This window comes from Macaca thibetana, chromosome 11 (assembly GCF_024542745.1).
Source record: "Macaca thibetana thibetana isolate TM-01 chromosome 11, ASM2454274v1, whole genome shotgun sequence".
In the NCBI taxonomy this organism is placed as follows: Eukaryota; Metazoa; Chordata; class Mammalia; order Primates; family Cercopithecidae; genus Macaca; species Macaca thibetana.
The window spans coordinates 92607365-92751543 of record NC_065588.1 but is presented as its reverse complement, the minus strand read 5'-3'; the positions used below and the strand labels follow the sequence as shown (position 1 = coordinate 92751543).

Genomic DNA, 144179 nt, shown 5'->3' with positions numbered 1-144179 from the left:
CCATATTTACTTAGCCAATTATAGAACATTTTATTGAGCTACATTTTAATAGTATACTTTAAGTTTTTACCAAAGGTTGCTGTCATAGCCATATTAGATTCATTAAAATATTTTCTGTAACATGTTACTGAAAACCTTGTTGAATGCCTTATTCACTCTGCCCTATATGAGCTCTTTTCAGAATTCAGCACTAGCAAAAATTTCACTTCTGAACTGGTTTGCTTTTTCTCCCTTCTGAACCCAAGATTCGTATAATGAATTGTGCTTCTCCTTGCTGTTCTGGTGCTAGGAAACTCAAAGTCAATTGAACTATTTAATTTGAACAATTTAAGCCACATGTTTATCCATATGGTTATAATGGTTGTGTTTTTCTTTTTCCCGGATCCTGACTTTTCTTCTTATAATGACTAATAAAACAGTTTGCCAGGCTCTGTGCCAAGCGATTTACATGAGTTATCTCATTTAATCTTCACAACAATCTTGGGTTCTATAGATGAAAAAAGCTGAGGCTTAGAGTACTTATCAAACAGTTAGTAAATATTGGAGCCTGGATTGAACCCAGGCAGTCTGGCTTCCCCACTATGTTGTATTTTAGTATCTTATCATGTGGAGTATTATCTCTTAAAACAATTTCAAGAAAGAGGAGGAGAAATATATGTATGTATGCTTATCAGTACATAAGTATATTTATATAAAATGATTTGAATTGAATTAAAAACAAATTACAGTAGGTGTTGATGACCTATCTCATACATTATATTCGGTGTTTTTGTTTGTTTTGAGTCTTGCTCTGTTGCCCAGGCTGGAATGCAGTGGTGTGATCTCCTCTCATAGAAACCTCCACCTCCCAGATTCAAGTGATTCTCCTGCCTCGGCCTCCCAAGTAGCTGGGACCACAGGCACATGCCACCAAGCCCAGCTAATTTTGTGTGTGTGTATTTTTAGTAGAGATGGGGTTTCACCATGTTGGCCAGACTGGTCTCGAACTCCTGGCCTCAAGTCACACATTATATTTGGTAGTCATTATGAAACCTACAGAGTCCACTACCCTTTGATTATTTGATGTAAATGAGTAGGACATAAATGATAGAGTATTTTTGTGTTTTTTTTTTTTTTTTTTTTTTTTTTTTTTTTTTTGAGACGGAGTCTCGCTCTGTCGCCCAGGCTGGAGTGCAGTGGCCAGACCTCAGCTCACTGCAAGCTCCGCCTCCCGGGTTTATGCCATTCTCCTGCCTCAGCCTCCCGAGTAGCTGGGATTACAGGCGCCCGCCACCTCGCCCGGCTAGTTTTTTTGTATTTTTTAGTAGAGACGGTGTTTCACCGGGTTAGCCAGGATGGTCTCAATCTCCTGACCTCGTGATCCACCCGTCTCGGCCTCCCAAAGCGCTGGGATTACAGGCTTGAGCCACCGCGCCCGGCCTGTATTTTTTTTAATTAAAAGAAAATTTTTGCTAGGCGCGGTGGCTCACGCCTGTAATCCCAGCACTTTGGGAGGCCGAGACGGGCGGATCATGAGGTCAGGAGATTAAGACCATCCTGGCTAACACGGTGAAACCCCGTCTCTACTAAAAATACAAAAATTAGCTGGGTGTGGTGGCGGGCGCCTGTAGTCCCAGCTACACGGGAGGCTGAGGCAGGAGAATGGTGTAAACCCGGGAGGCGGAGCTTGCAGTAAGTGGAGATTGCACCACTGCACTCCAGCCTGGGCGACAGAGCGAGACTCTGTCTCTAGGGTTCAAGCGATTCTCCTGCTGCAGCCTCCCAAATAGCTGGGATTATAGGTGTGCGCCACCACACCCAGCTAATTCTTGTATTTTTTTTTAGTAGACACAGGGTTTTGAGGCAAGAAAATAGGGTCTGGAGGCGGGAAACATAAGGCCGATTCATACTTCAGCTATGAGAGGAAATGTCCTCTCCATAGGGCATACACCGAGTAAATGTCTTTGTAACTTTACTTCATCCTCTTCACTCACATAGGGCGTACCCCAAGTAGAGGGTATTTAAACTCACAAGAACGCTGTCTGTAACAGGGCCTCTGAGCCCCTATGCTCAGGCCTGCTCCCACACTGCAGAATGTACTTTCATTTTCAATAAAACCCTTCATTCTTTCCTTGCTTTGTTTGTGTGTTTTGTCCAATTTTTTGTTCAAGATGCCAAGAACCTGGTCATCTTCTACTGGTAACAGTTTCACCATGTTGGCCAGGCTTGTGTTCCACCTCAAGTGATCTGCTGGCCTCAGCCTCCCAAAGTGCTGGGATTATGGGTGCGAACCACTGTGCCCAGCCAAGCATTTTTAAATGCAGTTTTAATACACAATTAAATCTAAGATGTAAGCAATTTTATTTTAAATTTTCATCAGAATGTCAGTCTGGATAAAGAATATCTCAAATTTTCAAGTTCAAATTGTGGCCCAGCACACTGCAGTAAATTTCAGAGAGAGAGTTCCCAACTGCACTGCAGTAAAATTTCTTAGATAATACTTGCCATGTTTTAATATAAGATTGGCTCCCAATTGGGAATTGGATCGTGGGTTCCTGGCTCTTTCAGACACTCAAGTTGAGCTCATTGGGAGATTTTTATATCATTTAACACATAAATAACTCTGCATTCTCTGTCAGCCAAGATTGGTTTTACATTTTTATAGAGACAATTTGTAAAGAAAAAGGAATTACTGGAATTTATTCCCAAGACAAATTCAACCCTTCTCTTTTTCATTTTGAAAGGGATTAATAGAAAAAGCACACATTGTCCGCAGCATATTATCAAAATTGTCGGAAATCAAATGAACAAAATTTAGTGCAGTTAAGAGCAACAGAAAAAATATGCTTTCTAAAGATAAGAAAATGATGGCCTAAGATGGTTGCAAAACCAAAAAGAGGCACAGGGTTCCTAAAGATGTGCGTGAACCAACACCACTAAAGGCCTGCAAAATTCAGGTGTGTGTTTGTCGAAGCAAAGGTTTGCCATGCAGGAATTGCAAGATGGTTTTGTGCATTGTCGAATTCTACGGTGATGATGGGATATGGGTAGAGGAAGTAGCTGATTGGCTTTGTCTAAATATTCTCCTGCAGGCCGCTTTCAACAGTGTGCTGGGTGTTTAGACTCAGTGAGTCTTTCAGAACCTCATTTGTTGTTTTCATCATTCAGCTGACATCTACTGGGTGCCCACTAACTGCCATCCACTGTGCTGGGCTGGCAGGATTTCAAGGTGAATAAAACAAGGAACTGAGAAAGGAGGTGGGGCTGGGCATGGTGGCTTATGCCTGTAATCCCAGCACTTTGGGAGGCTGAGGCTGGAGGATCACTTGAGCCCAGGAATTCGAGACCAGCCTGGGCAACGTAGTGAGACCCTGTCTCTATAGAGTAATAATAATAATGAAAGGGGGAAAAAGAAAACCAGAAAAGGAGGTGGTATGATCAGGTTTCAGAAAAATCGTCTCATACTGCTCAAAGCCCAAGAGCTTGTTTTTTGGTTTTGGGGGGTTTTTTGTTTATTTGTTTTGTTTTGAGACAGGGTCTTGCTCTATTGGCCAGGCTGGAGTGCAGTGCCTCTATCATAGCTCACTGCAGCCTTAAATTTCTGAGCTCAAGTGATCCTCTCACCTCGGCCTCCCAGAGTTCTGAGATTACAAGTGTGAGCCTCCTCACCTGTCCCCAAGAGGCTGTTTGACATGAAAAAGATTCATCAGTTTATACTGGAAAGTTTTAAGAACTTGGATTGTGAACTGAGACTCCATTAGTGATAAACACCCACAATGGAGCGTAAGTCACAGATCACAAGACTCTGGGAACATAGACTTAGAGCAAAGAGAACTGTATTTGTTTGAAACATGGTACCTTCTCCAAAGATACTTTTATTGATTTCTCTTTAAATTAATCCCACCCCACCCCAATAGTCCATATTTACCCTTCAGCTAAGAATCCTGCTTCCTTTGCTTATACTTATTTGCTCACCTACATCTCTGATTCCTTCATATTGGTCTAGAAATTAAAAACACAGAGTTTGGAGTCAAGGAGACCTAGGTTCAAATTTTGGCTCAGCCTCTAGTTACGTGACATTGGGCAAACTGCTTATCCTTTCTAAGCCTTAAATTTCTCATCTAGAAAATTAAGGCAATAATAGTAACTGTCTCACAAGTTGTTACAAAGATTAAATGAGACATATATCAAACAGCTAGCCCAATAATTATAGCTAACAGAACTGTATTCTGATAGTATCTGCTCTCATATCTAAGTGGCATACTATGTTTTTGAGGTTGGCTTGCTTCATTTTTTCCAATATTCTGTTTAATTTTGATATGTAATTCATTTTTATTCTAAAAATAATACAATAGCATTATGTTAAATTTGGAAATTAGAGAAAAAGTAGCAATATCTTTTAATTTTGCCATCCTAACACAACCATTAAAAGCATCTTGTCTGGCCAGGCACGGTGGCTCATGCCTGTAATCCCAACACTTTGGGAGCCTGAGGTGGGTGGATCACCTGAGGTCAGGAGTTCCAGACCAGCCTGGCTAACATGGCGAAACCCTGTCTCTATGAAAAATACAAAAATTAGCCGGGTGTAGTAGCGGGCGCCTGTAATTCCAGCTACTCGGGAGGCTGAGGCAGAAGAATCCGATTGAACTCAGGAGGCGGAGGTTACAGTGAGCCGAGATTGCACCACTGTACTCCAGCCTGGGGAATAAGAGAGAAACTCCATCTCAATTAAAAAAAAAAAAAAAAAAGCATCTTGTTATATTTCCTTCCAAGTTTTTGTTGCAAGCAATTCTTTTTCCATAGTTACATATATGTTATATAGATACAGACAGAAATCTTAACTTCATATATTAAGCATGTTTCCATGTTTCTTCACTGTTCTAGTGCAGATAGCACATGGTAAGTGTTTAATAAATATTTACTTGAATGAGTCAACACGGTACAGTCAAACCTGTATCTCTGAAAATTGCTTATATCAAGAATTTCTTTTTCTTTTTTATTTTTGAGATGGAGTTTCGCTTTTGTTGCCCAGGCTGGAGTGCAATGGCGCGATCTTGGCTCACCACAACCTCCATCTCCCGGGTTCAAGAGATTCTCCTACCTCAGCCTCCCTACTAGGTGGGACTACAGGAATGCGCCACCATGCCCAGCTGATTTGGACCATGCCCAACCAAGAAAATATTTTTATGTAACAAATTTACTTAATAAGATACATTTACAGGCTGGGTGTGGTGACTCACACCTGTAATCCCAACACTTCAGGAGGTCGAGGAGGGTGGAATATTTGAGGTCAGGAGTTTGAGACCAGCCTGACCAACATGGTGAAACCCCATCTCTACTGAAAAAAAAAAAAAAAAAAAATTAGCTAGGTGTGGTGGCGGGTGTATGACCAGGTTTCAGAAAAACTGTCTCATACTGCTGAAACCCCAAGAGCCTATTTTTAGTCTGTGTTTGGTTTTGTTTTTGTTTTGAGATAGGGTCTTGCTCTATTGCCCAGGCTGGAGTGCAGTGCCTCCATCATAGCTCACTGCAGCCTTATATTTCTGAGCTCAAGTGATCCTCTCACCTCGGCCTCCCAAAGTTCTGAATTACAAGTGTAAGCCTCCTCATCTGGCCCCAAGAGCATATTTGACATGTTCAGCTACTTAGGAGACTGAGGCAGGAGAATCGCTTGAACTCGGGAAGTGGAGTTTGCAGTGAACTGAGATCGCGCCATTTCACTCCAGCCTGGGCAACAGAGGGAGACTCAAAAAAAAAAAGTGGGGGGGGGTGGTATGGTCAGTTATTATACAGAATAACTATATATTATGATAGTTCAATAGTACTTTCTTGGTAAGAATTAAAAGTATATGTGGCACTATGTTTACAGATATCTACTTACATCGCATGTAGCTAAAATTGAAAGGGCAAAAAGTTCTTCTAAGCTTAGGTATCCCTTGGTTTGATATGCTTTGCTTGAATGTAATGAATGTGAAAGCCAGACTGCTTACTGAACACCTTGATTCTGGCTCATGGCAGATAGCAGAGGAAGAACTGAAAAAACAAAAACAAAAAAAACCCCACACTTTTATGTTACATTATCCTAAAAATTCATGAGACAGTGTGGTGGTTTTGTTGTTGCTATTGTTATTTGTTTATTGTTTTGGAAGAAGATTCAATCTGAAAAGGCTGGAATTTTCCAAAAGCTTGTATATGCCCTAATACTTCCCATCCTGAAACATCTGACAAGGCTTCTAATTGCATTGCTAGGCACAGGAAGCCACATGTAATGTAAGCCTCATACTTTTTAAATGATCAAGGCGAATTATGACTTGGAATAAAGGAATAACAGGGAATTAGCGCCTTTGCAAAATAAAATATTCTGAATTTACTGACATTTCATCTATTATTCTGAATTAGAACATGGAGTAACTTGCAATTATGCCATTTCTGGTTGGCAAAAAAGTGCCATATCTCAGTTCAGTCATTTTCTAATGCTTATCTGGCATATATGGGTTGAAAATTTTTGTTTTGTTTTTTTTTTTTTTTTTTTTTTTTTTTTTTTGAGACGGAGTCTTGCTCTGTAGCCCGGGCTGGAGTACAGTGGCCGGATCTCAGCTCACTGCAAGCTCCGCCTCCCGGGTTTCTGCCGTTCTCCTGCCTCAGCCTCCGGAGTAGCTGGGACTACAGGCGCCCGCCACCTCGCCCGGCTAGTTTTTTTGTATTTTTAGTAGAGATGGGGTTTCACGGTGTTAGCCAGGATGGTCTCGATCTCCTGACCTCGTGATCCACCCGTCTCGGCCTCCCAAAGTGCTGGGATTACAGGCTTGAGCCACCGCGCCCGGCCCGGGTTGAAAATTTTAAAAAGAAATTTTGTGATTCCCTTTTGGAAACCACAAAGGTTCTGAATTACTTGAAATGGTAGAGAGTTACTTCTTCAAGTAAAAACTCTAATTGCAAACAGAACCTTGAGACTATAGTACACATGCAATGTTTGGCAATGCATCTGGTTTTTCTCCTTTGATGAAGAAAGAAGCTCAACACGTCACTATGTGTCACAGCTTTCGATATCATCTTGCATAGTCTATAAAGTCCCTGCCAATAGTCCTGAAAGACGTTTTACCTATAGCTGCAGAAGTCATCAATTTCTCCAGATCTTGGGCTTCCACTCATTGGTGATTACAGAGATTTTTGTCAAGAAATAAAAGCAGAATACATGAATAAGGCAAGGTTTTTGTTCAGCATAAGATCCTGAGGTTGCCATTTTGGAAACTGACCAGAAAAAAAAAAAAAAAAAATTCCATGAGTCTTTTTGGCTAAGCTGCCACTGTGGGAGAGGAGATTGGGAACAGACAAATATGAACAACTTTTCCACGCCGGAGGATATTCTCCTGACTCTGTTTAAGAGTGATGAAACATGTCGATTTCTCACAAGGTAGAAATCTACAGACTTCCGGAAACACTGCAGAATACTTCTAAAGGTTAAACTAGTTTGACCTTAAAATTGGAATGGTGATGTTAACCATTTCCTTGCTGACATATACAACATAGATGATGCAGACTTTGCAAAGATGACCAACTTTGTAGATGTGAGGAAATGATGCAACTGCATTAGTTTGACAGGTCCTAGAGAAATCTAGTGCGTCTGTACTTAAACTTATTCATTTGCGACAACATACTTTTTTGTTAATCTGGGCTTTCTTATATTTGTTGCTATCAAAATTGATAGACTTATCACAAATGACCAGCATATTACCATGTAAGACTATGCTGTAATTTCTTCTCAAGTCTAGTAATGGCAGCCTTCATGTTGAAATTTGCTTTGGGGGAAGAATTTTAATTTTTTTCTTATGTATTTGCTCACTGAATTTATTTTAGATTACTCCATTTACGTGAATAAATAAGAATGAGAGGAGGAAATTTTTTATAGAATTTTTTTTTTTCTGTGTGAAGAAGTCAATTTCTAATACAATAAGATAAAGTATGTGCCAAAATTAGGGGGAATGTTTATGTGTATTTTTGTGAGAAAGTTATTCTTATCTTTGATCAGGTCAAAGTGAGGTGAATGACCCTCCCCCACCAATAAACAGGGTTAAGAATTGCTCATCTAAAACATCCACTTTAGGCCGGGGACAATGACTCACACCTATAATCACAGCACTTTGGGATGCCAAGGCTGGAGTATTCCTTGAGTCCAGGAGTTTGAGACCAGACTGGGCAACACAGTGAGACCCTATCTCTACAAAAAATACAAAAATTAGCCGGGCTTGATGGTATGCAGCTGTTGTACCAGCTACCTGAGAGGTTAAGAGGATCCCTTGAGCCTGGGAGGTAGAGGCTGCAGTGAACTATTATCATGCCATTGCACTCTAGCCTGGGAGACAGATGGAGACCCTGTCTCAATAAATAAATAGTGACTTTATTTTATAGTGAATAAGCAGAGCCCCTGGAACATAAAACATTTGCCTAAGGTGACATAGCTAGTAAGTTTTAGGACTGGAATTTGAATCCAGTTCTTTTATGCCTAAGGCATAAGAGACATGTACTATATGTACTACTATACATGTAGCCATTACATTTCCTCACTGGGGCATCCCGTAGTGACATGAGAAAGTTATCTGGAACCAGACTAAATCAAATCAAACCAAACCAAAACAAAAAAACAACCAACCAAACAAAAAAATTATGTGAAAGTGAAGTCTTTTTTTCCAAATGTGTGACTATCAGATTTTCTCAACCTTGACTTCCTACCTGTCCAAACCTGTGCCAACTGCCAGCTGCTTGGAAAATCCATCTGCCACCTACCCCATCCTGTTCCTGCTTGTTCTTCTTCTTTAATGACAGATGTCCCAGTTACAAATCCAATAGCAGATTTAAGCATCTGAAATAACCAACACCAACCTTTTACCTGGGTGTGTCTCTATTCTCAAAACCCAAACTCTGGCTTTTCCTGGTGTGTCACTTTGCCATTATCTGAACTCTGCATATAATACTTTATACTAGAGTTTGGTGAGTTCTTGGGGCTATGTGTTGAAATAGACCCATTCCTCTAAAGAGAAAAAGGTAGAGGAAGCTAATTTAAAGCTTTTTGAATTTTCAAGTATAAAAAAGTCATACATTTTCACATTTAATTCAATAAAATATCTTTTCATAGCCTGAATTTTTTTTTTTTAGTTCAAGAATTTCTCTTTTTTTCTTTCTTTGTTTCTTTCTTTTTATTTTCTTTCTTTTTTTTTTTTTTTTTTTTTTTTGAGATGGAGTCTCGCTGTTGTCACCCAGGCTGGAATGCAATGGTGAAATCTTAGTTCACTGCAACCTCCGCTTCCCGGGCTCAAGGGATTCTCCTGCCTCAGCCTCCCAAATAGCTGGGATTACAGGCATGCACCACCATGTCCAGCTAATTTTTTTTTGTGGTTTTAGTAGAGATGGTGTTTCACCATGGTGGCCAGGCTGGTTTCGAACTCCTGACCTCAGGTGATCCGCCCGCCTCAGCCTCCCAAAGTGCTGAGATTATAGGCGTGAGTCACCGCGCCTGGCCAAGAATTTCTTTTCAATTGCTGATCAAAACAACAAAACAGAGTTGAGATTTTGACTCTTAGTACCTCCTGTCTGCCATTTTGAAGATGTAGTAGGCTATTTGAATTACGTCTGTTGTTAGTATATGAACAATAAATAACAATATTTGCTATCAATATCAATATGGTGCTGCGATGCTGAGAGCTATATAAGCATGCCTCTGGCCTCCTTACAACCATTCTGCAAAGTAGAAAGTATTATCCCAATCTGCAGATGAGAAAATGGAGATCAAAGAAGTTAAGTGACTTGCTAAGTAAGAATACACGGTTATAAGTGACAGAGTCAGATTTGGAACCCAGGAGTAAATATTTTTTTAAAAGTCATATTAAGCCCAGCATGTGGACAAAACCTTTCTTTCCATGAATGAGTATAACTTAAAGGTAGTCTAGGAAAAACAGGTACCTACTGCTGGGAACCCCAATGGCCTTTGTTAGTTTCCAGTCCAATTTCCCCACCGTAAACGGGAATCCTTTAGTTTGTAGCAGTAGTGGGTGAAATCAAGGTGGGTGGTTTGGGAGGATAAACTAAAATGGAAGTCCCATCTGGGAAGTTAAGTCCCATCCAGGGAAATGGTGGCAGAGGCAGCCATCCTGTATCTGATTTCTCACAAAAATGCACATAAACACCTCCCTACCCCCAATTTTGGTAAACACTTTATCTTAATGCATTAGAAATTGACATCCTTCATATGAAAAAAAAAAAATCTTAGAAAAAATTTTCTTTCTTTATGTTTGTTTATTCACATAAATGGAGTAATCTGAAATAAATCCAGTGTGTGCAAACACAAAAAAATCAAAACCCTTCACTCAAAGCAGCATGAGCAGACTCCACTTGCGTGAAAACACTGCGGCATCCAGCAATGGAGATGGGAAATTAAATGATCTATATGGTAGCTGACTGGGCAGGACCCCAACCGTGGGTGGCACCCCTTCACTCCAGTGACTCCTACGCACGTTTTGGGAAAGACTTTGCAGGGAGGTAGGGAAGGTTCACAAAACACAGGTCACAGAGTATTAGGCAGCCAACAAATAGAATAATCATGCAGACTCTATAGCAACAGGAACAAGTATTTATGATAATGATAAATGAAGAACATAATACACATCTACCTGTATACTATTAAAACATATATGAATATGAAATAGAGGCTAAAAAGAAATACTCCAAAATGATACAAGTTACTGTGTTGGAGTTGTAAAGTTACGGGCAATTTTCTTTCATTTCTAAATTTTGTATGATGTTGTTAATGTATGATTTTAAAAGTGTTTACCAAAAAAAATAAAAGGAGAAGAGATAAATTAATATTTTATATTATATGAGAAAAGTAGAAAGTTCTTAAAAACATAATGACTTTTTCTTCCATTCTTATCATCTGTTCAAAGTCTACTTAAAGCTTCTTCTCATTCCAATTCATTCTCTGTTTTGAATAAAACTGGTCAGTCCCCCTCAGGCTCAATTCCAGCATAGTTTGAGCCTGTTGTATTTTGCTAGCTTGGTGTCACTTGTGTGAGCCATAGAGACTTGTCTTAGTCTGAGTTGGAAGTACGTGATCTGCAGGAAAAAGCTGAGATACTCAGTTTGCAAAATAGCAAAAGGTATGAATCAGATACAAAAAGAAAGGCAGTGTTTCTCAGGTAAGCAAATAAAAAACCTTGGATGCCAGACTTAGCAAGATTGTTTTAGATAGGAGAAGTTGGAACACCAATGCTAGGGAAAGAAATAGAATACTTCACATTTAGTTGGTTTACAGTATAAACAAAATTAAATTTAATTCTGGAGACTATTTCAAAATACAGTTGTTCAGAATTTACAGTGTGTCTCTATTGTGAAATAGAGTGTTTAACCTTTCCAATAAAAGTTCAGCACTAATCTTAATCTTGTTATGCAAAAATACTAGACCTAAATTTCATGTGACTCTACAGCCAAAACTATTAATACTTTAAAAACAAGGGGCTGGGCGTGGTGGCTCATGCCTGTAATCCCAGCACTTTGGGAGACCGAGGCAGGTAGATCACCTGAGGTCCATAGTTTGAGACCAGCCTGACTAACATGTTGAAACCTCATTTCTACTAAAAATACAAAATTAGTCAGGCATGGTGGTACATGCCTGTAATCCCAGCTACTTGGGAGGCTGAGGCAGGAGAACCGCTTGAACCTAGGAGGCGGAGGTTGCAGTGAGCTGAGATCACACCATAGCACTCCAGCCTGGGCAACAAGGACAACACTCCATCTCAAAAAACTAACCAAACAAACAAACAAAAACAAAAATAAAAAACTAGGGCCCAGGCAGTAACCAGATAACTAATTTAAAATTTCAGTTTTCAAAATATTGCCATGCAGCCAAGAGTCATAAGGAATGACACGCCCCATGTACAATTTTGCAAAGGACTAGAGGCTATTTCAAGATATTCTGATTTCTTTTTTTATAATTATCTTTTTATCAAACCACTTATAAAAAGAGAGGCACCTGCCTTTTATAGCTACATATAATACATTCATTGTCTTCTAAAACTGAATTACTGTTAATAAACAATTAACATTTGAAGTAAATATGTCAAAAGCTATAAACCGAACAGAAATAGGTTGACTACCTTGCAAATTCTGCTGAGTGCTAAGATATTTGGTCAAAGTACATATTATGCATTCACTGAGGCCAGGGATTGCCACTTAAGGTACTGCTGCATTCTCTATAGCACTCAATGCTAGATTCCTAATTAGGCACCAGTAAGTGCCCATTGACTTGTCTCTTAAGCAATGTAACCTGCTTTGATTTCCTACTCCTACTACTTCTCCCAGCTAGAAGTCCCCCTCTTAGCCTGAGCAGCATATTCAAACTTTTATCTTAGGCTCTTAGCTTTTTCTAAGTTATGGCCAGGCCTTCTTCACCCCTGATAAACACTAAGCCCTTTGAGGACTGGGACATTGCCTGTGTCATGATTCCATTCTTTACAGTGCCTGGTTCATTTTAGACATGAAATGTAAATTGTTTGAAGGAATTATTGAAGGAAATGGTAGTTGAAAAGTATATATGAGGCTGGGTGCGGTGGCTCATGCCTGTAATCCCAGCACTTTGGGAGGCCAAGCCAGGGCTGGGGGTGGAGGGTGGATCACTTGAGGTCAGTAGTTCGAGACCAGCCTCGCCAACATGGTGAAACCCTGTCTCTACTAAAAATACAAAAATTAGCTGGGCTTGGTGGCGCACGCCTATGGTCTCAGCTACTTGTGAGGCTGAGGCACGAGAATAGCTTGAACCCAGGAGGTGGAGGTTGCAGAGAGCCAGGATCCACTACCTCACTCCAGCCTGGCAACAGAGCAAGACTCTCTCAAAAAAAGAAAAAAAAAGTGTATATGACAGTTAGATAACTTCTAGTTTCCAATCCTAAAATTGAGTACCTCTGATAAAATAAATTTAGATTTATAGCTGTACTTGTAAATACAGGGTATAGAAAGCAGGTAAATAAGAATCTGTGGTTCATATGCTTTGATCCCCTTACAGGAGAATCTTTTCAGATCACAGACGACATGTATTTTTGTTCACGGTAGCTACTACTGACCCTTCATATTCCGAATGTTAGGTAATACTTATGATGAATAATACACTAAGAAATAAACATTGATTTTTTTTTGGCCTAAATGGGGCTGCAAATCTTCGAGCAAAAAATGTTTATTTTTCTGCTTTACTTGTTTCTAAATATTGTAGTGCATCTCCATAGAAGACAGATGACTTCTTTTGAGCATTATAAACTCTGCCTTCCTAGATGCATTTTCATCAAAGTATTTTTTTCCATGACTTTTGCAGTCACGGTGTGCGGGAGTGGAAGGAAGAACACTAACGTTTATTCACTGCCTGTAAAGTGCCAATTATTGGTGGGCACTTTTATATTTGGTGTCATGTTGAATCCTCATAAAAGGCCCTATGAGATATGAACATTTTATGTTCATATGAAGAAACTGAAGCTCAGGAAGATTAACTATTTTTCTCAATGTCTTACAATTAATAGTGGAGCCAAGATCTAAACCCAGGTTCAAGTTCCTTTCACTTTTTTTTTTTTTTTAGAGCTAGAATCTCATTCTGTTGCCCAGGCTGGAGTGCAGTGACACAATCATAGCTCACTGTAATCTTGAACTCCTTTGCCCAAGTGATCCTCCTGCCTCAATGTCCTGAGTAGCTGGGACTATGGGTTCAAGCCACTGCATCAGGCTAATTTTTTTTTTCGTTTTTAGAGACCAGGTCTTACCATGTTACTCAGGATAGTCTGGAACTTCGGGCCTCAAGCGATCCTATCACCTTGACCTCCCAAAGTGCTGGGATTACAGGCATGAACCACCACACCTGTCCCACTTTGAATTCTATATTCTACTGCATCATGCTAACATTTTTTAGAACATTTATGTGAAATAAAAAAGGCCTGAAATATTTTATTCCATCATGCCTAGCAGATGATAGAAAGTAGTAAAGGAATAAAGCATGATGCACAGAGACGCACCGACTGCCTTATCGGTGGGTTCATTTAAAATGATGTGAATGATCCCAACATGTAAAATAACTTTTTATTTTATTTTATCTTATTTTTTATTTTTTCATTACACACCATGAGTCTTCAAAAATCTTTTTAAACAGATTACATTATGAAGTGTTTTTTCTCAACACTATAAGAAAATGATCTTGTAAACAACACAAGTAGTCTTCGTAAACGTCTTTGCGTTTGCAGAAGGTAGCAGCACTTCTGATGCCTTCCAATCAAACTAGAATTTAAGGATAAGTAATTGTTATGAGCTCTAGAAAACACTTTTAATTGTGATTTGTCTAATGACTTTGAGTATCAGGGTGCCCAAAGAAATAGGATATCCTACCCGATGGCAATTTTCTCCCCGCCTAGAGGGAAAGCACCTTTAATTGCACAGATCTATAGTTCAGACTAGGAATATAAAAAAGAGAAAATTTACATTAAATAAACACATGAGATGGAACAACATCTTGAACTTTTCAGATTATTTCCACATTGAGAAAGTGGAGGGAGAAGGGAACTGACATTTATTGCATATTATAGTCTGCAATAGGATATCCTGGATTTACCAGGTCAATATTTTATATAGAGTTAAGTAGGTTTCAGGCATGGCTCACTCACTGTTGCCCACTGCTACACTCTTGCACTAAAGAGATAAAATGTCAAGAAAAATATTTTGGCCGGGCGCACAGTGGCTCACGCCTGTAATTCCAGACTTTGGGAGACTGAGGCTGGTGGATCGCGAGGTCAGGAGATCGAGACCATCCTGGCCAACATGGTGAAACCCTGTCTCTACTAAAAATACAAAAATTAGATGGGTGTGGTGGCACGTGCCTGTAATCCCAGCTACTTGGGAGGCTGAGGCAGGAGGATCACTTGAACCCGAGAGGCAGGGGTTGTGGTGAGCCAAGATCATGCCACTGTACTCCAGCCTGGCGACAGAGCGAGACTCCATCTCAAAAAAGGAAAAAACAAAGTATTTTTAAAGTATATTTACAGCTTATATTAATCTCTTCTTTGAGCCTGAGGCTAGAAACCAATTATGGGTTAAGTGATGTGACTTCTATATTAGATATACTTACAGAAAGCCCGCATTTTTAACAGTGTGCTTTGAAAAATTCAGGCTTGTACAGACAGGTCAGATAATACAGTGGTTTCAAATAGCCATTAAACAGCACAGTGTTTTAGATCCCATTCTCTTTCTTTTTTTAACCGTATGATTAATATGCAATAAACTGCACATCTTTAAAGTGTCCGATTTGATAAGCGTACACCCATAAGACCATCACCGCAATCATTAAAAAAAGAGAACACATTTGTCATCCCTCACAAGTGTCATGCGCCTTGGTAATCCTTCCCTCCTCCACACCCAGGCAACCACTGATCTGCTTTTTGTCACTATAGTTTGCATTTTCTATTGTTTTATAACAATGTAACCATACAGTGTGTGCTCTTTATTTGGTCTGACTTTTTTCACTCAGCATAATTATTTTGAAATTCACTCACGTTGTTGGATGTATCAGTAATTCATTCCTTTTTGTTGCTGAGTAGTATCCTATAGTATCTATTTTTTATCCCTTCACTTGTCCCTTTTTTTGGTTTGCCCTCCTCTACTTGTCAAAATTTATACTTTCTCTGATTTTATTTTTATTTATTTATTTATTTATTTATTTATTTATTTATTTTTTGAGACGGAGTATCGCTTTGTCTCCCATGCTAGAGTGCAGTGGTGTGACCTCGGCTCACTGCAATCTCTGCCTCCCAGGTTCAAGCAATTCTCCTGCCTCAGCCTCTCAAGTAGCTGGGATTACAGGCATCCACCACCATGCCAGGCTAATTTTTGTATTTTTAGTAGAGACACGGTTTCACCATGTTGGCCAGGCTGGTTTCAAACTCCTGACCTCAAATGATCTGCCCGTCTTAGCCTCCAAAAGTGCTGGGATTACAGGCATGAGCCACTACGCCCGGCCTTTTCTGATTTTCAGTTTCTGATTATGCCCTTGGCATTTACCCAGGTAGAGTGGACACCAGTGGTTTCTGACTGTCCTGCATCCCACCCCCCCGACTCCTGTTACTTCTGCTAGAAGCACCCACCAGTCCTTTGGACAACTGTGTCTTCCCCATTCCATGTAGTCTGGTGGGATACTTCTGATTAGCATGACCCAGGCCAATCAGAGTCTTTCTTGGAATTTTCTAAATGGACCTCCTTCCTCTTGGATTAGGTGTGATGTCAGAGCTGTCAGTGAACTTATAAAGAATGAGGTTGGCACATAGACAGAAGCCCAGATGAGAGACAATCTTCCTGAATCTGACTGGTGATAAAGCCCACTCATCCCTGGCTTTCTGCATTTTAATTAAGTGGGTGCCCCGCATCCACCACCCTACTTATGGTAAGAGCACCTGTTTTTTGTTTTGGGAGGACCTCTCTTCCCATACTTTCAGCACATGTGATTCAGCTGAGGCAGACTCCACCCGTCTTTGGGGGTGAAGCATATGTCCAGGCCCTAGCCAATCACTCATCTGCCTTGACCACAGTGATAGTCAGTGATTTAAGCTGAGCTAGGTAAAGCTAATATTTGTGCTACTAAGGATGGTACTCCCTTTTTCCTGTGGGACTTGAACCTGGAAGCTTAGAGCTATAAATATTACAGACATCTTTTGACCTAATGGGTGGAGAGCCAAGGCCACCAAAAGCAGAACTGAAAGGAGAGAAACCAGGTTCTGATGACATTGGGACAGCTGTTGGCTAAGATGACCTTAAAGTCTGCGCCATCCCTAGTCTTTTTTTTTTTTTTTTTTTTTCTTGAGATAGTCTTGCTCTGTCACCCGTGCTGGAGTACAGTGGCATGATCTCAGCTCACTGCAACCTCCACCTCCTGGGTTCAAGCAATTCTCCTGTCTTGGCCTCCCAAGTAGCTGGGACTACTGGCGCATGCCACCACACCCAGCTAATGTTTGTACTTTTAGTAGAGATGGGATTTCACCATATTGGTCAGGCTGGTCTCGAACCCCTGACCTAAGGTGATCCACCCACCTCTGCTTTCCAAAGTGCTGGGAATTACAGGCGTGAGCCACCACACCCGGCCCCTAGTCTTTTCAATCACACAACAACAAAATCCCCTTTCTGTATCGTTTGAGTTGTTATTCATGTTTCAACAGAAAAACTTGAGATACAATGTGTTACATTCATTATCTCATTTAATCCTTACAACCTGGCAAGTAAACTGTTAACCCAGTTTTACATATGGAGAAACTCTTAGTTAAGTAATTTAGCAAAATCTCAAGGTAACAAAATCAGGACTCTCATCCAATCCAACTGATTGCAAAGCCCTATTACTATGCAATGTTGCTTCAGGGCCAGAACCCTGACCTGCTTAATTTATGCTTTTCTACTCTTTCTTTCTATTACATGAAGTTTAACACTAACAACATCTGCAGCTTTCTTATTGCTGAAATAAAACTTGTACAAGACTTAATTCTCCCTTTTCCCTGCTTCTTACCTTTTCTGTCTTCTTTCCCCTCTTCCTTGTTTTTTATTTTTCCATTTTTCCAATATCTATATTCCAAATATTTGCTCTAGTCTTCTTCACAGATCATATCAATTCTAGGATGGTCCTGGGAGTCATGTAGGCTTGGGCAAGGCAAAGTTAGTTTACTGAAATTTGCACTTCTGAACTGCTAATACTAGAAGACTACAAATCAGTCCTATCAGCTTACCTAAAAGCATATCACTGGGCCAGATTTCAAAGATGACAAACCATCCCTTCCTTCTCCCATTAAAAGGATGAAAAGGGCCGGGCACGGTGGCTCACGCCTGTAATCCCAGCACTTTGGGAGGCCAAGGCAGGTGGACCACCTGAGGTCAGGAGTTCGAGACCAGCCTTACCAACATGGAGAAACCCCCATCTCTACTAAAAATACAAAATTAGCCAGGCGTGGTAATGCACGCCTGTAATCCCAGCTACTTGAGAGGCTGAGGCAGGAGAATTGCTTAAACCTGGGAGGCGGAGGTTGCAGTGAGCTGAGATTACACCACTGCACTCCAGCCTGGGCAACAAGAGTGAAACTCTGTCTCAAAATAAATAAATAAATAAAAAGATGAAAAAAGGCCAGGCAAGGGGGCTCACGCCTATAATCCCAGCACTTTGGGAGGCCAAGGCGAGCGGATCATTTGAGGTCAGAAATTTGAGACCAGCCTGGCCAACATGGTGAAATCCCGCTTCTACCAAAAATTAGCTGTGTGTGGTGGCAGTTGCCTGTAATCCCAGCTACTTGGGAGGCTAATGCAGGAGAATCACTGGAACCCAGGTGGCGGAACTCGCAGTGAGCCGAGATCATGCCACTGCTCACCACCCTGGGTGACAGAGGGAGACTCCATGTCAAAAAAACAAAAACAAAAACATGAAAAGATGAAAAAAGATAATAATTCCCACAAGCCCCTGGGGAAATGGCCAATTGCCACCTTTTTCTTCTTAACCTGCTTAAGAAGGGAAAACCTATACTGCCCCAGTTCCCACTTTCCCACAGAACTTTTTTTTTTTTAAAGCAAGACATTTATTAAAGCTTAAAGATGGCTTCATCATGCCTGTAATCCCAGTACTTTGGGAGGCCGAGGCAGGTGGATCACTAGAGGTCAGGGGTTCGAGACCAGCCTGGCCAACATGGTGAAACACCGTCTCTACTAAAATACAAAAATTAGCCAGACATGGTGGCAGGCACCTGTAGTCCCAGCTCTCTCAAGGCTGAGGCAGGAGAATTGCTTGAACCTGGAAGGTGGAAGTTGCAGTGAGTTGAGATCGTGCCATTGCACTCCAGCCTGCGTAACAGAGCAAGACTCTATCTCAAAATCTCAAAACAAAACAAAAACAAAAAACGATGGCTTCATGTTGTGCTTCATTTTTTTCAAAAAGCTCAAATAAACTTTACATGTATTTTATTTGATTAAGGCCCACATCTGGTTTTTCTCAGAGACAGAACATCAATCTAGTTAAGAGGTATTAATATCACATTTAAAAAAGAAAAGAAAAAACTAGTTAATCCTATCTTAATCTCATAATAGAGACGTGTATGCAGTCTTACTGGAAGCCTGGAAACTAACTCTCCCTGAGCATTTTGTCAGCAACTAGAGAAAAATTTCATTTTAAAATAAAATGTTTGAAAATTATGTCCTCCTTAACTGCCAAGATTGAGTTTGGTTCCTGGATTCATTTCCCTTGTAAGGACACATGACATCACTCTGCTGAAAGCTTTTTATAATGTTCCCTGGACTAGACCAAATGTCTCAGATGTTATTCATCCTCTAGGGTTAAATCTGGTACACCAAATTTGAAATTTTACATGTAAATAGGGAAGAAATTTCCCTCTCCAAATTTGTAACTTGTAAATCTATGGAGTTATTCTGATAATGATCTCAAATAGATCTGCTCTGTAAAATCTCTACAGTTAAGCTTTAAGTGACAGGGTACAACTGTATCATTATGCAATGGTACATAGCTGTTTTGTAGGTGTTGGGATGGTACAAAATATTAAAAATAAATGTTAAGGCCTGGCTAGATGTTTCATTTTTGAAGCAGGTTTTAAAAAGCCTTTGACAAAACTCTTTTCTTGCCTACAGCTTCATTTTTGCCAAAAGTAAAATTATTTTTCTCAAGTGATATTTGGGGGAAAATAGTTGATTGCTACCCTTAGCTTAATTTGCTTTACTCTTCTTTGCAAACAAACAAACAAACAAACAGACTTTCTATATGATTCAGCCTAGTAAAATAGGGAATGAATCCAGACAAAACGTGTTTTTTCTATTTGGTTGGTTATCTAATTTCTTTGAGAATTTTTAAGAAATATGAATTGATAATTAGAAATAGTCCAGAAATTCAGACATATGGAAAATTGTTTTGTAAACAAAGCTATGTATTGACGTTGTATAGAGCAGTGGTTCTCAAACTTTATTGTGCAGCAGAATCTTAGTAGATCTTGGTAAACAGTTTGCTGGGCCCCACCCCAGAGTTTCTGATTCAGTTGGTCTGAAGTGGGAACTGAGAATTTGCATTTCTAAGAAATTCCGAGGTCTCATTGCTGAGAACCACTGATGTAGAGCAATTGAAAACCAGTTTAAGTGTTTCTTGTTTGTATCTTATCTGAATGTTTCATATTTGTTTCCCAGACAGTGTCATTTTCAGAATGTGAATCCCAGCCAAGATTTTCTGGACTTGTTACCTTTAACTCTCTTTGTCCAAAGTTCAATGACCTTCAAAATTTTCTCCCCTCAATATTTTTATATATGTCTCATGATACAGTTACTCTATGGTGAAAACATTTTGGGATATACTTGTTTCACTGGAAAGAAAATTATTTTTTAATCTCAGAACTTCTAAGAGCCTTAAATGTGTAAATGTATATTGTGAACTTCCAAAAGGGAGATAAAGTATGTGGCATTCCTCAAGTGGATTTGATATTGGAATTCTTCCTCAATCTTTTTCCTCCACTAAGCACTATGTATTATCTATTAATCACAGTTAGGGGAATAGTCTATGTAAATAATTTTATAATTTAACATGTTTTACAAGGTAAAAAAAAAAAAAAGCCTATATTATAACCTACGGAAAAAACAACTAACACGCTCACAACATTACATACAATTTTTTTTTTTTTTTCAGACGGAGTCTTGCTGTCATCCAAGCTGGAGTACAGTGGTGTGATCTCAGCTCACTACAACCTCCACCTCCCGGGTTCAAGTGATTCTCTTGCCTCAGCCTACTGAGTAGCTGGGATTACAGGCTCCCATCACCACGCCTGGCTAATTTTTGTATTTTTAGTAGAGACGGGGTTTTGTTATTTTGGCCATCCTGGTCTCAAACTCATGAGCTCAAATGATTCGCCTGCCTCGATCTCCCAAAGTGCTGGGATTACAGGCGTGAGCTACCGCGCCTGGCTAAATTTTAAATCAGTTTAGAAAAGTAATTAAATAGGCCAGGGGGCTGGGTGCTGTGGCTCACATCTGTAATCCCAGCACTTTGGATCATTAGAGTTTGAGTTCGAGACCAGCCTGGCCAACATTTCGAAACCCCGCCTCTACTAAAAATACAAAAATTAGCCGGGTGTGGTGACACAGGCCTGCAATCTCAGCTATTCCAGAGACTGAGGCAGGAGAATTGCTTGAACCTGGGAGACGGAGATTGCAGTGAGCCGAGATTGTGTCACTGCACTCCAGCCTGGGTGACAGAGCAAGACTCTGTCTAAAAATAAATAAATAAATAAAAATTTTAAAATAGATAAATAAATGGGCCAGGGATGGTGGCTCCTGTCTGTAATCTCAGCACTTTGGGAGGTCAAGGTTGGAGGATTGTTTGATGTCAAGAGTTTAATACCAGCCCGGGCTGTCGGTATAGTGAGACTCCATCTCATTTAAATAAATAAATAAATAAATAATGAAATAAATATTGTGCAATCTGTAATTTTTTTTTTTCATTGAAAGAACAAATCCTCTGGGCGCGGTGGCTCACGCCTGTAATTCCAAAATTTTGGGAGGTTGATGAGGGTGAATCATCTGAAGTCAGGGTTTGAGAGCAGCCTGGCCAACATGGTGAAACCCCGTCTCTACTAAAAACGTAAAAAATTAGCTGGGCGTGGTGGCGGATGCCTGTAATCCCAGCTACTTAGGAGGCTGAGGCAGGAGAATCGCTTGAACCTGGGAGACGGAGGTTGCAGTCAGCCGAGACCGCGCAACTGCACTCCAGCCTGGGCAACAAGAGCAAAATTCTGTCGAAAGAAAGAAAGAGAGAGGAAGAGAGGAAGGGAGGAAGGGAGGAAGGGAGGAAGGGAGGGAGTAAGGGAGGGAGGGAGGAGGGAAAGAAAGAAAGAAAGAAAGAAAGAAAGAAAGAAAGAAAGAAAGAAAAAGAAAGAAAGAACGAACGAACGAACGAACCAATCAATCAAATAATCACCTCAGTTTTCATTATGAATTTCCCTTTTTTTTTGTGGGGGGGGGACGGTGTCTCACTCAGTCTTCCAGGTTGGCGTGCGGTGGCGCAATCTCAGTTCACCGCAAACTCCGTCTCCCAGGCTGAATGGATCCTCCCACCTCAGCCTCCCAATTACGAATTCTTTGTTATGCTAATGACAGATGTAGAAAGAGGAGAGGGTGAGACAGAATAATCTTTTTATTTCTCATGGAGTAAATCTAATCTAATGATATGAAGGTATAAGTATTAATGCTGAAACTCAGAATGCCATTTCATAGACTCCCTTTTTTGGTGATTTTTTTGATATTTACTAAAGTACTAATTTAGATGAGGCAAGTATATGAAAATCCTTGCATATAAATAGGCCTTGTATAAATATCAGTGTTTCTGTTTAACTTAAAAAGAACTCTGAAAGTGATGCTACGTCTTGCTATATTATAAAGTTCCAAGTTTGACTTGAACAAATTTAAAAAGCTTCATTAACAGTGCTTTTAAACAAAGCGCACTTGTTCTAACGGAAAGCTTGTTATGTATATTTGCATTCTTGGTTGTAAACAAGTGTTAAATACGTGTAGAGCATAACTGTTGCTAATTTACGGGTCCTGGTAATTTTAGAGGCATGGGAGAAGCCTGATTGACACGATCGTTGGATATAACTGTAGATGCATTCAACTTTGCCCAACAAAATAAGAGAAAGATGTCAGCATACAACATTTTTAAGGGGGAAAGGATTCATCCCTAAATACAAAAAGATAATTCTCCGAAGTTCTCAGCACATACTGTGATTTGAAACTTCAATGCAGCTTCTACTTCCGGGTGTTAACATGGAAAAAAATTTCTCACTTCACAGGACTTTTATGTGGTTTTTTTTTCTTGTTTATGTTGTCTACATCCGGTCCCTACTCTCTCCTTTCAATCCTCTCATTATCTCCCTCTAGGGGTTTAAGTTTGTTTTTACTTTATGCTTTTATCCTTATTAGTGGAAAGAAGTGGGTCAGTATTACTTTAGTTTGTCTTCACTGCCACTCTACTGTTCATTCCTGAACTAGCTTTTAGCCTCTGGGAAAGGAGAAAGTCAAAACAGTTGGAGAAACTGGGCCAACCTCTCGCGGCCCGCCTCCCCCAAGAAAACAAAACCTAACCCGTGCAACAGTAGTCCTTTCTGTTTTCATAGCACCTTGTATTTCTCCGCTCATGACGTTCAGATTTTTATGATAGCTGTTAATCACCTTTCATCCCAGCTAGACTCTCCGTCCTTACGGGACTCAGCATATTGCCGGGCACATGATAATATATACAAAACACTGTGCTGTAGTTTAAATGAATAGATGCGGTGTGTGTGCAAGACTGCGGCACTAGTACCCACGTACCCACATACAACAAAGGAGAAAAGTTGCAGCCATCAACATCTTTCAGTGTGGGTCTTTTGACATGGACTCTCTAGAAAGCCAGTGGAGAACCGTGGCATGGACACACCTTGTACAATAATTACTTGTATAACAGAAGCACGAGTTTTCGTTTGGCAGGGGGAAGTCGAGGGGCAGGGGGGAAGTTGGAGGGGCTGAATTATTCACATGATTTCTCCCCCAGTCGCTGCGGACAGGCACTATTCCGCTGGGGTCCTCTGGCCCCCTCCCGCCGTTCCCCCTACGCCCGCATTTAGGAGTCGGGAGTTTCCCGGGGACTCCCGCCCCGCCCTGCAGGCCCCTCCCCCGGCCGCCGGCCCCGCCCCCGCCTCAGCCGCCGCCGGCAGGGGTCGCGCTGCCCCCGGCGAGCGGCTCAGGCGGGGGTGGGGTAAGCTCCCGCGGCCGGTCGCTTTTCTCCGCCGCCGCTGGTTGGATCGTTTCAATAAAAGTCTTTTTTCTCTTGCGCTCGCTCTCCTCCGGGGAACAGGCGGAGGCGTCAATCCGCAGCCGCCGAGTGCGAAAGCGACGCACACGCAGGGAGCGAACGCGGCCGCCTGCAGTCTCCTGAGCTCCCCGCGGGCCGCCGCAGAGCCGCGGAGAATTAGGAGCCAGCGCCCGGCCGGACCGCCTCAGCCTGCCGTCGGCGCCCGCCCCGCTCGCGCCCGGCTGCTCCGAGGGGATTAGTGGGCCGTCCGCGCGGCTCGTCGGCGCGGGAGCCATGTTGACCGGGGGACTTGGCAACGCGTGAGACACCCGCGGCCCCTCCCGAGGCTCCGGACCCGCGGCGAGATCCGGAAGGCGGCTGTGGCGGCGGAGGCCTGCGCTCGGAGGCGCCTCACGTCTGCCGGCCGCTGGGACCCGGACCTGCATCCGGTCTCCGCGGGCGTCCGCGGAGTCGCTTCCCCCTGTGCCTCTCTTCGCCTCGACTCGGGACTCGCGGTCCCCGCTCTTGCTGGTGAGTTGGCAGCCGGCGTCCGCGCCGCGCTTTCCCTGGTGTCGGGTCGGCCCCGGGGCCGGGAGGCTGCGTGGGACAGAGGCGGGGGCGGGGGCGGGGGCTGCTGGGGGCGCGGGAGGCTCAGGCCCGGCCGGGAAGTTGAGCGAGGAGGCGCGGCGCGGGGGGCTGTCGTGCGCCTGTCATCCCTGGGGTCCACCGAGGACCCTGGGTCGCCCGGGGATTTCCGGGGCTCGGGTGGGGTGTGAGTGTCTGCGAGCTGCTTCTCGGCAGGCGCCGACAGATACAGACGCAGCCGCCTCCGGTGCTCGCTGCAGCTTTGGTCTGCGGGGGAGGCCGGTCTCCCCGCGAGGCGGAGGACGGGAAAGAGGCAGAAAGTCCCCCGAGACACAAAGGTCCCCCTTGGCGGGGGTGGAGCTGGAGGCGCGGACGACGCTGCCCGGGAGGGGAAGGAAGGGGCGCGGGTCCGCGGGAGGTGGGAGAGGAGGCGGCGGTCGCGGCGCCTGCAGCTTCTTGGAGACGCCGGGGCTATGCGCGGGTGGGGAGCGCGGAGGAGGAGGAGGAGGAGCCCGCGCGTGGGGAGTCGGCAGAGACAAAGATCAGGGCAGCCTCCTGCCGGCGGGTCACACCCCGGAGTGTTGGTTAGGAGCGGAGCTAGAGGGAATGTGGGAAACCCAGCAAAACGATGGGGAGGGAAAAATGCGGGGAGGAGGGTGCCTCGTGCTGTCGTCTTCGTCGCAGTTGCTTTTCTCAGCTTTTTTGTACGCGATGCTTTTGCTCCCCAACTCAGCTGGATAGCTCCAGATTCCCTCCCTCCTATCACCCCCACACTGCCATATTGACTCTCCTGTGGTTTTTCCCCTCATTCTCCCCCTTCTTTTCACCCACTCCTTTTCGGGTAAGCCGTATTTTGCTTTCAGCTTGGGGAACGTTTGTTAATGACAGGATGCCTGAGCTTGTTCTGACCCTGAACTGCCTTGAACTCCTCTCTCTTCCTCCCACCCTTTCCTTTTCTGGGATTTATAATGTCACATGGCCGTTAACAATTAGCTTTTCTTTTGCAAAAGTGACAAAAAGCATTTAGCTGAAATCTGTGGCTCTCGCCTCCTTTATATGAATATGTCCACCAAAGACACCTCGTTGGTCATGTTCTATCACCTCTTCGTCAAATTAGTATCAGGTCCTAACAGGTCACTTTCAACATAAAGAAGAGGCAAGTTTTGTTTTGAGACTTGATCATTCCTAGGGTGAGCAAAGTGTATTCCAGGCAGCCAGACCTTCAGTCACTTATCAGGAAATGCTTGACCTAAAGACAGACAATTCTTTCCCCAAACTTTGCTGTTTCTTTTTTGAGTCTTTGTTGAAAGATTTCTTTTAAAAGGCAAGTGTGAGAAGATCCCAGTAACAAATCTGACTTACTCTGTTTTAGACTTTCTTAACTCTTGGGCAGAAGAAAATGAATGGGATTTGAAGACCTTTGATACCTTGAGTAGACAAAGCTTCCCTTGAAACTAGAAATAAGACTAAACTAAATTTTAAGGGAAAAAATTTGCTAGTGGTAATATAATTGGTTTTGTTTCATTTTTTTTTTTTTTTTTTTTGAGTGTGAGGTTTTGACATTTGTTAAACGTTGGGGTGTTGCTTTGTTAATGAAGTCATTTCAGTTTTTGCAACTCTGACATCTGCATGCTTCCATAAACAGTGAGTTGAAACAAAAGATAATGTGACTATATTTAAGGGATATTCCTTAAATTCTTTTTTATGTTATGAGAGAGAATGCTGGACTGTAAAGAATGTTACGTTATCTGGTAAACCGTCTCATAGGCCAGAAGCACCAACAGTTTGGTTGGCTTAAAAAAAACGCGAGTCTTTGAATTTAAGCTTATGTAAAATTACTATGCAGATATAGGTTATTTATTTTTACAGTGAAAATAAAACGCTATTGAGGTATACATGGAAAGAAAATAAAAGCAAAGCCTGTTTGATGTAGGGACGTTAATGTTAATATCACTGTACGAACAGTCATAGCTTGCTGCTCACTGCCATTAAAGGGTTGACATATAAACATTGTGGAAGAGATTTCAGTTTCAGGACTAGTGTCTGAATTATGGGACTCCCTACCACACCCCACCACTTAAAACATTTTAGAGACTTTTGTGAAATTAACAGGTCATATAATTAATAATTGTTGTTTTATGTCTATTTCTTGAAAGACAATATTGAAGATACATTGATTTTTTTTCCTGCATATTTATCAGTATCGAATTAGAAAATTGAACTTTCAGTGTCACTGGATGGAAATCTACCAAAAAGTAGCAAGGTTTCCGAATGGTGGGATTTATTGGTGATTAAACATTTTTTTCCTGTATTTTACAAGTTTCACATTACATTTACAATGAGAAAAAAATGTAAATGTAGAATTAAAGTCTTGTTAATACCGTAATTTGCCTATTGCTGTACTAAAAGAAGCTTCTATAAAATGTGTCATCTCATCCTTAGATTCAGGCCTGAAAGTAACTTTCAGTGTTAGGTATTTGAAATAACGCAGCCTGTCACATGTACTCTGGTTACCAGAATGAAAAAAACAAAAAGAGATACATATATAGTAAGGACACATGAAATTGGAGGAATCGATCCCCATTGTAGCTTCCTATACCAGTAGTCTCTTTCTAATAAGTCACTGCTTTTATTAAAAAAAAAATAGAAAATTTAAATTTTATTTGCCCTGTAGCACAGGATAGCTGTGTTGACTAAGCACAGATTTTAATGCATATGTTTGTTGATATATTTAGTTTTTGGATACTAGTTCAGTCCTGCAATTATGGTGGAACGAGATGGCGTATAAAATCATTTTGTTTGCTTTGTCAAGACTTGTTTTTCTCTTTATTTTCAGCAATGTTTTCCTTCTTTTCTTTCACTGAAAAACAATGCAACTATTTTATTGTGAACAATGGAAGCTGTAATGGCAACTGAGGTAGCTATTCAAAAGTGGAAATGACGATGTCCCTTAATATTATAACAGTTATCTGTGAACACAAAAATTTTTACTCTATGATTTTATTTGTTGTTGTCTACTAATGTTGAATATTTATAAGGCATTACATTTTGAATCTTTATTGATGTTTCCTAGCCTTTGGAAAATTTTACCGTCATGCGCTGGCATTCTTTTACATGGCATTTAGATTTCCAGGATGTTCTTTGTATTGTTTGTTTGTTTGTTTGTTTTGTTTGTTTTAGACTTCAGGATGGATAATTACTTTATTGCTATGTTGTAAAAATTATATTCTCTAGGGAATTTTACCTATTTAAAAAATGGTCTGTTTTCATACATGGGAAGGATGAATAGTTTTAGGTTCTTTTGAATTTTGAATGTATAAACTTTTAAATAGGAAATCAGCATTTAAAGTATATTTCGTAAAGTGATTATGGTATTTTGCATTTTAAATACAGAAGATAAACAGTAGGTTTATGGCACTTAAAAATGTGCTTTATGTAGCATTTTTGCAGTGAAAAAAACTGCCTGTAATAGCGAACCTAGTGTAGTTCACTAGCATTCAGTCTACAATGTTGGCAATTTCTTTGAACTGATGGGGAGAGGACCAGTTAGACTGGCTTTTAAGAGTTTATATTGTCATCAGTGGATTCTTTGTCATTATTTTGCTTCCAGTATAGTTAGTTGGTGGTTACTTTTGATATCTGTGAAATATTGACCTGGCAAGAGGAATAGCCAAGGGCCAGAAAAGTGTATTGAATATACCTGAGTGTAGTTTATTGTTCCTAGCCTGTCTTCCTCTCCCTGTTGGTCAACATGGAAAATCAATAGACATCTACCAGTAAATCTAATTAATAATGTTACCATCTTCTGCAGTAACCTGTGATACTGAATACTGTTTGAGGATGTAGAATTACAGACCTGTGGCATATTGGGATGAGGTGAAAATTATCTTGCTCTCCAAAGTCTCCTTTTGAAAATATTTTTTGATACTGCCTTAGTTTACTCGGTCTACTATAACAAAATACCATATATTGAGGTGGCTTAAAACACAGACGTATTTTCTCACACGTCCGGGGCTGGAAGTCTGAAATCAGGGAAGCACCTGCCCTCTCAGCTGTCTTCTCCCTGGGCACTCTTAAGACCTTTCCTCCCTGCCTGCAGGTGAAGTGGGAGGGAGATAGGAGGAGGGAGGGGAGGGAGAGGTGAGGATGTCTTTTTCTTTTCTACTTAAAAGGGCACAAATCCCGGCATGAGAGGGTCTCACTCTTAGGACCTAATCTAAACCTAATTGCTTCCCAAAGGCCCACCTCTAATAGCCATCACACTGGGAGGTTTGGACTTCAACATGTGAATTTTGGGGGTATACAGATCTTTAGTCCATAACATAAACTTTGTGAAAGAAATTAACGTTAATTAATTACCTCTGCTAGGCACTATGCTAGGTATTATTTTGTGAAATCCTCACAATAAGTGCTTCATATAGGTATTCTGCCTGTTTTCAAACGAAGAGACAAAGACCTTAGGATAAGTCATTGTTTCCAGGGACCGACCGCTATGGTGACATTGACATTCCAGTTTAGGCATTCAGACCACTACTCTACACTGTCTTCATGAGGATGAGACGTTAAAAAGTCAATGTTACTGTCTGCACTTTATAAACAGGGAGTGAGAAATTAGAAAAGCTCATCAAAATAAGATTTAAAGTACATTGAACTGGTTTTACTACATTAAAAGATTGCAGTATATAAAATATGTAAGGTAGGACATGCTGCTCAAAATGAATTAAAAATCAAGATGCTAAAAAGATATAAAACATTTATATGGGCCAGGCATGGTAGCTCACGCCTGTAATCCCAGCAGTTTGAGAGGCCAAGGCGGGTGGATCACAAGGTAAAGAGTTCCAGACCAGCCCGGCCAACATGTTGAAACCCTGTCTCTACTAAGAATGCAAAACTTAGCTGTAGCTGCGCGTGGTGGTACATGCCTGTAATCCTAGCTGAGGGTGAGGCAGGAGAATCGCTTGAACCTGGGAGACGGGGGTTGCAGTGAGCCAAGATCGCACCATTGCACTCCAACCTGGCGACAGAGCAAGACTGTCTCGGGGGGAAATAAAATTATAGATTTTTTGAATAAATAATAAATAAAAATAAAATAATAAATAAATATTCTTTGTCTACCCTTTTTTTTTTTCCCCGAGACGTAGTCTCAGTTGGCCCAGGCTGGAGTGGAGAGGTGCGGTTGCGTGATCTCAAGCTATTCTCGGGTCTCAGCTTCTGGAGTAGCTGGGACCACAGGTGGTGTGAGCCACCACGTCCAGCTAATTTTTGTATTTTTAGTAGAGATGGGTTTTCACCACGTTGACCAGGCTGGTCTCGAACCCCTGACCTCAGGTGATCCACGCACCTCAGTCTCCCAAGGTGCTGGGATTATAGGTGTAGGATACCGTGCCCATGCTTGTCTACCTTTTAATAGCACAATTTTGTTTCTTTTTGTGCATTTGTTAGTGTAAGTATGTTCAAGAGTACTCAAAATTTTGTGTACATGTTTGTAAACAAGGGAAAAGGACCCAAAGATAATTTCTCTTTCATTGTATTCTAGTTTCGTTACTAACTTTGGCCTTCTCAAGTCATATTTAATCCTACTCTTCTTATATTTGGTGGGCAATGTTTATTATTAATATGTGTTAATATTCAATAATGCAAACAGAGTTGGTAAAAGTTGATATTAATACTTGTGAGAATTTTTTTTTTTTTTTTTTTTTGGAGACAGAGTCTCACTGTATTGCCCAGGCTGGAGTGCAGTGGCACAATCTCGGCTCACTGCAACCTCTGCCTCCTGGGTTCAAGCTACTCTCCTGCCTCAGCCTCCCGAGTGGCTGGGATTATAGGCATGCACCACCACGCCCAGCTAATTTTTGTTTTTAGTAGAGATGTGGTTTCCCCATATTGGTCAGGCTGGTCTTGAACTCCTGACCTCATGATCTGCCTGCCTTGGCCTCCCAAAGTGCTGGAATTACAGGCGTGAACCACCGCGCCCAGTCTATACTTGCAAGAAATTATCAAGTAACAGTATTGAAGCCCGTATCACTCCAAATTTAGACTCGCTCTTCTTTAAATTAGTTAATATGTATTTTTTAGTATTATTTAAAATAAGTATTTTTTGAAGTATAACAACTTTAGATTTTAGTATTTTGTATTATTGACTTGTAATGTTATTTCTGGTGGAAAAGGAAGCTTTTCATTGAGAATGTGTGTGTGTGTGTTTGTGTTTGTTAAGATACAGGGTCTCACTCTGCCACCCAGGTTGATTGCAGTGGTGTGATCACTGCTTCCTGTAGCCTTGACCTCTGGGGCTCCAGTGGTCCTCCCACCTCAGCCTCCCGAGTAGCTGGGACTACAGGTTCAGCGCCACTAGTCCTGGCTAAATTTGGTATTTTTAGTAGAGATAGGGTTTTACCATGTTGCCCAAGCTGTTCTTAAACTCCTGGGCTCAAGCAATCCGCCTGCCTCAGCCTCCCAAGGTGCTGGAATTACAAGTGTGAGCCACTGTGCCCAGATTTTTCACTGATTCTGAAGTAAAATTGGATTCCTTAGTCAAACTTCAGCCCTTTGAGTCTGACCTATTAAATTAGTTTTTTTTTTTTTTTTTTTTTTGGAGACAGAGTCTCACTTGTCCCCCAGGCTGGAGTACAATGGTGCGATCTTGGCTCACTGCAACCTCCGCCTCCTGGGTTCAAGAGATTCTGTCTGTCTCAGCCTCTCGAGTAACTGGAATTACAGGTGTCTGCCACTATGCCCTGCTAATTTTTGTAGTTTTTAGTAGAGATGGTGTTTCACTGTCTTGGCCAGGCTGGTCTTGAACTCCTGACCTCGTGATCCATCCGCCTAGACTTCCCAAAGTGCTGGGATTAAAGGTGTGAGCCACTGCGCCCGGCCTTAAATTAGTTTTAAGAAGTAGTCCTTTATGGCTCAATTTGAGTTAATTTAATTTTGCAATTCAGGTGTGTAGTTGGTAAGTATTTTTAAAGCATTTATTATGTCTTCAGTATTGTATTAGCCATTATCTGTGTTGTAACAATATAATTTAATGCGGCAATATTGTAACATAACAGCAATGTTGGTTGTCTGAGTGTTCTGTCCACGGCCTTCTTTCCAGGTTTTTGTGTTTCTGGCAATCTCATCTATATTTAGGGCTTTGTTCTTATCACCCATATGCAATAATCTCCAACTCTTTATTTCTAATCTAGACCTTTTTTTCTGAGTTGCATTCTAGCTTCCTACTCGATATTGCCTTAGTGTGCTCACTTACCTAAGCTGAACTCAAATCCCCTACTTCTATTCCCACTCTCAGTGAATGGTACCACTGTCAGCCTAGTCACATAAGCCAGAAACTTTGGCAGCTTCTTTCTTATGCTTTTCTGTTATGCTCATTTCCCCTTAGTCCAGTTAGTCACACCAAGTCCTATTAATTTTAAGTCCTAAATATCTTTTAAATTTATTTTTTCCTGTGTCACTGTCTTACGTAAGGGTTTTGGAATGTCTTATCTGATTTACTGGCTCCAGTTTTGTCCCATTTTAATCTAACCATATTCTTTCTTTATGTTTATATATGTATCTTATCATTTCATCCTTTTTTCCGTGCTGCAATCCATTCAGCCATCCATGTCTGAAGTACCTGCCTACTCTGTACTAGACACTATGGTAGGTGCTAGGATACAAAGATGAAGAAACTGGTATGTTAATATTACAATGCTATGACACTTGTAGAGAAATTCTCATTTTTGAGCCCAAACATTGCTTCCTCCAACGTGATCTTTGTTCCATTCTGACAGAGCTATGGTGGTTCTGCTATATAGTATTTGTATATACTGTAGTACTTAATATGTTATATTGTAATTTATTATTTTCAGGTCTCTCCCTCTTTTGGCTGGCTTTGTGCCCCAGAAGAGGCCGTGTTTTTTTCATTTCTGTATTTCTTCCCATATTATCATATTGTTAAATTGAATAAAGTGATGGAATTAGGAGAAACAACACCAAAGTGGTAAATTAAGGTCAGAGTAGGCTTAGAAGCAATCAAGAATACATTTTGATACAGTAGATAATAAAAAGCTTTTAGGTTTCGAATACTGGAACTATACAGTTTGGTGGTATTTGTGTGAGAGCAATCTAGAGCAGTTTGTAGGCCAACTTCTAGGGACAGAAACTTGGCATTATTGAGACTTTTTAATTGCGTGTGAGCTGTACTAGTTAGTGAAAATGGAGAGAAAAGGGGTGTGGCCTTCAAAGATTGTTGTCTTTTAGACAAAATGGAAATATAAAATTATAATGTTAATATGTAAAGAAAATACTCATTTCTGAAGGTCTGAAAACATTAGTCAACATAGCAAGAGTAAAATTTGATTTATCCGAAAAAAACTGGCCGGCCGCGGTGGCTCACACCTGTAATCCCAGCACTTTGGGAGGTCAGGGTGGTCAGATCACTTGAGGTCAGGAGTTCAAGACCAGCCTGGGCAACATGGCGAAACCCCATCTCTACTAAAACTACAAAAATTAGCTGAGTGTGGTGGCGCATACCTGTAATCCCAGCTACTCAGGAGGCTGAGGCAGGAGAATTGCTTGAACCTGGGAGGCTGAAATTGCAGTGAGCCAAGATCTTGCCACTGCACTCCAGCCTGGTGACAGAGTGAGACTTCATCTCAAAACAAAAAAACAAAAAAACTTCTTCTATAGTAGGTGTGTTATAAGTAATAGATTTATTTTAAACGTTCGTTCGGGATTATGGCTTGGTAACATGTTGTTTGAAGTGTGACATTTCAAATGAATTTTCATCATTTGTGGGAGTCAGTGCCTTTTTAAATTCCTCAACTTTACATAGTCTTCTTAAAACACTTTTTATATTAAGCTTTTGAGATCATGGTTTATTAACCAACATTTTTCATTTCGGTAACCATGGGGTATTCTGTTTTGCAACAATTTTTGCCCATAAGTTGGTGAGCATGGATTTTTTTTTGTTGATCCCTCCCTTCTCCAGATATCATTTACATTTCCATTTTGCACTGATCCCTTTTTTTCTAAGCTATAAAATGGTTGAAACATTTATTTCAGGTACAATTTTTTGGAAAAGATGTGCAACTTAGGTTTCTATTGTATAAAGTTTAGAATTGGTTATATGTTTTCAATTTTCTTTTCATAAAGACTACTTCAGTAATAACTGATAATAACCATATTACTATAAGCTCATTACTTTAACTCCTGGCTGGGCAAGGTGGCTCATGCCTGTAATCCCAGCATTTAGGGAGGCAGACTGGGGAGGATCACTTGAGCCTAGGAGTTTGAGGCCAGCCTGGGCAACATAGGGAGACCGCATGCCTACAAAAATATTTAAAAAATTAGTTGAGCATGATGGCACATGCCTGTAGTTCCAGCTACCCAGGAGGCTGAGGCAGAAGGCTCTCTTGAGTCTGATAGGTCGAAGTTGCAGTGAGCTGCGATCATGCCACTGCACTGCAGACTGGGTGACAGAGTAAGAACCTGTCTCAAAACAAAACAAAACAAGAAAACCCTCAAAACAAAAAAAAAGCTCTTGAAGGTCAGTTTCTTCTTAAAGATGAGGAAGTAACAGAACCTACTTGATAGGGTTGTGGGAATTAAATGAAATAATGCATGTGATATAGTTTGGATGCCCCCTCCAAATGTCATGTTGAAAAGTAATCCCCATTGTTAGAAGTGGGACTTAGGCAGGCTCAGTGGCTCATGTTGGTAATCCCAGCATTTTTGGAGGCCAAGATGGGTGGATCACCTGAGGTCAGAAGTTCGAGACCAGCTTGACCAACATGGTGAAACCCTGTCTCTACTAAAAACACAAAAATTAGTCGGGTGTGGTGGCATGCACCTGTAGTCCCAGCTACTAGGGAGACTGAGGCAAGAGGATCACTTGAACTTTGGAGGTGAAGGTTGCAGTGACTCACGATTGTGCCTCTGCATTGCATCCTGGGCAACAGAGCGAGACTCTGTTGTTTGAGACTCTGTCTCAAAAAAAAAAAAAAAAAAAGTGGGGCCTGGTGGTGGGAGGTGTTTGGTTCATGGGGCAGATCCCTCATGAATGGCTTAGCACCATCCTCTTGGTGATGAGTGAGTTCATGTGAGATCCGGTTGTTTTAAAGTTTGTAGCTTCTTCTTTGCCCTCTCTTGTTCCTGCTCTCACCATGTGACATGCCTGCTCCCACTTGGTTTTGCACCATGAGTAAAAGCTTCCCGAGGCCTCCCCAGATGCCAAGCAGATGTTGGCATTATGCTTGTACAGCCTGCAGAACCATGAGGCAATTAAACCTCTTTTCTTTATAAATTACCCAGTCTCAGGGATTCCTTTATAGCAGTGTAAGAACAGCCCAACACAGCATGTAAAACATTGATTATTTTTGCTATGACTCTGTATAGGAACTATTGGTAGTGGTAATAAAATTGTTTAATCTACTGCTTCATGTTGAAGGAATGTCTAAATCAGTGATTCACAAGGACAGTTGAATCAGAATCATCTCTGGCTTTTTGAACTTTGCATATTTCCCAGATTTTCTTACATGCCTCTACTCCCACCAGATTTGAGCGTAACTGTAGCAGTGGGTTTGCATTATTAATGGGTGTGTGTTGCATCCTTCTTGTATGTTTGGGGGTGGAGGTGTCACATATAGACATACCAGTAGACTAAGATGTGCATTCTTGTTTCTAATCTAATGACCATTAGGAATAAATAGGTCATCTTTTGTAAGCATATCTATAAGCTTTCCTTAGGGCCAACCAAATATTTCTTTGAACCATTTTCCCTGTTCTGTTTCACTTCTTTAGGCCTGTGCTTTATCATTTACTTGACATCTTAATAGTCTAGACAGTATTTGCTTTCCTTGTTAGTGACTCTTGTATGTGACTCTAGAGTTTTTCTTGTTTTTTTATGTACAGATGAGATGTCACTATGTTGCCCAGGCTGCAACTCCTGAGCTCAAGTAATCCTCCCACCTTGGCCTCCCAAACTGCTAGGATTACAGGCATGAGCTACCACACCTGGCTGATTGTTTTTCTTTTTCTCTTTTATTATATTTTTTTTTTAGAGAAAAGGTCTTACTCTGTTGCCCAGGCTGGAGCACAGTGGTGCAGTCCTGGTTCATTGCAGCCTCAACCTACTGGACTCAAGCAATCCTCCCACCTCAGATTCCTGAGCAGCTGGGACCACAGGCGCACACCACCATGCCCGGCTAATTTTTTACTTTTTTTTTTTTTTTGTAGAGATAGGGTCTCACTATGTTGCCCAGGCTAGTCTTGAACTACTTTACACAAGTGATTCTCGAGCCTCAGCCTCCCAAAGCACTGGGATTACAGGTGTGAGCCACCATGCCCCGCCTCACATTTTTCTGAAATCCAAATAGAATAACTGGTTATAAAGCTTACCCATCAAAAGAAGAAACTGACTTTGCATTTTATTCTTTGTCATAAAATCTGCCTGGATGCTTAGTATTGTATTATTGTTTACTATTATATGTTATTCCAGAGTAATGGCTTTAACCTGAACTTCAGAATCATTCTTGTTGACTAAAAGAAGAAAAAATCTAAAGGCATGCTTGTGTGTATGTAATCTCAAACTCTGTTTCTGAATGAGAATCTCTGGGTTTGGGTTTTTAATGTTTCAGACAATTCTTGATGGGTCCTGGAGTTTTAGAAACACGGTTCTAGAGTTTAGCACAGTGTTAAGGGAAGGAATCACTCATACATTAAATTTAAAGTAGATTCATACTTCTAGTGGGTTGGTTGGTCCTTGGTTGCTGGATTCTGTGTGCTATTGGACCCAAAGAATGACGGCACTGCTAGGACGAAGCTCATGAGATTTTTGATGAAATGATTCATGAACCTGTAACCATTTAATTGAAAAGTGGAACACAGGTCCATGGGACAGTTACAGGTGTGGATGTCACCGTGAATACACATCTTGAAGCTGTGAAAATGACCCCAAAGACAGAAAACCTGTACAGTTGGAAACACGAATTTGAGGAAGTAACGTTAAATATTTTACTCTACCAGACAGTTTACCTCTGGATACGCTACTTGTGGATGTTGAACCTAAGGTAAAACCTAAGAAAGGGGAAGGTGTTTGTTACAGGAAGAGGCCAATGCAGAAGCAGAGGTAGAGGAAGAGCACATGGCCATGGCAGAGGAAGAGGGGGTCCTAGGTGATAAAGTCTCTTAAGATTACTGTTTCAAGGTAATATATGATTTGAGATATTTTCTGTACAGGTTTTCTTCGCTTATGTCAGTTTTTATTTAAATTGTTTTTTTCTATTAAAAAATTTACCGTTATGCAGTATGTCCATGTAATATGTCAGCTTTTTTGTTGTTGTTTTGTTTTTCATTTTGAGACAGGGCCTCTTTCTGTCTCCCAGGCTGGAGTGCAGTGGCACGATCTCAGCTCACTGCAGCCTCTGCCTCATGAACTCAAGATCCTCCCACTTCAGCCTCCTGAGTAGCTGGGACTACAGGTGCTGCCGCCATGCTTGGCTAATTTTTAAAAGATTTTTGTGGAGAATAGAGATGAGGTTTCACTATATTGTGCAGGCTGGTCTCAAACTTCTGGGCTCAAGTGATCCTCCCACCTTGGCCTCCCAAAGTGCCGAGATTGCAGGCATGTGGCACTGTGCGTGGCCGGTATGTCAGTTTTTAACAAAGAATGTGGAAAATTTTTTGAAGTAAAGGCAAAGTGATTAAAACTTTCTGCCTGGGTGCAGTGGCTTGTGTCTGTAATCCAGCACTTTGGGAGGCTGCGGTGGGCAGATCAGCTGAGCCCAGGAGTTTAAGACTAGCCTGGGCAACATGGCAAAATGCCATCTCTTTAAAAAGTATTTTAAAAAATTGGCCAGGTGTGGTGGCACATGACTGTAGTCCTGGCTACTCCTCTGGAAGGTAAAGGCTGCAGTGAGCTGTGATTGTGCCACTGCTCCCCAGCCAGGGCGACAGAGTTAGAGACCCCATCTCAAAACAAAACAAAAACCAAAAAACCTTCCCATCGTTCCATCTGATTTTTCTCCCTTTTTTTGTTCTACTTTGAACCTTTTAGTTTTACCAGGGGTTGGCAGTTTTCTTAATTTTATGTACAGTTGTCTTTTGTTTCAATTATTTTATGTTTTTTCCTTTAGTGGATGTTTTTGTCTGACTCTTGTTTCTTATCGGTGATACTGTTTCCTATCTGTATGGTCTCAGTTATTAGTTTTAGAAAATTATTTTTAAAATGCAAGAATGTATAATCATATAAAAAATGTACAATGTACATTCTCTAGCACAGTGGTTATTATCTTCACATATTATCTTGGCTTTTCTCCAGTATGTTTTGTGTTTTTATTTAAGATCCTTTTTATGTTTTTTTTTTAAGGTACCAAATAATTATGGCTGTTAGTGTTTACAAAAGAGGCTTAACCATTTCATATTGTTTGATAATTATTACTTTTCAGTTTTCATTATTTTGTTTTAAAAATAATTTCAACTTTTATTTGTGATTCAGGGCATACAAGTGCAGGTTCGTTACATGGGTATATTGCGTGATGCTGAGGTTTGGGGTATGGATGATCCTGTCACTCTGGTAGTGAGCACAGTATGTGATAGGTAGTTTTTCAGCCCATGTCCACATTTGCCAACCCCTTCTAGTCATCCCCAGTGTCTATTGTTACCATCTTTTTTTGTTCTTTGAGATGGAGTCTCACTCTGTCGCCTAGGCTGGAGTGCAGTGGCATTATCTTGGCCCACTGCAACCTCCACCTCCCGGGTTCAAGCAGCTCTCCTGCCTCAGCCTCCTGAGTAGCTGGGACTATAGGTACCCACCACCATGCCCAGCTAAGTTTTGTATTTTTAGTAGAGACGGGGTTTTGCCATGTTGGCCAGGCTGGTCTTGAATTCCTGACCTTATGATCCGCCCGCCTCGGCCTCCCAAAGTTCTGGCATTATAGGTGTGAGCCACCATGCCTAGCTTTTTTTTTTTTTTTTTTTTTTAATTCCTTGCGAAAGGGTCTTGCTCTCACCCAGGCTGGAAGGCAGTGGCATGATCATGGCTCACTGCGGCTTCGACCTTCTGGGCTCAAGTGATCTTCCCACCTCAGCCTCCCACGTAGCTGGGATCACGGGCACGTACCATCACACCTGGATAACAGTTTGATTTTTTATAGATACGGGGTCTATGTTGCCCAGGTTGGTCTTGAACTCCTGGGCTCAAGCAGTCCTCTTGCCTCAGCCTCCCAAAGCGTTAGCATTACAGGCATTAGCCACCATGCTCAGCTGTTCCTGTCTTAGGTCCATGTGTGCTCAATGTTTAGCTCCCAAATATAAGTGAGAACATGCAGTATTGGGTTTTCTGTTCTTGCAGTAATTCACTGAGAATAATGGTCTCCAACTGCATCCATGTTGCTGCAAAGAACAAGATTTCATTCTTTTTTTATAACTATATAGTACTCCATGGTGTATATGTACCATGTTTTCTTTATCCAATTCACCATCGGTGGGCACCTAGGTTGATTCCATGTCTTTGCTATTGTGAATAGTGCTGCCATAAACCTATGAATACACGAGTCTTTTTGATAAAATTATTTGTTTTCTTTTGGGTATATACCCAGTAATGTGATTGTTGAATTGAATGGTAGTTCAGTTTTTAGCTCTTTGAGAAATCTCCAGCTGCTTTCCACAGTGGCTGACTTAACTTATATCCCCACCAACAGTGTGTAAGCTTTCCCTTTTCTCTGCAGCCTTGCCAGTATCTGTTGTTTTTTGCCTTTTAATAATAGCCATTCTGACTGGTGTGAGATGGTATTTTGTTGTGGTTTTCATTGCATTTATCTCATGATTAGTAATGCTGAACATTTTTTCATGTGTTTGTTGGCTGCTTGTATGTCTTCTTTTGAGAAGTGTCTTTTCATGTCCTTTGTCTACTTCTTAATGGGGTTGTTTTTTTTCTTGTGGATTTAAGTTCCATATGGATTCTGAATATTAGTCCTTTGTTGGATGCATGGTTTGCAAATCTTTTCTCCCATTCTGAAGGCTGTCTGTATACTCTTGATAATTTCTTCTGCCATGCAGAAGGTCTTTAGTTTCATTAGGTCCCACGTGTCAATTTTTGTTTTCATTGCAGTTGTTTTTGGGGACTTAGCCATAAATTCTTTGCCAATGCTGATGTCTGGAAGAGTGTTTCCTAGGTTTTCTTCTAGGATTTTATAGTTTAATGTCTAATTCATCTTGAGTTAATTTTTGTATATGACGAAAGGTAGGGGCCCACTTTCATTCTTCTGCGTATGCCTATCCAGTTATCCCAGCACCATTTATTGAATGGAGAGTCTTTTTCCCATTGTTTATTTTTGGCAACTTTGTTGAAGATCAGATGGTTGTGGTTATGCAACTTTATTTCTGGATTCTCCATTCTGTTCCGTTGGTCTGTGTGTCTGTTTTTGTATTAGTACCATGCTGTTTTGGTTACTTTAGCCCTACAGTTTAGTTTTAAGTTGGGTAGTATGATTCCTCTGGCTTTGTTCTTTCTGCTTAGGGTTGCTTTGGCTATTTGGACTCTTGTTGGTTCTGTATGAATCTTAGAAGAGTTTTTTTTGTTTGTTTGTTTGTTTTGAGATGGAGTCTCGGTCTGTCCCCCAGGCTGGCATGCAGTGGCGCAGTCTCAGCTCACTGCAAGCTCTGTCTCCTGGGTTCACACCATTCTCCTGACTCAGCCTCCTGAGTAGCTGGGACTATAGGGGTCCGCCACCACGCCTGGCTAATGTTTTGTATTGTTAGTACAGACGAGGTTTCACCTTGTTAGCCAGGATGATCTTGATCTGCTGACCTCGTGATCTGCCTGCCTCGGCCTCCCAAAGTGCTGGGATTATAGGTGTGAGTCACCATGCCTAGCCTTTTTTTTTTTTTTTCCTAATTTTGTGAAGAATTACGTTGATAGTTTGATAGGAATAGCATTGAATCTGTATGTTGCTTTTGGCAGTATGGCTATTTTAATGATATTGATTCTTCTAATTAATGAGCATGGAATGTTTTTACGTTTGTGTCATCACTGATTTCTTTCAGCAGCGTTTTGTAGTTATTCTAGAGATCTTTCACCTCCTTGGTTAGATGTAATACTAGGCACTTCATTTTTTGGGGGGCTTTTGTAAATAATATTGTGTTTTTAATTTGGCTCTCAGCTAGAATGTTGTTGTATAGAAATGCTACTGATTTTTATTCATTGATTTTGTATCCTGAACCTTTACTGAAGTCGTTTCCAGTTCTAGGAGCCTTTTGGTAGAGTCTTAGAGTCTTTAAGGGTTTTCTAGATACATAATTGCATCTGCAGAGAGAGAGTTTGATTTCTTCTTTCTCTGTTGAGATGCCTTTGATTTTTTTTTTTTTCTTGCTTGATTGCTCTGGCTAGGACTTTCAAGTACTACGTTGAATAGGAGTGGTGAGAGTGGGCATCTTTTTTTCTTGTTCCAGTTCTCAAGGGAATTGTTCCAACTTTTGCCCATTCATGAAGAGATGCTGGGTTCTATCGAAAGCTTTTTCTGTGTCTCTTGAGAAGATGATATGTTTTTTGTTTTTAATTCTGTTTATGTGGTGAATCACATTTATTGTTTTCACAAGTTGAAGCAACCTTGCACCTCAGGAACAAAGCTTACTTAATTGTGGTGAATTAACATTTTGATGTGCTGCTGGATTCCATTTGCTAGTATTTTGAGGGTTTTTGTTCCTGTGTTCATCAGGGATATTGTTCTGATGTTTTCTTTTTTCATTGTATCTCTGCCAGATTTTGGTATCAGGCTGATGCTGGCTCCCTAGAATGAGTTAGGGAGGAAGCCCTCCTTGATTTTTTGGAATAGTTTCAGTAGGATTGGTACCAATTTTTCTTTGTACGACTGGTAGAATTCGGCTGTGAATCCATCTGGTCCCAGACTTTTTTTGGTTGGTAGGATTTTTTTTTTTTAATTACTGATTCAGTTTTGGAACTTGTTATTTGTCTGTTCAGGTTTTCACTTCCTTCCTGGTTTAATCTTGGGAGGTTGTGTGTTTCCAGGAATTTATCCTTTTCCTCTAGATTTTCTGATTTGCGTGCATAGAGGTGTTGATAGTAGGCTGAATATCTTTTGTATTTCTGTTTTCACTATTTTAAATTGGTGCTGTGACAAACTTGAACATGTGATAGCCCTTTCCCACCCACCCCCACCATTTTGCATTTCCTTAGGGTAGATAGATATCTAGAAGTGGAATTCCCAAATCAAAGTCTGTGAACCTTTTTCTGATATTCTCTGTTGTATCAGTACCACGAGTAATGTGCCACATCTGTTTTTAGTGATATGATTATCTAAAATGTTTACTTTTGATCATTGGTTTTAGAAAAATATATTTGAATTTCTTTGATTTCTGGGATGTTGGTCCTCCTTTCACCCCCATTATCCCCACAAATTGCTAAGGAGGAGACTTTGACTGCTCCCTGAATCCTGGCATCTTTTTAAGATTTTTTCTGATATTTGGTTTCTATCAAATTTATTATATATAAATAAAAAAAAAAAACTAGATGACTTGGTGATCCATCTCTTTTTGTATTCATTCCAGCTTATTTTAATTGTCAATGCTTTGTAATATATTTTAATATCTGGCATGGCAAAACACTTAATTTTTTCTTCTAATGATTTTGATATTCTTATATATATATATTTTTAATTCTACTTTAGTAAATGGCAGGCAAAAAAAATGTAGACCTGCAGGCGGTAGTAAAGTTTATGGGAGGAAAATTGCAGGTGGTACTTTCAGCTCCCTGAAAGTCTCTATTGTTTTCTTCAAAACTGGTCTCCCTGCTATAAAATTTGAACTGGAGATATGTCAGCTTATCTATAAGAGTTGCATCAGGAATTGAAATAGACTTCCTGTTTCCCGTTGTCTGAGTTGTACCCTGTAAAGAGTATCTCTTTTTTTTGTAGGAAAAAATGGTTTTGTACATGGGATGAAACAATATAAACTCAAAACTTACCGGGTTAAACTTAAAACTTATAAGGGTTAGTTCTGTCACTCATCTCTTTAAAAAGTTTAAACTAATATCCAGTCAAAACCAACAAGGTATCGCCCTTGAAGTGTTATCTGTATGGATTTCCAAGGAGACCATAGGACTGTATACTGTCTTGGAATGTCCTCAAGAGGCTTAGAGAGCATCTTGATAAAAGGTTAGGTGGCTTATGATAGAGTGTATTAGTTTATTTGTGTTATTACCAAAGGTGAACTTATGGTTAAAGATGAATTTAGGATTATCATGAAGAGGAGAGAGTAACATTTAGCTGAGGGTATTAAGTAGGTGTCTCAGATGAAGTGATGCTGAAGGTAATTAGCTTTACAAATAGATGAGAGAAGAGAACCACTTCCTAGGTAGGATGAAAGAACATGTAAAAAAGGAATATGAAAAAAATTTGTGTTTCTTTAAAAATGTTGTTCTCTACCAGCCTAATGAGTATTTCCATATGATAGAAATAAAGAGATAAAGGTTGCTCATAGAGGTAGTGGCAGGAAATGAGGTCAAAGAGGGAGATATTCCAGTAAGGAGGCTGTTGAACACTTTTTAGGCATAATATCATTTTTTTTTCTACAGCGAAGCCATTGGAAAAGTTGTGTACAATTGCAAATGAACTTTTGCAAGTTAAATGGACAATCTTTTGTGATGTTGGTGCTTCAGAAGCACTGTCAAAGGGTTGCTTTCCAGTATTGAAAATACTAAAAAATGGCTGGGCACAGTGGCTCATGCCTATAATCCCAGCACTTTAGGAGGCTGAGGCGGGTAGATCACGAGGTCAGGAATTCAAGACCAACCTGGCCAAGATGACGAAACCCCGTCTCTACTAAAAATACAAAAATTAGCCGGACGTGGTGGTGGGCGCCTGGGCATCTGTAATCCCAGCTGCTTGGGAGGCTGAGGCAGAGAATTGTTTGAACCCGAGAGGCGGAGGTTGCAGTGAGCTGAGATTGCACCACTGCACTCCAGCCTAGGCGACAGGGCGAGACTCCGTCTCAAAAAAAAAAAAAAAATGCTAAAAAGAGCTACTTGTGCCTTTTTTGGGTACTTTTTTGGTTTACCTCAGAGACATGAGAATTATTAGTGCTATCATGGCTCACTGCAGCCTCCACCTCCTGGGTTAAGTGATCCTCCCTCCTCAGCCTCCGTAGTAGCTGGGACTACAGGTGCATGCCACCATGCACAGCTAATTTTTTGTAGAGATGGGGTCTCACTGTGTTGCCCAGGCTGGTTTCAAACTCCTTGGCTCCAGCGATCCTCCTGCCTCAGCCTTTCAAAGTGTTGGGATTAAAGATGTTAGCCACAGCACCTAGGGAGAATTGTTTTACTGTCTCTTAGGAACATTTGGAAATGTGTGTTTAATTTAGAAACTGTGATTTTTGTCTTCCGATGAGGAAATGTTTCTGTATGTTAGAAATTGGTTTCACCATTTTATTTGGGGAAATAAGAGATATAAATAGTAGATTTACAGCTGGACACGGTGGCTGATAGCTATAATTCCTGCAATTTGGGAAGCCAAGGTGAAAGGGTTGCTTGAGCCCAGGAATTTGAGACCAGCCTGGGCAACATAGTGAGATCCCCATCTCTACAAGAAGTGTTTAAAAAATTAGCCAGGCATAGTAATGTGCGCCTGCAGTCCTGGTTACTCAAGAGGCTAAACCTGTGGAAGGATTGCTTAATCCGAGGAATTTGAGGTTGCAGTGAGTTATGATGGCACTGCACTCCAGCCTGGGGGACAGACTTGAGACCCTGTCTCAAAAAAAAAAAAAAAAAAATAGGTTTACAAAATGTAGAAATGATAGATGCTTTTATTTAGCTATAAATATCAGCATATCTTATAATCAAGAATATAAACATTAATTGTGTTTCTGTAAGTTATTTTTGCATTTCTTTAGCCTTTATCTCCCTGCTAATGTAGGTGATCATAAATCACTTTCCATTTAACAGTAATTCAGTAAACTTACATACAGGTTCTGGTCATACGTTAATTTTAGCAGCTGTACTGCATTTCAGCACTTTAAATTCAACTGAGTTTGACTTGAAATACTTTCGTTTTACTACACTTAGATTTTTTTGGTACATAATTGTCCCTAGGTTCGAGCTACTTTGTCTCATAGTATGTATTCATGCTTCAGAAATTAATATCTTTTTCTTTCTTAGTATTTGAACCCTTCAGATTCTTCCACTATTGTAACCATTTTAAGTTCTTTTTAAAATTAAACTTATTTTTGGGGATAGATAAAACTCAAGTATATAGAAAGATGTGCACAAAGTCTTATTTCCTCCTTTGCTTGCTACTTTGTTTTCCTCCCATACTTTTTGGTATCCTGTTTATCCTTCCAGTGTTTGCCTTTTGTAGTTACAAACAAACGTATATTTTATTCTGGAGGTCTTTCTATATCTAGATAAAGATCTTTATTTTTAATAGCTGCATAGTGGATGTACCATAGTTTAGTCACTCAGTCCTTTGTGGCTATTTGGGTTGTTTCCTGTTTTTTGCTGTTATAGTGCCAAATGAATAACAATATACATGTAACATTTTCTATTTGAACAAGCCATTGTAGAGCTTTAGGTCACCTATTTTCTTCCTCTGTCAGCTGAGAGAACCTAGAAGCAACAATAATCCCTGTAGCAATGAGCACACCCGGTGCCCAGATCTTGGTTTCTAACACCATTCTCTAGTAAAAGGAACCAGGCCTCTGTGGAGAAATGGCTGATTCTAGGACTGGGGCAGGCAATAAAACTGTAAGATTAACCTGGAGTATCTTGTAATGCTGGATAGGAAGGAACTATTCAAACAAAAACAGTGAATGAGTTATGTCAAAGGGACACAGCCAACTGAAAGAGTTCCCAGTAGCCAATACTGGAATAATTTGAGCAACAAAAAAGTAATATTGAATTATAACCCACAGTATAAAATAATATCCATGAGTTCATGCTGATAGAAATAAATCATTTACTAAATAAATAAATGGGGAAGAATAGACAAATCTGTGCAGAATTAGATACACAGCCCTCAAGGAAGTATAATACAACTCGCCACTTTTCAAGTGTGAGCTACATGAGGTGACTTCTTGCCAGTGAGTACCATAGTAATGTAAGATCTTACCAGCAGAAACTGAGTGTGTGGTCTAAGGGAACTCTGTTTATGATTTTTCTGTAAATCTAAAATGATACTAAAAGTTCACTTTAAAAAAACTGCTTCTGTAATTCTGCTACATACTGCCAAATTGCCATTTTGTACTACCACCTAAATGTGCAACAGGCCTGTTTCCCATAACCTCAGCAACTGAATGTGCTGTCAGACTTTTTGAATTTTGCATTTGATAGACGAGACGTGGTGTAACTCAGGTTATTGTATTTTTCTCATTATCAAGGACATTGGACATTTTTTCATCTGTTCAAGGGGCATTTTACGTTTTTTCCCTTCTTTGAACTCTGATGTCCTTTATTTTTCTCTTAGGTCATTGGTCTGTTTTCAGGAATTTTCTGTTGGGAGATTAGCCCTTTATTTGTGATATGGGTTGCAAATATGTATATTTTAGGTTATGATGTTTTTTCATGCATAACTTTTGACTTTTATATGGTAAAGTAATTTTTTCTTTTATGGTTTTGGATTTTGAAATATATTTAGAAAAGTCTTCACCACTCCAGGGTTATAAAGACGTTCATCCACGTTTTCTTCTAATACTTGTGGTTGTGTTTTTCACATATGGATTTTAAAATTTGGATCCTTCAGTTCCTCTCAATCTTTGAGGCATTTTAAATACTTACCCCTTGCTTTCTAGTTACACCTGCATCAGCATGATTGTGGCCATATGGGTGATTTAAATGACTTACAGTAAAAGAATACTTAGGCATTTACTCTCGGTAAGAAGTCTTCACTTTCTGATTACTGATAAGTGATTATTATAGTAAATGGAAACTCCTTTAGAGTTTCTTTTCACTGTTAAATTGTATATTTCATAGTACTTTTTCTACTGATTTATCAGTATTGTGGATTATTCATGTATCAATTGGTTTTATCCTTATCCTGTTTCTCATAGGATTCCTTTTTAGATTATTAAGCCTGTGATCTGTTTCTCATCTTCCTTAGAACTCCTACTGGTTTTATGGTCCTCTGATTACTAAACTCTATTTTATAATCTTCAGAAGTTTAATTAGTAGGCCAGTTTACTGTTGTAACTCATTAAGAAACTGGCCAATAGTGTTAGTGGATACTACCTAATAAAGGGTGATGATTTATCTTAGTCTTTTATAACAGTATTAATATTTTCCCCACATTGCTTGTGATGAGACTAGTGTCACTGAACTGAGCTTTTTTTTTTTTTTTTTTTTTTTTGAGACGGAGTCTCACTCTGTCGCCCAGGCTGGAGTGCAGTGGCCGGATCTCAGATCACTGCAAGCTCCGCCTCCCGGGTTCACACCATTCTCCTGCCTCAGCCTCCCGAGTAGCTGGGACTTCAGGCGCCCGCCACCTGGCCCGGCTAGTTTTTTTTGTATTTTTTAGTAGAGACGGGGTTTCACCGTGTTAGCCAGGATGGTCTCGATCTCCTGACCTCGTGATCCACCCATCTCGGCCTCCCAAAGTGCTGGGATTACAGGCTTGAGCCACCGCGCCCGGCCTGAACTGAGCTTTTAATAGACATTTGGGAAGCTGTCTGGTAGTACTGTGGAATGTTGGCTCCCGGAAAATACCACCAAAAATTATCTGTTGAGTATATTGCTTATACGCATTTGTAGGGGGCCATGCGGGTGTTGATAAGAATGGCAAACCAGAAAGGAACATCAAAGTTGGGATGTTTATTATTGAGGGTTTGGAGTCTGGTTTAAGTATTTCAATGCAAAACTTTATTAGAATTAGGTGAGGATCATGATATAATAGTTTAAGATTGGACAGACATACCAAGGCAAGAGTTTTGAGGTAAGCTTTTTCAGTGTCTTAGAAAGTGAACAATCATTTGCTGCTATTTATTGAAAAATTGAATAGTCTGATGTTGGTTTATGTGGGTTTTTCGGGAAGTTCCTGAAATGAACAATGAAGTTTTTTGTAACTCTTATCTGCCTGAGCAAGAGTTTCCTGGAATAGCAAAGTCATGTTGTTGAAGACAGTTGTATAGTGATAGTTAATATAGATTGTAAACTCAGTGTAGACAGTTTCAGTTCTCAGTGTCCATTTAGAACCACAAGAAACTTGAACATGTATTTATAAAAAGTCTGATTCTTAGGCTAGTTTGCAAAGACAGTGCATTCTCTTGGTTAATAGTTTGACTTTCAATTTTTTCTCCTGAGGAGTGAGGTCTGACTTTAACAATTCGGTGTCAGACATGCCCAAGTAGGCAGTTGGATAGGTGAGTCTGAAGCTTCATAAAGAGGTCAGGATCACTGTAATACCAGCAATTTGGGAGGCCAAGGCAGGTGGATCACCTGAGGTCAGGAGCTCGAGACCAGCCAGGCCAACATGGTGACACCCCATCTCTACTAAAAATACAAAAAATTAGCCAGGCGTTGTGGTGGGTGCCTGTAATCCCAGCTACTCAGGAGGCTGAGACAGGAGAATCACTTGAACCCAGGATGCAGAGGTTGTGGTGAGCCGAGATCGTGCCATTGCACTCCAGCCTAGGCAACAAGAGCAAAACTCTGTCTCAAAAAAAAAAAAAAAAAGGTTAGGATCAGAGATGGAAATTTGAGAGTTACTGCGTATAGATGTTGTCCACCCAGAATGAGCCTGCCTAAGGAGGAAACATAGAAGAAAAATGCTTGTGCCAGGACTTAGGCCACACTGGTGTGTGTATGTGTGGCTGAGGGTGGGGTAAAAGGGTGGAATAAATTTACAAAGGGGTGGCCAGAGAGGTTGGAAGAAAACCAGGATATTGTTATAGAGAAGCCAAGGAAAATGTTTTTAGGATGATGAAGGACTGGTCAAACTCCTATAATTATAGGCAGAAGCAGTGAAGATAACTGGTGTAGGTTAGTTGAGGAAATTTCTACCTGAAAGCTCTATGTTTAACTCATTTTTGTGTGTATATGTATACACACAGGCACACAGTATGGGTTAGGGAAAGGGTCATGATATAATTGTGGATATTGGAGCTGGTTTGAAGTATACATAGGGAAGAGTGGGAGACTAAACAACAGAGAAATAGAGTAAGATTATTGGCCAGTGTTGAGGCCCATTTGGGTTCGCTGATCAGACTGCTCTGTTGTGTGACTGACTATTCAGCAGTGCTGAGATGAGCTGGTGCTGATGTGGAGAAAGTCTTAGGTGGATTAGGATTGGGATGGACTAGGATATATTTGTGCATTACAGTAGACCCAAGTATATGTACCTTTCTGCCTTTGGAGTGGCTGTAGCGCTGTGTTGCTTCATTTATTTCTGATGGGCTCTCCTGATGACCTCACTTGTTTGAAAGCTTACTGCTTGACTGGTATTCAGCCCATCTGAACTTATTTTACTTCAGTTGAGAAGTAAATTAGTTCCCCCCTTTTCCTGGTTTCCACAGAGTCGTGAGATCTCCGGTGTTGCTTCTTAGGAAGAAGGGGCATTTGACTAAATTTATAAAGGAAGTATAAGAATTTGCCAAGAGGTCAGAGAATGGGATGAAGGGGAAGGGGTTAATTGTTCCTGGTAGAGGGATATGCTTGTACAAAGTTAAGAGGTCTGAGCAAAGCACCTTAAGGGAATAGAAGCTACAAATAATTTCTTTGAGGCAATGAAGCGCTTACTCACAGTGTATCTCTGGAGATGGAGCTGAAAAGTAGTGGGGTCAGAACACAAAGTTCTTGTAAGCCTAGGTGAAGAATGACCTGTTGGCCCCAGAGATTTTTACTTCACAGTTTTTCTATGCATGTGCAAAATAAAGGCTGTTCACAGAGCTATTCAGTTCATGACATTCTTCATGTAAGAATTGTCTAGTGGGAAAATCTGTTTGCAGATTAGTTATCTGAATTTGATAATATTTTCTTAGAAATAATAATTTTACCAATTTGGCTGCCATGTTACTCCATAAAAGTTACTTAATTTCTCATTTTGGCTGTGATTGGGGAAAAGGTTAGTGATACATAGCTTGCAGTTTTATATACAGTACATAAATTGGATGTTCATAATTTGGGAGTATACAGTGACAAAAATAGTATATGTTAAATGCTTACTGTGTGTTAGGTACAATACATGCATTCTGATTTAGATCTCACATCCTTTTGAAGTAATTGTTTTTTGTTGTTGTTTTTTGTTGTTTGAGATGGAGTCTCGCTCTGTCGCCCAGGCTGGAGTGCAATGGCGGGATCTTGGCTCACTGCCACTTCCGCCTCTCGGGTTCAAGCGATTCTCCTGCCCCAGCCTCCTGAGTAGCTGGGACTACAGGCATGCACCATCACACCCGGCTAATTTTTGTATTTTTAGTAGAGACAGGGTTTCACCATATTGGTCAGGCTGGTCTTGATCTCCTGACCTTGTGATCTGTCCGCCTTGGCCTCCCAAAGTGATGGGATTACAGGCATGTGTCACTGTGCCCAGCCATTGAGGTAATTGTTAATTCCTTTTTTTTTTTTTTTTTTTGAGATGGAATTTTGCTCTTGTCACCTAGACTAGAGTACAATGGTGCAATCTTGGCTCACTGCAACCTCCGCCTCCCAGGTTCAAAGAGATTCTCCTGCCTCAGCCTCCCTAGTAGCTGCAATTACAGGTGCCCGCCACCATGCCCGGCTAATTTTTTGTATTTTTGGTAGAGACAGGATTTCGCCATGTTGGCCAGGCTGGTATCCAACTCCTGGCCTCAGGTGATCTGCCTGCCTAGGCCTCCCAAAGTGCTGGGAAAACAGGCACTTTGGGAGCCACCGCACCTGGCTTTGTTAGTTACTTTCTCTGAAGAGGAGACTAATGCGGTTTTCTCAGTGTCATACTTCTCACTCTCTTCAGTGTTCAAATGAAGGAATCAGGATTTAAACCTAGGTTAGGCTTACCCTAGAACTTACTCTCAGTTTCTCTTAAAGAAAGAGAACTTCCTATGTGCTGTATAAACCCTTTATCACTAGTGCCAAAGTTGTGTGTACCATAATTAACATTTCACTGTAGGTGTTAATTAAATGTAGGGATGTGTTAACCTCTAAGCTTTTGAGAAGACTGAACAGATAGTAAGCAATAATGAAGCAAAGAGAGAATCTAGGCTCATATAGCCAATCTTTGGTAAACTAGAATCCATTTAATTCACCTAATGGAAAATTCAGATAGCCCAAACAGTATCCTATTTGTCAGAATTCTGGTTAATTCAAATATTACTGTTTTTAAATGTTTTTCTATATCCTCATAGGAAATCTTTCAACATGGTTTAAAGACTGTCGTTTGTAATGTATATGCATGTTTTACTCTCTTTTTCTTCACTTTGTGTTAATACTTTATTTTTTTCTATTTATAATATACTGAGGTTTCCTAAATAAGTCAAATTAGAAGAATAGTTCTACAAATAAAAATGAAAACCTCTGGAAAAAAGTTGTGGCTGTGGAGTTTTTTTCAGTTGGTTATTCAGGTATACCTTTTCTTACTGTTTTGGTGAAAATCTACAACTTGGCCTTTACCTTAGATCTTATAAAGATGGTAGAGTATGCTTGGAAATTGGTTCATTGTTATGCCGCCTTCCTGTTAGGATTGGTATGTGAGCAATTTCTAATTTTCCACTTAGCAAGTAATGTGAAGGAGGATTAGAGTGCCTCCTACCCGTCACCAAATCACAAAAAAGCTTTTCCGAAGATAATGGTAGTTTTATAGTTTTGAAATCAGTTGATTTGGCCCTAGGAAGACTCTATTTTGAGGTCTTTTTTCAGTATCTTTGAAATTAACTGGCCATATAAGGGAGAGATTTTTTTTCCTTCACAGCTCTTCTTCCCCCAAAGAAAACCTTTACCAGAAGATTGAAGAATGCTGGCATTTTTAATATGTTGCCAAGTCTTCTACTGTTGCCAAGGAAAGTTGGCCACTACTTAGTGGAATTTGTCTTATAAAGGCTTTAGTAGTGTTAGTTTTTAAAAAATGTTATAAATATTATTGTCATAGATTACAGAATGACAAAATAGCATTTGTCCAGTTCAGATGCCTCTTGGAGAGAAAGACTAGAAAAGTTGTTCTCACTCACTCACACACACACACACACACACACACACTCTCTCTCTCTCTCTCTCTCTCTCTCTCTCTCTCTCTGTGTGTCTCTCTCTCTTTCTCCCTCCCCCGTCTTTTTAACATGATAAGCAAATCATATTTACCTTGTGCCAAGTATGCTAATAACATTCTTAATGAAACCTACATGAATATTTAGAAAGTAGGTGATTTTATGAGATTTGCAGTTTAAAAACATAAAAGGCGATACATAATACTATTTGGTCATGACTGAAAAATATGTCATGTGGTAATTCAGTTATTTTTGAAGGGAAATGAAATTTCATTTTTTTAATTATTATTGAGACGGAATTTTGCTCTTGTTGCCCAGGCTGGAGTGCAATGGCCTGATCTCGGCTTACCACAATCTCCGCCTCCTGGGTTCAAGCGATTCTGCTGCCTCAGCCTCCTGAATAGCTGGGATTGTAATGTTGGTCAGGCTGGCCTCGAACTCCCGACCTCAGGTGATCCGCCCACCTCAGCCTCCCAAAGTGTTGCGATTACAGGCTTGAGCCACTGTGCCCAGCCAAAATTTCATTCTTAACAGTAGCTGTCAAATGTGGCCTTTTAAATATTTAAATATATATTTAATTCTTCCTGTTAAAATTTTGAGGCCCCTTAAAATGCTGTTTTAATTTTTTATTGTTGGAGTTAGGAGGTGGTTAAAGGGTGAATAATTAGCTGGGCTTCACAGGATATCTTTATGTCAGTGGGTCATCATATCTCACCGTGTGAAGTCTGATCTTTTCAGCAGTTCATTTTGCGATAATCTGGTATTGTAGAATCTCTTATGCTAATTAGAGGATAAAGTATAAATGTTAACTTAGAAGTACATAATGAGAAATAATCTGGCTTGATATAACAATGTTTTAAGGGGGGGATGTGAGTGATGCAGTGGGGGCAGGAAGGGACATAAAGATTTTAAAAAAAATGTTTCTTTTCTTAAGAAGTTTATGATACGATGAAACCCAGGAAGTTTTTATTTACATAGCCAACTTGATCCTGGTAAGTAAATCAATTTAGAAGACCTGATTTCAGATCTGAGGGTTGGTTGAGAATAGCTTTAGGGTAGTGAGTTTTCAACCTTTTTGGTCTCAGGACCTCTTTATACTCTTAAATGTTACTGAAACAGAATATGAAAACAGAACTTTTAGGTTACAAACAATTGTAATTTACTTAAAAATAACAAATATTACGAAGTTAACGAATCTTAAAATTAACAAATCTTAAAAAACTATTTTCAAAAATATGAGAATAGCATTGTTTTACATATTTGCAAGTCTCTTTAATGTCTAGCTGAATAGAAAACAGCCGGATTCACACATCTGCTTTTGCCTTTTAGTTTATTACAATATTCAGTGTGGTCTCTGGAAAACTCCATTGTACACTCGTGTGAGAGAAGTGTAAAAAGGCAAATAACTTAATATTTTACAAAAATAGTTTTTACTTCAGGATGCTCCCATAAAGGTTCCCCAGACCCCACATACTTGGAGAATCTCTGCTTTAGAGCAAAATCAAGTGGGTTGTCTATCCTACCTTTGATCTTACTCTGAATTGGATATTCTTACAGGCTGTTTCTCTCAAGCTGTAGTAACTCATTAAATTCCATTTCTGGAATCTACTCACAGGTAACTTCTGTGACTGGTTGGAGCCATAGGCTTTGTTGGAAATGGCAAAGCTTGCTAGCTGTGTCATTTCAGGTAAATGTATTCACATTTTGGAATGTTTTCTCTTTTATAAAATGGGTTGGGTAATACCAATTCATAAGACTTTGGTGTGAATCAAATAAAAAATTAAAGCAATATGCAATTGCTAATCAAATCTTGCTGTTAGTAGGAGTTGGAAGAAAACATTGCCTGACATACATTCCAATTTTCTCATGTACATTTTGATTAAATTTGCAGAATATCCTGAACTCTTGATAAGATTTGTGTCTTCCTTATTTATAAGTTACTCTGCAAGGACTTATTTTTAAAATGCCCTCCGTTTTGTCCTTCTGTCCAGCTCTTACACTCGGGGCTTCTTAGAGCCAGTTCCTTCACAAATAAATGGGAATTTTAAAACAAAAACAGCAAAATATCCTTCCCTAGGGTGTTCATAGTCTTGTGCTTAAAGAAACAGTTAAGGAGTTGTTATACAAAAGATACATAGGAGGGCTGTGTGTGTGGTGTGGGGAGTACCAGTTCTGTCTAGACAGATGTACAGTAAGGAAAGGAAGGATTAGTTCATGTGTTCTCAACTGCTGATTTTTTTTTTCTTTTTTTGAGACGGAGTCTCGCTCTGTTGCCCAGGGTGGAGATCTTGGCTCACTGTAAGCTCCACCTCCCAGGTTCATGCCATTCTCCTGCCTCAGCCTCCCGAGTAGCTGGGACTACAGGTGCCCGCCACCATGCCTGGCTAATTGTTTTTGTATTTTTAGTAGAGATGGGGTTTCACCATGTTAGCCAGAGGATGGTCTCGATCTGCTGACCTTATGATCTGCCTGCCTGTGCCTCCCAAAGTGCTGGGATTACAGGCGTGAGCCACTGCACCCGGCCCAACTGCTGGCTTTTTTTTTTTTTTTTTTTTTTTTTTTGAGACGGAGTCTCGCTCTGTTGCCTAGGCTGGAGTGCGGTGGCCGGATCTCAGCTCACTGCAAGCTCTGCCTCCCAGGTTCATGCCATTCTCCGGCCTCAGCCTTCCGAGTAGCTGGGACTACAGGCGCCCGCCACCTCGCCCGGCTAGTTTTTTGTATTTCTTAGTAGAGACGGGGTTTCACCGTGTTAGCCAGGATGGTCTCGATCTCCTGACCTCGTGATCTGCCCGTCTCGGCCTCCCAAAGTGCTGGGATTACAGGCTTGAGCCACCGCGCCCGGCCAACTGCTGGCTTTTATAACTCCTAAAAGAACATATTTTCAAGCACCTTATATTTTATATTTTAATATCATATATATAATTTATCATATAAATTATTAATATTTTTATATCTTATATTTTAACATGATTGCTAGATAATTATATAGTGTGAAAAGTTAACTGTATTTTTTCATTCTCTTATTAAAGCATATTTTACTAAAAGGAGAAAATAATACAGGATCAAATCTTTTAGTAGTTAGAATGTGTTTTACCTAAAAGTCATATTAATGGTTTTTAAGTACTTTTTTTCCTTGAATTTATAGGCATTTTCCTTATGTTGATAGAGGAACTGATGGTTAGGGGAAGTGTCTAAACTTAAATCTAACTTATTTAGAGAAAAATTGTATATTGATATCAATATGTACTAGTCATTTTCTGTTTATTTTATTTTCGAGGCAGAGTCATCCTCTGTCACCCAGGCTGGAGTGCAGTGGTGCGAGCTTGGCTCACTGCAACGTCTCCCTCCTGGGTTCAAGTGATTCTCATGCCTCAGCTTCCTGAGTAGGTGGGACTACAGGGCCGCGCCACCACGAATTTTTGTATTTTTAGTAGAGATGGGGTTTCACCATATTGGTCAGGCTGGTCTTGAACTCCTGACCTTGTGATTCGCCTACCTCAGCCTCCCAAAGTGCTGGGATTACAGGTGTGAGCCACCGCACCAGGCCTATTTTATTTATTTTATTTTATATTTTATTTTATTTTATTTATTTTATGTTTTATTTTATTTTATTTTTGAGACAGAGTCTCGCCCAGGCTGGAGTCCAGTGGCCCCATCTTGGCTCACTGCAACCTCCACCTCCCAGGTTCAAGTGATTCTTATGCCTCAGCCACCAAGTGTAGCTAGGACTACAGACGTGCATCATCATACCTGGATAATTTTTGTATTTTTAGTAGAGACTAGGTTTCTCCATGTTGTCCAGGCTAGTCTCAAACTCCAGACCTCAAGTGATCTGCCCATCTTGGCTTCCCAAAGTGCTGGGATTACAGGCATGAGTCACTGTGCCCAGCCAACCTTATTATTATTTTTTTTTAAAAGAAATCCTTACCACATATACATGAGATGTATCTATGACATTATTAGGATAACTAGATGGGCTGATAGAAAGATTGCTCAGCACAATTTTCATTTATAAGAAATACTTAATTTGGTTTTTTCCTTTTTCGTAGTGTTGTCAAGTTTTTTCTTTTTTTTGAGACGGAGTCTTGCTCTGTCGCCCAGGCTGGAGTGCAGTGGCCGGATCCCAGCTCACTGCAAGCTCTGCCTCCCGGGTTTACGCCATTCTCCTGCCTCAGCCTCCCGAGTAGCTGGGACTACAGGCACCCGCCACCTCACCCGGCTAGTTTTTTGTATGTTTTTTAGTAGAGACGGGGTTTCACCATGTTAGCCAGGATGGTCTCGATCTCCTGACCTTGTGATCCGCCCGTCTCGGCCTCCCAAAGTGCTGGGATTACAGACTTGAGCCACCGCGCCCGGCCAAGTTTTTTCTTTACTTTTAAAGAAATCAACCAGAAATGGTAGAGACCGTGTTGGTTTATGTAAAGAACTCCTTTCATGAATACAGGGCTTCATCTCACAGCAAAAAATTAGTGAATTTGAGTGTTTTAACATGTTTAAGGTACATAGTTATATAGATATGTATATAGATATATACTTTTTTTTGTGATTGTTTGAATTACCAATTTGATTAGTGGACGGGTCCTGAGTTATTTGATTCACTAAATTCTTGTTTTTTGGTGAATACACCTATCACAGACCTAGTTTTTTGAGTTCTAACTTGAAAGTCAGTAGTGGTACTGAAGCCTTTTTTCAAACTTTAACGTGGATTTTGTAGTAAAATTGAGTAAGACAGCCATTTCATAGTACCACTTGTAGCTTCCAGCAACTATCATGACATTTTGTATTCAAACTGTTTCTTTAAAGAAGACTTTATAGTTACTTAGGGTTTGGGACTCTATTGTGCTCCTTTCCAGCCTTATTCATTGTGCCTGTCCATCTCTCTATCTTAGAGTAGCTTCTTTTTAAATTTCTTCTTCCAAGGAATCAGCTGATGCTTCTAAGGCAGAGTCTGGAGCCAGTATTATGGTTTCATATCGAAGTGTCAAAGTACTTCATTTTGTAGTGAATGTTAGACGAAAATGTGGAACACATCAACAATTGGAATATTAAAAGGAGGATATTTCCTACTTAGATTTATTTTACTTATTAGGGAACTGAAAATACCTTTTAAGAATGAGTGGCAACAAGATTGGCCTGTGCTCAAATTTTAGGAGGCACAGTGCCCAGAGAGGGCTCCAGAGCTCTTTTGCTGGCTGCCTCCTCTGGAGCAGCTGACTGGCCAGCTGCAGAGCACATTGATCTGGTCATGATTGCTTTCATCCTGGAGTAGAGCAAGTTCACACAATTTAAATCAAGAGCCACATTAGAAGCTCCTGACCTCAGGATAACCTCTCATTTCCTACCTTTGAAAGAGGGAACAAGAGGGAACAGTTCAGTCACTTCCTAACATCTAGCCACAAAAATGCATGGGAAGATACAGCCACATCTAAAGATAGTGATCTCCTGATTTTCTTTGTAACTTAGGTGGATTCAGAATACCATCTTCCAGTTTTCCCTCGGAATAAAAGGAACAGTAGTCCTAATCTACGGTTCTGTGTTGAATAGAGAAATAATTCCTTCCCTTCCGCAAGCTCATTTGTTTTCCTATTGAACTTTTCCTAGGCCATTCATATAGATGCAGCCTAGATGAAATAGACTTGGACTGTTTGTAAACTCACCCTTTCCCTAAAATATCATACTGGAGTGTGACATTTCTTACCTGTGTTAGATAGCAGACTAGTGTTTCTTGACGTATACATTTTTAAATGCATGCTTTCTTTTGGTAAATTTAGGCCTCCTGTTATTCTCTGAGTATCCCTACCAGTCACTATAGGGGATTTTTTTTTTTTTTTTTTGAGACGGAGTCTCACTCTGTCGCCCGGGCTGGAGTGCAGTGGCCGGATCTCAGCTCACTGCAAGCTCCGCCTCCCAGGTTTACGCCATTCTCCTGCCTCAGCCTCCCGAGTAGCTGGGGCTACAGGCGCCCGCCACCTCGCCCGGCTAGTTTTTTGTATTTTTTTAGTAGAGACGGGGTTTCACGGTGTTAGCCAGGATGGTCTCGATCTCCTGACCTTGTGATCCGCCCGTCTCGGCCTCCCAAAGTGCTGGGATTACAGGCTTGAGCCACCGCGCCCGGCCTTTTTTTTTTTTAAAGTAAAGATGAGGACTTACTGTGTTGTCCAGGCTGGTCTTGAAATCAGGGCTCAAGCGATCCTCCTGCCTTGGCCTCCCAAAGTGCTGGGATTATAGGAACGAGCCACTGTGCCCAGCTCATTATAAAGGTTTTATTGAAGTTTATTTTCTAGAGATTTCAACTTTGCTTCTGCTGTGACTCACATGCCAGGATAGGTAATTACACATATGTAACACTAAGTTACTGGATTGATAAGAGGGACTGAGAATTGTGAGTAGTTTCTCACCTCTTAAGTTGTAATTGTACTCTTTTCTCCCATTCTATTTTTTTTTTTTTTTTTTTTGAGATGGAGTCTCGTTCTGTCGCCCAGGCTGGAGTGCAGTGGTGCAATCTCGGCTCACTGCAACCTCTGCCTCCCGGGTTCAAGAGATTCTCCTGCCTCAGCCTCCGGAGTAGCTGGGACTACAGGCGCACGCCACCACACCCAGCTAATTTTTTTGTATTTTTAGTAGAGACGGGGTTTCACCATATTGGCCAGGCTGGTCTTGAACTCCTCACCTCATGATACTGGGATTACAGACGTGAGCCATCGCACACAGCTATAAGATTTCTTAATAACAAAGGAACTACTACTTTGCTAGAAGTCTCTGTGCTTGACTTGGAGGACATACTGAGTTACAGCGAAAAAAGAGCAAAGGTGTTTAATTAGAAATGTCATGAAATGAGGAAAGAAAAGGAAATAAGGTTAAAATATGCGTAGGTGTTTTATAACTATTAAAATTCCGTTGACTTATGTAGTTAGTCAATATCTTTCTACTCAGAAAAAAGAGAAAAAGATCCAGATATTTAACAGAAGTTGCATATGTTTGTGTACCTTCCTGATAATTGATGGTATTGAGCTATCTGTAATCTTGGTTAAATCCTTGTAAGACCACTGATAACATATTAATATTTACTACCTCCGATTGTCCAGAGTTATGGGTATATTATATCCCTAGTTGAAAATCTGACTGATTTATTAAAAAGGATCACACTGTGGGTGTTAGCCTTAGTCAAACAATTTAAACAAGCATGGGGTACTACAAACTGATTTTTTTAAAAATGTGGGACAGTGCTGCTTAAGCCACTTATAATTTCACTTGTTTTTCAGAGATGATTTTTACTTGATGTCTGTTTGTCCCAGATACTGCGATACACTAGACATAGTAATACATGAGATATATGATAGTGGCTGTGATTTATTACACCTAGAACTAAGGGAGGTTTTCAGATGGATATTTTACTTTCCCTTATATGAGGGACTGGGTCATACTGCTTATAAAAGAAATGACTAAAATGGCCTGCTGTGTAGGAAGGGTAACATCTGTGTTCATACAATAAATGGATGTGGCCTAGTTCTCTGGTGGAATGTCTGACACTTGCCAGTACTGTTCTTAAAAAGAGTTGGTTAATAATTTTAAATAATTTGATTTCATTTAAAAATACACTGGTCAGTCTAGGAAAGGTGGATAGCAATGGAAGGTATTTGCTAGAGGCTTTTTGGCCTTCCCCGTGTCTGAAATCTCTTCTCAGAAGTGTTGAAATGTAACCAGGAGTAGAAAAATTTTCCTTACTAATTGTGGAATTGAGTCTGGAATTTGTCTTTTTGATTCTGCCAAAGGAGAGATATTCACAGGCCTACCAAAGGAGGAAGGAGGAATACTTATAGGTCTCCTGTAGAAGTACTATTGAAAGTATTATCTGCTTTAAATAAACCTAGTTTTTAAAAATAAAAACTTTTTTTTTTAAATTGATACAGGGTCTTGGCTATGCTGTCCAGCTGTTCTTGAACTCCTAGGCTCAAACAGTCCTCCCACCTCAGCCTCCCAAGTAGCTGGGATGATAGGTGCATGGCACCATGCCCAGTTTCTATAAACCTAGTTTAAAAATACATAAGAGAAAAATCAGATAAGTTGATCTCATTAGGAAATAATTTGTCAAACACATTTTGGTAGCATAGTAAGTGTGATTTGTTAACTTTCATGTAATTTGATATTGCTAAAATTGCTTTTAGGTGTAGGTTTTCTTTTGAAAAAGATTATTGAGGGTTCTGACTATTCAGAAATATTGCTTAATTTCACAAAAATTGAAAGGAAAGGCAGTTTGTGTTTCATTCATAATCTACACATAAACCAACTTATTTGTGTGAGGTTAGTGAAGGAACACACAGGATTTGCATTTTGTCTTATCAGGGTTTACTAAATAGTGATTCTTGGGTGAGTCTTAAGTTTTGAGCTTTCGTTTTCTCCTTTATATAACAGGAATGGTAAATTATCTTTTTTACTTAATAGAATTGTTTTAAGAGTCAAATAAAATTATGGATGTAAAGACTCTGTAAACTCCATAAAGCTAGGTATATAGTGATGTTATTCATGTTATTTTAACAGTAAATTGATGAATGAATTATCCACTTTGTGGAATAATTATTTTAATGATTGGCATAGGGAAGATAATGTACCATTATCAAATATCTCATCTTTGAGAAAAAAGCAATTTTATTTTTATTTAACATTGATATATATTTAAGGACAGTTTTAAACTCTTTAATTTTTATGGATAAATGTACAGCAAATATTAATAAAATGTATAGACTTTCAGCAATTAATAGGTTGGCAAACCTATTTGTGATATATATAAATAGACGAAAGTTTGGTGTCTGAAAATTTCCTCATAACCAAGTAATGCTTTTGCCCAGTTCTGCACCTTTTTTATATACCTTGATCCTGTCTCATATTTGTGAGGATTTCCTGAGTCCTTGAATATGCTTTATTGCTTTTCCATGGTGCTTGATGAAACTAAAGGTAGGACCAAATTCCCAGCCCAGTAATTTTGTTTTCAAGGAAATTGTTGAAGTTCATTTGTGAAACATAAAGAAAAATATTTTCTGTTTTTAGGGACTCAAGTAAAGAGCAAACCTATGGAAGTGATATCCTATAGTGTGTACCGTCTTGATGGTACTCACCTGAGAGTGGTTGTTGTAAGGAGTATATATTTGAAGCACAGAGGAGAAAACTATGGGAAAAGAACAGAGCAGCCAGAAACCAAACAACACAGCCAAATGATTTAACATAAGTGTGATTGGAGTCCTCAATGAAATGGATACGTGAAAAGATGATTGGCGACATTAGTCACCAGGAATATACAAATTAGAATTACAGTGATACACTGTTCATCAGAGTGGCTAAAATTTAAAAGGTAATACTTGTGTTTATGAAGATTTGGATCGCTGGAACGCATTGCTGGTGGGAATACAAAATGGTGTGGCCGTTTTGGAAAACCAGGAATTCTTTAGAAAGTTAAACATGTATCTGCCATGTGACCCAGCAGTTTTACTCAGGTATTTACCCAACAGAAAGGAAGACATTTGTCCATAAAATGATTATACAACAATGTTCATAGCAAATTTAATTGCAGTATTGACAAACTGAAAACAATGTTCATTAACAAGCAAATGAGAATATGTCATATCCACATAGTAGAATACTCTTAAGCAATAAAAAGAAACAAACCACTGATACACAGAACAACATGGATTAATCTCAGAATTCTTATGCCAAGTAAAGAAGTTACATGTATAAGAGTACATATCCTTATGTGATCGATTTATGTGAAATTCTAAGGAGGATCATGCTGTAAGGGACTGAAAGGAGGTTGCTAATGGGACTACTTGGTTACCTTCTCGCACTGTGAACTTCTAGCATTTTGAGATGTGTAAAGTTCAAAAAACAGTATTTATTTATTTGTTTGTTTGTTTTGAGATGGAGTCTTGTTCTGTCGCCCATTCTGGAGTGCAGTGGCACATCTCGGCTCACCGCAACCTCTACCTTCCGGGTTCAAGCAATTCTCCTGCCTCAGCCTCCGAGTAGCTGGGACTACAGGCGCGTGCCACCATACCCTGCTAATTTTTTGTATTTTTTTTAGTAGAGACAGGGTTTCACCGTGTTAGCCAGGATGGCCTCCATCTCTTGACCTCGTGATCTGCCCGCCTCAACCTCCCAAAGTACTGGGATTACAGGCGTGAGCCACGATGCCTGGCTCAATGATATTTATTTTTTACAGTCACAGTCTCTTGAAAAAGTAGCACTTCATGAAATACTAGAGTGCTGTGGAAGCCCTGTACAGGGGGCTCTAATTTTTTTTTTTTTTTTTTTTTTTTTTTTTTTTTTTGAGGTGAAGTCTTACTCTGTTGCCCAGGCTGGAGTGCAGTGGCGCCATCTCAGCTCACTGCAGCCTTCGCCTCCTGGGTTGAAGCAATTCTCCTGCCTCAGCCTCCCAAGTAGCTGGGATTACAGGCGCCTAACACCACGCTCAGCTAATTTTTGTACTTTTAGTAGAGACGGAGTTTCACCATGTTGGTCAGGCTGGTCTTGAACTCCTGACCTCAGGTGACCCTCCTGCCTCGGCCTCCCAAAGTGCTGGCATGAGCCACCGTGCCTGGCCAGGGGGTCCTACTTTTAAAATGCTAATTGATGACCTGTTTTCTTCTTTTTGTAACTGGAGGTGATATGAACTTTGATTAGAGATATAGAGTGTATATCTATGAATCATTTCTGTAATTATCTTTGTCCCTTCAAGTATTTTTTTTTTTTTTTAAGATGAAAGAGCTCATGAATTCTTGATAAATGTGTGAGGTCTTTCTTCTTTCATCACTGTACCTTAGATGCTGAGAAGACACATCTAGAACATCTGATTTATGGTATGGAAATCATTTTAGTCAGTGTCGAACCCTCTAATCCCCCTAACTCCACCAGCAGAATGATAGGTGAAATACATTCCTCCAAGATCATGTTTATGTTTATGTTTGGTGTCCTCTCGTTAATATCATCATTACTGTGGGCTACGTTTGGACTGCTTGCTTTCCAAAATAAAAAAATTGTATGTGATTAGAGCCGAGGGCCAGAGATACATCCCTAGAGCTAAGAATTGCTTTACATTTTTGAAGGTTGCTTAAAAATATTTAACAGAGACTGTATGTAGCCCACAAAGCCCAAAATATTTACTGTTGGGTCATTTACAGACAAAGTTTTCTGACAACTAAACTTAGAGAATCCTCCAATAGTTTTTTTCAAAACCAAGATTTTATAAAAAAGTGGAGGCTGGGTATGGTGGCTCATACCTGTAATCCTAGCTTTTTGGGAGGCTGAGGTGGGCATATCACTTGAGGCCAGGAGTTTGAGACCAGCCTGGCCAATGTGGTAAAACCCCCTCTCTACTGAAAATAGAAAAATTAGCCAGGCATGGTGGTATGTGCCTGTAATCCCAGCTACTCGGGAGGCTGAGGCAGGAGAATTGCTTGAACCCGGGAGGCAGAGATTGCAGTGAGCTGAGATGGGACCACTGCACTCCAGCCTGAGCGACAGTGAGACTCTGTCTCAAAAAAGAAAAAAAAAAATCAAAGTGTGCTGTAAATATCTTATGTTCAATTAGTTGTTTTATTGGTTTGAAGAGGCAGAGTTTACGATAAAATAATTGAGCCTTTGTTGGTCAGGTGCGGTGGCTCACGCCTGTAATCCCAACACTTTGGGAGGCTGAGGTGGGCATATGAGGCTGTGGTCAGGAGTTTGAGACCAGCCTGGCCAACATGGTGAAACCCCGTCTCTACTAAAAATACAAAAATTAGCCAGGCGTGTTGGCGGGCACCTGTAATCCCAGCTACTTGGAAGGCTGAGGCAGGAGAATCACTTGAACCTAGGAGGCGGAGGCTGCAGTGAGCTGAGACTGCGCCACTGCACTCCAGCCTGGGCAACAGAGTGAAACTCTATTTAAAAAAAAAAATTATTGACACAATTTATGTTCTACAAAGCTCACACCCTTAGTGTGTATAATTTAATGTTTTTAACGTATTTATCGTTGTGTAACCATCACTGTAATCTAATTTTAGAACATTTTCATAATCCCTAATAAAAGCTGTGTACCAGTTTCTCTCCATCTTTCTTCCATTCCCCTATCCCTCTGATCCTGTAAATAATAAATGAGGCCGGGTGCGGGGTGACTCATGCCTGTAATCCCCAGTACTTTGGGAGGCCGAGGCGGGTGGATCACCTGAGCTCAGGAGTTTGAGACCAGCCTGGCCAACGTGATGAAACCCTGTCTCTACAAAAATAAAATTACACACAAAAAAAATAGCTGGGTATGGTGGCGGGTGCCTGTAATCCCAGCTACTCGGGAGGCTGGAGCAGAATCGCCTGAACCCGGGAGGCAGAGTTTGCAGTGATCCGAGATTGTGCCATTGCACTCCAACCTGGGAGCCTCCAGAGGAAGACTGTCTGAAAATAATAATAATAATAAATGAAGTTACTTAGTCCACTAGTTTGAAATTAACAGAAGTGGACCACCATTTTGCTGTCTTTGGAAAAAGGGGTTTGTTGAGTAAATAATAAGGTAAACAAAGCTACCAGAAAAAAACAGAAGTTTGAAAAACCAAAATATTTGTATGCACTCTAAAAATCAATGTAACTGCAATTGGCAACAAAATGTAATGAAAACATATCCTGAGATAATATCCCTTAGCAATGCATTAGGTTATTAATATAGGAGAGTTCTTTGACTAAGTTTTAAAAGTCCATGAAAGGACACATTAAGTCATAGTTTAATTTCCATCATTTTTTCTTTCATTTATTCAGTAATGTTGTATTCTGTAGATTTGGTGAAATGTGGCATGTTTGATTCAAGATAAATATTAATAAAAAGTTAACTATGACAGAAAGACTCAGAACATCTCAGGCAATAAAAATATCAAAGTAAATTACTAGAAGAAGATTTGGTCTAAAGAAAAAACCTACTTATATTTGAAAGTAATGAAATGGCATTCATCTAAAATTTTAGCAATTCAGTCCTTTCACTAATCCACATTAATCTTCTCTTCTGATGATTTTTGAGTAAGTGAGAATTTCAGGTTTTCACATAAATGCCACATTTGGGCCTTAAACATTTTTCCATCTTGGTATGCATGGGTGTGGGGAAAATTTTTTTTCTCCCAATTCTTAAGGTTTTGATTCTGTTTTGTAAGATCTGTATATTGCCTTTATTATAGAAGATAGAAGGGTCATTCTTTTCAAAGTTTGGTGTATTAAAATAGATACCCTTATTTTGGTATTGATTATTTAATTTCCTCTTAAGTCATGAGAAAACTCAAACAGCCTAGTTTAACTAGATTTTGTAACTGTAAATATTTGCAAAATATTACCTTAAATATTTTAAATGGAGAAAAAAAATCATAGAGGTATTAAGCTGTTTTCCTTCAGCTTCAAACTTACCCATTGAAACTGCTTTGTGAGGTTGGAGCTGGGATCCTACAGACTATATTTCTCTTTTATAACTAGTTTCCTGTTACATTTTGCCAATAGATGGTACCAATGGGAGATAGGAGAGTAAAAGAGGAGGGACAAGGGACTTTTCTCCTTTTTGTTTACTTCCTCTTCCTGTTCATGTCTTCACAGCAAAAAAGCTTCACCCTGGTAGGAACAGTAGTGGCAAATGGTTCCAGTTTGCAGTTTTTCCACACTCATAAAACCATCTTCATCACATCCCCTCATAGATGCCAGCATCAACTAGCCATTTCCTCCCTCTCAAAAATCTGGGTTCCAGCTTTGCAGGGTTCCCCCTCCAAGCTCTTGACATGTAGTTTTCTTTTCAGAGGTCTGGATCCCAGTTTCATAGGGTTTCTTCTTCAAGCCTCTGAGTTTTCATAATTCCTATGACTTCTCTTTGTTCCTCTCAGCTCTGGTACGCATAGTTGCTTTTTGCATTACTATGTCTATGATATTTGTCCTCCTTTTTGCCTTTTCAGTTCTCCAGTTTTCCTGGTTAGCAGCTTTTATTAAATTATCTGTTAAAATTACAGGTGTAGTTTCTGTCTCTTGACTGAACCCTGCATAATATACTGGTCTAAATACGAGGCCTTTGCCAACCAAAGTCCCGAAGATCACATTAATAGCTACTGAGCCTCTGCAATGTGCTGGCCTTTCCCTGTTCTCGGTATCCCGTCGGATGTCTTCTATGGTCCCAGAGCTGCCTGGGTATACGTCGTCATCACACTGCATTGCTGTTGTCTGCTTTTCTGTAGTGTTTCTCATCTTGAGGCCAGTGCTGATGTCTTTAGTCTCTCTGTCCTTAGTTCCTAACGCAAGATTCATATAAACTAGGTGAATTGTGACAAAATTATCTGATGAAGGGAGAGATCTTATTTTGATAATTTTCGGCATCTAAAATTCTTCAGAAAATGAGATGTTTAAATCAAATCTTAACCTAGTATCAAAGATTATGTGATACCCTCCAGAAGTCACATACCTGAGGCTTGATTAGGTTTTTCTAGTTCAGTTGTTCCCGAGATTGAATATGCCTCATTCTCACCAGCATATCTTACCAGCTCTTGTAAAACTGTTCCAGAGAAGAATGTAAATCTATCAATCACGATACCTTTCAAATGATCAGGCCTCTGCCCATCATCTCTTCCACCTCCATTGCGCTTGTAGGGTGAACCCTGTTTCCTTCAATGTAATTTCTTCATTAGTACCTAAATGTATGCTGGATGCAGAGTCACGCTGAGAGTTTCTAAGACTTCTAGATATTTTGATTACAGTATACTTTCCTCTCCATTATTTAGTGGGGTCACCTTGGCCTGTATACCCTTCCAGACCGCTTCCCCCATCATAGTGCATGTTATAGCCCCCCCGTGTCATTTCTGCCTTAATACCTTTTAGTGTAGGTTACCTTCCCCTAAGTATAATTAAACAAATTTATAATTACTATGTCTATTCCTGCTTTATTTCCTTTATAGTGGAGATTTGTCGACTAACTATGGATAGCTTGAATGTCTTAGTTTACTTTATGTGGATTTTTAGAGGAAAAGTAAATATGTCTTTGAAATTTCTATGTACTTGTTAAGGGATGTAGATAATTTGTTTTCTATCTTTCAGAATTTTGATGGGGATTTGGTTTAAACCTTTACTTTTTTTGCTGTTTGAGTTTTATAGTATAAATCTTTTTAAGAAATTGTGTTTATTTTTGTTTACTCTTGAATTTTAATATATCATAGTATGCTAATTAATATAGTGTTTGTCTTCACATGCCAAAATGTTGTGAAATTGTGAAAATTGTTTAGATATATTCTTTTTCTTGGGAATATGATAGGAATTGCTGCCTACTTGAAATTAGGCATGGCTGTGTGACCTGATTTAGCCAATGAAATCTGAGCAAAAGTAACGTATAATACCCATAGATGGACACTTTAAGAGTGAGTTTGTATAGGTAGTACTTTGCCACTGTTTATCCTCTTGCCATAGTGGCAGCTCCTTCACCCTAGATCCTTGAAGACTTGGAGCAGAGCCTCCAGTCAGTGCTCAGTGGATGTATAACATGAAAGAGAATACAATCTTGGTTATTATAACCTAGTCAAATCTGACTGCTACAGTTGTTATCAATTAATATGTCTTCTTTAAAGGAATATTTCCCAAATAAACACATCTCAGATAAAAACAGTTGTCCTCCCATGGTGTGTGTAGCTTCATGTTTGTCCTTAGTGGTTATAATAATCTGTATAAATTATGAAGAGAATCTGCTGGAATGATTAGTTAGGTGCTTTATTTGTGGGTCAAATAGTAGCAGGTGTTAGATATGTTGGTGGGCCAAGAAACGAAGGGAAGCCAAGAATGGAATGATACATCTTCCAAAAGAGAACAAATTTCATACCCGATGACATCAAATTTTGTACCTGATGATGTCAGATATAGGCCATTTGTTTCAGGAAGAAAAAAAAAAGCCATCTGACCAGTTTTGGAAAGTCATCTGTTAAGAATATACAGTTACCTAGTGGCAGGTCTGGAAAAAAGAAATTCGCTCTTTTGACTCTAGCCATATATCCTTTTTTTTTTTTTTTTTTTTTTTTTTTTTTGGCGGCCGGTGTGGGCAGGGAGTGTGGAGACTGAGTCTCACTCTGTCACCCAGGCTGGAGTGCAGTGGCTTGATCTCAGCTCACTGCAGCCTCCACCACCTAGGCTCAAGCCATTCTCCTGCCTCAGCCTCCCAAGTAGCTGGGGTTACAGGTGTGTGCCACCACACCTGGCTACTTTGTTTTGTATTTTTACTAGAGATGGGGTTTCTCCATGTTGGCCAGGCTGGTCTCGAACTGCTGACCTCAGGTGATCCGCCTGCCTCGGCCTTCCAAAGTACTCAGATTACAGATGTGAGCCATGTGCCCGGCCCCTGTATCCTTTTTATTATCAAAATATTTCACCTTGCACACTTAGTAAGAAACAGGTAAATAAATATATGTATACATTTCACTTACTCTCTTAAAATCTACTTTTACTTTTTAATTATGCTTCTGTTTTTATTCTTTTTTCCCTAAACTTTTTTTTTTTTAACAACTTTGCACAGAATTTTGTTAATCATAATTCTGGGCTTATGACAGGATCCTCATTGGTCCCTGCATAATCTGCATATCTGTGTGTATGTAGTTATACAGCAATAAAATAATTAATATCTGTGAACCCAACTTCTTAAATATTGTCAGTAACTTAACTTTTTATGTGCTCTTCTCCTTGCCTCTCCCTAGTTGGTAATTATCATAAACTTTATTTTAATCCTTTGTATTTTTAGAAAGTATTATATATAGTTTACCTAAACAATAAATATATTGTGTTTTTTTATGAAAAATACTAAATGTAGTCTTCTGGGACTTTTTGTTAAAGATCACATTACTAATATTCGTCCTTATTGCATGTGGTTGTAGTTCATTCATTTTCACTGCTGTATAATATTCCATTCTGTGAATTACCATAATTTTTTATCTATTATCCTGTCTGTAATAGACATTTAGGTTGTTTCTGGTATTATGCTATTACAGACATGTTGTTGTGATCATTTCTGTTCATATTTTTGGGTAAATGTGTTACAGTTTTTCTTGGTTATGTACCCAGGGTTAAAATCTCAGGATACCTTTCTCAGGAAGAATTTGAATTTACTGGCCTAATAATATTACTAGTTAACTTTTCACCAGATAAAATAAGCTGGATTGCTCTCACGGAGAAGGTAGGGCATGTACAGCCCAGCGGTGCAACCTCTCAGTGCTTGCTTTATCATTTAAAAAGGTTGGTTTTCAAATGACTAGGTAGGGTCATTTGAATCTCAGAATTATCAGTAGTCTACTATAACCTTTCTGTAGTTGTACTTTGAGAAATACTTATATGCAAGCTCACGAATAGGAGTGTTCATCACATAACTGAGATGTAAAATAATTGCCTTCTTGTCTCTCCTGTTTTTGTTTATTTTTTGAGTCAGGGTGTCACTTTGTCTCCCAGGTTGGAGTGCAGTCATAGCTCACTGCAGCCTTAAACTCCTGGGCTCATGTGATCCTCCTGCCTCAGCTTCCTAAGTTGCTAGGACTATAGGCACATGACACCACATCTGGCTCTTTTTAAATATTTTTTTGTAGAATTGAGGATCTCACTGTGTTGCCTAGGCTGGTCTCAAACTCCTGGCCTTGAGATGCTCCTGCCTCAGCCTCCCAAAGTGCTGGAATTATAGCCATGAGCCATAGTGCCTGGCCTGAGCTTCCTTTTAATGGGCTTTTTTTCTCTTTTGTATATAACCATTTGTAAATCAAAATGAGGCACTACCTCAAGTGGTTACAATTGTTCTCTTGGTTCTGTTCTGAGTAAAACCATTATTATCAAAAGCATCAGATGACATTAATAGATCACTTTCTGAAGTCTCTCAAACTGAACAGCTGTTTAAAACAAATGCCCTTTCTGTGGGGATTTATCATCTACAAATCAATTTATCATTCATGATGGAAATACTTACATTCTGAGTGACATTTAAGTCAGATTTTAATTAAATTTTGAATTTTAATTTATTGCCCAACAATGTATACAAAAATATGTTTAAAGAAAATAATGAAAATAAGTTTCAGTTGAAAAATATTATCTTGTGAAAGTCAGAGGGATCTAAGGGATTATTTATACAAATGACGGTGTTGAGAAACAACCTTAATAAACCTGCTCGAAGCTTCTCAGCTACTGGTTATTTTTGTCTAAGTTCTTACTGAACTCGGGAGGTAATGGGTAGGGATGTCATTTCATGTAGGGGTTCAAATATAGTAAACTATAATGTCTTGATCTCTACAAGCTTAATAGAGGCAGCCAATTAAATGTTAAGGCTTAGCACAGTAACTCATGCCTGTAATCCTAGCACTTTGGGAGGCCCAGGTGGGAGGATTGCTTGAGTTCAGGAGTTCAAAACTCCATCTCTATGAAAACAAATATTAGCTAGGTGTGATGGTGCATACCTGTAAGTCCCAGCAACTTAGGGGGCTGAGGCAAAAGGATTGCTTGAGCCCGGGCAGTGGAGGCTTCAGTGAGCCATGATCCCGTCACTGCACTCCAGCCTGGGTGACAAAGTGAGATCCTGTCTCAAAATAAATAAATTTTATATATGTTCTCACATGACTCAAACAATTTTCATGTAAAGTTCATTTTGAGTATGTGTGCTATTATTTGAATTTTTGGCCTTTGAAATAATTATGAAAACATTTATTGTTATTATCTTGGAGTTTCACTCATTTGCAGAATAACTTCTCTCTGAAAATGATATAACATCTCCCAAGACTAAGTAATATTAACAGAGTTAATATTTTATCTTTTTGCCCTCAATGCCTCATATTGCTGGGGACATGATAGGGCCTCTGTGTGAATGTTTGTTGAAATGAACAAATAATACTCTTTAACATATAGGAGAAAATCTAAGCACAGCAGTTTGTGAGACAGTGATCAGAAACTTTGCCTGTTAATAGATTGACTTCAGTAAGGGAGACAGAACCTAAGTCAAAAAAGATGAGTACTCTCTAATACTATATTAGTATTTGCTATCATTCATTCATTCTGTTGTAGGTATTTATGAGTACTTGTTGAGTGCCAGGATTTGTTCTAAATGCTGAGAATACAATAATGAGCAAAATATATTAATTCCCTGTTCTTAAGGAGACCACATTCTGGTGGAGGGGATCAACAATAGACCAATATAGGCTGGGCATGTTGGCTCACGCCTGTAATCCCAGCACTTTGGGAGGCTGAGGCGGGCAGATCACAAGGTCAAGAGATCGAGTCCGTCCTGGCCAACATGGTAAAACCCCATCTCTACTAAAAATACAGAAAAAATTAGGTAGGCATGGTAGCACGTGCCTGTAGTCCCAGCTACTCTGGAGCCTGAGGCAGGAGAATTGCTTGAGCCCAGGAGGCAGGGGTTGCAGTGAGCCGAGATTGCGCCATTGCACTCCAGACTGCATAACAGAGTGAGACTCTGTCTCCAAAAAAAAAAAAAAAAAAAGGACCAATATAGAATGTTAGCAAGACTGTGCAGAAAATTAAAGCAGTTAAGGGGAATACAGTGTTAGCTGGGTGTAGAGTTCTCACTGTTTTGTATAAGGTGACGGGGGAAGTGATATTTGAGTAGAACCTAAAAGGAAATAAGGAAATGAGCCATTAACATCTTGGAGAAAATGCATTCCAAGCAGAGGAAGGGCAAGTGCAAAAAAAGAAACAGCAGAGACTGCGCTGCTATGGTGGAGTGGGTAGGAGTGGAATGGCAGAAAATGAGGTTAAAAAGAAGATTGGCAGACAGGCCACTTATGAGGCTTAAGAGGACCTCATAAGCCATTTAAGAACTTTGGGTTTAACTGTTGAGTAAGTGCCAGTCATTGTAGCGTTTTGAAGAAGAGTGATTATGTTATTTATAATTTAATATGTTTTCTCTGGCTGCTATATAGAAATACACTATGGGCAGTGGGGCAGGGAGAGTAGAGGTGTTGGGGTGGGAGCAGTAAGACCAGTTAGGATGCTTGAATTTTTTTTTTCTTAAGAGTTGGGGTCTCACTCTTATTACCAGGCTGGAGTGCAGTGGCGAGATCACAGCTCACTGCAGTCTCAAACTTCTGGGCTCAAGTAATCCTTCTGTCTCAGCCTCCTGAGTAGCTGGAACTTCAGACATGTGCCACCCTGCCTGGCTAATTTTTAATTTTTTTTTTTTAAGAGAAGGGGTCTCACTATGTTGCGCAGGCTGGTCTTGGAACTCTTGGCCTCAAACAGTTCTGCCACCTCAGCCTCTCGAGTCACTGGGATTACAGATGTGAGCCACCATGCCCAGTGGGATGCTCTAAATGTTAAATTCTAATCTAAGAGATGATGAGACTGGGCTTAGATCAGGATTTTAGCAGTTCACGTGGTCAGACTCTGGATACATTTTGAAGGCTTTGGTGATACATTGATTGTGGAATGTGAGAAAAGGAAAGAGCAAATGTTAGACTATAGTTACCATCCATTTATTGCCATAGTGAAGACTGCAAGGGGAGCAGAGTTTGAAGGAGTAGAGATACATGTGCTATTTTCTTCTTGAAATCTGTCTCTCATGCTAGATTTTAATTCTTCAGTAGTTAGCAGGTAGAAGAGTTGCTTCCTAACTCTGGAAATGTGCTACTGTGGAAAGAAAGTTAAGTTGGGATCCCAAAGGTGAAATTTTAAGATCTGACTCTCTCAGAGGCTTGGCCAGATCACTTCACTGTTTTGAGCCTCTTCAGGCTCTGTTTCTTTAATCATAAAATAAATTGTTTGGCCCAGGTTGTCTCTAATGTTTCTTCAGTTGTCAGAATTGATGTCTCTGTCCATTCTGTTTGGAACAGCATTGATTACTCTTCTTACTCGTCTACTTGTTAACTGTAAGCATTCCTTAAGTTTCTGACCTTCCCTCTTGTTACACATACCCTTCCTGGCTTCAGTTGGTTTTATATAAGTGCAACTCTCAGACTCACACTTTAAACATTGACTTTTTTTCTGAGTTCTAGATTAAATTTGTTCCAATAGATTCGATCCTTAATTTACTTTTTTCCCCCAAACTTACCTTCCTGTGCTCAGCCATTAGTAATTTTGATTATGGTTACTATTATTACTAGCCATTACCTTTCTTATTGAATTATTAATGTTCAGTTTACTAAGACAGGTGAACTGAAATTCAGCTCGGGAAACTAACCTAGCAAATCTCACAGTGTGATTTGTGATCCTGAGACACTTTCAGAAAGCCCACAAGGTCAAAACTTAATTTTCATAATACTAAAATATTGGCCCCCCTGCCTTTTAAACTCTGTTGACATTTGCCCTGGTGGTACACATGCAATGTGTGTAAAACTTCTTACACACATTGCATGTGGTTCCTTATTTCAAAATCATGGCAGTGGCATTCTTTACTTCACACATACAGGGAAAAAAACAGAAACAGTTTCACTTAAGAATGTTCTTGATGAAGGAGTAAAATTTATTACTTTTATTAAATCTCACCATGTCTGTCTTAATATCTTTGTGATGAAACTGGAATAAGACATTTCTGTTACATAGTATAGCCATACAATGGAATAGTAAACATCCATTTAGAAAGATGATGCATAGCTACATTTATTTACATAAATGGATCTCCATGAAATAGTTGAGGGGAAGTAGCTGAAATGTAATACTTGATGGGAAAACAGCCTATGAAACAGCATGTGTGGCCTGATGGAATTCATGTGAATGTATTTATGTATGTTTTTTGGAACATTAGGTTTTGTAAAGTGTTAAAAGTATCATTGATAATACGTGGCCAAATACATTTGGAGCGTCAATAGTACTTATTAGTATATTAAAAGTCTCTGCAAAATTTTATAGTTTTTCTACTTTATTAGATTTAGCTTTCCAGATTTGACCAAACTATTGGTAGTAGTGGGACAGGTGGTTTCTATGATGTATGAATTTTGTAGACCACTTTTAATACCTTTATATGGGAAAACAAACAGTATTCATTCCCAAAAACCTGTGTCTGATCCAATTAAACTATTTCATAAACTCTAATACTTTAAAAAATTATCATCTATTTGAGTAGCAGAAGAGCTGTAATTTGAAATGTTGTCCCTGAAAAACTTCATATTACATTTTTGCTCTTGATTGGGTCACATTTTTCTGTTTCTTGGTCTCTAATTTTTTATTTGCTGTCAGACATTGTGAAAAAGGACAGTACAGACTGAAGTATTCTGTCAGGTCACTAGTGTTAGGGGCTGAGCCAGTTCAGTTTGGGATGGGACCTTGTTGCAGTTTTACCACTGGTATCACATGTTGTGAAGGCAGAATGAGGACACTCCCTTTATTAGAGTTTGGGATCTGAGCACCTGTTTGATTCAGGAAATCTTGCCATCCTTTATAGCCCACCCCAGCCTTTATAGCCCAGTTTGTTGTACTGTGGGAGATCCCTCTCTTTCACAGCCCAGCTGTTGGCATTTTGAGCAGCTGGGACATGTTTTTTTTTTTTTTCTTTAGCCCCACTTCTGGCTTCAGTACTCACCTCTGGAGAGAGTGCTGAACTAATACCCTGCCACCTTCCTTTGGCAGGCATGACCTTGCACTTAGTGAAGGCCCTGTGCCACTTGAACAGGGGTTTCTCTCAGCTCTCCAGCCTTGTCCCCAGCGTTCGGTGGTCCCATCGCCTCACCTTCCTTTATTCAGCTTCAATACTTGGTAGGGATCCTGTTAGGAAAGTGCAGATTTGCTTTGTGAATGAGGCGTCTGAGATTTTAACCTATCTTGCTAGCCCCCATGTTCCCCTTGAAAAGTCTGTTAAAAGCTGGCTAGTTTCCCCCTGCTGTTGCAGGTTCACTTCTCCTTTCACCATGATCCCAGCCCTGTTTTCTTTTTCCAGAAAGGGCTTGTTCCTCTAGAATTTAGTTGATTTATTTTCTTTGCATCCTCAGCTTTCTGAGTTTAAAAAACTATGATTTTATAATTTGTCTGGCTCGTTCTTATTGTTAAGCTGGGAGCAACAACAGTCTTGTGTGAGCGTCTGCATCATAACCATGAAGCACTAATCCTGGTATACTCTGTTGTGTTCAGCATAATTGGTATAGGTCATATTGAAATTATTTAGCCAATTCTTTCAGTAAAGCTCCACTCAAATGAAATATTGGCCATATTTAGGCTTGGTGGAAAACTGATATAAATGCCTGCTAACACAATAGTTAAAATTTTTTTATTGTGGTAAAATATACGTAACAAAATTTACCATTTTAGTTATTTTTAAGCATAAAGTTCAATGACAATTAAAATCGAAATTTTGTGTAACCATCACAACTATTTCTAGAGCTTTTTCATATAAGTAGAATTATACAATATTTGTCATTTTGTGTCTGACTTAGTTCCCTTAGCATAATGTTCTCAAGGCTCATCTATGTTGTAGCATATGTCAGAACTTCATTTCTTTTTATGACATTGTATATATATGCCACATTTTGTTTATCCGTTGATTGGCAGGTTGTTTTCACCTTTTGGCTGTTGTGAATAATGCTTCCATTAACATTGGTATACAAGTATCTATTTGAGTCCCTGTTTTCAGTTTTTCTTTTTGTTTTCTTTTCTTTTTTCTTTTTTTTCTTTTTTTTTTTTTTTTTTTTTTTGTATATCCCTAGGAGTAGAATTACTGGATCATATGATTATTCTGTGTTTAGTTTTTTGAGGAACTTCCAGTTTTTCACAATGGCTACACCATTTTACAGTTGCATCAGTGTTCCGGTTTGTCCACATCCTCACTGACACTGCTTTCTGTTTGATAATAGCCATCCTAGTGGGTATGAGTGGTATCTCATAGTGGTTTTGGTTTGCATTTCTCCAGTGAGTAATACTGTTGAGCATCTTTTTATGTGCTTATAGGCCATTGGTGTATCTTTGGTGCAATGTACATTCAAAGCCTTTACCCATTTTTAAATTGGGTGTTTGTTTTTTGTTGTTGAGTTGTAGCAGTTCTTTCTGGATATTAAACTCTTATCAGATATATGATTTGCAAGTATTTTATCCCATTGTGTGGGTTGTTTCACTCTCTTTACTATCATTTTAAATTTAAAGTCCAATTTTTTGGGGGGTCTTTTTTGTTGTTGCCTGTGCCTTTGGTGTCATATTTAAGAAATCATTGTGAAATCCAACATCAGGATTATTTCTTCTAAGGGTTTTATAGTTTTAACTCTTATATTTAGGCCTTTGATCCATTTTGAGTTAACTCTTGTACATGGTATAAGGTAATGGTCCACTTTCACTCTTTTACATGAAAACATCCAGTTTTCCCAGCACAATTTGCTGAATAAACTGCCCCTTCCCTATTTGGTCCTGGCATCTTTGTCAAAAATCAGGTGTTAGAGTCTGTGTTTGGGCTCTCAATTCTATTCTGTTGGTCTGTATATCTATTCTTATGCCAATACCATAATGTTTTGATTATTGTAGCTTTTTATCTTTTTATTAAGTCTTGAAATGAAGACAGATGAGACCTCCACCTTTGTTCTTATAGTTCAAAACTATTCAAAGTTCCTTGGAATTCCATATAAATTTTGGATATCATCTTCTTCCTTTTTTTTTTTTTTTTTTTTTTTTAATTTGAGACAGGATCCTACTATCACCCAGGCTGGAGTGCAGTGGCATAATCATAGCTCAGTGTAAACTGAAACAAATTTTAGACTTATGTTCTTTTTCCGCAAAAGAGCACCATTGGAATTTTGATAGAGATTGCATTAAATCTATAGATCATTTGGATACTGTTGACATCTTACTAATATTAAATCTTCCAATCCATGAGTATGGGATATACTTTCATTTATTTAGGTTTCTTTAATTTTGTTCAACAATATTTTATAATTTTCAGCATATAAGTCTGTCACTGCATTGGTTAAATTTATTCCTAAGTGTTTTACTGTTTTTGATGCTATTCTAAATGAATTCTTTTTAAAATTTCCCTTGTTTTTTGTTTTTTGTTTTTTGTTTTTTTTTTTAAGATAGAGTCTCACTCGGTCACCCAGGCTGGAGTGCAGTGGCCCAAACTCGGGTCACTGCAAGCTCTGCCTCCTAGATTCACGCCATGCTCCTGTCTCAGCCTCCCGAGTAGCTGGGACTACAGGCGCCTGCCACACGCCCGGCTAATTTTTTGTATTTTTAGGAGAGACAGGGTTTCACCATGTTAACCAGGATGGTCTTGATCTCCTGACCTCGTGATCTGCCTGCCTCGACCTCCCAAAGTATTGGTAAAATTTCCCTTTCATGTAGTTCATTGCTAACCTATAGAAATACAACCGATTTCATCATGGCAGTTTTCTTTCTATATCTTAAGGAAATTAGTTTATTAGCTCTAACAGGGTTTTATTTTTGGATTCTTTAGGGTTTTCTTCATATAAGATCATGTCATCTCTAAATAGCGATAGTTTTACTTTTTCCTTTCCTATTTGGCTGCCTTATATTTCTTTTTCTTGCGTAATTGTTCTGACTAGAACTTCCAGTATAGAAGTGGTGCAAGCAGGCATCTTTGTCTTGTTTTTTATCTTAAGAGAAAAGCTTTCAGTCTGTCACCATTGAATAGGATATTAACTGTGGGTTTTTATATACGGCTTTTTCATGTTGAGGAAATTTCTTTCTGTTCCTAGTTTATTGAGTGATTTTATTATGAAAGGGTGTTCAATTTTGTAAAATCCTTTTTTTTTTTTTTTTTTTTTTTTTTTGCTAAATCAGTTGAGAAGTTCATGTGGTTTAGCTCCATTTTGCTAATGTGTGATGTATTACATTAGTTGATTTTCTTTTTTTTTTGAGACAGAGTTTTGCTCTTGTTGCCCAGACTGAAGTGCAGTGGCCCAATCTCGGCTCATTGCAACCTCCGCCTCCAGGGTTTAAGCGATTCTCCAGCATCAACCTCCTGAGTAGCTGGGATTACAGGCATGCACCACCATGCCCGGCTAATTTTGTCTTTTTAGTAGAGATGGGGTTTCACCATGTTGCCCAGGCTGGTCTCCAACTCCTGACCTCAGGTGATCTACCCGCCTTAGCCTCCCAAAGTTCAGGGATTATGTGCGTGAGCCACCGCGCCTGGCTACATTAATTGATTTTCTTATGTTGAACCACCCTTGCATTCTTGAGACATGAGACAAATCCTAGTTCGTTATATACTCACTTGGTATAATCTTTTTAATATACTGCCAAATTCAATTTGTTAGTATTTTCTTAAGGATTTTTGCATCTATATTTATAAAGGTTACTGACTTGTAAAATTTTCTTATGATGTCTTTGTTTGGCTTTGGTGTCAGGGTAATGTTGGCCTTGTAGAAGTCGAGAAGTGTTTTCCCCTCTTCAGTTGTTCAGGAATAGGTTGAGAAGGATTTGTTAATTCATCTTTAAATGTTTGGTGGACTTTACCAGTAAAGTCATCTGGTCCTGGGCTTTTTTTTCATTGGAAGTGTTTTATACTGATTGTCACCTCACTTCTTCGGTATATTTTGGTCGTCTATTTCTTGTTAAGTCAGTTTTGCTGGTTTGTGTGTTTGTAAGAGTTTGTCTGTTTCATTAAGCTATCCAATTTGTTGGCATATAATTGTTCATACCATCCTTTTATAATCCGTTTTATTTCTGTATATTTGCTAGTAATGTTTCCACTTTGTGATTTTAGTCATTTGAGTCTAATCTCCTTTTGTTAGTCTAGCTAAAAATTTATTTTGATTTTTTTTTTTTCTTTTTTTGAGACGGAGTCGCGCTCTGTCACCCAGGCTGGAGTGCAGTGGTGTGATCTCGGCTCACTGCAACCTCAGCCTCTCGGGTTCAAGTGATTCTTCTGCCTCAGCCTCCTGAGTAGCTGGGACTACAGGTGCCTGCCACCATGCCCAGCTAATTTTTGTATTTTTAGTGGAGATGAGGTTTCACCATGTTGGCAAGGATGATCTCGCTCTCTTGACCTCATGATCCACCTGCGTTGTCCTCCAAAAGTGCTAGGATTACAGGCGTGAGCCACCACGCCTGGCCTTTCTTTTTTTTTAGACAGAGTTTCGCTCTTGTTGCCCAGACTGGAGTGCAGTGGTGCAATCTTGGCTCACTGCAAACTCTGCTTCCTGGATTCAAGCAGTTCTCTTGCCTTACCCTCCCGGCCACTCCACCTGGCTAATTTTTTTTTTTTTTTTTTTTGAGATAGAGTCTCACTCTGTCACCCAGGTTGGAGTGCGGTGGTGCGATCTCAGCTTACTACAACTTCCGCTTCCCAGGTTCAAGCGATTCTCCTGCCTTGGCCTCCCGAGTAGCTGGGACTATAGGCGTGTGCCACCATGCCCACCTAATTTTTTGTATTTTTAGTAGAGATGGGGTTTCACCATGTTGGCCAGGCTGGTCTTGATCTCCTGACCTTGTGATGTGCCTGCCTCCACCTTCCAAAGTGCTGGGATTACTGGCGTGAGCCACTGCACCAGGCCATTTTTTGTGTTTTTGGTAGAGATGGGATTTTACCATGTTGGCCAGGCTGATCTTGAACTCCTGACCTCACACGATCCACCCACTTCCCAAAGTGCTGGGAGTATAGGTATGACCCCACTGCACCCAGTCTCTTTTAGACAGCATTTATGTGGATTGAGTTTTAAAAATTCCAGTCTAACAGTCTCTGCCTTTTAATTGAAGAGTTTAATCTATTTACATTTAAAATACTGATAAGGAAGAACTCATTTTTCTAGTTAGCTATTGTTTTCTGTATGTCTTGTTTCTAACTCCTCAATTTTTTTTTGTTTTTGCCTTTTTATTGCACTTAGCTAATTTTTAAAATAGTGTACCATTCCAATTCCTTTGTTTTTTTCCTTTTCTGTAATATGTTGTAGTTAGTTTTTTAGTGGTTACCTTGGGGATTATAGTTAACAACTTAAAATGATAGTAACCTCATTTAAATAATACCAACTTAGTAGTATATAACGTCTGCTCCTGTATATCTCTCTCTCTTCCCCTTTATATTGTTATTGTCACAGATTACCTTTTTATATTTTTTGTGCTCATCAGCAGATTTATAATTTTTTTTTTTGCCTTTTAAGAGAAATGCAAATCAAAGTCACAATGAGATAACATCTCACACCAGTCAGAATGGCAGTTACCAAAAAGCCAAGAAACAACAGATACTGGCAAGGTTGCGGAGAAACAGGGATGCTTTTACACTGTTGGTGGGAATGTAAATTAGTTCAACCATTGTGGAAGACAGTGTGGCAATTCCTCAAAGATTTAGAACCAGAAATACCATTTGACCAGCAATCCCATTACTGGATATATACCCAAAGGAGTATAAATCATTCTGTTATAAAGATACATGCATGTGTATGTTCATTGCAGCACTGTTCACAATAGCAGAGACTTGGAATCAACCCAGATGCCCATCATTGATAGACTGGATAAAGAAAATGTGGCACATGTACACCATGAATACTATTCAGCCATGAAAAGGAGCGAGATCATGTCCTTTGCAGGGACATGGATAAAGCTGGAAACCATTTTGCTCAGCAAACTAACACAGGAACAGAAAACCAAACAACTCATGTTCTGACTTATAAGTGGGAGCTGAACAGTGAGAACATTTAGACACAGGGAGGGGAACAACACTTACTGGGGCCTGTCGGAGGAGGGTGGGGGTAGGGAGAACATTAGGTAAAAGAGCTAATGCATGTTGGCCTTAATACCTAGGTGATGGGTTGTTAGTGCAGCAAACCGCCGTGGCACGTGTTTACCTATGTAACAAGCCTGCTCATCTTGCACATGTACCCCAGAACTTAAAAAACAATAATAAAATAACTAGAAAAACAAGAAAAGCAGAAAGAAGAGTTAAAAACCAAAAGTGCATGAATACTCTCTTTTATAATTACCCGTGTAATTACCTTTACCAGTGTTATGTCTTCTTATGTCCTTTCATTACATCCTGAGGGTTTCCCTTTATCTTTCTTGTAGAGTAGGTCTATTGGTGACAAACTTCTTTGGCTTTTGTTTATCTGGAAATTTCTCCTTCATTCTTGAAGGATAGTTTTGCTGAATATAAAATTCTTGGTTGACTTTTTTTTCTCTCTAGATTTAAAATGTTCCATTCCTACTGCTGCCTGGTCATCACAGTTTCTGATGACACATCAGCTGTCAATCTTATTGAGGAGCCCATGTGTATGTCTAGTTGCTTTTTCTTGCTGCTTTCAAGATTCTTTATTTGTCTTTGGGTTTCTATACTTTGGATATAATGTGTCTCAATTTTGTATCTCCTTTGAATTTTTTCTTGGATTTCACTGAAATTTTTGGATGTATATATTCATGTCTTTCATCAGGTTTGAGAAGCTTTTCACCATTATTTCTTCAAATATTTCCCCCTTTTATATTTGGGGGCTCCTGTGCTGTGTATGTGGGTACACTTGATAGTGTCCCTGTCCCATAGGTTCATCAGGCTCTATTCATTTTTCTTCATGCTTTTTTCTTTGTATCCCTAAGACTGGTTAATTTTAATTGCCTGGTCTTCAGATTTGCTAATCATTTTTTCTGCCTGCTCAAATCTGTTGAACCACTCTAGTGAATTTTTAAATTATAGTTATTGTAATTTTTAGCTTTGGAATTTTTGTTTGGTTCCATTTTATAACTTCAGTCTCTTTGTTGATATTCTTGTTTTGCTCATACATTGTTCTCCTGATTTCCTTCAGCTCTTTGAGCATATTTAGGACAGTTGATTTAACATTTTTGACCAGCAATTCCAAATTCTGTGCTGCTTCAGGTTTCTGTCAAATGCTTTTATTCTTAATGGGCCATGTTTCCTGTTTGTGTGCTCTGTGGTTATTTGTTGAGACCTGGCTACTGTACTACAATGTGGTAACTGTGGTTATCGGATTCTCCCACTCATCAGGCCTTTCGCCTTTCTTGGCTAGTTGAAGGCTGTTGTCATCCCTTTGTGACTTTCCAAAACCATTTTTGCAAACTGTGTTTTTCTTGTGTGTGTAGTCACTGAAGTTTCTATTCCATTATCTCTGTAGTAAGTCAGTGACCTGGCAATGATATAACAATATGTGGTTTAAAGAAGGTGCTGTCTTGTTAGATCTTAGAGTAGATGCAGATGCGCCTCCCCTGCCCGGTAGCCCCAGAGGGCCTAAATAAAGGCAAGCATCTGCCTCTGTGCCTGTCTCTCAGTGATCCACCAAACTGACCAAAATATTCGAATTTTTGGAGGACAAACTTCTCCCACTGCCTGCTGTGGCACTAATAAGTCGCTCCAGAGATGGGGGCTGCTATTCCCTACTGTCGCGGCAAAGCTGAGAAATGGGGAATGGTAGCTACTGGTTTGCCCATGTGGGTCTCCTATCAGGATCAGTAGTCTCTGCATGAAGCATTTTCCTGGTTGTTTTAAGTGTCTAATTAGGTTCCATACTTGGAGGATAGTTGATTCTTGTTGTTTTTCCAGTTTACTGGTTGTTTTTGGTACAAGGACCAAACTCTAGGGCATTCTTTTCTCTGACATTTTACACCTCAAGTGTCACAATAAACTAATATTGTCTTTCTCATGATATTTATGAATGGAGGAAAATATTTGGTACATTTCTTTTTTTCTAGTTTGTGTGTTTTGCTATTCATACTATCAAAAGAAAAGAATCAGCCTCAGATTTGAACACGTCAAGGATTAATTTTTTTTTTAGACAGAGTTTCTCTCTTGTTGGCCCAGGCTGGAGTGCAATGGCATGATCGTGTCTCACTGCAACTTCTGCCTCCGGGTTCAAGTGATTCTCCTGCCACAGCCTCCCAAGTAGCTGGGATTACAGGCATGTGCCACCACACCCAGCTGATTTTGTATTTTTAGTAGAGATGGGGTTTCTCTGTGTTGGTCAGGCTGATCTTGAACTCCCGACCTCCGATGATCTGCCTGCCTTTGCCTCCCAAAGTGCTGGGATTACAGGTGAGAGCCACCACACCTGGCCAAAGATTAAAATTTTTAAGTGTTTGTTTAAAAAACCTATAGTATGATTGCAATTTTAATTCAGTGTTCTGTCAGTATTTTGTGCAATCACTTCATGCGTTTTTTTTTTTCTTTTCTTTTTTTTTCTGAGATGGCGTCTCGCTCTGTCACCTGGGCTGGAGTACTGTGGCATGATCTTAGCTCATTGCAACCTCCACCTCCCAGGTTCAAGCGATTCTTCTGCCTCGGCCTCCTAAGTAGCTGGGATTACAGGTGCACACCCCCATGCCTGGCTAATTTTTGTATTTTACTTTGTGTTTTATGCAAATAACAACATTGTCTCTAGTGAAAAAAGTTTAAGTTTTAAACATTGGTTATTCCTCATTCTGTATGATTAGCTTACATGTCCTGGAGTGTGTTCGGTATTTGTCATGACTTAATTATTGTGGGGAAAATAACAGAGTATTTGCTTACATGCCACCTAATGAGTTCACTTTTTATACAGTAGTTTTTATTTATAGTCATAGTTGCTGAAAATGTTATGAAGAAATAAATCTGTCTTTATCGCTGTTTGATATTTCAGAAAGACTGGCAAAAGCAACATTAAGTGGAAAAACCTTAGTTTCCCATATAAATCCTAGATTTTATTCTTCACAATACTTGATCTACGTGTAAACTTTGCTTATTTACCTAAAGGAGAGTCATTTAAAAATAACATTTAGCATTTTCTTTAATATTTTGCAATTATTAGCAAAAAACGGTTTTAAGAATATTTCAAAAACATAAACAGTTGATTGCCACTCTACTACATCCTTTTATATTAGAGTAGCTTGAATATAAGGTGAAATTGTATCCAAAGAGTTTCTTACTGCAAATGCTGAGAAAACCACACTGTAACACCATTTTTACAAGTAAAGACTCATACCAGAACGTCTAGTTTGGGAGTATTTATACCTGTTATCGTCTTTAAAAACAGTGTATGGTATGCATATTTTTCTATTCCCAAGGCCCATTAGTTGGCATTCTACATTATCTGTATTCTTTAAGTAAATAGAATACTTACCTTTTCGGGATAAAAGAAACATAAAAACTTTCCTTAATTGTATAGCAGATAATCCAAGAACAAGTTTAGCCCAAGGTGAAGTAAGATAATACATTATATTTACAAGTTCCTTTTATGTGCTTGTTGTTGAGAACTGATTTTTGAACATTTTCAACTGTCTTTAAATGGAGAGTTATATGCTGTCATTCTGTTACCCTTTACTGCCCTTCTACCATTTTAAATTTGATCTAAGTATTACAGAAAGCTAGCAGTGTTTTTGACATCTAGAAAAACATTAGTTTTGCAGTACACACACGTACATATATGAGACGTGTGTGTGTATACATATGCAATATGTGTGTGTGTATGTGTGTGTATATATATATGGTAAGTGCTATGAGTAAAAACTAAGGATAAAGGAATAGAGTCAGAAAAGGGCCCTCTGAAGAATAACATTCACACTGAAATGTGAACATTTAGTCGTTTACCATTAAGTCACATTGTTTAATCTGTCTTAATATTCATAGAAACGGTAATGTAGGATAATGGCCTCCAGATTCATCCGTTTATTCTAAGCAAACTAATGTAGGAACAGAAAACCAAATGCCACATGTTCTCACTCATAAGTGGGAGCTAAGCAATGAGAACACATGGACACAAAGAGGGGATCAACAGACACTGGGGCCTACTTGAGGGTGAAGATTGGAGGAGGGAGAGGATAAAAAAACTGCCTCTTGGGTGTTATACTTACTACTTTGGTGACAAAATAATCTGCACACCACAGAACCCCATATATGCAGTTTGCCTATATAACAAACATGTTCGTGTACTCCTGAACCTGAAAGTTAAAAAAGAAATGATAGTGTAAAGATCTTAATAATCTCAAACATTTTTATTAAACTGATAAAATATTTTAACCAAACTCTTGAGTGTTCAAATTTTAGATAATCAGTAGTTTAGCACTGCCCTATTACAGTAAATATTAAAAATTAACCTTAAAGCCAATTTAAGTAGTAGTAAGGAGTAGTTTTTAATGTAAGTAGTAGTTTTTACATCACAAAAGGTGTTTTTAGCTTAGCGTATGTGCTTTTGTTCTCAGCTAACGAAAAATGTTGATATGCACAGTTCTACTTAAAGATGATTAGAAATGTCAAGGAACCTATTTCATCTGGGGATATTTTTTCTGTAATAATGATCTAGGCTGTGGTAATGAAATTCTTTATTATCTGTGTTTACAAATCACTGTAACTTAATTAAAGCTTTACGATTATACCACAGATTAAAAATAGGAACAATTTGAAGATGTGATTTTATTTGAAAATTTTGTAGTAAGGTTTAGCTTTATAAGTATTTTTCTCTTGCTTTTAGGAATTAGAAATAACTTTCTTATTCCTGACAGAATATAAAATAAGCATAGTTAAAATTGTTTTATAGACAAGGATTTTCTTCACTCTTTGATGATGAAATAAGTGCCATGCATATTATTCTGAGTTAGAAGCACATAGAATGTCCTCTGATATATTGTTCAAGTGCACTATATGAAGAAAAGATTAAGGTTTATGTGATTCTATTTTTTTTCTTTTGGACTCTCTTAAAACCATGAAGATCTACTTGATGCTCCATATCAGCATTGTCCAGTAGAAATGTAATGGGCACCTCATATGTAATTTTTAAGATTTTTGTAGGCATATTTTTTGAAAACTTTTTAAAAGGCAGAGTTAATTTTGGTGATATTTTTTACTTAACCAAACATCTAAAATATTTTTCAACATTATTTTATTTATTTATTTATTGCGACAGAGTCACTCTGTTACCCAGGCTGGAGTGCAGTGACACAATCCTAGCTCACTGCAACCTCTGCCCCCTGGGATCAAGTGATTCTCATGCCGCAGCCCAAGTAGCTAGGATTATAGGTGCGCACCACCATTCCTGGCTAATTTTTGTATTTTTAGTAGAGATGGAGTTTTGCCATGTTGACCAGGCTGATCTTGAACTCCTGGCCTCAAGTGATCTGCTCACCTCGGCCTCTCAGAGTGCTGGGATTACAGGCATGAGCCATTGCGCTTGGCCCTCAACATGTTATTAATATAATAGTTATTAACCTTTTTTTGGTGAGGGATAATAAATGTTATTATCTGAAGCCACTAAGGTTTTTTTTTTTTTAATTTTTAAAAAAGTTGCAAAATACACGTAACAAAATTTACTATTTTTACCATTTTGAAGTGCAGTTCAGCAGTATTTATTTCATATTTTTCTGCATCTTTCACCATTTTCCATCTCCAGAATTCATTTCATCTTGCAAGATGTAAACTCTGTACCCATGAAAGCATAACTTCCCATTCCTGTCCTTCCCCCAGCCCCTGGCAACCAAAGTCCACTGTGTATTTTACAGTTGGAGCACAACTCAGTTTGGACTACATACTTTCAAGTGTGTCTACATACATAATAAGTGCTTATTAGCCTGCTGTTGGCTACAGTTTTGGACAGCTCAGTTCTGTGCTGTAATAGATACTGAATCCATTTATAGTTGGTCTATGTTACAGAATGTTACTATGTTATATGAATTAATTCTGTAGTAACATTTCTGTAATATTTTATTATTTGGTCCTTATTTGTCATCCAGAACAATAGGCAGGTCCAGTGGTCAGCAAAATGGTCATTCAAAAGTGGTGTGGCAAGATTCTGAAGTGGTGATGTCTGTATAGTTGGATACGCATTAGTGACTAGATGCCTGTGTTTGAGAAAGTTGGAGTCGGAAATGTTGGTAGTTATGAGCTACCATCTCTTAGGACTTGTTGTTGGGGCATGTAGATTTCTTGGAGTGTGCGTTGGGAATCCCCAGGACCAACCCATCATGCTTGATTTGCTCGAAGGACTCGTAGAAAAGCTGTTAAACTCATGGTTATGAGAAGCTGTTAAACTCATGGTTATGATTTGTTATGGCTAAAAGATACCAATGAAAATCAACAAAAAGAAAAGGTATATAGCTTGAAGTCCAAGAGGATCCAGATGTGAGCTTTCATTTGTCTTCTTCCACTGGAGTTGCATGGGCTATGACAACATGCAAAGAGCTTTAACCAGAGAAGCCCACCTGAGTCTTGTTGTGCAAGAAAATTACTGTGGATCTGTTAGGCATGGAGTGCTCATATGACTGACTTTAGTTACTCAATCTCCAGCCTCTCCTGCAGGTCCTTCCTCACCTGAGAAATCAGACTGATACAGTATGTGCAAAAGCCCCAGGCATACAAAACAAGCATTAAACATAATTCATATTGTTTATATAGATTATCTGATGTGATCCAAGGTCTCTTTTATACAGAGACACTCTTACCAGGCAGGATATTCCAAGGGCTCGGAGGTTATCTCCCAGGAGCCTCTCACAGACTAGTGCTTTTTTCAGAATGTGCAGAGTTAGAGTACCCCAAGCCTCCCTAGTTACTTCACTGCACAGGGTGATTTGGGAGCCTAACAAAGGAAGATGTTGCTAGTGTAAAGTCTTACAGAAACAAAGGGTAGATGAGAGTGGCAACAGCTCAGTACAACTTAAATATCTAATATGTTTAAACAAATGGCATGAGTTACTGACTCTAGGTAGAGCTATAAAGGTTGACTATCAGAAGTAAAGAATAGCATTTAGGATAACCATACAATTAACAGGTTTCTTAATTGGAATCAACTTCATGGTTTACTTTCTCCTTTAAATTCACCTTGCTTGGAAAGTGCATGTATTATCTAATCCACATCAAAACCTCCATTTCTGCCTATGATGGAGTAACTTGTAACAGACTAAAACTGCTGAAAACTAGAAATGCTGGGGGAAAAAATCATTTTGAAGGCATTGTAAAGGTTCTCCATGAATCAACACTTGAAGAGTCAAGATTCAGGAGAGAAGTGAGGTAGACACACTCTGTGCTGGTTTTCCTCTTGATCCATTTTCCAACTCTTAAACTGTTGGCGGTAAGAAGATAAAAGCTGAGCAAGGCATAAGAGATGAGCAAAAAACGACTGAAGAAGTTGAATGGAGCTTTCAGTAGTTTGTTGTTGTTGTTCTGGCCCTAGGTTTACAGTTAGAATCTGTTGAAGAGCCACACCATAGAGTGAGGACAAATCAGAGGCCTACCAATCTTTATAGTGTCTGAAACTCAGTCTCAAGTCAGCTCAGTCCCAATTGGATTGTGTCAGTCTGCTCCTACAGAGACTGTTAAAAAAATAAAAATTAAAACCTCTCTGGAGGAAGGTGACGTCATCTGGAGGCTCTACAGTTTTTCTATACACATTTGCGAATGATAACTCAATGTCTTACATACAATAAAAAATTCCTAAGCATACAGGAAGATCAAGAGAAGAAAATTGACAAGAGAAACTGATTCACAGATTGTGCAGACTTTGGAGTTAAAAACAGGGGCTGTAAAATACTGTATTTGGTTCATGAAAATAGATGCCAAGGTGGAGAATTTAACTAGAGAACTAGCATCTGTAGAAAAGAATCAAATGGAAATTCTAGAGCTGAAAAATACAGTAACTAAAACTTGGAGCACAACAGATGGGTTTAACTGTAGATTAGACACAGATGAAAAGAGGATTTGTGAACTGGAGGATACATTAATAGAAAACATTTAGGAGCATAAACTTGACTTTAAACTGAGCTAAGGAATAGGAACTTTTCAATATTTCACCAAAGTATATCTCACCAAAGTATGTCTCGTATTTTAGAGCATATGGGTGAAAAGAGTCCTTATTGAAGTGCAGTCGCAACTCTTGCTATTTTAATGTGTGTTTAGTATTTTTTGGTATTTTTATTATAGTGGATTTTAAAAATTTATTAACATTATTTAAGAGACAGCATCTCATTCTATCACTCAGGCTGGAGTGCAGTGGCACATTCGTAGCTCACTGCAGCCTCAAATTCCTGGGCTCAAAGTGATCCTCCCACCCCAGTCTCTCCTGAGTAGCTGAGCATATAGGCAGATGCCACCATGCCTGGCTAATTTTTTTGTTTTTTTCAGTAGAGACAAGTTCTCACTGTTTCCCAGGCTGGTCTTAACCTCCTGACCCCAAGAGATCCTCCTGCCTTGGCCTCCCAAAATGCCAGGGTTACAAGCATGAGCCACTATGCCAAGCTGGTTTCTATTTTAAAATAAGTATATAATATGAAAGTGGTAAAATATAAAATTATTACTTATAAGTTTATTTGTGATACCTCCCCCCAGCTTTTGAGCAAACAAAAATTATTCTATAACTAATATGCATAGATTACCTGTTCAGTAAACTCAGTTACTTAGAATAAACTCTTATACTGAAAAAATAAGCAAAACATGTACAGATATAAAATAGATATCCGGAGCTGGATGGTAAATCCCCAGTACTTTAACATAGAGGTGTTATGTGGCCCTTATTCTTGGTTGATTGGGATAATGGTTATAGCGTGCATGGCAATCTGGTAAGCCAGCTCATCACAGAAATACCAAGTTAGAAAGGAAATTGTGGGTCAAGAATTTGGGTTTGGCATGAGTACCTTGTTTCATCATATCCAAGACTCTACTGTGAATTATACCATTAATTTATGTGCCCGTAAGAAAAAATACTGCCAGTTACATTTTGATACCATATTAATGGTGAGATACATTCTGATTTCAAAGATGTTAAAGTGTGGAGGAAAAAGTAAGTGGTAATTCTGGTTTTAAATCTCAGTTCTGTCATTTATTTGTTTGACATGAGTCAAGGAACTTCTTTGAGCATATTTCCTCATGTATGAAAATGGGATAGTGTACTTTGCTTTTCAGAATGAGGAAGACTTAATTAGAGATAGGAAAGTATCTACTGTGTGTCGGGCATTCAGTACCAGCTAATTTGGCTTTCGTTTCTTCCTTCTAAAGCTTGGTTCTCTTAGTATGTAAGAGACACTTGAAAGCCTAACAAGGAAAAACAAAACCAAACTCTAATGTACTGGCTGTGTAAGAGCGTAAAAAGGAAAATTTCTTGTTGGAGCTGTTTAATTGTCAAACATTGTTCTTTGTCTTCCTCCATTACCTTACCCTCCCCCCAGTTACATCTGAAGATACCACTGGCTGGTTCCAATATGATGATTGATATTTATGTGATGGAACCTAAGCATCAAAATAATGTTGATATTTTACTAAAATGGCTTTTAAAATACACATTTTAAGAAAATTTCCAATCCTTCTAAACTTATTTGTGATGCTTAAAGTCCCACTCTTTAGTTTATAGAATTCCTGCTCGTCTGATGATGCCAAATAAATACAGCATTATTCAGAGTAGGTGGATCTTTTTTAAAAAGGGGTTGGATTTGGTGATGTTTGGCAGAAGTGAGAATTCCTCATTATATTTCTATTTTAAAAATTTCCAGTAAACCCAGGTGGTATTTTTCTTTAGTGGTAAAATATTTATAGCTTTAGTTTTGTGTTTATTCTTTTCTTTCAGGATTTTTCAAGCCACATTCAATTGATAGGATGAAAAAATTTAAGAGAAGGCTATCCCTCACTCTTCGAGGAAGCCAGACTATTGATGAATCATTGTCTGAATTGGCTGAACAAATGACTATTGAAGAAAACAGCAGCAAGGATAATGGTAAATATTTGGCATAGGGGGAGATGCTTCTTCCTTTTACTTTATGAATAGAATGTAAATATACTTTTTAGATAAGTTCATAATAGCTTCCTTTTGTTTATTTCTGTCTCATTCCATGGTTTCTTAGGAAATTGAAGACTGTACAACTTTTGTTTGCTTACTAACTGAAATATTTCCTTCTCACTCCAACATTACGATACCTGGTCTCAAACCCTGATGAATTGTTCTATTCCACATATCCTTCCATTTTTCGCTAGTTCTTAAATAAGGGTGCATTTTATAATATTATCTTGATTGTTAAATAACTATTTCGTTATTATAACTACAGTTAATACAGCTTAAAAGTGCATAGGAAGTGTGTGAAATTTCTGTTTGTGGCTTCATCATAGTTTCATAATGTTTCGTGCATTTGACAGTGCTTTTTACAACATAAAGTAGTAGTATCCAGATGTTAAAATAAGAGCTTGTTAAATGTATTAAATACAAAATCCTGTTGAAATTTCTAGAGGAAGGCTACATACTCAAATCTGAAATAGCCCTAGGGATGTCATAATAATAACTGGGAAGGAACTTACGTGACTGGCTTTCAGTGTGTCATGATGTGCATAGTATCTGGCAAATCTTCCTTACCTGTGCCTGAAATTCTCCTGTTAGAGATTTGTGGCAGTGGTTAGAAAGCATGAATATGCTTACCCCTTCCACTAGAATGCAAATATTTACGTTTTGACAGACGAAAAGGTATAGTGGAGTGGGCTCTGGACTTTTAAAATCATGGGTTTGGATTTTGGATACACTAATACACTTAAACATTTCCTAGTTGATGACTCTGGGTAAGCCATTTATCCTACCCAGGCTTCAGTTTTCTTATTTCCTTTCCTCAGAAGGGTCATTATTTGCTCAAGGTTACCCAGCTCCAGAACCAGTACTTTAGAACCCAGATTTCTTCACTTCCAAGTCTACAGCATTGCTACTGTTCTGCAAGGAGCCTTTCATTCATTTGTTAAGGTTTTCCTTGATAACATCTACCTTTTTTTTTTGAGACAGTCTCGCTCTGTGCCCAGGCTGGAGTGCAGTGGCACAATGTCAGCTCACTGCAACCTCTGCCTCCTGGGTTCCAAGTGATTCTCCTGCCTTAGCCTCCTGAGTAGTTGGGATTACAGGCATGGGCCACCATGCCCAGCTAAGTTTTTTGTATTTTTAGTAGGGATGGAGTTTCACCATGTTGACCAGGCTAGTCTTGAACTCCTGACCTCAAGTGATCTGCCTGCCTCGGCCTCCCAAAGTGCTGGGATTACAGGTGTGAGCCACTGCGCCTGGCGTCGTTTTGTTTTTGTCATGGTAGGGAGGAGAGGAAATTTAATATAATAATTTGGATATTATTTTAAATCCAAATTACATTTGGGTCAAATCTCAAAGATTACTTTATGATTTTACTGTTGTTCCTCTTGCCGGAGGACCTCTTCTAGATACACAGAGCAAAATCCTTAATTCTCTTTTAGACCCCCTCATTGAATTTTTGGTGGGAAGCCCAGTGTGCTTACTTTTATGATAGAAGGGTCTTGCCAATGTGTTTGCCAATGATCAGGAATAAAATAAGCACAGTACATATCATAGTGGATGGTTTCTGTGACATATTTTTAGTATTTGACTACAAGACAAATCTCTTTTCCTAAAGAGAAGGTATGAGTCAAAGAAAATGAATGTATGTTTTAGCTAATATTTTAGACCAGTTGCATATTTTCTGGAATATTTTGGTATTAACTATCATAAAACATGCTTTGTTTTTAACAAATGGTGAAAGATTAAAAATATTTGTTTTTTCAATTTGTATGTGTTTATTAAAACTTCTTTTATTACGGTAGTAACTTTTAATAGGTAGTAAAGAAGGGCAAATAGGTTATCTGTTGAGTTTCTTCTTGACCTGACTTACTTGAAGTAATACTTGAGTATGTCGTAAGAGACATTGATTCCTCTTGGGTTACAAAGATTGCTGGTAGCATCGGCTACCATAATCTACTATTGCTTGTTTTCTCTCTGTAATAGCACATGGATTTCACCAACAGCTTTCACAGAGATTCTACACCTTTTTGGTCACCTGTCAGTGCCTAATAGCTGATTCCAACACATTCTTTTCTTGTGGAACATATTTTAGAGTATAAAAGCTGTTAGGTCACATACACAGATGCAGTCCATGCCAGAATTCAGAGAATATAGCATAATGAATGTCAAGTATATACTTTTTAATTGATCTTCTTACATACAATATAAGCAGTTTATGAAGGAACAGTGAGCTTTGTTTAATGCCAAATAGTAGCATAATGCTAGCTGAAGGAGTAGGAGGAATATACAGTCATACATTGCTTAACAACGAGGATGAATTCCGAGAGATGTGTTATTAGGCCATTTCATCATTGTGCAAACATCAGAGTACACTTAACAAAACTAGGTAGTATAGCTTACTGCACACCTAGGCTACATGGTACAACCTGTTAAATAATAGGCTACAAACCTGCACAGCATATTATGGTACTGAATACTGTAGATAGTTGTAACACAATGGTAAGTGTTTGTGTATCTAAGTATATCTAAACATAGAAAAGGAAATGCATTGTGCTACTATGTTACAGCAGGTACAGCATCACTAGGCTATAGGAGTTTTTCAGGTCCATTGTAATATTATGAGACCACTGTTGTATATGATGTCTATCATTGACTGAAACATCACATGGCACATAACAGCAGTTTATAATTTCCCTAAACTGCTTTTAGACCAATTTTTGATCACTTGTCTCTTGATTAGTCACAGGCATGATCACAGTCCTATTACTCTTGCATATCTAGGCACATGACTCTCCTGCATACTCTAGATCCAGAACACATTAATTGGGGGGTAATACTATAAACATCTTGGAAAAATTATGTGTATGATGCATTTGGTTATACGTATACCCATAATCTCACTCATGCATGTTCTACCTCTATCCAAACAGAATGTGAGATATTATCTCTCTCATTTTGATAACTGAGTCATACTATGAAGGTTTTAACTCTGTTATAAATCTATAATATAATTCACATTACTTTGTCTGTTTATAGAAACTAGTATGTTTGCACATTGACAGGTTGGTTGAACCTAGGAATGAAGAATCCTGAATTTGTATTCAGTATGTTAAAAAAAAAAGTTGAAAGTTTGCAAATTTGGTTGATTTAAGGATACTGGCCTTAACTCATTACACCTTTCCCTAAATATGAATAAAATTTTTGCACAAAAATGTACAAACTGAAATGTACAAAATAATTTTTTCTGTAGTGCCTGGAAGAAAAGAATTTTGAGCCTATCAGGTTTCTTTTTACTAACTGAGAAGTGTTGAATGTTCAATTTTTAAAAACCTGTCAAGGCCAAGCATGGTGGCTTATGCCTGTAATCCCAGCACTTTGGGGAGGCCGAAGTGGGCAGATCACTGGAGGCAAGGAGTTCTAGACCAGCCTGGCCAACATGGTGAAACCTGTCTCTACTAAAAATACACAAATTAGCTGAATGTGGTGGCGCATGCCTGTAGTCCCCCAGCTGCTCAGGAGGCAGGAGAATTGCTTGAACTCAGGAGGTGGAGGTTGCAGTGAGCCGAGATGGCGCCCCTGCATTCCAGCCTGGGTAACAGAGCTAGACTCCATCTCAAAAACAAAACAAAACAAAAAAAAAACCTGTCAAAAATTAATTTACCTCAGTTCTTCAAAAAGTTAAATGTAGACTTACTATATGACCCAATAATTCTGTTCCTAGGAATATACCCCAAATAATTGAAACAGGTAATCAAAGTCTTGTACACAAATATTTACATTTGTAGCAGCACTATTCACAACAGCTAACATGGAAACAACCCAGATGCCCATCAGCAGATGAATGGATAAACAGAATGTGGTCTGTCCGTAGAATGGAATATTATTCAATACATAAATGAAGCGCTATGTGCGATAGCATAGATGAACTTTGAAAACTGAAAGGAGCCAGACCCAAAATACTCTTATGATTCCATTTATATGAAGTATCCAGAATAGGTAAATCCATAGAGTCAAAAAGCAGATTAGTGGTTCCCAGAGGCTGATAGGGAGAAAAGACTGAGGAGTGACTGGTTAATGTGTATGGAATCTTCTCTGGTGATATGAAAATGTTTTGGAAAACAGAGAGGTTATGGTTGTACCACATTCTAAGTATATGAAATGCCACTGAATTGTATACTTTAAAATGGTTAATGTTATAAGAATTTCATCTCAATTAAAAATTCAGTTCATCTGAGCTACAGCTTTCCCTCATAGACGCTCAATTTATTTGATGTCTTTTTTTTTTTTTTTTGCTGTCACTGCAGCAGAACACATGTTTGTTAAGTCTTAATTCTATTTTAAGACTTACCACAGAAAGTTATATTTCAGAATCTTGTGTTTACATAGCCTTGAACTTATTTTTTCTTATATTGGGAAGATATATTGAGATTATTGAATCTGATGAGGAGAATAGGTGACAATTTAAATGTGAGGAAGAGAATAAATCACAGTTGTAGAAAGGTAAAGTTATGTTATGTTGTACATATACTACTTGAGACTTCTTGACCAACTGAAATTCTTCATCTAATGTACATGTTCTCAAGAAGTGTAGTCAGATAAACCTAACAATGTCACTTATCATGATTATTTAGGATTAGAAGTAACACCAAAAGGCAAAGATTAAAATGGCCTGGTTCTCCTGAGATTCCAAATTCTCATTCTTAACAGCCCCATTTGTACAGTGGAGCAATTTGTCATGTTTGGAGTCAACAAATCCCAGTTTTATGGATATTGTGAGCCTCTGTCTTTTACCTCGGTCTCTTTATCTTGCTGATCTCTTACATGATAGCTGTGACAGTTTGTGGTTACATTATAACAGTAACTGTTTTTTACAACAGTGGATAACATAGGGAGTTTAAGGAGGACTAACTCCTACACATAGCACAAGTTCCAGGAAAGGTTGAAGCTGAGGGCATAAACTCCATTGGATATATGTAGGATCTAGAATGGGATCAGGCTAGTAGTAATGTTTAAAAGAGTAGGACTGGGAGGAGGGAATGGCTTAGGCTATGAGTTGGGCTGTGAAATTGCATGTTCCTGCTCATAGTTCACGTAATGAAAAGATCCAGATAAATAAGATGCCAAATAACACTTCTTAGTGGAATCATAATGTTTGCCATGTTGTGGTGGTAAAAATCATTGGAAATCCTTACTTGGAACTAATTATAGAATATAAAAGATCTGCAATGTTTCATGTAGATTTCCATTACTTTTTTAAAGTTAAGGTAAAATATATATAACACAAAGTTTAACATTTTGAAGTATACGATTCAGCAGCATTAAATACTTGTCTATTTACATGTGTATCCATCACTGCTACCCATGTCTATAACTTTTTCATCATCCGACACTGAAACTCTGTACCCATTAAACAATACCTCCACATTCCCTCCTCTCCCCAGCCCCTGGTAACCACAATTCTACTTTCTGTGTATGAATTTGCCTATTCTAGGTACCTCATATAAATGGAACCATATAATATTTGTCCTTTTGTGTCTGACTTATTTCCCTTAGTGTTATTATTGAATTGGCCAGTTAATTACTTTCAAGATCTGGAAGTGTTAGAACAGTTTATTCTGTTTTATTGTGGCTCTCTCATGGGCTACAATCTCTTCTCTATCTATACCCTCTCCTTGGGTGACCTCATCCAATCCTATAATTTCTGCTGCCATATATATATTGACTACTGCTAAGTCTGAATCTCCAGTTAGGCTCTTCATCTGGATCTCTAGATTCATATTTAAATGCCTTCTTGTCTTCTCCACATAGATGTGTAATGGGAATCTTAGATTTCGTATGACCAAATCAGAATTCTTGATTTCCTTTCTCCAAAATCTGCCTCTCCTCAAACTTTCCTCACTTAACCAGTTACTAAAACTAAAAATCTAGGTGGTGTCCCTGATTCTTTTCTCTCCTTTACCTTCCTGTTGTCTCCTCCCTGCCCCCAACCCCCACCATTGTGGCTTCCAATTTTTTACCACATAAATAACCTTTACAAACTCATGATTACGATAGTCATCTGTATCAGAGGTCCCCAGCCTTTTTGGCATCAGGGACCAGTTTTGTGGAAGACAGTTTTTCCACAGACTGAGGTTGGGGGGATGGTTTCAGGATGATTCAAGCATATTATATTTATTGTGCCCTTTATTTCTGTTATTATTACATTGTAATATATAATGAAATAATTACATAACTCACTATAATGTAGAATCAGTGAGAGCCCTGCCCTTGTCTTCCTACAACTAGATGGTCCCATCTGAGGGTGGTGGGAGACAGTGACAGATCATCAGGCATTAGATTCTCATAAGGAGCACAAAACCTAGATCCCTCGCATGCACAGTTCACAACAGGGTTAGTACTCCTGTGAGAATCAATGCTGCCACTGATCTGACAGGAAGTGGAGCTCAAGCAGTAATGTGAGTGATGGGGAGTGGCTGTAAATACAGATGAAGCTTTGCTCACTCGCCCACTGCTCACCTCTTGGCCAGGTTCGTAACAGGCCATGGACCAGTACTGGTCTGTGACCCAGGAGTTGGGGACCCCTGATCGATGTGACTGATGCGCAATTCCAATTATAGTCCATTAGTAAATCATGTTTCATATATTTTTAACAGTTGATCTGGCAAAGATTTAAAAATATTTTGAGGCTAGGCATGGTGGCTCCTTGTAATCCCAGTGCTTTGGGAGATTGAGGTTAGGAGGATCACTTGAGCCCAGGAGTTTGAGACTAGCTGGGCAACATAGCAAAACCCCATCTCTACCAAAAAGACACAGATTAGCCAGGTGTGATGGTGTGTGCCTGTAGTCCCAGCTATGGTGGGGAGGATGAAGTGGGAGGATCACATGAGCCCAGGTGGTTGAGGCTGCAGTGAGCTGTGACTGCACCACCGCACTCCAGCCTGTGCAACAGAGCAAGACCCTGCCTGGAAAAAAAGAAAAAAAAAATCTTTGAATAGACGTTTTTACTATAAATGCTGACTAAAAGCTGGGTGGTAGGAGTGTGTGTGAAACTAATTTAGCAATCGTGTCTGCTGGCCTGTTGCTTCTGCCTTTGTAATATGTCCTAAATCTGTCTGCTTCCCTCCGTCTTCAGTACAGCTATCCTAGTCTAAGCCACCAACATTTGTTACTTAGGGTACTATAGTAATCTCCTCCTTTGGCTCTTGGTTCCCTATTGCCTGTTTTTCAAACAGCAACCAAGGTGGTATCTTAAAAAATTATTTTCAATAATTACAAATTCAAAGGAAGTTACGAAGATAATATGCAAAGACCCATACTTGTACCGTTCTCCCAGTCCCCCTCACCATTGTGGTTCCATCTTATGTAACTACAGAACCCAGGAAATAGATACTGGAATAAAGTCTAAATATAGTTCTGTGTCATGTCCTCACCTGTGTTGATTCGTATAACCACTGCAGTCAAGATAACTATTTCATCATGACAAGAGATCTCTCGTGTTACCCTTTTGTAGTCATCCCTACCCCCTTACCTCCTACTATCTCTAACCCTTCACAGTGATATTTTTGAAACATGAATCAGATCATATCACTCCCCTGCTTCAAAGCTACCATAACTGCTTCCAATCTGAGAATAAAATTCAAACTTTTATGGTGAAGTATGAATGTTGAATGACTTGTTCCCTCCTTACCTCTCTGGTCTCACCTAGTACCACTGTTCCCTGCACGGTTAGGTACTCTAGCTATACTTGCCTTCTTTCTAGTCCTCTAACACAGTGGTTCTCAAAGTGTGATCTCTGGACCAGCAATGTCAGCAGGGCCTGGGAATTTGTTAGAAACACATATTTTTAGATTCCACCCCAGACCTACTGAACCAGGAAGTCTGTGGGTGAGACCCAGCAATCATGTTTTACAGATCCTCAAAGATGATTCTGAAGCATGTTAAAGTTTGAGGACCACTATTCTAACAAGTCAAACCCTGCCATATGTCGGCTTTTGCAGTAGCTTTTTTCTCTATCTGGAATATTCTGTTATCCACAACTTACCCATCTTCCCTGACTGGCTCTTCCTTGCATTTAAATTTCTGTTAAAATTATCTCAGCAGAGAGAACTTTCCTCAGTATACAGTGTAAAATAACTAGCTACTCATTTCCACATCCCTCTATTTTAGTCTTTTGCATATTGCCTGTCATTACCTGACTTCGTGTGTGTGTTTTTTTCCCTATTAGGTTTTATGCACTCTGAGAATAGTACTTTGTTTTGTTCACCAGTTGATGCCCAGTGCCTAGAGTAGTGTTTATCAAATAGTATGTCCTTATGATCCCCATTTTTTTCCTATATTCTCCAGAACAATCAAGCTATATTCTCCAGGACAGCTTTACAGAGCAACTAAAGTTGTCTGTAGGCAAAGTATTTGCATAATTTGTATTTAATATTTTACAAATTATTTACGTGAAATGATCTAGAAAGAGAAAAAAATCTTCATTTTTCTTTCCTCTTTCTTGAGACAGGGTCTTACTCTGCCACCCAGGCTGGAATGCAGTGGCATTATCTTAGCTCACTGCAGCCTCAAACTCCTGGGCACAAGAGATCCTCCCACTCTATCCTCCTGAGTAGCTGGGACTACAGGTGCATGCCATCATGCTTGGCTGAGAAGAATCTTATTGTATGCTATAGCTTGTATTATCTCACATTGTTTGTAATTTGTTTATGCATTTATATCAGATAGCCCCTCCTTATTCATTATTAAATCATTGATTATTTTGCTAGACTTAAGACCCCCAAATTCTTTATCAGGTACTTCCAAGGAATGTACAGATCACAGGAAACTTTAGACACGTGTTCTGTATTACTAGGTAGACATTTGCCCCTACCTCCAATCTGGTCTTTGACCCAGATTAGATAGCTTGGACCTTGAGTGAGCCTTTGGGCGCTCATGCCCCATCCTTCCTCTACACTTGCAGGCAACCAGTACTAGTAGAGGCTCAGGCCACATGGCCTTCTTGGCCCATTTTTCTGGAGCCCATACCCTGGTCCTGTTCTTCGGATCCTAGCATTTTCTTGTGAGAAAAGCCTTTCACTTTAAGGCTTGTAGCCAGCTCCTCCTGTCAGCCTGTCCTTGGTTGAGAAACCTTTACAGGCAGAGGAATCCCCTGATGAGGAGGTATCCTTATGCTTGATTGTTAGCTACAGAAGAATAGTTGGCTTCATTTTAAAAAGAATGTATTCAGAGCAGCCCAGTTCTTTTTAAAACTCCTTGGCTGCTATCAGTAAAAACAGAATTCTAATATAGAAGATTAATTGTGTATCACAAGACGTATCTTTAACCTGTATCAGAGCTCTTCTTTGGAGGTGGAAAGGAGTCATGAGATTTCCAGTAAACATTACAAAACAGGTTCTCCCCCATGCATAATTAAATAGCTTTTAAGTATTATATTTTTTAAATGTTTCTGCTTGGTTATGGGTCCGTGATTGTTTAAAAATTCTTTATATTAATCCCAAATTCGGGGGAATAAACTTGGAGCCTCTGTATTGATATGTATTTAGGTATTCTGTTTTATTCACTAATTGACATACAATTTTGAATGTCCAGCAAACAGGGATGTAAATTCCTTTAGACTGGGACCATCCTTTTATATTCTAAAGCATGCTTAATTTCTTTTTTTTCTCTTTGAGACGGAGTCTTGCTCTGTTGCTTAGGCTGGAGTGCAGTGGCACAATCTCGGCTCACTGCAGCCTCTGCCACCCTGGTTCAAGCAATTCTCCTGTCTCAGCCTCTTGAATAGCTGGGACTACAGGCGCATGCCATCACGCCCAGCTAATTTTTGTGTTTTTAGTAGAGATAGAGTTTCACCATGTTGGTCAGACTGGTCTCAAACTCCTGACCTCAGGTGATCTGCCTGCCTTGGCTTCCCAAAGTGCTAGGATTACAGTTGTGAGCCACGTGCGCAGCCAAGCATGCTTAAAATAAGGCACACAGATAGTCAGTAAATGGAGGAGTGGTATGGAAACATTCTTGAGATACACTAAAATAAACAAACGGATGAAAATTTGGTTGGGTATATTAGTAGTTTTGTGGTTCTTAGCCACTTTTGATTATGTAAGAAATGGATGGTTATTAGACCAACTTAAAATATTCAAGTATTTTCTTAAGTTTTTTTTTCAGAGAAACGATTTTAATTTTAGTACTGTGTATAGGTAAGCAAAGCAGTTAGGCTAAATGTAATAATCTCTGTTACAACTTTTTGATTTGCTTTCTGTTTTGCTTTCTCAATCCTTCTCATGTGATCCTGGATCTTGGGCTGATGATGGAATGATTTTTGAATACTACGAACCACAGAGCCTATTGTGAAGAATGGCAGGCCTCCAACGTCTCACAGCATGCATTCCTTCCTCCACCAGTACACAGGATCTTTCAAGAAGCCCCCATTGCGGAGACCACACAGTGTTATTGGAGGGAGCCTTGGTTCCTTCATGGCAATGCCTAGAAATGGAAGCAGATTAGGTACTTTGATTACTTGTCTATTGTGTTTACCTTTCTGATTATACATCACGTAAATTGTTAAGTTTTAGTTGTATAAAAGTCAGCAACTTTTATTATCTGGTTTCTTCTGTCAGATAAAAATCAAGTTGAGATCAAGAGGAATAGCAGAAAGATGGAAAGTTCTAGAGAGGTAGTAGTGCTGACAGTACAGAGAAGTAATATTTGAAAAACCTGTCCATCAGGAGGGAAATTAAACCCATAATAAATGGATGCAGTATTTCAAGATGAATGGCAATTTGGGATGGTGTTTATTTTAGGGTCATGCTTCAGTAACTTTTCAGATCATCACCATATAAAGCCTAGTGCAATGATTAGTATATATGGTTATCAGCCAAATTGTTTCTTCTTCTGTCATTACATCTTTAAATATCCAAGAAAAAAAATTTGCAAGTTTCTGTTTATATTTGTTTATTCCTCTGGCCTTTTTTGATGATGTCTTTATGTTTTTATTTTTATTTTTTTTTGAGACAGCATCTCCCTCTGTCACCCAGGCTGGAGGGAAATGCAGTGGAGCCATTGAGGCTCACTGCAGCCCTGACCTCTCAGGCTGAAATGATCCTCCCACTTCAGCCTCCTGAGTAGCTGGAACTACCTGTGCATGCCACTACGCCTGGCTAATTTTTTTTTTTTTTTTTAAAGAGACAGGGTCTCACTATGTTGCCCAGGCTGGTCTTGAACTCCTGGACTCAAGTGATCCACTTGCCTTGGCCTCCCAGAGTGCTGGGATTACAGGCATGAGCCACCACACCTGTCCTATTATGTTTTGATTTTAAAAATCACTTTAACTATTTTATAGTCTTCTTAGATAATTATATTTACTGAAGTTCCTAGGGGTTTTATTCTACTGCTCATTTTATGTGCTTACTCTTCGGATAGTATATTATTTCCAAATGTGTTTCTTTAATTTTGGGAGTATGAGCTTATCTACAGTGAGGTTTTTTTCTATGAGAAATGCATATTGCATTTATCTCTGTAGGTGTATCTCTACAGAATGGTGTGCTGGAGTTGGCTCACACTAGTTCATGAGAGATGATTGTTAAATTTTCAGGAACTTTGCAAACTGGTTGTTAAACAGATATTAACTTTTAAATTATATAAGTTTACAAATAAGTAAACTAAATTAAAAACAAAGGTAATGAATACTCAAAAGTCGTTGCTTCCTAATTTTTTACCACTTCTAACTATTATCTATGCCACTGGGATTATTTTTTCTATTCTAGCTCTATGTTCAAAAACACTATATGATGGTGTGCTACTGCACATTTCTTCCCAACCATATGGTCAGTGTTGTCATGTTGGTAGCCTGAAGTTGTCCATGGAGAGAGAGGTCAGAAAACACTATAGATCAGGCCTTGGCTTATTGTTTTCTTGTTTATCTAGACCAGGGGTTTGCAAACGCTTTTTTTAAGGGGACAGTTAGTAATAAATGTTTTAGGTTTTATGGACATATAGTCTCCATTGCATATTCTTCTCTGTTTAATAATCCTTTAAAAATACAAAAAACATTTTTAGCTCATGGGCCATATAAAAAGAAGCCACACTTGTTCTAGACCTTTGTTCTAGAATTAAGACAGTGTATTGAAAATGTTAGTAATGCAGATTAAATTTAAAGGGTATTGTGCTGAAGGAGAAAAGTATATTGTATATGCAGCTGTTACATTACCTGATCAGCAAAGATATCCCTCTCCCCCCGACAGATGAGTAAAGTTCTAACAAGCCTTCATTGTTTCACATTTGTCTTGATGGAAATGAAAATACCAACTGGTAATCATGTCAGAACTATGCTTGTTTGTTAATGACCTGAGTAATTTCTTGTTTGGGTCAGATGGTACTCAAGTATTTATTCAGTCTGAGATTAGTAAGCTTTCTTTGTCATCCAGTTCCTTGTGCAACAGGACAGATTTTTTTTTAAGTGTACTCTTTAAGTCTCAAAGGTGTAGCACTTTGGGAGTTGAGCCTTTCTGTAGGAAGGTCTCACTTGTAACTCAGAAACCCAGGGCTTCATTGTTTATCCCAATGTGGAAGGTAAACCCAGGGACCTTCTCATCCAGATCAGCAGCCTCTCCCAAGACAGTGATAAGAGTCAATTTATGCATAACAGCTTTGGGTTTTCAGTCCTCTCTTTTTGCTTCCTAGGTATTATTGATACATTTTTGCACATTCAGCTCTACATTTTAAAATATTATATTTTAGTCAACATTTTCTTGAGGAAAGGAAGATTTTCGTATCTCACTAGAAATGGAAGGCATCATTAAATTATTTTTAACATTTTGAAAGTGTGACAGAAAAGATTATGTGACCTCAGATGTGTTATATACCAAATTTTAAGAGGTTAGGAATGAATCACCAATACATTACTTTTGCTGCCAAATTAATTTTTTGTTCACGTATCACTATAAAATTTCTCCAGAAATCTCAACATAACTGACTGAAGTGTATTCTTAGATTACATATTGAGCTATTAAAAATCCATTATCATTTGCAACTGCTTATGAATATTAATTGTTTTCTCAATATTGAGTTAACCAAGACAAAAATACAGACATAAAGTGAGTTCTAAGATAGAGTTGATATGAGACCCATGAGTTCATATTTCTCCTTAATCTAAGCAGTTCTCGTAATTTTATATGTGAATATTTTAAAAAGTTAACATACTTATAAAATACTATTTTTAATTGTCTCACACATTGATATTTCATATAACTTCATTTGAAAAAGAGATCTAGTTATCTAGGCCATTCTTTGATTGTTAGTTAATATGCAGTTCCCTTGAATACTTGTTAAGCACCTTCTAAGTGCCAGACGGTTGGTTAAGTTCTGGAAATAGAAAAGTGAGCAAGCTAAATCCCATCCCCAAGGATCTTATAAAATCATATGCACAAAAAAGTGTTCTTCAGTGCAGTGGGTGGGGGCACAGTAGTCAACTGTGTCTGAGATTAGAAAAGACTTCACTGAGTGATGACACATGAGCATAGTTTTGAAGACTAAGCCTGATCTCACAAGGTTGATAAAATAGGAAAAGGCATCTTTTAAAAATGAGAAAAAGCATGTGTTAAAGCAATGCAGCATGAAACAACATAGTTCTTTTTGGAAAATGAATATGTGTATAGAAAGTAATAGTGGCAAGAGAGGAGTTCTAGAGATCTAGCATTTGTTTCTGGTATACTCTTCTTGCTAGGTTATTAGAGAATGACTGACAAATGCAGGTATATAAGTATGTAACTTGGCTGGGTGTGGTGGCTTATGTCTATAATCCGATCACTTTGGGAGGCCAAGGTGGGTGGATTCCTGAAGTTGCAGTTTTTTGAATTTTTGCAATCAGACCTTGGTGATGACCTTGAGCAGTAGGATATAAGTAACTCCCACATACTTAGTGTTCCAGTAATGGAACACTAGGCATAAATTGCTACAAGTTCAAGATGAGCCTGAACATCACAGCAAAACCTTGTCTCTACAAAAATAAAAAATAAAAATAAAATAAAAATAAAAAAATAATAAAACAAAACAAAACACCAGATGTGGTGGGTGCCTGTACTCCCTGCTACTTGGGAGGCTGAAGCAGGAGGATTGCTTGAGCCTGGGAAGTAGAGGCTGCAGTGAGCCATGATTGTGCCACTGCACTCCGATTTGGCCAAGAGAGCAAGACCTTGTCTCAAAAAAAAAAAAAAAAAAAGAAAACAGTATATAAGTTTGTTTTTAATATTTTCAAATGGAATTTATCTTCCTCGCCCTACTTCCATTTAACTTTTATCTCTATTAAACATACCATAACCCACCTTTATTGTAATATGTTTTTGCTCTGAACAGATTTTGAGTATTTGAAGATCATAAACTTGTTTTTATAGTTCTCGTCCAAAGCAGATATTCAGCAAATAATTTTTTGTTTTATTTTTAACGCTGAGGGTGCAGGGAGGAGAAACTGCATTAGCAGCTTTTAAGAGGTGTTTTAAAGAACATTGAAAGAATTAGCTCCATTTGACCATAGACCCAGTGACACATTATTTAATGGAAAGAATACTAAATAAGAGGCAAATGACCAGGCATCTATTCTAGCTCTGCGTCCAAGCCTTGTGACCTTTTGAAAATCATTTAACCTTTCAAGTCTCAGTTCCCAGATCTAGAAAATGAGAGCACTGACTCATTCTCAGAGATATTATTTGCAGTTTATATTATATACTCAATATAATATATTTTATTATAGTAATATATTACTCAACCCTTGATAATAACTTGAATGTTAATTTTTTTCATAATTTGAAAGTGTAAAAAAATTTCATACTACTATTTTAAGACATTTGAGTCATATTTTCATCTACTAACTGCATACCTGTGGCACCCAGAATGTAAATGACTTTTATGCTATGATTTTTACTTGTTGGCCTTCCATATTTTACCCACAGTGATAATAAATTATATATTAGAATATAGTGTATCTCTTTTAATGTTTCATTTTTTAATATAGATATTGTTCATGAAAATCTGAAAATGGGATCAGATGGTGAGAGTGACCAAGCTTCTGGGACATCATCTGATGAAGTCCAGTCACCTACAGGTGTTTGTCTCAGAAATCGTATACATAGACGGATCTCAATGGAGGTAATCATTTAAAAAATACAAATATACCTGTGAATATGTGTGTTGGTATATTTTACATATATTTACTCCACTCGATATGTATGTATCGTATATGCCCATTTAAAAATTTTCATGAAGACACGTGACACTTGTAAGAAAGTTACTTCTTTGCATTCATAAATTGCAGTCTGCGAATATTTCCACTCTTTACATTTTTATCCCAACATAGATATGCAGTATTATAGTTGCTCACATTCTGTGAAACATTTATTTTAATTTTTGGTGAAACGTTATTTTAGTTTCTCCATTAAGGAGAAGTGAATTTTCAAAAATTCTAGAAATACAGGTTGATATATTAGCAATGTCTTATTTTTAGAAAATATTATTTTAATTATATTTTTGAGATTCATTTGGGTAATTAGCATTTTATTTTCTCTTTCAGATTTTAAGAGGTATAAATAAAATACACAGCTTTTTTTCTTGCATTATATTATAAAAGTGGGTGTCCTTTCCTTTGTGGTTCACTATACCTACTAGTCTCTGAAGCACATTTATTTCTCCATGTAAAAGGATGAAGAATTCATTTTCTTTGCTTTGTAAGCGTTGTGGTATAACCTTGAGGATATAAGTTGATCGTGACTGTTATTTCAGTACATACTGTAAACTAAAATAGGTTTCTGCAAAAAAAATTGAACATGTTTTGAAATAAAAGTATTGTTGCTTTTTTGATGCTGTTGAAATGATGATTAGGGTATCTGTCCTATTGGTTGGTTATATTTTCATTATAAAAGGATTGCATCTTGATCAGTTAAGGAAAACTTACCAGTTTTCTAAATGATAAATTAATATTTTCAATTGTTGAAATCAATGATATATTTATGTGACACAATACTAATGAAAATATTTCTTATTTTTCTTCACCTTATAGATGATTTTTAAAATCATTTGTTTTATTTAGTATTAGGGTCTGTATCTGGAGTTTCTCATTCTTCATTGAGCTGTAATTTGTTTCCCCACCACTAAGGAGGCATGCTCTAGATTATATTCTTTTTATAGTATGTATTTTTTTCTGTTTTATGAGACAGGGCCTCATTCTGTCACCCAGACTGGAGTACAGTGGTGGGATCTCAGGTTACCACAACTTCAACCTCCTGGCCTCAAGTGATCCTCCTACCTCAGCCCCCCAAGGAGCTGGGACTAGAGGCACACACCACCACGCCTGGCTAATTTTTTTGTATTTTTTTTTTTAGAGACTGGGTTTCACTATATTGGCTTCCCAAAGTGCTAGGATTACAGGCTTGAGTCACTGCACCTGATCTATAGTATATTTTAATATCTGGAAAGACTTATTTTTGTATCTCTCCCCCATATACATATATACTCTTTCTTATTATAGAAGGTTTTTGGATTTTTTTCTGTTTATTCTATTATTGATACATTTTAGGCATTTTATTTTGTTCTAAGAATAAGCTTATTGTGTTTTCTTAGTGGTTATATAACTTATAAGATTAATATAGGGAGGACCAGTATCTTTTCATTACTTATTCTTACCATTTGGTGGCATTGTATGTTTTTATACTTAAGTCTTATATTTCTCAGTAAATATTTATGCAGTTCCTATACCTCTCCATTCTGTTTCATGATTTGGCTGCTATTATGAATAGGAGGAATTTCTTTTTATAGGGCTTAAATTTCTTGATGTGATGATATAGGCAAGATTCTTTTCAAGTTTCTCCCAGCTCACATTGTATAATTAAATAAAGTAGAAATGCCATTAACATGGCAGTAATAAATATAATTCTCTTTCCCCATGTTGCATACAGGATCTTATGTACTTGGTTATTTAAACTGATCACAGAGTTTGTGGTAGTCTTTGCCTATTCTTACTATAATAATTTTAAAGTAAATTTCAAGTTTAATTTACCAGTGAAAGGACTTAAAAATTACTGGGGTTGCAAAATTTCATTTCTGTAACACTTCGCTGTATATGTTTGCTTACAGTAAATGTTTTTGCCATGAGTGTGTCACATATAATCCATGTAGGTAACTTTGCAACTGCAATAAAACTTTACAGTTACTTATCGCTAAGAAATAATATATTAGAGCCTATGAATACAAAAGCCAAATGCCCTTGCCTTTTCTATTTTTGATTACTTTTTTTTTTTTTTAAGGATTTAAATAAGCGGTTATCGCTGCCTGCAGACATCAGAATACCTGATGGGTATCTTGAAAAGTTGCAGATTAACAGTCCACCATTTGACCAACCAATGAGTCGAAGGTCTCGTAGAGCTTCCTTAGTAAGTTTTTGGTCTCCTGTACCTCCACCATCAATCAGATCTGCTTGTTTGATTCTTCTGGGTGTGAACATTTTGAATTAACTTTTATATTTGACCTTGGAATAGCTAAATTTTATTATATTGCCTTCTCGATTTTATTATTTCCCATTCTTAAAGGTTTATTGGAACCCTTAAGATGCATTCAATAGAATGCATATTGGAATAGGATTTAAGGTATATTTTATTTTTGGTAAATATTAATATGTGCTAGATATATAAATACATACTAGATATATAGATATACTAGATATGTGCTGGATAAACATACATATTAATATATACTAGATATACAGAGAAGTACACAAACCATAATTGTACAGCTCAACCAACTTTTGAAATGTTAACATACCTGTGTAACTAGTACCTGGATCAGTAAAAGAAAATTTCAGAAATCTCAGAAACCCCGTGCTACTCCCTTTCTCTTTGCTTAGTATTCCTCACTTCCTCAACTGTAGCCATACTCTCTGCTTTCTGATGCTAAAGATTAGTTTTACACATATGTGTGACACTGTTCTGATCATACTGTTTTTATAGTATGTTTTGATATGTGGATCTTTTTAAATCCCATTCACATATATTCTTATTTATTTTTTAGATGTGTAATATTATCTTTCTGATTATCCTTATTAAAACTTCTGAGCTTTGTGTAATTATGAATATGTAATTATATTAAAATATATTTTATATAAATATATAGAATTATATACTTATATAAAGTTTATATATATATTGCACAATATGTATCCCAGTATGTATGTAAGTTATACATATGTATTATTTTTGTGGTTGGCTTCTTTTGTTCAGTGTTACGTTTGCGAGTTTCAGCCCTATTTTTGCGTGTAATTATAGATAGTTCATTTTCATTGTTGCATAATATTCCATTTATGAGTGTACTGTACTTTATCCATTCTCTTGTCGATGGGCATTCTGGTTGTTTTCAGTTTTTGGCTATTACCAAATAATGCTTCTATCACCATTGCTGTGCATGTTTTTTGGTTAACATATGTAAGCATTTCTGTTGAGTGCTTACCTAGGAGTGGAATTGTTTCATTATATTGTATGTGTATGTTGTGCTTCCCTAGGTACTGTCAACAGCTTTCCAGAGTGGTTGTACCAACTTATACTTCCATCACTAGCATATAATAGTTCTGGTTGTTCTCCTTGCCAACTTTTGATAATGTCTTTTAAAAATTATTATTTTAACTTTTCTAGTGAGTTGATAGTGGTCTCTTGGTTTTGTTTTGCATTTGTCTGATGACTAAGTTGAACACCTTTCTATGTGTTTATTATTCATCATATGTTTCTTACGTGTTTATATTTAGATATTCTCTTTGTGAATTAACTACCCAAGTCTGTTTTTCTTCTCTTTCCTATTGGGTTTTCTGTCTTTTCTTATTGGTTTATACGAATTTTTCAGTATATTTTGTATAAAGGACCTTTGTCATTACATGTCTTACAAATACATTTTCCTAATATTTAGTAATTAACCCAGCACCATTTATTCAAAGGATAACTTTTCTTATTGCAGTATCACTTTAACATAAATTCAGGTGGTTGTTTATGTGAGAATCTCTTTTGGATGATGATAGTCCTATAGTAGAGATACATATAAAGTGCTTTGGGACAACAAAAGAGGCAGGAAGTAAAATGCCTTGGTAAGTTACAAACTTACAGAGATAGCAGTTGTGCTGGTTCTAGAAGGATGGGCAGAAATTTGTCAGTTAAAAATGGTCTATGAATGAAGGGTGTTCTAAGCAGAGGAAAATTTGTGTACTAAAACTGAAACCCAGAGGTTTGGGTGTGTATGTCATGTTTGGGAAATTAGAACTGATATGAAGGGTAATATGGAATAATATAAAAGCTATGGCTTGAACGGACAGGACAGATCCAGAATGAAGCCTTAGATGTCAGGCCAAGGAGTCTGGACTTCTTCCTATGTAATGAGAAGACATCAAAGGTATTTATTTAAACAGGGGCTGACATGATCACATTTTTGTTTCATAGCATTAGCTTTAGGAAAAGTACAAACAATGAATTAGAGAGAAAGACTAGAGGCAAGGAGAATTAGGAATTTATTCAAAATTAAGGGTGATGTGGCAATCAGATGGAAATAGAAAGTAGAACATAAATCCTAGGGACCAGGAAGGGATAAAATACCACCTAATATCCAGTTGGACTTTGCACCTGAAGGAAGAGAAATTGATGATAACTCTTGGATTGCTAGCAGTTGATGTATCTCCTTTTTTACATTATTGTTGTTATTATTATTATTATTATTATTATTTTTTGGAGACGGAGTCCTGCTCTGTCACCCAAGCTGGAGTGCAATGGTGCAATTTTGGCTCACTGCAATCTCTGCCTCCCCGGGTTCAAGCGATTCTCCAGCCTTAGCCTCCCAGGTAACTGGGATTATGGGTATGCACCGCCATGCCCCACTAATTTTTGTATTTTTAGTAGAGATGTGATTTCACCATGTTGGCCAGGCTGGTCTTGAACACCTGACCTCGAGTGATCCACCTGCCTCGGCCTCCCAAAGTGCTGGGATTACAGGCGTGAGCCACTGCATCCAGCCTTTATATATTATTATGTAATGGAACTATTTTCTTTGGAGACAAGGTCCAACTCTGTCACCTAGGCTGGAATGAGGTAGCACGATCATAGCTCACTGTAATCTTGAACTCCTGGGCCCAAGCAATTCTCACATGTCAGGCTCCTGAGTAGCTAGGACTGCAGGTGTACATGACCACACCCAGCTAATTAAAAAACTTTTTTTTTTTTGTAGAGATGGCATCTCACTGTGTTGCCCATGCTGGTTTCCAGTGCCTGGCCTCAAGCAGTCCTTCTGCATTGGTTTCCCAAAGTGCTAGGATTATCGGTGTGAGCCACCCCACAGCACCTGGCCCAAGTGGGTCAGGTTAGATATTCCAGTTAGATATTCTAAAAAATATTTTGGTTACATACTCTAAAAAAATAAAATCACTTTATGCTGTATATACCATGAGCACATTGTTATTTGACATTCACCACTATATAAATATGGTAAAAAGTATAACACAGACTTGATTTTGGTATAAGCTTATGATTGTCATAATTCAGCATCACTACTTAAGACATTTTTTTTGGGGGTGTGTGTGTGAGAGAGAGAGAGAGACAGAGTGTCACTTTGTCACCCAGGCAGGAGTACAATGACGCGATCTCGGCTCACTGCAACCTCTGCCTCTGGTTAAGTGATTTTCATGCTTCAGTCTCTTGAGTAGCTGATATTATAGGCATATGCCACCATGCCTGGTTAATTTTTGTATTTTTAGTAGAGACGGGGTTTTGCCGTGTTGGCCAAGCTGGTCTCGAACTGCTGACCTCAAGTGATCCACCTGCCTCAGTCTCCCACAGTGTTGGGATTACAGGCGTGAGCCACTGTGCTTGGCCAAGACATTTTTATTGGGATGATTTTGCCATTTGATTGTCAGGTCAAAGTTTTCTTTGGCTATCAATTTTTATCAAAGATTGGTACTTAGGAAAAATTTTGAGGTTGTATTTGTTCCAATGGGGAGTAAAAATTGATTTAATCACCATGTAATTTTTTAAGCTATCATTTAAGAGCATCTTTTACAGTCTACATGAAATTAAGGAAAACAGTGCCCTCTAATGAATGCTAAGTGATTAGAGTTTTTATTTATGGTTAAGTGTTCCTACCTACCTCCCCCCTTTTTTTTTGTTGAGATGGAGTTTCACTCTTGTTGCCCATGCTGGAGTGCAATAGCATGATCTCGGGTCACCACAACCTTCGCCTCCTGGGTTCAAGCGATTCTCCTGTGTCAGCCCCCTGAGTAGCTGGGATTACAGGCATGCGCCACCATGCCTGGCTAGTTTTATATTTTTAGTAGAGACAGGGTTTCTCCATGTTGGTCAGGCTGGTCTTGAACTCCCCAATTCAGGTGATCTGCCTGCCTCAGCCTCCCAAAGTGCTGGGATTACAGGCGTGAGCCCCTGCGCCTGGCCTGGGCTTACAGATTTCAGATAAATCATGCCAGCTATGTTTTGGATTTTACTGATACATCCATTTCATTATTCATCTACCTTACTAAAGCATACTTTTTGGAAATACATTAAAAATTATTCTTCAAAATGAAAATCTCTACCCTAGGTTTATATTTGAACATAGGCAGTGAAGGAGGGCAAGTGAAAGTTAGGGATGGATGGAAAAGGAGTGGGAAAAAGAAATTCATTCTTTCACATGTATTAGAATTTGTGTATCTATGGATAATATATTCTTTATATACCTAAAAAGTAAAAGTTTTTTCAAAGAGATCAGTTTTTCAGCATAGAAGTCTGGACCCTAGGTTTATGTGTAAAAGAGATGGGTAAAGATTAGGGATGGATGGAAAGGAGGCAGGAAAAGAAAAATATTATTCACGTGTACTAGAGTTCATTTTTTCCATGGATAATATACCCTTAATCTAAAAAATAAAATGTTTTTTAAGGTAAAATGTAAAATTTAGCCTTGTCTTCTAGAAGTTTTAAACTTTCAGTGTGGTGTTCTCATTTTTTTTTTTTTTACAAATTATTTGTAGAGACAGGGTCACACTATATTGCCCAGGCTGGTCTTGAACTCCTGGCCTCAAGCAGTCCTCTTGCTTTGCCCTCCCAAATCATTACAGGTGTAAGCCACCTCTCCTGGCCTGTTTTCATATTTTCTAATGACAATATATAATGAGTAGTGAAAATAACATAAAACCTTTGCTTGAGTAGGAATTAAGAAACAATTCATTTTTCCTGGAGAAGTTATACAGTGGTGCTCATTGGGTCTAATATAAATTTATGGTCATCAGCCTTGCATAGATCCCCAGTGTTGCCTGGCTACTCCACTGTCTTTCTCTGATTAACTCTTCCTCTTCTTACTGTAAGCAGATGATCTCTCTTCCTACATCAAAAAAGAGAGAGGGCCAGATGCTGTGGCTCATGCCTGTAATCCCACCACTTTGAGAGACTGAGGCAGGAGGTTTGCTTGAGCCCAGGAGTCCAAGACCAGCCTGGACAACATAGTGAGACCTCCATCTTTACAAAAAATAAACAAAGCTAGCCAGGCGTAGTGGCACACCTTTGTAGTCCCAGCTACTTGGTAGGTGGGAGGTGAGAGGATCACTTGAGCCCAAGAGGATGAGGTTGCGGTGAGCCATGATTGCACCACTGCACTCCAGCCTTGGCAACAGAGCGAGAGACCTTGTCTCAAAAATAAAAGGGGGCCATTAACTGGAAACTCCCTCCTTTTCTGTATAATAAACTTGCAAATCTACTATACATATACTCATTCTGTTCTTTGTTTTTAATTTTGAGAAGTTGTCCCCCTTACTATCCCATCTTTTCAGGATGCTTAAGACTGTTATCCCTATAAACTCATGTGTGTTCAGTCTCCAATTCCTTATCTTAATCCTTTCCATTGACTTTTTATTTACATAAACTTACAATTTTAGTTTTATATTTACAGAAAAAATTACAAAAATTATATAGTTCTTATATATCACTTATCCAGTTACCATATTACTAACATTTTATATTACTTTAATACATTTGTCACAACTAAGGAACCAACATTGGTACATTACTAGTAACAAAACTCCATAGTTTATTCAGATTTTACTAATTTTTTGTCAGTGTTCTTTTTCTGTCCCAGTACCCTGTCCAGGATACCACATTACATTTAGTGATCATATGTCATGTTAAAAATATTGGCTATTGGATTGGTGAAGTGCTGTTTAGTAGTACTTTATGATTGATAAGAAATAAAATATTCTCAGCATATTTAGTTAAATATTAGAATAGTGGGAAAGCCTATATGTAGATAGTCAGGATTCATCAGCGCTTCATTGCCCTTACGATAATAGTATATACCCAGTGGAAGTTTTGTGAGACTGAGTGCAGCTTCAATTAGAATGAAGGTCATCCATATATAAAAATTTGTCTTATTGTATTAAAATCATAGGTTTCTACATTTTAAGAGCATATTCCTTCCTAAACAATGAATGTTTGGATTCTTCATTCCTGGTTTTACCAATGTAGACCATATAGACCTTTCTTATTTCTCAGAGCAGGTGAGAAAATACAGTCAAGTCCTTACATTTGTCAGCAATTAGAAAGATAAGATGGAATGTGGAAGTGAGGTTCAAAGTCCCACAGAATTTACCTTTAGCATATTATGTACAGGTATACAGGATTAAGGTGGTATTGTGGTGGTGATAACAGCAATTTTTGTAAGACAAATTGACTCAGTAGAATAGAGATTCTCAATCTCTCCCCCTGCCTACCAAGTCTAAGGGATAAAACACATTTCTGTCATTAACAGTAACTGGGTAATTCCCACAGGGAGGGAAATGAATGTTTGAAAAAGCCTCCCTCTTCCCCTGCTGTTTCTTTTTTTGTTGTTGAGACGGAGTCTTGCTCTGTTGCCAGGCTGGAGTGCAGTGGCACGATCTTGGCTCACCACAATCTCCGCCTCCCAGGTTCAAGCGATTCTCCTGCCTCAGCCTCCCGAGTAGCTGAGATTACAGGCGTGCACCACTACACCCAGCTAATTTTTGTATTTTTAGTAAAGACAGGGTTTCACCATGCTGACCAGGATGGTCTTGATCTCCTGACCTCGTGATCCACCTGCCTCAGCCTCCCAAAGTGCTGGGATTACAGGCATGAGCCACTGTGCCCGGCCCTGTTTCTTATATATTAATACATACTCACTCTTAAAATGTCATCTATATATCCTCTGTACATAGAGAAGCTTCCCCCTTTATCTCTGGTTTCATTTTCCACAATTTCAGTTACCTGAGGTCAAGCACAGTCTGAAGATAGGTGAATATAATGCAATAAGATTACTTTGAGAGTGAGAGAGACAGCATTCACGTAACTTTTATTACAGTGTATTCTTATAGTTATTTTATTGATCTCTTACTCTGCAAAATTTATAAATTAAACTTTATCTTAGGAATGTATTGATATGTATAGGGGAAAACCTAGTACATACAGGTTTCAGTGCTATCTGCTGTTTCAGGCATCCATTGGTGGTCTTAGAAGTATCCCCTGTGGATAAGGGGGACCTTCTGTACTTCATTTGTTTCGGTGCTCAGTTAGAACAGCATCTCCAGCATGTGATAGAGTAATTACGTTGCTAGATCCAAAGTAAACAAAAAATTTTCCATAAGGCTTGGTATTGCTTACAAGTTACACTGAATTCTAGGAATACTATTATAAATTATAATTTAATTTATATATATATATTTTTAGAATTTTCATATGCTTATGCTCTAAGAGTCATCTAAATAGGAGTTTGCTTGGGGCTGCCAAAAAGTGAAGTATTTTCTTGGAACAGTGAAATATCAGAAAAAATTCCCTTTATTTGTCTGGAAAGCAGGATTAAGGGGGCTTTTATATTACATGAAAATATAAGCTTTGAGCAGTGGTAGTATCATACCCAAGGTTTATCCAAGGCGCAGTTATTGCTAATTGAAAATTTTTCCAAAATACCCCGCCATGACAACTTGCAATATAGTTGGCACTGGCAATTTTTGAGTTTCTACAGAGACTGAAACAACAACATATACATTATAAAGTTTATTGTGCTATTTCTTTAGCTATTATTTCTTTTTCTATGAAACTTTTAAAATATTCTAAAATAATCTAGGATGGAACTCAGTCTAGATTGTGAACTCGTGAAAGTGGGAATCATATCTATCTGTCTTCTCTAGCACCTAACATTGTGCTGGGTAAATGTTGAATAAATGAGCTTTGTCCTCTGTCCTCTGAATAATTTCTGTAGGAGAGCACGTCAACAAGCTAGTCATTATATCTATTGTTAATCTTGTCGTGTTCAGCAACTAAAAATGCAAGCAAAATTTTCTAAAAATTTTATTTAAAGATTCAGTAAGTACTATTTTGATGTAATCATTAAATCGTAAGTTGGAAATTTCTAAAATGGGGGCTACGCTTTTACTTTTTGAATTAGGATCTGACAGACAATTCACTAGTGTAATTGTGCCTTTGTCTGAATTCTCTGCCTGCCTGCCTGCCTGCCTGCATGGGTGGAATTCAGTAGTGTTGTTTATTTTCTAGACTGATTATTCAAATTTAAACCTAACCTCATACATTTTTGTCTTTGCAGTCTAATTTGTAGTCCATTTACATAGTCTTTAAAGCAAACCTCGACATTTTGTCATAGTAACCATTGGACCCTAGTGTGTTTGATGTTTTAAGAACATAGTAGTGTTCATTCATTCCAGATAAAAGGATTAATAAGAAAATTACTCTACTCCTGAGAAGAAAAAATGCCTAGCTTACAGTCTTATTTCCTGTGTGCTTCTCATTGTTGTAATGACATTTTAAATATTTTTTTCAGGAATATTCATTCTTTTGTTCATACTAGTTTGCATTTATTCTCAATATAGTGTTTTTCCCCCCATAAAATATGACACAAAACCTAAAATTCATGGCAAAAATGCGATAGTTCCATATTCATGAATTTATAAATTCCAGAGATAAGTATCAGAATAAAGATACTTTATTAGTTTCTGTGATCTTGGCAATTAGCTTTTTTTATAAAGTAAAGTGTTTAAGATCATATATAAATAGGCTATATAAAACATATGTGAATTAAAATATTATTCAGAATCAGACTGTCATGTACCAGATAGTGGGCTATTTGCCATGTTTTTCATACTGATTTTAAAAACTTCACTTGTATTTTAAAAATGTTATCTATTGTAGTTTTACTTCTTTATTTTGCATAGTTATTGATACCAGAAAGCAAAGGACTTAATACTGAGTCATGTACAATACATGGATGAATAGTGTATGATGGTTGTAAAACTTCATTTTTAATTTAATGTTTTATGAAAAATGTCATATATAGGAAAATGTCATAAACAGTACAAAAATAATTTTTCATTCATTCAATAATACCTGTAACCGAAGTTTTAATTAGTTTACTAAAATTGAGTTAAGTACTATTGGATGTGTAATTTTCCACATGGCTTTTAATATGATATATATCATTGAAACAAAAAGATAAAAACAGTTCTTTTGAGGGGCCTCTGCTACTTTATTTTCTCATTCTGTTTTACTTTTTTAAATATTTCTGCTCTCTCAGTCCCTAGTTTTCAATCTATCAAAAATTTTTTTTTCCTAAATATTGTTACAGTTTTTTCTTTTTCATTTTAAATATTGGGTCTGTATTACATATTTAGGTATATTTCATCTGCCCTATTTATCATCTCCATACACAATAGGCAGGCAAGCTCAAGGTTTTTGAGAACTCACTTTTAAAGCATTTTCTCTTGTTGTGGGTTGTTTTTTTTGTTTTTGTTTTTGTTTTTGTTTTTGGCGAGAGGGTGTAGCCAGAATTAGACTTACATTGCTGCTTCTATGTTTGCCATTTCCTGATCCGTAGTAGAGCATGATTTTCAGTTGTCTTTTTCATTATATTTTGATTGGAAAGCCTGAAACAAATAGTATTTTATTGTTTGCACGGCTTCCTTGGGAATTAAGATTGGTGAGGGAAAATATATAGGAAAAATATTTATTTTGCAATTTTGTTAAAAAGAAAATCCCAAGTAGTTATCCTTGATAAGATTCTTTAGTATCTTAAAATGCCTGTGGTATCTTAGAATAAAATAAAATATTTTTCTTGACAGAGTGTTAACTACGTATATAAAAGTTGGGTTGACAATTTTGATTGTGAACTTTGATATTTTTGAACCTTTGAATATTCCAACATTGGGTTTATTTTAAAACTTGATAGATATTCAACCATTTGATTATAATCAGATTTTTCTATTCTTAGTCACTCTTTAGAGTGGAAAAGTTTCAAAAGTTGAGGAAGAGATGAATTGAAACTTTAAGAATAAATACTAGGCCAGGCGCGGTAGCTCACACCTGTAATCCCAGCACTTTGGGAGGCCAAGGCAGGCAGATCACTTGAGGTCAGGAGTTCAAGAACAGCCTGGCCAACATTTTGAAACCCTGTCTCTGCTAAAAATACAAAAATTAGCTGGGCGAGGTGGTGCGCGTCTGTAATCCCAGCTGCTCCGGAGGCTGAGGCAGGAGAATCACTCAAACCCAGGAGGTGGAGGTTGCAATGAGCCAAGATTGTACCACCGCACTCCAGCCTGGGCGACAGAGTGAGACGACGCTGTCTCAAAAAAAAAAAAAGAATAAATACAAAATTTATCATTGTTTACTTTTCAGTCAGAAATCGGCTTTGGAAAAATGGAAACCTACATCAAATTGGAAAAGCTTGGAGAGGTAAGTAAATATTTATTTCAAAAATGTAAGACACATTTTTTTCTTATTCTTCATTCTCTGTTACTCCACAGTTTTTGTTAACCTGGAAAAAATATAAATACTGATGTCTACAAGATTATATACTTGTTCTGGAAAGGTAACAGAGTTTCTAGGAGTTAAGAGTCTTCAGTTCTTGAAATTATCCCATCAGTTTGAGAGGAAATTGATTTTTTTTATAGCTTTGAAATTTTTATTGCAGTAGAAGTATTATGTTTTCTTGATAACAAAGTAGGCATTTGTCACTTAGTCCACTGGCATTCTACTGTCTGTGCCATTATGGGAAATTGCATGAGTTCAGACCTGTGAAAAATCAGAATAAAGATAAAAACACATTTTTTGAAAGTTAAGGAAGTTCTTAAGATCTTGGTTTTCTTGGACTTGCTACTGGTACTACTGATTTAGAAGTGGCCTACCTCCTATAGTAAGAAAGGGCAAAGAAAATAATAGGGAAGCCTTAAAGGAGCTTGAGGGCTGTCCTGGCAATGATAGAAGAGATCCTTGTTTTTTAAAGGAGAGTTAATGTACGAAGATTCTGAAAAGTCTAGAAACATGGGTAGAATTTTTATGATTGCCGGGTGCGGTGGCTCACGCCTGTAATCCCAGCATTTTGGGAGGCCAAGGCGGGTGGATCACGAGGTCAGGAGTTTGAGACCAGCCTAGCCAACATTGTGAAAGCCCATCTGTACTGAAAATACAAAAATTAGCCGGGCGTGGTGGCGGGTGCCTGTAATCCCAGCTACTCGGGAGGCTGAGTCAGGAGAATCGCTTGAAACCGGAAGATGGAGGTTGAAGCAAGCTGAGATCGTGCCACTTGCACTGTAGCCTGGGCGAAAGAATGAAACTCCATCTCAAAAAAAAAAAAAAATTGTGATTTAACAATATGTATATTACGTTTTCATTTTTCAATTAATATGTTCAATTAGTGTCCATCAGTCTCCATATACCATTGCAGGTAAAGCACCTTTGATTTTAAAGCTGTTGATCTAATTGTTAATCTGAAATAAAGTACAAAAAGTAAATATTCTGTCTATGTTTTTATACTCTTGAGGCACTCTGTAGTGTTTACAGAAGTATGGAAGCTGTGCATATGAACTGAAAGTCCTGTTTGCAGTAAGAAAAGCCAAGGCTGATCATTGTGTGTTTTTCTTTGCAAGATGGAATTTAACAATGCTTAGAAATTAGAAATTCAGGTAGAGCTCTTTATTATAAGATGGTATTAAATAGACTCTTATGATACTTTTGATGTGTCCTTTAAACATATATTTTATAGGGTACATATGCAACAGTGTATAAAGGAAGAAGTAAATTGACAGAGAATTTGGTGGCATTAAAAGAGATCCGATTGGAACATGAAGAAGGTGCACCCTGCACAGCTATAAGAGAAGGTATAATAATTATACAGAACATTTTAAAATCAGAGTGGTGGAATAAGAGTTTATTTTTTATAAGTAAAAAGAGCTCAGATATACAAGTAATAAATGACTGGAAGATATAATTAAACCTTTAAAAAGCTAATTTCTAAAGCTGATATTCACAAGAAAGGAATTATATTAGTGTATAACTTATAATGAAATCTGAATTCATTAAAAATCACTATCATAGACAACTGTGTGTCACAGGGAAATGTTATACATTGGTACATGGGGAACATGGTAACTATAAATTAGCCAGATAAACTAAATAAATTAAAAAACAGTATGTAAACATTTATATCATAGTACCATTTTATAAAGAAAATATTATTCAGAAAATGGCTTGAGGCAACCGATTAGTAATGTGGAGGGGAAAAATGGTTCCATGTACTTTATATCTAAATTAATCCCAGAAGTTTCAAAAGTTAACATTTAAGAAAAATACAGAAGGTGATATGAGAATATTATAATATTGGGAACAATTTTAAGTATTATAATATCAAACCCGGTAGTATAAAAGAAAAGAAAAAACTGATTTCCATGAAAATTTTTACAACCAATCCCCTTGGTAAATTATTGTTTTAAACTTAAGAGAATCTTTTTTTTTTTTTTTAAATAGCACTGTTTTCCAGGCTGGTCTTGAACTCCTGGGCTCAAGTGATCCACCTGCCTCAGCCTCTCAAAAGTGCTGGGATTATAGGTGTGAGCCACCGCCCAAGACCTGAACTTAAGAGAATCTTTTAATCAGTTCATATGTTCAACTTACTTCAGGTTTTTATAAAGACTACCACAGACTAAACAATTGTCTTTCTTTTTCTGTTTTGCAGTTTCACTATTAAAGGATTTAAAACATGCAAATATAGTAACCTTACATGACATTGTTCACACAGATAAATCTTTGACTTTGGTGTTTGAGTATCTGGTAAGCATCTCATAAAAATTCAGTATTTAACTTTGCTTTAGAAAAACATAGTAAACTGGACTTTTAGTTTGTTTTTTATTTTTCTTTAAACTGCAACTGTGCTTAGATAAATTGGACTTTTTAACAGCCCAAGGAACTTTATTGTTTAGTTATCAGTTTTTAATTAAATTAAATTATGTGTATGGTGCATCCAATATCTTTTCTTGAAAAACGACATATTTTGAAAAACACTATTAAGTGAACCAGTCACAACATTCTGAAAACTGTGTATCACATAGCAGAGTACTGTGTTTTTCCAGGATAAAGACCTGAAACAGTACATGGATGACTGTGGAAACATCATGAGTATGCACAACGTAAAGGTATGTTTTCGTATGTAATTTTAAAATTTTGTTTAAAGCATAGGTGAACCATTATATAATGAAATGTACCAGCCTCATAACTCTTTTTCAGGGTTTTCTGTTTGGCCTTTATAGGTTATTGTCCTCTGAACATGCAATATTTACCCAGAACTTCTGTTGACTATACTATAGCTTTCTTAGGATCAGACCTTTTTGTAGAACCACTTTATTCTTTTGACATTTCACATTATAACTGATTGTCCTAATACAGAATATATGTACAGGTATATTCTGCTTTAAAAAAAAATTCAAAATAAATACAAATGATGGGTGCATTCTGTGAAAGGCCTTCTTTAAATAGTGAACTCCCCAAATAAATGGTATTTAATTATAAAACAACAACTTTTCAGGACTAACGAATAAGGCCAGAACATGCAGGTTTTGTGGACCCTATGCTGGAAATACCAATCTGTACTGTTAGGAAGCGGAGTAAGATAATTGGTATGTTTTCTTACTACAACATATTTAAAAATTTAATGCTAAAAAAGTTTGCCATAAAATCAGTGCCAGATGACACCCAAAAGTTATCAACTGAGTAACAGCATCAGGCATAGTTTGTATTCTTATAGTAGGTTTCTTTGACCTGAGTGGTGTATCCAAATTTAGCAAAGATTTATTTATCCAAACTTAGTCAACAATATGTAAGAACCTATTCTGAAAATAGGCTGTCACAGCTGTGCACTTCAGACATTTCTAATTCTGTAGGTAGTAATTTTAAACTTACATTTAAAAAAATATTAAGTTTGGTGGTTATAAGAGAGAGCCAGTTTCTGTTACTAAAAGACAGCTCAGAACATATGGATAACACATTGCTAAGGATTTTTTAAAAGGGCTTTAAATGTACTTCCATATATATTCTGTCAGGGTTGTTTTCATCATATTTTACATTTTTTGTTTGCAAAGTGTTATAACTGCCATTTTGTATCTTTTTTTGGTTTTAATTTTGTTTTTTCTGCTTTTTATTAGCAATAATTTGAAAATAAAACAAGGTCCTTCATGATGTTAATTTCACAAATGTTGAGACGTTTATTTCTTTAATGCCAGGTTTACATGATTAGCTTAAGTTGGAAAGCATTTATTATTTATTTGTTTAAATGGCCTTTATACTTGCAAAATACAAAGTGTAACAGGAATTCATTTATAGTAGTTTTAGAGTTTTAAAAACATAATTATGTAGACTGCAGAGACTTTGGCACAGAGAATTCATTCAGGCATACCATTGACCTGCTGCCTTGGCTGCCTCAGTGTTCTGATGCTCTATTTTTCACCTACAAATGAACTGAGGGGAAACTCTTGAATCCTCTGTACTTGAGGTTCTTTTTGTTAACCCCAGAGAATCAAAGGTCTTATGTGTTCCAGAAGCCTCTTTCTACCAAAATCTACAACTAAAACCCTACCATTAGCCTTATAGGAATTGCTTTTTTCAGAGTCGTTCAGAACACTATAGGGCTAATGCCCCTTTGTGAATCACAGTAGATTTTGAAGGCTGAGTAGGACGTGCTGAAAGTAAAGTACCCAAGAGGTGGGTGATAGAAGCTGGTTTAGGTTATTTTTATAGTAAGTAATTTGCCAGAGCTGTGCAGCAGCATTATCTTTGATACCTCAGACTTTTCATAAAATCACCAACTCCAGTGCCTTATTTTAAAGACACTGCCCCAGATCAGAGTTTTTCTTTTTGTTTTTTTAAGGAGCGTTGAGTGGGAGGGGGATTGGTTGGTTGTTTTGCCAGAATTTTATAATTAAACTATGTAAACCTTAGTAGGCCTGTAAGTTTATGAGGATATGTTTTTTAAGTCATTTTCCACAGTAAATCAACTGTTACTGCTAGGAGGAAGTTTCATTTTAAAAAATATTTCCATAGATACTGTTAGACTAAAAGAAGTGGGTGCTTCAAATAGAATAATAAACTATTAAATTCAGAAAGCCACTATAAAAGGAAATAGACATGGTACTTACGGATGCAATTACTTTCTTTTTCCTGTTACAATGTTCTAGGCCAGTTGCTTTTCTGCTTACTATCATTTATGCTTATACTAAAGCATGTCTCATCTGTAAGACTAATTTTTATTTATTTGTTTTTATAGCTGTTTCTGTACCAAATTCTACGTGGTTTGGCATATTGCCATAGAAGAAAGGTATTGCATCGAGACTTGAAACCACAGAACCTCCTCATTAATGAAAAAGGAGAATTAAAGCTAGCAGATTTTGGTATGGAATGTATGAGATATCTATTAGTACTTCCAGGTTCTTAAATTTAAAAGATCAACCACTGTCATAATATGCCATTGCTTTTATGTGGGTTTGGAAATTGTCTTGGTAGTCCACAGAATAAGATATTTGACAGAACTTCAGTGGGTGATTTATGTTGGTTATTAGCAGTAAATTGTAAAAGGCACAGGCTGTTCTCAGGTGTGGACATAGACCCCTAGGGCTCCTGAGACCCTTGTAGGAGGCCTCTAAATGTAAATATATTACCAAAATTGTACCATCTGTTATTTGCCTTTTTCACTGTGTTAATACTTGCAATGATGATCCCAAAGTAATAACGCATAAAACTATATATCAAAGTAGTGGCACCAAAATAAATCATTTTATTCTTTTTGTTTGTTTGTTTGTTTGAAAGATGGAGTTTTGCTCTTGAAGCCCAGGCTGGAGTACAATGGTGTGATCTTGGCTCACTGCAACCTCCGCCTCCTGGGTTCAAGTGACTCTCCTGCCTCAGCCTCCCAGGTAGCTGGGATTACAGGCATGCGCCACCATGCCTTGCTAATTTTGTATATTTAGTGTGACCACCATGTTGGTCAGGCTGGTCTCAAACTCCTGACCTCAGGTGGTCCACCCACCTCGGCCTCCCAAAGTGCTGGGATTACAGGCGTGAGCCACCGGGCCCAGGCCATCATTGTATGCTTTACCACTACATTTACGTAAAGGGAAAACTGTCAGTTACACTTAAAAAGGTACATGATGAAGCAATAAAATTTATTAATTGTATTTAATTTCCATCCTTGACATTTCTTTTTAATATTTTATGTGATAAAATGGGAAGTGTACATAAAACACATTTGCTGCACACAGAAATAATGTGGTTGCCTCTCAAGGAAGAGTACTCGTGATTATTTGAGTGCAAATTGAACTAGCCCCGTTATTTGAAGGGACACCATTTTTACTTAATGACTGACAGACAAACTATGGTTATTCAGACTTAGGTATTTGGCAGACATTTTCCTGAAAATGAATGAAGGAAGCCTATCATTTCAAGGACAAGAACTCACAATATTTCTTGCCAATAATAAAATTCAAGTTTTCAAGCAAAAATTAGAGTTTGGAAATTGGGATCTGCTTTGAGTTTGATGGCTTTTTAGTACTCAGAGACTTTTCTGATGAGATCGATGTTGATGTTAACACGATTTTTCGATATGCTGAAAAAGTATATAAACATTTGGAATGTATAACTCAGGGAACCAGTGTTTTCCAAATGGCCAATGCATGACATTACAGAATCATGCATGGATAAAAGACCCATTTAAAGTACAAGATAGATCAATGAATTTTAGTGCAACAAAAGTATGAGAGGTTCATCGTTATAATTTCTGTTACCACAAAGCTTTAAAGAGACCACTTACTTTGTAGTTCTGATGTAATGTCAAAGAAAACTATTCATGTTTATCAGAAAAGGCTATTAAAATGCCCCTCCTCTTTCCAGCCTCATATCTGTGTGAGATCTGATTTCCTTCCTATATGTATGTATGTTGTGATATGTATATTTCATCTACTGTGATACATGTTGTGATATGTATCAAAGTAACATCACAACACATCGAATGCAAAAACAGATGTGGAATCCAGTTGTCTTCTATTAAAATCAACTTTAGGCCAGACATAGTGGCTTAGGGGTGTAATCCCAGCACTTAAGAGGCTGAGGTGGGAGGATCACTTGAAGCCAGGAGTTTAAGACCAGCTTGGGCAACATAGCAGGACCCCATCTCTACACCAAAAACAAGATTTCAAAGAGATTTACAAGAAGGCCATTCTTCTTACTAAGTTTTGTTTTTATATAAAAAAAGTTTTCCATAAAAATGTCATTCATGCTATATATAATGGGTGGTGTTTTTAAAGAGAAAATATTTTAAAATTTGCTGTTTTACTTTCTAATGTGGCAAATATCAGTAAATATATCCACAAAAATAAAAGCTCTTTAGGTCTTTGATAATTTTCAGGAGTAGAAAATGGGTCTTGAGAGCAATGAGTTTAGAAGCAACTACTGAAAGGAGTTCCCTTAATATACCTGCCACCATTACTCTGTATTATATGCTCAATAATTTAATTGCAGCTATTTATCTATATCTTTTTAGCTAACCTGGTTTTAAGGGAATTGAAAGTAAAATTAAATGCTCTTTTTGCTTCTAGAAAGTAAACTTTTTCGTATCAAAGGAACTCTGTAGAGTAGCTTTGAATTTTTTGTATTCCACATTCTGAGAGTTTGAATACTCTTAGAGAACTTACTTTTTAAAAACCCATGCAGTTTTCCATAACTAGAATTTATAGTTCTTTTTCATAAATGATTATAGTAGTTTTTTGTTTGTTTGTTTTAAGACAGGGTCTTGCTCTGTCACCCTGGCTGGAGTGTAGTGGTGCAATCTCAGCTCACTACAACCTCCGCCTTCTGGGTTCAAGCGATTCTGGTGCCTCAGCCGCCAAATAGCTGGGATTACAGGGGTGCCACCACACCCAGATAAATTTTGTATTTTTAGTAGAGATGGGGTTTCACCGTGTTGTTCAGGCTGGTCTCAAACTCCTGGCCTCAAGCAATCTGCCTGCCTTGGCCTCCCAAAATGCTGGGATTACAGGTGTGAGCCATCACACCTGGCTTTGATTATGCTAGTTTTATGTTTGGAGTATTTCGTTAAATTTGATAAATACAAGTGGTTCAAGTATTACTCTTCACTGTTATTAAATGGTGAATTTGTTCTGGAAATGCCTATACTTTTGCTCATTTAATACTTTGCCATTTGAAGGGTAAATTACTTTTTGCATTTCCTTCTTTAAAAAGGAAATGTGTGGGTCACCTGTGTTTGAATAACAATTATAAGCTATTTACATATGCTTTCATAGATTATAAAGTCTCTTCTTGGGCATAGTTTATGTTGTTATTTCCCTTATAATAATTGTTACTCTGTCTCTCTTTTTTCTTTCTCCTTCCCTCAGCCACCATTTCCTTTTCACCCTTTTTCCTTCTTCTCTGTCTTAGCTACTCTGCATTTAATGCTCTTTAGTCCCAATCCCAAAATGAATGTCAGTGAAGAGAAATACTTTCATGAGGCCAAGGCAGGTGGATCACATGAGGTCAGGAGTTCAATACCAGCCTGACCAACATGGTAAAACGCTGTCTCTACTCAAAATAGAAAAATTAGCTGGGCATTGTGGTGGGCACCTGTAATCCCAGCTCTTTGGGAGGCTGAGGCAGGAGAATTGCTTGAACCCGGGAGGCAGAGGTTGCAGTGAACCAAGATCATGCCACTGCATGACAGAGCAAGACTCATCTCAAAAAAAAAAAAAAAAAAAAATGCAAAAGGAATGTCAAGGACTATAAAAAAATCTACCTTTGGCTGGGTCCGGTTGCTGACACTGGTAATCCCAGCACTTTGGAAGGCCCAGCAGGCAGATTGCTTGAGCTCAGGAGCTCAAAACCAGTCTGGGCAATATAGCAAATACCTGCCTCTACAAAAAATTTAAAAATTAGCCAGGTGTGGTTGTGTGCACCTCTAGTCGCAGCCACTCGGGAGGCTGAGATAGGAGGATCAGTTGTGCCTGGGAGGTTGAGGCTTCAGTGAGTCATGATCAAGCCACTTCATTCTAGCCTGGGTGATAGAGCAAGACCGTGTCTCCAAGAAGAAGAAGAAGAAAAAAACTACTTTTTTCAGGGAATACTCTTGAGTGCTTTAAATTTTGCTTCTAACCTCTACAAAGCAAGCTAGGCAAATTTTACCTACAGGGCAACAAGAAATTCTGATTATTCCATGAGATAGTATATTCAACTCTGTCTCTGTTTCTTCCTTTTTTTGGTTGCATAGTAAATATGACTTCATGTGAAGGAGGGTCACATAACTTTGAATATTTATCCTATAAGGTGTTCTCTGTCCCTCTGAAAATTCTACCCTTTTCCCATGATCAGTGAAAATCAGAAGTCTTGGAACTAGTGATATAGATATTTTCACTAATGATAGAAAATGGCTTATATAATAATACCATATCACATTTAATTATTTTGGTTTAGGAGAGATTGTTTCATTTCATTCCAACCAATATTGAAATTCTAATTGTGAACTAGAAGCCCATGTAGACAAACACTGTAGTTCAGAATCCTCTCAGGAGTGGGAGAGTAGGATACAGAGGAAACTATAACTGGTAATTTGCCTTGATATGGTATGTTGCGGGATAAGCACATTAGCAACCCTGTCCTTTGCCTTCCTATAACCCACTTTTAATATCAAGAAGAGAGATCAGAAACCTACCTCCATCTTGTTAATTAATTACCAAAATCAGTATGAAAATAATTTGTCGGTCGGACTTACTTCACCAAGTTGAGATGCTAGAGTAAAACTTGTAATTAAATGAAATAATGTCAACATTGTTCCAGTTATACCGTTTCCCCATTATACTGAACTAAAATACTATATGAGTCCTGCCTCATTAAATTTCTGACATTGTTTATGTGACCTTATTCAGTAAAATAAAATACTGAGTTATTTTGTGACATTTTTATTTAATATTTTAATCAGATATACAAAGTTATATATAACAGCAATCTCAGCCTAAAAAATTCTTCCTTGTTTTGGCCAAATAAATTAATAATTTTCCAGATATTTTTCAAAGTTGCTTCTTCAGATCGTAATTTAGAGGCTTAGAGATAGTAACAACTCTCTCACACTAGTAACTCGAGATAAAGTTGTAAACTCTAGCCTTTATTTCTGGATTATCAATGGATTCCATATTAAATTAGCAAAGGAATGGCAAATGTTTTATATCACTTACAGCAGGCTTGTCTGACCCATAGCCCATAGGCTGCATGTGGCCCAGGATGGCTTTGAATGCAGCCCAACACAAATTCGTAAACTTTCTTAAAACATGAGATTTTTTTACGATTTTTTTTTTTTTAAGGTCACAGCTGTTGTTAGTGTATTTTACGTGTGGCTTAAGACAGTTCTTCTTCCCTTGTAGCCCAGGGAAGCTAAAATATTGGACACGCCTGACTTAAACAGCAATTAATAATATCCAAGGACAATGAAGTCTGTCTTACTCCAAAATCATCCATGTAACTTAAAACCTAAAAAGGGAGTACAGAACAGCATTGTAATTTTATTCCGAGGAAATTGTCTCTAAGTCGAGTTCTGCAAAGAAATTGTCAGTAAATCTCAGTGAAATTATGGATCAGTAACTTCACAGTTTTTGATAAAAAATGGTATAGCAAATGAAAGTTGGAATCAGGTTAAAAGGTGACAAAAGCTCATAGCTGTTAGAAGTAAAATTGTGTGTCTCAATGTCATTGGCTTATTTTTGATTAATTTAATTGCAGTTGAGAAATAATTTTGGCATCATGATTCATGGACAGAAGGAAAACATCTTAAGTTTAGATTCACCCAGAACACTTCACCAGGTGTATTCAAACATAAAAGCAAGCATAGTCTCTGGTTGTGGAATTCTTGTTTAGTTCACTACATAAGGATTTGCTGACTCAGGGCCACTTGCACTCAACAAATTCCTAAAGCTAATTGTGTTGAAGCCTCAAGAAGCTACGAATTAACCATCTCAGGCATCCCTTTGAATGGAGTCATGGTGAGAATAGGGTCTGAGAGATCCATTATAGCTTTTGCTTTAACCCTTTGTTTTATTTTCCCTATGAAGGACTAGCCCGAGCCAAGTCAGTTCCCACAAAGACCTACTCAAATGAAGTTGTCACACTATGGTACCGGCCACCTGATGTGCTTCTTGGTTCCTCGGAGTACTCAACACAGATTGACATGTGGTAAATATATACAGATGTCACTGACATTTATAATTTTGAAAGAATGTAACTGTTAATGCAGGGTGTATTGATAAGTATTTGACTTTTAAGGAGGTATGATTTTAAAGAGCCATAATATAAACAGTGATTAATGAGTTCTGGCATGGGAATTAGATTACCTAGGTTTAAATACCAGTTCTGCCATTTAGAACTATGTAATAACTTTATTCAAATTACTGGCCTTTGCCTCAGTTTCCTCATTTAAGGAAATGGGAATAGTAACAACTACTTTGAAGTGTTGTAGGAGTTGTTAAGATTAAATGAACACTCAGAGGAGTGCTTTATGAGACACTCAAGAGTATCTGATACATAGTAATTTAAAACAAAATTATCATTTTATCATCATTTAATATTCACCAAAATCTTTCTGCTTTAACTTGAACTAAAGGTAAAAATTAAAATATTGTAGTTGTCTTTTTCACACACCACTTCGATCCTGACACTCTTCTACTCAAACACCATTATTGCCACCTCCTTCATTACCTATGGAATAAGGTACAATTAATTCCTCAATCTGATACTTAAGGATTTCCATAAGATGTCTCTAAACTACCTTTTCCAACTTATTTCAGACTATTTCTCAACAGAAATGTTCCCTTTTAGCAACATGGCATACTGACTACATCTCAGGAATAACGTGGACTTTCCTACCTTTGCTCTTGGTGTTCATACCAGTCCACCCATCTGGAATGCCCACTCTGGTGCCCTAACTTGGGCTCATTCCTAGTAACGTTCAGAACACAGCTTTTCGTAAATCCTTTTCTGAATATACTCTAGCCTCTGGTGGCAGTTCCTTCCTCTGAACTGTGGTTGCATTTATTTTCTGTTCTTCATGTGGTAATAAGTCATATACCTATTTCTGTTGCTATATAAAATGTCTCATATAACTTTTTAAAATTAATTTTTAATATTGTAAAATAGTTATAAAATTTATCATTTTAACCAATTTAAGTGTATAGTTGAGACATTAAGTACATTTATATTGTTGTGCAACTATCACCACTATTTCTCTACCTCCAGAATCCTTCCATCTTGCAAAACCAAAACTCTGTACCCATTTAACAATTTCTTCCTATCCTCCTCCCCCACCTCTGGTTTCTGGTAACCACTGTTCTATAATACTTTCTGTCTCCATGAATTTGACTGTTCTGAGTACCACTTACGAGTAGAATCATGCAGTATGTGTCCTTTTGTGACTGGCTTATTTCATCTGGCATAATGTCTTTAAGGTTCATTCACATGGTACCATATGCTAGAATTTCCTTCCTTTTTAAGGCTAAAAATACTCCATTAAATATATATTCTACATTCTGTTACCCATTTATCCATTGATGGACATTTGGGTTGCTTCCACCTTTTGACTATTGTAAATAATGCTGTTGTGTACGTGGGTATACAAATACCTTTTCAAGACCTTGCTTTCAATTCCCTCTCTCTCTCTTTTTCTTTTTAAGAGACGTTGTCTCACCATGTTGTCCAGGCTGGTCTTAGACTCCTGGGCTCAAGCAGTCCTCCTGAATTGGCTGGATTTCCGTTCTTTTAGATATATATCTAGAAGTAGAATTGCTGGATCATATAGTAATTCTGTTTTTAATTTTTTGATGAACCACCATATTATTTTCCATAGCAACTATATCATTTTACTTTCTTACAATATGTAAAATTAACTTTTATATATAGCTGCTGGATTACAAGCCCTTTAATGGAAGGATTATGTCTTAAACTATGTATGTACATACAGTTCCTAGATGACTATTCTAGGAACCACCATTCTATTCTCTGAACCACCATCCATTTCTTTTCCTTCTCTTACACACACCACCTTGTACCAACATGTTCTACCTCTGCTTCCTGCATCAAAATGTCTTGAATCATTTGTTTCTCTCCATTTCTCCTGCCTAGCTTAGGTCAGTGTCATCTCCTAGGTTACCATAATATCTCTTCAGTTGTTTTTCCCCCCGCCTGTCTTTGTTGTTCAATCCATGGTCTACATTATTGCTAATACAAGGATTCAGTGAGATAACTGATGCACTTAAAAAACATTTCTAACACATAGTAAATCTTCAGTCACTGTTGTTAGTGTTATTCTTCAAGGATTGTGCAAAGGAGAGTTGGACATTTTAAATGGGAAAAATAGATACAGCAATATAGAAATTGAGACAAATAGGGTAAATGTGAACAAATTAGTTAGATCTAAAATATCTCTTCAGGAGGTTTTCCAACAGGCTAGTGCAGAATTCTGCAGAGAGGCAATCTTAAGGAAAAGATTCTTGGGCTTCATAATATGTAAATGAATTGCTAAATTATTTTCATGATCTATTTTAAAGGGGTGTTGGTTGCATTTTCTTTGAAATGGCTTCTGGAAGACCTTTATTTCCAGGATCAACTGTGGAAGATGAACTACACTTAATTTTCCGACTGCTAGGTAACAGAAGAAATCTTTTCCCAGTGATTTTGCACCCACAATTGACTAGCTTGATAAGACTGTATCTCTAAAATACATATATTAAAATTTGATACTGAGACTAACATAAATAGCTGTTACTTAGAAGAATTAGAATGAACGCTATGAAGATAGATCCTTCTAGGTAACTTCATCTGCTAAGTTTTATCTTTGCAATAAAGATTCAGTGGAAAAACAATATAATTAGTATGGAAAATTGGATATCGGCATATTATTAAGGAATATTGCTAACTTTGGTGGTATCAACTGAATAGAAAAAGGGCCAGGCATCTGTTTTACAGTATCATTGCGAAGTCCAAGCAAAAAGTCCATGTACATTTATTTCTGTTATATCAATTGCAGCTGAAGTAGTTAAGTCATCTGGTAAATGTAAATTGTTCTCTAAGACACTTTGTTATATATGCGCATATATAGTTTTTATATATAAATTTTATATATATTTATAAATATATTTAATTTTTTTTTTTTAATTCAGGAACTCCATCTCAGGAAACTTGGCCAGGTATTTCTTCAAATGAGGAGTTCAAGAACTACAACTTTCCAAAATATAAGCCACAGCCTCTAATTAACCATGCACCCAGGTATTTTTTTTTTCTTATGTGAAAGGGGAAACTCACATGATTCTTTTCAATCTTTTGAAGGATTAGCCACAGTAAGGATTCAGGAAAAAACACATAATACACATAATCCTTACATATTTTAGGATCTTATATAATTTGGAACTGTATATGTATTAGAATTCTAGAGTTTATGTAGATAGTTCCTTTTCCCAGAAAGAAGATATTGATTAATGCCTTATTCTGTACCACAAAGATTATGATGAAATTCCTGTTTTGCTTTCTACAGAATTATTCTGTATTTACTTAACAAAAACCTAAGAAAGGTTATGTAAGTGAAATCTTGACTCTATAACACAAGGTAACCTATCAGTATTTTGACGAGTGTTAATGATGTAATTCATATTTGAAGAATATAAACTCTGTCCGATTCCTTAGCAAAATGTAACATCTAAATGTCAGCCATTCATTTAAGTTTCTTCTTAGACCTACCCCAAGATCAATCCAAGGCTCCCAATAAAATTTGAGTCAGAACATTTTTACTTGTAGAATGTATTACATTTTTAGGAGATAACATAGAATAACCCCTTTGACTGCATTTTCCATCTCCCCAGGCCCCCAACCCCCCCAAAATTTGAAAGTCACCAAGATACCAAATAAGGACATCATTTGTTTTAACCCAAAGCCATTCACATTGCTCACAACATAACATACTTGTTTTGCTTCCTTTTATTTTCAAGCTAGGGAAGGAAGAGCAAAATGGTTATGACACCAAAAATATTTTTAAAGTATTTATGTGAGTTGGTACTCTTATTGTTACTATAGCAACTAATACCATTCTAACTGGATTTTCTTAGGAAGAAGAATAATATGTGCTGGGCTTTTTTTTGCACGTCTCTCCCAAGTAGCACAAATTCTATTTTTGTCCTTTAATTATTGCTTGCTTTTGGTAATGTTCCATGTAGAAGGTTGAAGCTTTTCTTTGAAGCAGAGTCTCCATGACTGTAGTACCTAGTTTGTCTGTGCCCAGGGAACTCTGGATATGTGCTAGAATGGCAAACTACGTAGAATGTCTAGACTGCAGCATCCACAGGACCCACTTGAGAGCACTTGGAAGAAAATGTTTCTTTACTCATTATTGTACTTTTACCAGTGAAAGGCAGTGTAAGATAGAACCTGTTATTTCTGATCAAGATAATCCCAGGCCGGGCTCAGTGGCTCACACCTGTAATCCTAGCACTTTGAGGGGGGCCGAGGCAGGCTGATCACCTGAGGTTGGGAGTTTGAGACCAGCCTGACCAACATGGTGGAACCCTGTCTCTACTAAAAATACAAAAAATTATCCCAGTGTGGTGGTGCATGCCTGTAATCCCAGCTACTCGGGAGGCTGAGGCAGGAGAATCGCTTGAACCCAGGAGGCAGAGGTTGCAGTGAGCCAAGATTGCACCTTTGCATTCCAGCCTAGGCAACAAGAGCGAAACTCCATCTCAAAAAAAAAAAAAAAAAAAGATAATCCTTTAACCCTACTACCCCTAGTTATACTAATTTCATCTTTATTATGTCATTAGTTTTATATCCCTTACTGATGAAGGTTTATGAAGTTATTGTAGCATATTTAAATTGAACTCAATACCTTCTAGTACCTCATGCTAAGCAGACAACTCTAAAAATTTGTTCCTGAGTAGCTCATTTCTGTGTTTGTCTTGAACAACAGTGATACATTTGAAGGTCACTTGTCTCTGTGTTTTCACCTATGTAATAGGAAAGTGATGCTCTTATATACTTGCCTTTAGTGAAAGACTGTGAAAAGTGATACAATATTTAAGCTTTCTTAATACTATAAGTTACATTGTTTTGAGACAGCATGGTGATTTTTAAAATTCTTTAATTTGTTCTTGGATATTGAAAATTCAAATTGAAGCCAAGTTATTTATGACTTATCCTTAAACAAATAGCAAGGCCAGTCTTTTAAGATTAAAACAGATTTGAGCCTATTTGAAGGCAACAAGAGTGACTATTTTAGGGCATTTAAATTTAGCAGATTAAAACACTTAGAAAATAGTTTTATCTTAAAAGTTTTATCAGCTAAGAGAGAATAAATTTTTACTTGTTCTTTGTTGTTTCTAGGTTAGACTCTGAAGGAATTGAGTTGATAACAAAATTTCTTCAGGTAAGTCAGATCTTACAGTAATTGTTAAATAGGTAGTTAAGCCTCAGCTTCCTCATCTGTGGAATGGGATCAGTAGTACTTCCTCAGTATTGTTAATGACAAATAAAATTATCTATGCTTAAGGCACATGTTTAAGTAAAAAATAAAAATAATATGGTTTCTCCTAATGTGCCTGGGTCTCTTGTCACTTACAACAGTCTGAGGTAGTTGGTTATTGGCATTGATCAGCCGTGTCAAGGCCACATTCTCTGCAATTGATGCTCTCTTATGTTCTCTTTTCCTTATACCTACAGCCTTTGTAGGATGCTCTGCCTCCAAATACCATTCATATTTCCCTCCAAAGCAGGAATAAGAGGGGACGATAAGTCCCTTTATTACCAGCCACATTAGTCCTCTTGGAACTTGGAAGCAAAAGCTTTACAGAAACCCCTACAAGGTTTCCTTCCAAGTCTCATTGGCCAGAACATTAATTGTAGGAAAGACTGGGAATTGGGGAGCAGGATTGTCATAATTAGCCTAAATTTAGAAGAGTTATGATTCATGATTCATCTATCAGAGCTGATGGACACCTTGAAGAAACCTAGGTTGTATCATCAAAGAAAAAAGGGAAATGAGTATTGGATAGGTAATTAAGAATGGATGCCATAAAAATACTAGGTATGTGTCCACCAGTCCTTTGGTATTCATGAAGAGAAGTAACTACACAGGTCAAATATTTTTATTTTTCTTTGCTTCAGAAAGTACAAGGAATGTAAATTCTTATTTAAGATCCAGCCTTATGTTAGAAATGTGGAACTGAGATGATATTATGCAATCTCAGCGGTGACTCAAATTAGAGTATAACTGGAGTATTCCAAATTGTTGATTGAAAAATAGTCATCATATTAAATAATCAAAATTTTTAAAAATAGCTCTAAATGCTAATTTGCCCATCTCCTACTTTTTATAGTAATTAGAGAAAAAGCTAATGAAGCAGTTCTTTGCTTTTTCACAGTATGAATCTAAGAAAAGGGTTTCAGCAGAAGAAGCCATGAAACATGTGTACTTTCGAAGTCTGGGACCAAGAATACATGCTTTACCAGAAAGTAAGAGAAATCCTAAAGTGTTTTCCCCGCTTTATTTTTATTTGTCCGGGGTTAGGGACTGGGGTGATTGGGGAGATGGCTATTGATTTTTAAGCCTAAGATTTTAGTATTTTCTGTAGTTAGATTAGAATTTCTTGAAGGGAGGTATGTGTCTTATTTCCCTATGATTTAGTTGTTACTTGTAACATTGAGCGCATTGTCAGGAAACCAATGTAGGAAACCAAAAGTACTTAGGCAAAGATCATTAATCTTATTGGACTTTAGTTGGAACATGTCATCTGATGACAGGCATTGTCCCTAGGCCCAATCTAGCTTCAATTTAGAGTTGTTAAAAGTGAATTTCAAACAAAAACTAATGAAGCATAACCGAAACATTAATTGTTTTCTTGTGAAAATACAGTTTTTCTTGAGATACAAAAATGATTTTCCTTTATTGTGGTCACTCTGATTTTACTGTCCGCATGACGGCGGTGAGCGTATTGTCAGAGTCACTGAAATAGCAGATTTCCCGTGCCTGAGTAACATTGATTTTACTCGTAACATTCTATTTTTAGATTACCACAGTATTTTACTTTAAAATAGAGTAAGGTGAGTGGAGAATTGGAAGAATGTTTCGGAACTAAGCTGCCAAAAGCTTTCGTTAATTTCCCATTCTCATTTATTAGACAATATTGATTCATCAAAGCTTGTGTAGCAGTCAGTGACAAAGCTAACTGGAATAAAAAATCCTTAATACTTTTCACTTCAACTTTACTGGATGTATTTAAATGAAAGAATACCTCTTTGACAGAGATTGGAAATGAAAGAGATAAATTACAAGTGTTCTTTTAAAGATATTTGTATTTCACCGGGCGCAGTGGCTCATCCCTGTAATCCCAGCACTTTGGGAGGCCGAGGCAGGCAGATCATGAGGTCAGGAGTTCGAGAGCAGGCTGACCAACATGGTGAAACCCTGTCTCTACTAAAAATACAAAAATTAGCCGGGCCTGGTGGCACGTGCCTGTAATCCCAGCTACTCAGGAGACTGAGGCAAGAGACCTGCTTGAACCTGGGAGGCGGAGGTTGCAGTGAGCCGAGATCATGCCACTGCACTCTAGCCTAGGCGACAGAGTGAGACTCCATCTCAAAAAGAAAAAGATACTTGTATTTCATTATTAATACCAAGTTTCACTTTGAGGTAGGCAATTATGGTTGCACAAACCTTTTCCTTGTTTTTCACTAAAATTCCGAAGATAGCTTGAAGGCCTGATACCTTCATGTCATTGTAAGGAGACAGAGAGAAAGGACAGAGAGAATTAACACCTAGTATAATGATATATTTTGACTGGATCTCCCAACCCCAGAAAGTCCTGGAACAAACAGTGTATATTCTCCTCAGAGAAACACTGCTCACAGCATGCTCTAACACAGAGTTGGGAGAAGAAAGGTTCTAAAGGTGGATTACTTCATTCATTTAGTTTTCTCCTCAGCACATTGGGATAAAAAGGAAAAATTTCAGCAGGGCTGTCACCTTGTAAAATGGTTTCATATTGAATCAGTATATGCTTTATAAACATTTGTTGATAGTTGGGTTGTGTTTGTTTTAATGTTAGACCTTCACCTAATAATTTTTGTCTATGCATTTTAGGTGTATCAATATTCAGTTTGAAAGAGATTCAGTTGCAAAAGGACCCGGGTTTTCGAAATTCTTCTTATCCAGAGACAGGTGTGTTTGTCATAAACCATTTCACGTGTCGATCATGAATTTTTGCGTGGAACCAAGTTTTTGGTTTATAAATTGATCAGTAAAATTATTGATGTAAAAACCAATGTACAGTGCATTCCACAACTGTTTATGTTTAGCATTGCACGTACTCACTTTTCTGTATGATGTGGGCAGCTCAGTAAATCTTCAGAGAAAAATCTGACTCAGTCAAGTCAGGGATCCTGAAAGCTGCAGATGGCACAAAGACCTTTTACAAGTGACCTGGCTTGATCACTGCACACGCCATCCCTGGTACCTGAGGCAGAAGACACATCTTGTGCTTCCCTAGTCATCAGGTTCATCACTTCGAAGCATAGAAGCTGTAGACTGACCCCATCAACAGAAGGGTCATTTAAGACAGTGCTGATCACTCTTACCATGGAATATTAGCTTTTGCTGGTGGGAACATTAGCTTCCTAGTCACCAAATAACTGTGTGTGGGATAAAACTGAACCTTGAACTGCCTCATAAAATGACTTTATATTTTAGGACATGGGAAGAACAGAAGACAGAGCATGCTCTTTTAAGTCTGATAACATGGTTTCAAGCCCAGCCCCCAGCCTTTCTTACCAATCAAGGACTCAGATCTGAAGGCAATTATTTCTTTTGGTGGACTTGGAATCTCCGTTTGTCTACACTGTCCTCTTCACAGTGGAGTCTTTTTATTTCAGACCTACAGATTGTTTTTATATTTGTTGTCACAGTGTGACAATTTTTTGTACAGTCGGTTTTAAGGTCTTCTCTGCCATTAGAGCCAGTAGGTTACAGCTATTGATGTAACTGTAGCTGCAATTTTTGTGCAGGACTGAGAAACACAGTGCATTATTTATTGCGGAATCATTGCTGCTAAATAACTACTGTCTGTTTATTTAACACAACAATTGAATGCCTGAAGAAGTTGCAGTGGCTTTATTATATGTGAATGCATCTGTTTCTCCTCACGAATTGTTTTACTGCTGCATTTTTTGTTTGTTTTTAAAATTAAACTGCAGTGTTTCCTGGAATGTAAATTTAGCTTTGCTTAATAGTAAAATAAGTGAGCCATCTTGAACACTTTAATTTTATACTATATAATTTCTTAATGAACATTGGCAAATAGAGTAGCTAAGAGATTGACAAGCACATTATGTTTAGATAAGCATGTGATGCAGAAGTTGATTCAAGCAAGTGAATCTCTGACACTTTGAGGATCTCACATTAGACACCAACAAATTAAAGCTCCAAAATTATTTATTTTTTACCTGTTCCTCACATTAGAAATGTCTACTGCATATTACTGGATATTCATATACTAATATGCTTACCTATTTTACATTGTGTTTTAAATTTAGTTAAAACTTAACTGTAGAAGTCCATTCAAACACGAAGTCTTGCTTTGTTTGTTTTAAATAAATTTATTTTATTAGAAAGGATGATACTTCATTGGGGAACAGTTTCTTTCATTTGGGGGCTATGTGTTTCAATAACATTCACTTGGAATCAGCTGAAAGCTGTAATATGTCTTTGAAATGAGCCATGATAAATTACAAACAAGAGAAATGAGAACTTACAGGATTGCTTGAAATTATTGTCGGTATTATCTGTTTACCAGAGATACTAAATATTAGTTTTAATTATGCATCTCTTCGAACATCATAAACACACTTTGGTGTTGGTAACAGTATTTTAAGCATTTGTGTTCACTTTTAAGGACTATTTGTTTAGTGCATCTTACTATAAATCTTAATTGGTATATTTTGAAATGGTCGTGTAAATTTTTGCCTTATATATCATGAAAATAGTCATAACTTAATTTCTTTTCCTGAATTCACTGTAAAACATTCAGGGGTCCTACCATTTCTGTTCAGGAAATCTTGTAGTTTATTGTTGTTATTTAACAGTATTAAGTGGATTTTTGTATATTTCATTTTAACTTTATTTGTGAATAGTGATTGTGGCATGTTTGGGGTGTTATTTTAATATTTCATGATACTGAAATTTTAATTTTTAAAAAAATTTTCTGGAAGAAACAGATTCATGTGTAATGGTGAATATTGGACCACTACTGCTTTTCACATTTGTAAATTGGTTTTATGTTAAACCTTGTAGCCTAACAAACTGCTGTTCTTTCTAACTGACGGACATGTATTAATATTGTACTTTGAAGGTTATAAATATGTGGAAATTCCTTCATTTTGTTTTGAAATTTATAATAACAAAATCTCCATGTTGTTAGAATGTGGTTTTATTGAGTCGCAGTTCTTTCTTGGGGATGAAGGCTGTGCCAAGTGGGGTCCTTTCCTTTTATGGGTCATTCTCAAGATAGTGAAGTCTCACTGTGCTAGAGGTGTTATTGCTTTCTGTTTGTGCCAATCATTTGCTTAGTAATTTCTACTGGGTTTTTTTTTTTAATAGCACTCTCAATTATAAAGTTTCAAATTTGTCATTTCATAGAATGTATATTTGATTTGTTGCAAATTTGACGTATAGTTTTTCATAGGCTTAATTCTTGCGTATAAAAGGTGAAAATATATATCCATTTGTTGCATAAAATGTTTCTTCCTAGGAATTCCTAGGGGTATTTCTTCATTTTATTAAGGAATTTGGCAAGCAAACAAGTGTTTGTTTTTTTGTTTTATTTTTGATACTCGAGCACCATTCAGATCCTGAAAACATTGCAGTGAAGGGAATTGAAACTTCGAAACTGGGAACTTTGAATACCTATGATTCCTCTTAAACTGATAAGGTTCTTAAAGGTAAGAGAAGATATGCCTTTTATGTTTTCTTTCCAATTGGTACTGTGAACACACATTGGATGCGTCACTTTAGGTGTATACAGTGGCTGCATTCTGTCTAAGGCTTTATCAACTTTCATTTGAAAGGCTGTTAACATATAATAATCTATCTTTTGGACTCGGGACTATTTATGTGGGTTGTTTTTATCTTTTAAAAATATATATATATTATATATATATATTGTGTATATATATATCATAAAATTTGGCATTGTAATTATTTGTATGTGTACAGTTCAGTGGCATAATTATAGCCAGAAAGTTGTATAACAGTTACCACTATCTACTTCTTAAATTTTTCATCACTCCAAACAAACGGTGAACCATTTTACCCTGCCCCAGCCCCTGGTAACTGCTAATCTACTTTCTGTCTCTCTGAATTTGCCCATTCTAGGTATTTCAAATAAGTGGAGTTATACCATATTTGTCCTTTTGTGTCTGGCTTATTTCATTCAGCATAATGTTCACAGTTCATCCATGTTTAGCATGTATCAGGACTTCATTTCTTATCATGACTGAATAATATTCTATTATGATTATACATATTTTGTTTATCAATTTATCTGTTGATGGACACTAGGATATCCCATCTTTTGGCTTTTGTGAATAATGCTGTGTGAACATTGGGGTATAAGCATCTGTTTGAGTCCTTGTTTTTAGTTATTTGGGGAGTATATACACCTAGGAGTGGAATTGCTGGGTCATATGATAATTCTGTGTTTGACTGAGGAACTGCCAAAATGTTTTCCACAGTGGCTGTACTGTTTGATATTTGCGGTAGTAATACATGAGGGTTCCAGTTTCTCCTCATCCTTGCCAATTCTTTTTTCCCTCTTTTTTTATTACATTCATTCTAATAGGTTGAAGTGGTATTTCGTTGTAGTTTTTATTTGCATTTACGTAATGATTAGTGATGTGGAACATCTTTTCATACTTTTTTGGTCATTTGTTTATTTGCTTTGGATAAACCTTTATCCAAAGGTTTATTCAAGTACTTTGTCCATTTTAAAAATAGGGTTGCTTGTCTTTTTGTCACTGAGTTGTAAGAGTTCTTTATGTGTTTTGACTATTACATCTTTATGAGGTATTTTATTTGTAGTTATTTTCTCCTGTTCTTTGGGTTCTCTTTCACTTTCTTTGGTGTCCTTTCATTGCACAGAAGTTATTTTTTATTTTATTTTTATTTATTTATTTATTTATTGAGACGGAGCCTTGCTCTGTTGCCCACGCTGGAGTGCAGTGGTACAGTCTCAGCTCACTGCAACCTCTGCCTCCTGGGTTCAAGCGATTCTCCTGTCTCAGCCTCCCAAGTAGCTGGGATTATAGGCATGTGCTCCATGCCTGGCTAATTTTTCATTTTTAGTAGAGACGGGATTTCACCATGTTGGCCAGGCTGGTTTCGAACTCCTGACCTTGTGATTTGCCCACTTGAGCCTCCCAAAGTGCTGGGATTACAGGTGTGAGCCACCATGCCCGGCCAAAAGTGTTTAATTTAATGACGTCCATTTTATCTCTTTTTTTGTTGCCTGTGCTTTTTGTGTCATATTTAAGAAAGTATTGTCATGTTTCAGAGGTCGTAAGTCTTTGCTCTTATAATTTCCTTTAAGAGTTTATATTTTTAGCTGTCAGATTTAGAGCCTTGATCCATTTAAATTTTTATATGTGATATAAAGTAAGGGTCCGACTTTATTCTTTTGCATGTGAATATCAGTTTTTTTTTCCAGCACCATTTGTTGAAAAGACTGTCCTTTTCCCATTGCATGGTCTTGGTGCCCTTCTCAGAAATCAGTTGACCGTAGATGTGAGGCTTGTTTCTGGGCTGTCAGTTCTGTTCCATTCGTCTATATGTCTGTCCATAAGGGTTTGTAGCACAACATTTTGATTACTGTCTTTAGAACGTTTTAAATCAGAAAATGTGAGTCTTCCAACTTTGTTCTCTTTTTCAAGATTGTTGTAGCTATTCAGAGTCTCTTGAAATTCCATATGAATTTTAAGATGGAATTTTCTATTTCTGCAACAACAACAAAACACCATTGGGATTATGATAGGGATTGCATTAAATTAGAATCTATAGATCACTTTGGGTAGTAGTATAATTGTAATAATATTAAATCTTCCAATCTATGAACACAAGATGTCTTTCCATTTAGTTAGGTCATCTTTAATTTCAGCAACATTTTGTAGTTTTCAGTATACAAGTCTTTTGCCTTAAATTTATTCATAATCTTCTTATTGATGTTATTGTAGATGGAGTTGTTTTCTTAATTTCTTTCTGTATATTTTTCATTGCTAGTGTATAGAAATACAAGTAATTTTAGTGTGTTGCTTTTGTATGCCGCTTTGCTAAATTTGATTATTAGCTTTAACAGGCTTTCTGTGTAGTCTTTAGGGTTTTCTACACATAAGATCTTGTTACCTGCAAGGAATGATAGTTTTACTTCCTCCTTTATAATTTGGATGCTGTTTATTTCTTTCTCTTGCCTAATCACTCTGTCTAGGACTTCCAGTACTATGTTGAAGTGATGAAGGAGTATGTCCTTGTCTTGTTTTGACCTTACGGGCAAAGCTTTCAATCTTTTACCACTGAGTATGCTATTAACTGTGTCTTTCTATGTATGGTCTTTAACATGTTAAGGAAGTTCCTTTCTATTCCTAGTTGATTATTTTTATCTTGAGAATATTGGGTTTTCTTCAAATGCTTTTTCTCCATCAATTAAGATGATTTGTTTTCTATATTCTATTGATGTATATTACATTGATTTTCCATATGTTAAACCACTCTTGCATTCCTTGGGTAAATCCCACTTGATTATGGTATGTAATTCTAATACGCTGCTGAATTGAGTTTGCTAATTTTTTTGAGTATTTTTGCCTGTATTCATAAGGTATTTGGCCTGTAGTTATTCTTTTCTTACAGTGTTTTTGTCTGGATTTGGTATCAGGGTAATGCTGGCTTAATAGAAAGAGTTAGGAAGTGTTCTCTCCTCTTTAGTTTTTTGGAATAGTTTGAGGATTGGTGTTAATTCTTCCTGAAATGTTTGGTAGAATTCAGCAGTGAGGTGACCTGGTCCTGGCTTTTCTTTTTTCAGAGGTTTTGATTAATGATACAGTCTCCTTGTTATGTATAATTTTATTCAGATTTTTCATTTCTTGTCAGTTTTGGTAGTTTGTGTGTTTCTAGGAATTTGTCCATTTAATCTGTTATATCCAGTTTGCTGGCATAAACTTTTTCATAGTAGTCTCTTATCCTTTTTATTTCTGTTATTGATCTCTAATTTCATTCCATTATGGTTACAGAAGATAGTATGCATGATGTCAGTTTTTAAAAATTTATTAAGACTTGTTTTGTGGCCTAACATATGGTCTGTTCTGGAGAATGCTTCATGTATATTTGAGAAAGTATGTCTCATTCTACGGAAAATGTTGGGTAGAGTGTTTGGTGTGTGTCTGTTGGGGCTAATTGGTTTATAGTGTTCAGTTCCTCTCTTTCTTTACTGATCTGACTCTTTTGTACATTATTGAAATGGGAATATTGACATGTCCAACTGTTATTGTAGAATTCTCATATTTCTCCTTTCAATTCTGTGAGTGCATGCTTCATATATCTGGGGGCCCTGTTACTGGGTGCATATGTGTTTATAATTGTTACCTATCTTCTTGATGGATTGAACCTTTTAGCAATATATAATGTCCTTTGTCTCCTGTAACTTTTTTTTGATACTTTAGTCTATTTTATCTGACAAAAATAGGGCCGCCCCATATCACTTTTGGTTACTGTTTGTATGGAATATTTTTTCCATTCTTTTATTTTCAGCCTCTTCAAAGTAAAAATACAGTGTCTGTGTTTTTAAAGTGAGTCTCTTATAGATAGCATATTGACAAATCATTTTTTAAATCCATCCTGCCCATCTCTGCCCATTAATTGGAGACTTTACAACATTTACATTTAAAATAATTACTGATAAGGAAGGACTTCTGCCATTTAGCTGTTTTCTGTATGTCTTATGTGCTTTTTGTTCTTCAGTTCCTCCATACTGCCTTGTATTTAGTTTTTTTTTTTTTTTTTTTTTTTTTTTTGGTAATGTACCATTTTTATTTTCTTCTTCTTTCTTTGCCTATATAGTTTTAGTTATTTTCAATTCATATCATTTAAAAATATTTATCCCCAAATGTAATCCCTCCGAGTTTATTATTTATAATGTCAGTGATTTTATTTTTAAAATATTCTAATGTAGATTCTTACATTGATTCTTTTTGATTGACAAGTTCATCCATATCAGAATTTTAAGTGTTAACACAAGCCCTCAAGCAATGCTGCTGAAGAATTTGCATACTTTTGTGTGCTCCAAACTTGAAATTTCCAAAGTTTTTAATGCATTACTTTAATGCATTACCCAAGAGAAAGGTACAACATTTTTCCCTCTTGTTCAGTGCAAATCTGAAACTATTTAGTGTTTTTTTGTTTTTGTTTTTGTTTGAGATGGAGTTGTACTCTGTCACCCAGGCTGGAGTACAGTGGTGCAGTCTCGGCTCATTGCAACCTCCGCCTCCCAGGTTCAAGCAATTCTTCTGCCTCAGCTTCCTGAATAGCTGGGGTTATAGGCACATGCCACCATACCTAGCTGATTTTTGTATTTTTAGTAGAGATGGGGTTTCACTATGTTG

The 144179-nt window shown here is 38.0% G+C and overlaps 1 protein-coding gene, 1 non-coding gene and 1 pseudogene across 3 annotated transcripts; all 3 read left to right on the top strand.

Moving 5' to 3' along the window:
• Positions 1–23933: 23933 nt before the first annotated feature.
• Positions 23934–138954, top strand: CDK17 (cyclin dependent kinase 17). The gene is made up of 17 exons (XM_050749314.1): positions 23934–24361; positions 89944–90090; positions 100486–100650; positions 105152–105285; positions 107436–107561; positions 117828–117884; positions 119194–119308; positions 120163–120257; positions 120557–120619; positions 122743–122866; positions 128561–128681; positions 131048–131145; positions 131660–131765; positions 133869–133911; positions 134906–134996; positions 136624–136701; positions 137230–138954. Exons 2-17 carry the CDS (start codon positions 89973–89975, stop codon positions 137265–137267), a joined length of 1572 nt encoding a protein of 523 aa, XP_050605271.1. The 5' UTR covers positions 23934–24361; positions 89944–89972; the 3' UTR covers positions 137268–138954.
• LOC126931653 (small nuclear ribonucleoprotein Sm D1-like) lies at positions 32074–44200 on the top strand (annotated as a pseudogene). The gene is made up of 2 exons (XR_007717892.1): positions 32074–32085; positions 36141–44200. The product of XR_007717892.1 is annotated as a small nuclear ribonucleoprotein Sm D1-like (transcript).
• On the top strand, positions 115034–115170 carry LOC126931953 (U4 spliceosomal RNA). The gene has a single exon (XR_007718050.1). It is a non-coding gene; the product is annotated as a U4 spliceosomal RNA (small nuclear RNA).
• Positions 138955–144179: the final 5225 nt, after the last annotated feature.

Bases quoted from the DNA above. Each gene is read 5' to 3' on its own strand.
- CDK17 (XM_050749314.1), top strand. From the start codon at position 89,973: ATGAAAAAATTTAAGAGAAGGCTATCCCTCACTCTTCGAGGAAGCCAG. The intron at 120,620-122,742 runs GTATGTTTTCGT...TTGTTTTTATAG, and splicing joins TGAGTATGCACAACGTAAAG to CTGTTTCTGTACCAAATTCT. The intron at 134,997-136,623 runs GTAAGAGAAATC...TATGCATTTTAG, and splicing joins AATACATGCTTTACCAGAAA to GTGTATCAATATTCAGTTTG.